This window comes from Chionomys nivalis, chromosome 19 (assembly GCF_950005125.1).
Source record: "Chionomys nivalis chromosome 19, mChiNiv1.1, whole genome shotgun sequence".
Classification (NCBI taxonomy): domain Eukaryota; kingdom Metazoa; phylum Chordata; class Mammalia; order Rodentia; family Cricetidae; genus Chionomys; species Chionomys nivalis.
The window spans coordinates 47,906,233-48,050,411 of record NC_080104.1 but is presented as its reverse complement, the minus strand read 5'-3'; the positions used below and the strand labels follow the sequence as shown (position 1 = coordinate 48,050,411).

General features: G+C 41.9%; 1 protein-coding gene across 3 annotated transcripts; it reads left to right on the top strand.

The window, feature by feature from the left end:
- The first annotated feature begins 35,411 nt into the window (after positions 1-35,411).
- On the top strand, positions 35,412-132,530 carry Cabcoco1 (ciliary associated calcium binding coiled-coil 1). Of its 3 annotated transcripts, XM_057751438.1 has the most exons (8): positions 35,449-35,548; positions 44,364-44,470; positions 51,788-51,957; positions 55,373-55,517; positions 60,335-60,407; positions 126,380-126,502; positions 126,902-127,042; positions 131,808-132,530. In XM_057751438.1, the coding sequence occupies exons 1-8, from the start codon at positions 35,507-35,509 to the stop codon at positions 131,880-131,882; spliced, it is 876 nt and encodes a 291-aa protein (XP_057607421.1). In that variant the 5' UTR covers positions 35,449-35,506; the 3' UTR covers positions 131,883-132,530. The 3 variants fall into 3 exon arrangements, with proteins under 3 accessions (XP_057607423.1, XP_057607421.1, XP_057607422.1); XM_057751440.1 differs by lacking the exon at positions 44,364-44,470 and having other exon boundaries at positions 35,412-35,548; XM_057751439.1 differs by lacking the exon at positions 126,902-127,042.
- Positions 132,531-144,179: the final 11,649 nt, after the last annotated feature.

Genomic DNA, 144,179 nt, shown 5'->3' with positions numbered 1-144,179 from the left:
TAGTATTACACTTAAAAAAATCACCATAAGCTTTACTGAACGTTCCTACCTGAAATCGTCTCTTTCAGACAGAGATGAGAACAAAGATGTGACTGAATGTGTTGTCTTGGGTCTTTTTGTCTCCCTGGCCTTACTAGAGAAGAGAAAGCAATGGCAGCTGTATCTATAAACAGAAAAGAGATTGCTCCCAGTACTGTGTGTCTGGCACGCACACCCCAGCTACCGCACTTTGCTTTGAGGGGCATTTTACTAACCAGTTTCAAAGCTGAGCAGTAAGAAATGACAACTGGAGGTTAAAGAAAATGAAAGAAAGGAAAGGAAAGGAAAGGAAAGGAAAGGAAAGGAAAGGAAAGGAAAGGAAAAGAAATAAGGTGTGCTCCGGTTCATCTACAGGCTTTTACTTGTGATCTGTGAATCAGGCTTTTTCTCCTCAGTCAAGGGAAGCATACCTGAGTCACAGGGAGCAAATTGTCTTCAGGCAAATGGGTTTTGGTTCCCAGTTCTAACAAATACAGTCTGCAAGTGCAAGTCATGACTTCCAGATTTTAAGAATGGAGCTGGTGTCCATTGATGGAGTTATGTAATGTAAACTGGCCAAACAGTTCCTGCTTCCAAAGTGGGGTAGCGATCCCAAGAAAACATCCTTTAAACAGATTTTCACATGTTGTTCTTTCACGAAGGCTATAAACACCACTGGCTTGAATTCAAGTCTCTTCTCTTTTCCTCTTCTCTCCTCTCCCCTCCCCCCTCCATCTATTCTCTTTACTCGACTCCCATTCCTCCCCTCCTTTTTCCTCCTGTCCCCTCCCCTTCTCTCCATATCTTCTCTCTGTGTCTTTCCCTCACCCTCTTTCCTTTTTTCTCCCTCTAATTATTTACCTTCCCAAATTCTTTTCAGAACTTAAACATGAGCTCAAAACTGAGCTTTTGTGTCTCTTTGTCATCAACACCTCCCTTTGAGCTTCCTAGCTGAGCATCCCATGTCCAAACTGCTCATGTAGGGAGTATTTACAATGGTCATTTTTAAGTAACATTTGGAGCATATAAAATTTTAAGGTTAGAGGTTGGAGAGCAGAGTCAGCAATTAAGAGGATTGTGAAGGACTCAGGTTCAGTTCTTAGTACCCACATAGTAGTTCACAACCATCTGGAACTACAGTTGGAGGTACTACGGCACTCTCTTGTGATCTCCTCAGGTACTGCAACAGTGTGCTCTATAATTTTTATACATGCAAGCAAAACATTCACACACATAAAATAATTCTTTAAAACAAACCTTTAAACAAAATGTTTTAATTGTGGTAGAATAGGACATCTGAGAAGGGATTGTAGACAGGGAATTCCTAGAAATAATGTCTCCTCTGGGAATGGCAAAAATTGATATCAATCTTTTGGATTATGTAGAAAATGTGACAAAGGTTGACATTGGACCAATGGATGCAGATCAACAAGAGACAAGGCAACCCAATACCAGTGGAAAATCCTTGAGGGGCCTCTCATAGGCCCCTAAGTCAAATGTGGTCCAGTCATTCCCAGTCACTGTAGAGGACATGTCTCACCAGAAAATTTTAAAAAATCTATTGCCTACTGTAAAGCATCATACTATTCTGGATGATAGAAAAAACATGGAGGATGAATCAAAATACCAATAGGAAATAGAAAGTGTATATTTTGGGAGACATCTGAAAATGATCAAAGACCAAAGCTAAGAATGTGTATAAATAACATTGTAATTGAGTAATTACTGAACATGGGTGTGGATGTGACTATAATTACTCCAGAATATTGGCATCTGAGTTGGCCTCTTCAAGAGACAGATGTTCAGTTCCTAGGAATTGGAACCCTATTTCAAGTGAAACAAAGCATGAGATGGGTTGAATGCATAGGGCTAGAAGGACAGAAAGGAAGGCTGAAGCCATATGTGGCCAGTATCACAGTGAATTTATCAGGTCATGACCTACTGCAGCAATGGAATACCCAGATTAACATTTCTGCAGTACCAGAAACTTGCAGTTTTGGGAAAAGGTACTCTACACAAAGGTCACCAGCCATTCAGGCTGTACAAGAACACAAAGCAACTAGCAAACCTTTAGAGATACCAACAGTCCTACCCTTCAAATTGTTAACTGAGAAACCAATATGGGTTAAACAATGGCCTTTAACAGAAGAGCAACTTCAGGCTTTAAAACAACTAGTAGAGGAACAGCTAAATGCTCATCATATTGAAGAATCAACCAGCCATTGGAATTCTCCTATATTTGTTGTTAAAAAGAAATCTGAAAAATGGAGAATAGTAATGTATCTAAGAGCTGTCAAGTTAATTCAACCTATGGACCCTCTACAATCTGGAATTCCTTTGCCTTCCCTATTGCCTAAAGGATAGCCTCTTATAGTTATTGATTTAAAAGGTTGTTTCTTCACTATACCTTTACAAAAAAAAAACAGAGAAAAATTTGCCTTCACAATGCCTACTTATAATAATTCTCAGCCTACTAGAAGATATCAATGGACTGCCCTCCCACAGACAGGGCTCAATAGCCCCACCCTGTGCCAATACTTTGTAAGTCAGCCATTGGAAGTAATAAACAATTTCTTAAATCTATAATTTACCATTACATGGATGACATTTTGCTATTTGATTCAAATGTAGATGCCTTAGAGGGAATGTTTGAAGAAGTAAAGAAGTTTTTGCCAAAATGGGGATTACAGATTGCTCCTGAAAAAATACAGAGTAGAGATTCTGTCAATTACCTAGGTTATAAAATGGGTTCACAGAAAATTAGAACACAAAAAAACACAAATTATGAGAGACTGATTGCAGACTCTTAATGACATTCAGAGATTGTTAGAAGACATTTTCAGTCTACAACCAGTTGTTGAGATAACACCTGATCTAATAACTCAGTTAAATAAAATCTTAGATGGTGCCAAAGACTTAAATGGTCCCAAAGAATCAACAGCTAAAGCTGAGAAAGAATTAACTGTCATTGAAGAGAAATTACAGGAGGCACATATGGATCAGGTGAATCAGAACCTTAATTGTGTTCTAGTCATATTGCCTTCCACAAGTTCCTCTACAGGAATTTTAATGCAAAGGGAAGATATTATCTTAGAATGGATCTTTTAAACCACATAAATGGAAAAGGTTTCTGAATTAATTATAAAAGGAAAATTGAGACTTCATTAACTAGCAGAAATAGGTCCATCAGAGATTGTAGTGATGAAATTAAAAAATTATGGGAAGATAATGAACCCTGGAAAATAGCTTGTGCTAATTTGTTTTAGGAGAGATTAGGTTAATTCTATCACTTTTTTCCAATTTTATTGAATATGACCCTATATCAGTTTAAAATATTTGTACACCTAAGCAAAGTTATTTTGTTATATTGTATGAATGCATGCTTCTACCTCTGCTTAAGACATTTTTGTATATTGATACAATTTTAGGATATATTTATCATATTTCACTATACATTTCTACCTCTGATCAAGATACTTATACATTGTTTACATTTTGAAATCATTGTCCTCATTTGCTGCACAGATGTTTAAAGATTATTTAATATTCTAATAAGAAATCTTAGTCTTTAAGCTATATAGGTATTAAGAATTATAGGTCAATAGTCATCCATGTTTATCATACTTATAGTTAGACTGACCAGGTTCTTTAGATATGTGAAGATTGTATTCCACATAGATAGGTAATCTTCAACCACTTCAAAGAACTATAGAATATGGCATTTAAATAAATTAGGGTTCTGTTGACATGAGACACAATTGGTCCTGGCAACACTGATGTATTCCTGAGAGAAGGTTGAGCACCAAAGACAGTCCACTTACAACTTGTTTTCTTCTTGACAAAACTGGCCTTTGGGCAAGGAATTGCCCACACCTCGATCACTGACAAGATGCATGGTGTCCATACAGGACAAGCAGAATATAAGAAAAAAAGACTGTCAAACCTTACCAAGACAGTATAAGACAATTTTGAAAAACTTCCTGACTCTGAAAATAATCTGTCAGTTATTCTAGGCCTTAGCCAAAGTTGGTTGCTTCAACGTTGCAAATGAGACTTTAGGTGGTTACCCACATAACCAGTTATCTCTGTCATTTATTGTACATTTTGGAAGTTGTTAGATTGTACTTCCTGCTTATATAAGTAGTATTATTTACTTTCTCAGGTCTTCAATGGGGTTGAAGACTAGATACTCATAGTTACTTTCCTCTTATGACTTGACCAATCTATTTCTAATACAAGACTTAGACTCCTTAGAATAGGATAATTATTGAAACATTTATCATATGTTTCTTACTTGATATTGTTTATGCTGGTTGTAATTTTTATACTTGATATTTGTTCTTATTGTATATAGTTTTGTATTAGGCTTAGAACTTTCTTATTTATACAAGGGGAGGGGCTCTGGGAACTCCTTCAGCCAATAGCCTATATGATACCAGCCTACTTGGGCATGGTCTCTTATACTATAAATTCAGCCATAAAGCTTGTGCTTGCTCTTTCTTTCTCCTGGCTGCTGGATTTAGTTCCTGTTCCCCATCATGCAGAGGACTGTGATCTGTGAGTCTATCCCTAAACAAATAATCCTTTATTATACTCAATTCTGAGTTAGTGTGGGATTACTATTTAGCTTCCATCTTTACACCTTGATTTTCTAATTTTGTTGAAACACGAGATTCATAAGTGGAGAACAAATTGCTATATATTTCAAAATATTCATTATAAAGGTCAGTTTGGAATATAAATGTACAAAACATCATTTAGTTAAAAAAATATCCAGCAATTAGACAAAATAGTTTCAAATTCTTGCTCTCTGCCTCAGTTTTGTGACCTTGGGCTAATTTTTCACATGTCAAGAGGCCAAAAGGAAGAGAAGTAACTATAAACGTTTGCAAGAGGGGATGAGCCTTTTCAAAAGTTAGATTTGCCTATGGGCACTCTGGTAAATCATGTTTCATATTGCACACGTGGAGAAAGCAAAACCCATAATCACCCAATCAACTTGGCACAGGATGCAAGATGAGCTGTTGGTAGAGAGAGAGTCAGAACCCAAGATTCAAAAAAAAAAAAAAAAGAACCTTGAAGTGGTTATTGTTTTTCATTGCCTCTGCCCAGCTGGTATCAATGGAAACAGTGGTAACTGTTTGGGAAGTGGGGGTGTCTGAGACATGGATGTTTTAAATGGTCTACCAGGATCAATAATGTTGAATAATCACAGGACTAATATGGTAGCTTCTAGTTTGATCAGTTTGTACCACAGTGTCTGCCCACCTCATAAGTTTCAAAACTGAAGCTTGCTAAACATGAACTGCCAAAGATGGGGAAGAGAAGAACAAGACAAGAACTGGAAAGAACTCTTCAGAGATCTGATGGGGCAAAGATCAACCCCAAAAGTGATGGAAGTTCCAAATCCTGCTCAAATGCTCTGCTGGAGTCAGAATTACCCAGGTAATAGCTAAGACTCTGCTGCTGAGAAGCAATACAACATTCCAGAGCATCCATGATGAATCAAGTAATCAAAGTGTTATCAAGAAACGTGTCTTGGGGATCATGTGACTGATGAGAGAGATTTATACCATCACTTGAAAACAAAACACTTGACAAAGTTTCACAAAAACTGAAGCTTTTCGTCCCTTTATAGGTGTTTAGTTTCCTCCTCTCCTCCTGCTCCTAGATGACACTCAGGACTTAGACTCATTGGCTCAGTGGGAAAACCATGTTACTTAAAATCTGTGTTTGGGACTTCAGCTAGGCTCAAGTTTGTGTTCTTCTTGGCTACTAGTTGGCCTTGTTACCTTTGGGGATGGTATCACTTAATCCAATAAGTCAATCAAGAACACATAATAGGGGCTGGAGAAATGCCTCAGCAGTTAACAGCACCTGCTGCTCTTTTGGAATTCAACCGAAGTTCAATTCACAGCACCTGCATGGTAGCTTACAACCATCTGTAACTCCAGTTCCAGGATACCTGACCCCCTATCCTGGCCTTTCCAAGCTCCAGGAGTGCACACATGATGTGCACAGACATATGTGCAGACAAACACACACAAACTAACATACTTCATTTAAAATGAATAAATAAATATGAAGGGCACAGAGCGAAGTGTCTCGTGGAGCAAGTCTGCACAGATGTCTGCAGGCCCACTTTCAATAAACTAACTGTAGAGGCAGCCCCGAGAAGTTTGGCAAGCAAGCTAATGTTTTAATTCTAGCAAACGTATGAATTCAGTATGCTGTCTGTTCTTTTTATTTTCAATATTATATGGGGGTGGTTCTTGTTTGAATGTGTTCATAAGTTTGAACAATTGGTCCCGAGCTGGGGGCACTGTTCTGGAAGGTTGGGAAATCTTTACGAGGTGGAGCCTCACTAGAGGAAGTGAGTAACTGGAGAAGATGTTGGCTGTTACAGCCAGGGGCCACTTCCTTTCTTCTCTTGGCTTCTTGACTGTGGGTGCAATGCCATCATTACCATGATAGGCAGTATCCCTTCAGTAGCATGTGACGAAGTAAACACTTCCTCCCTTGGGTTGCTTCTTGTCATGGGTGTGATCACACGGGCAAGAAAAACAACTAACTCAGAAGGTATCCCTTAACTACTTTGAGGGTGTTCTTAATTGTGTCCCGTGTGTATTATCTCTCCAATTCAGGACTTCTTGCTTAGGGAATGGTGCCTCCCACCATGGGCTGGGCCTTCTCACATCAATTAATTTAATTAAGACAATCCCCTCACGGATATTCTCTTCCCAGAAGACTGTAAAGTGCATCAAGTTGACAATGAAAACTATCCGTCACTGGGCATTACCCTACTTAACAGTAGTACAACCTGGCTTCTCCCTCTCCCATATTTCTCAAGAAAACCAAAACAAATTATTTATGTATTACTTAAAGTAATATGCAGCTTCAAACACTCCATCAGGTGGCTTTTAAACATCCAACTGTTCTGTATGAAATTAGGTAGATACGCAGAGATGAAAGAGATCTTAGGGGGAAAGTTCATTGATGCAATTTGTCTATTAAATAATAACAGAAGGGCTATCTCATCTTTTATCTGAAATTTGGCTGTCTTCATTTTCTCCACGACACAGGGCCCAAGACCCACATTATTGCATTATGTTTTTGCAAAGCTATCGAGGGGCCCTTGAGTGAGATTCATCATCTTGTCTTCAACTCTCTGCACACTCTACTCAAAGCCTAGTGGCAGGCAGAAAGGATTGTCAGAAAACGCAAAAGACAAAATAAAAATTGTATGCTCTTTCAGGCAAGTGAGGATTTGCCCTGTAGCATTTTCTGATATTAACTCATTAATCCTCATGAGCTATCCAAAGGAGAGATTTAGGGGAAGAGAGCCCTTAGCTTTATATTCACCGCCAAGACTGGCACCAGAACATGGCCCCACCCCAGGCATAGACAAGTTTAAGAGTATTCTCAGAGATCCGGATGGAGCAGGAGAGAGGAATGGATCACATTCGGAAATATCTCTATAATTCCCTCCTCCGCTTAACCGGACAGAAAAACCATAGGGCCCAGCCCTGAGTTTAAAAAGATGAGGCCACCGTTTTGAAGTTTCCAGGAGTGGATCAAGCAGTCCTGGATATTCAGTCGGTTTTCCAGTCCCGTCTGACATACACCTTAGCAGAACAGACAGCCAGACAGCGATGGTGTGGTGTTTGGGGCAAGACATGCCCTTTTAGTCATAAGCTTATGACAATCATACAGTCATGAAAGTCCACATTCTCTCTCTCTCTCTCTCTCTCTCTCTCTCTCTCTCTCTCTCTCTCTCTCTCTCTCTCTCTCTCTCTCTCTTTCTCACACACACACACACACACACACACACATCATTGTGCAAGATTTTCTGTGTATGTATGAAATAAACTGACCAGGTGCTTAGATTTGTGACTAAAGCACATACTATCTATTAGCTTCCCTTCTTTGATTTATTTTTTGCCACTCTTAGTTCATGTGTGCTTGGCTTTAGTCCCTGTTTAATTATTTTATATTTAATCATTGCCGTATAACCCCATACCTTCTCTAGAAGAGGCATCTCGGAAATGTACAATTTCTAATAGTCAGTACGAAATCATAACTTAGGAAAACATTGCTGAGCTAATTAAAAGGGACTATCAAAATAAATCCACATCTTTTCTGGGCCACAATCCATATCCGAATCATAATAACTGCGAAAATGTTTACAAATCCTTATAAATTTTCCACATAGCTTTTGCTGGGCGTCAGGACCAATGGCGTCTTCTTCATCATTGGAGCTGACAGACTGGATCATCTCCAGTGAGAGCTCGGGTTTCAGAAACACTCACTTTATTAGCAACTACGCAAGTCAAGAGACAGAACTAAAATAGGCTTTAAAATGTAGAATATAAGGAGCATGCTTCAGGAAACTATTTGGAGTCTTTCATAAACATAATATGTTATTTATTTTGAGGGAAACATTTCTTGACATTTGAAAGACAAGAAACTGAAGGATCTGCGCCAAGAATTTAAATTGTTCTGCATATTCTAATGGTTTACATATTAAGCAAACTAGGATGAAGCCTAAAAATTATAGCGAAGTAATTTGTTTATGACAAAATAAAGGGGGTGGGTTCTACACATTTGCCCATTCTGCTCTTCCGTTAGCATGATGCTGATCTCTCTGCATGCAAGGCCCTCTGTGCTGCTATCCACACAGTTTTGGAAGAGCTCATTAACTCTGCACATCTCACCCCTCCAGAAGTTCTGGCTCCTCATCTTTCTAGGAACATATTCTGGGAAACAATGGAGTCAGTTCCTTCAAAACCCTAAAACTATGCCCGTAGCTAGCCAAATACCCCATTTTAAAATTCAAGTAAGAGGAATTCAGATTCAAATTCCGACAAGAATGATACATACATACTATATGAATGCCTATGTAAGTAAGCTGTTGGGGTTCATGAACCCCAAATCTGATGAAGGGTCATTGTTCTGCTGTGTGATTTTCTGTCCTCTCACCCTCAAAGAATTAGACAGCTAAAGGAGTGGCCCAAGTGCTCCATTCTTCGGGGCTACAAGTCCACATCCGGGGGCTCAGAATCCAGAGTGTTCCAAACAAGCCAAATATCTGACTACAAAAGTTCCTTGACTCTGAAGACACTTGGGTTGTGTCTCCTGCACACACTTTGCCCAATCTGATGTTTGTCCTGTGGCCGAGGTGTGCATTTTCCATGGGGATGCCAACGGCTTTGAAACTGTGACTATTTCCAGCCTGCCACAACTTGGATGCCTTCTGTACCCTCAGACACCCATGGATGACTCACGCACAGGAAGACGGTGTCAAAACAGAGAACACAGCTTCCCTTGATGGCAAATGGAAGAATTTCCAACTGGGCTAATATTTTTCTTAAATATATGGGGGAATATGTTAAATAATTCTATGATTTGCTAAATATAGGAATGATAATTTTCATCAAAATGATTTCAGTGAATTGCAATCTCATTTCTGTCTTTCTTAATAAGACTTTTTTTTTTCCTAAAGAAAACCCAGTTACATGTTCATATAAAGTCCTGTCAAGAGTTTGTTGTCTTTGGATCTGAAGCTTCAAACACCTCCCTTCAGATTCAGAACCCCAAGGTGTTCCAAAGAGTGTTTAATGTAACTCATCTGGACTGCTTTTCCTAGCAGTACTAGGATCTTCCATGATTCACTTCTTTGGAAAGAAATTGAGAAAATATGAGCAAAATATAAGCAATTCCTTACATGCATCCCAGTGGGTTGGTTATGACCATAATGATGTTTTTTTTTTAAATATCTGGGCAAAAGCAGGATAAGTAATGTAATGTTCTATAAAATAATATAGGAGTTATAGTCACAACTTTACCTGATCTCAAGGCTTGGGCACTTTGGAGAGGTGAACGAGGCATTTTGTCCTTAGAGTGTGCCAGCCTTCTGGACATGAGCAGACAGAGTTCCTTCTCTTGATAACCCTTTACTTCCCAACCCAGTGCTGTTGGCTCAAGAGAAGCATGGTAACCCCATCCCAGCACAAAGATGATTCCTAATTGACACATCACCACCTTCTATGTCCCACCGAATGACCAGAGAGAGCCTGGTGAGAGACAAACACAGAAAGACCTCTGTAAGGAGTTGCCAAAGAAGTTAGTTTCCATCTTGCTCTCTGATGGCTACAAGGAGAGACTTTTCACTTTCATTGCTTGCTGAGAATTAGGAGCTACTGTCCGGTTTTCCCTCTCCAAGCCTTTATGGCGTGAAGCAAACACAGTAGATGGCAAACAAGACCGGTCAATAAAAACAAAAAAGAAAACCAAGACCTTGAGTAGCATGGTTTCTGGAGGGCCACTCAGTTAACTAATTTCTTTTGGTTTTCGGGCTTTCTGCGCTGTTCACATGTGCTGATCACAGAAAAGTCATGGTCTATAAACCTAGCAATGTTACCATTAGAAGGTAAGGGGCTGGGTTTATTAACAGGCTGCATCTCTGAATATTATAACTATCACTTTCTTAACAATGTGGAATGAGAAATACTTTTTAAAGTAGCATTTGGGTCCTGGAAGGTCTTCCCATATTCAACCGAACCAACAAAGGTTTATCGTACAATATTAATAATGGTATTGACTGACCCTTCACTTTGCTCATGGCAATGAGCAAGTGCTACTTTTCTCAATAGGAAACTGTGGCAAATCACTGGCTAAGAGTCACCGGACGTCTGGCAGAACCAGGAGGGCAATCCATGTCCGTTGTGTAGTAAACCTCACGCTCTGAGTTCAAATGGTACCCAAACTTCAGTAGATGGTGAATACCTGAACAATCTTGAAAATTTTGATCTGGTGGCTTGAAACGTGTGTAAGCCCACAGAGTGCCTAAGGCAAACCGGCAAACGTATTACTTGGCACAGTTATTGATTTGTGGCAAGAACATGAACAAGTAGAAATTGTTACATGTGATGGTCACTGTGTTTAAAAACAGCTCCTAAAGTCCTTCCTGACCGACAGAAATCATACATTCTTTGGCCACCACCCCGGATCCCATGCATCATTTTAGTCTCCACTAAAGTCAGGCTTTTCAACTCCACGTATGTGAGATCTGAGTTTATTTCTCTGCCTGCTTTATCTCATTTAACTGAATGCCCTCCTGGTTGATCTACATCGTTGCCGTGACACAGTTTCCTTTTATTAATACTAGATAATACTCTAGTTTGAACAGACGCAGCGTTTTTTATTTATTCGTTCTGATGGATACTTAAGTTAATTCTAGTGTTGGCTGCAGTAAGGAATGCTGAATTAAATATTAGCATATTAATTACTTTTTGCTGTTGCCGTGATAAAATACCCTTATAAAAAGCAAATCGGGGGGAACAAACAGTCTTGTGGCTGCAGAGAGCTAGAGTCCATAATGGACAAGATAGCGTGGCATGGAGGCAGGAGCAGGAAGATGCTCGATCACCTTTTGCCCACACACAGAAAGCAGAGAGAAGGACCTGGAAACTAGAGGGAGAAGCTACCCATGCTTAAAGCTCACCCCAGGTGATGTACTTCCTTCACAAAGGCCTGGGTTCCTAAAGCAAGTAGCATCACCAGCTGGGGGCCAGGTGTTCAAACACAAGAACCTATGGGGAGCTTTTCTCATCCGAATCTTTACAATGGGTAGACTATAGCTCTTCAACAAACTGCTTTGTTTCCTTTAGATACCCACTAGAGAGAAGAGAGCACTTGGTCATATGAGGTTCTACTTGTAAGTTTCTGAGAAACCTCCACATCATTTTTCATAATATCTGCTAATAACCTATATTTAGTAACAGTATGCAGAGATCCCTTGTCCGCCCATGACTTCACCAACATACTTCTTTATCTTTCATCTTTTCTATAACAACTATTCGAATCAGGAAGAAATAATATCTATTGTGATTTGATTGAATTCAAACTCTAATCATTAGCAACGGTGAGTATTCGGAACTAGCAATTTTTCATGCCCCTCCTATTTCTCAGAGTCTGGCAATGTTTATCTTTGGAAGTTACGTGTTTAGCCTCTAGCTGCGCAACTGCGGTCATCTACTTTGAAGGATAATTAACTAAATCTTTACTTTATACTTTCACTGTAGAAGATTCTGAACTGTAGTTAGGTCATTTCAATCCCCAGAGAAGTTAGCCTATGAAATAATACAACCAGGAAAAAAATAAAATAAACTTCTATTCAAATAAGTCTGGCAATTTGCCTCGTGTGTGTCCTATTGTTTGACTTAGTTCTGATATCCCGATCATTTGCCAGCTGACTTTGCTATATTGCATTATGGAAATCCTTAAAATCCGGGTGCTTCTAACCTGGGCGTTTCCCTGCCATTTCATGGCTTTTGAATTTCCAATAGGAAAATCGGGAAAAGGGTGATTAATCATCACCGAGCCTTGTTATTGTAGTTTTAATTCACTGTTATCAAATTGATTCAGCAGTTCCAGGTCAAATTCAGATGTTAAAGAGAAACTGCCCCCCTAACTGATTGCTTTCAAAGGATGAGACTTGAATACGCGCGTCACTGTGTTCCTCCGCAGCTGATTTTCAGTTGAAAAGCTAATTCAATCTCCCTGAATTAAGTCCCAGCTCAATGTTTGCCATCACAATAAGACTCCATCTTCTTCAGATGCTGAGTGAATGGGGTGAAAATGTAAAAATGCATTGTCTACACCCTCGGCTCCCTAGAATTCCAACCCCCCTCCACCTTCGTCACTCTCCTGAAAAATATTAATGGATGGCCATTCTACAAACACTCTAAAGGAGCATATATCTTTAGAAGGGAAAAGAAGTCAGAAATATTTTTGCAGCGTTACACTGAATGACACGATTTGACAAATTGACCATGGATATCAATAAAATGTTATCACGGGGCAGTAAATAAGCACATTAAGTCTGACTGACTGGAAGGCACATGAATAACTTCGGGTCTCCAGAGTCCTTTCTGGGGAGCAGAAAAAGTCCTTCATTAAGTGCAGCTCTGACCATATAGAGCTTGATATGTGGCTTTCAAGCAGTGAGCTACATACGGAGAAAGGTGAGCTAATTGAGCCTTATTCATATCAATTTAATGAATTTTGTGGAATTTGAAATGACCAGGGCATATGAGATCTCTAACTATTTAGGAGTATGATATAATTCCTCCCTAAGTTAGTTTTCCTCAAAAAAAAAGTGCCATGTAACACAGGGATTTGTTAAGATAATTAACAATAAAAAAAAAATTGTATCCACAAAAGCAGCATTCAAATAGGTACTGAAATAACATCCGGAATGGTGGCAACATCTTGCATTGCATACATGGTTATGTGTTCATTACCCGTGTTCGATGTCAGTTGCTAGATAATTACCTATGCAGAAGATGATTGCTCCCCTCAAGACCCAGGGAAGCATTCATGCAATTGTCTTATTTATACTAAGGTAAACTTGGCAACTATTAGAGCCTAGTTACTTGGCATCCATTCTGATGAGAGAGCTAGCTGCCATATATTTTGGGGGAAAAAAAGCTAAATACATGTGTCCTTTCTGGGAAAAACAATTACTGGATAAAGCACAAACCAGATGGTTTTTCTGTTTCCTTGTACAGCTAGCTCTCCCCGAAGAATAGTCTTTCTTGGTTCCATTGTTTCTGGCAACCAGATTTTACCTCTGCCCATTGTCGCCCACAACACCCTCATCTCTCACCTGCAGCTGTAGCTCAGCCACACCATGTTGTCTCTGGCCCTAAACACAGCTCCCAGCTTGCAAGCCAGCTCCTCTTCCAACCACAACGCCTGGCTCTCAGCCTAACAGTCATCATCTCTGCGGTCCCAGCCAGCCTGTGACTTCAGAAAGACCTCCACATGTACCATGGAGCTGGTTTTCTTTGCCTCCATAACCTGTGTAGCCTCAGCCCCTCACCAGACCTTCCATTTCCTTCCCAGTTCTCTCTAGACATAGAGTCTTCTCACCAAGCCATTCATACGTGACTTGGAGATCAAAACCGCTAAGTCTTAGTAACGCTTCACCATATGGAGGATAATTTCTTACAGCCTTGCATCATGATTTGGTACTGGAAGACATATATAAAGAAGCAGTGTCATCATTTCTTTTCTGATGGACTCTCAATTCATAAGTTGCCTTCCCAAGACCATATGTATCAAAATAATTGTGGATTGTTTTACCATAATATGGCCTTCAAATTACATAGGTGCAGCCAATTAGACGGCCCTTTAAAGACATTAGGTTATGAAAAGAAAACAAGCAGAATCACTTAATCAGTAAGCTAGATCAAAGAAAAGTTTTCTGTCTTATGGACAAGGTTTGAAGGAGGCACAAGAGAATTCGCAGAACACAGAAAAGTGGGTGGCAGAGCCGAGAGGGCACAGCATGAGGCAGGACTCCTTCCTGCTGGGTAGAATCTCGGGAATATCAAAACAGGCTGGGATCAGTTAGAGGAGTTTTGTTACCTTTACAAAAGTTCGCAGTTTGGGCTGGATCAAATGGGGATACAATTCACATGTTCAAGTAAAACAGTATTGAGTGTCCACTTGATGAGATACGATGTCTCATACAAAGAGGGTTGACCGCCAATGCACTGGTAGGTATTTAAGTATGTGTTGAGTGTCTCTCCACCTGACAGACACCACATCAAAGTATTTCTACATGCAGCGTTGGATTTGGTTGTCAGCCTAGCAAAATTTACTATGCATTTATAACCATGGATGTTATTAAACACAGCACAAGAGAGTCCCCCAAAACCAACGCTTACCAAAATGGATTGTTTGTGTTGCGGTATGTTTTAGCTTATTCTCAACAAGGCCCCCAGTGTCATTTAGAGCAATTGAAGAGATGTGCTTGCATGGTGGCTGCCTCCAGAATTGCTCTCTCCACGGAAGCTCCCATGAGGCATCTACAGTGCTGTTCTGCAGTTGTAATAAAGCAAATGATTCAGTAAGTTCAATCCTTCCATTGTGTGACTAACAAAGATGCAGAGAATTACACAGTGCATCCCACGGCGGCACGCCCAGAAACGGGCACCACAGTCTGCCCCTACCACAACAAACAGGGTTCTGAAGTATCCTGCTGTTCAGGGGAAGACCAGGCTAGGCAGGGGCAGGCGTGATGAACACAAGTTCATATTCTTGATGTGTAAAAAGCAAAGCAGGCCACAAATACTGGCACGGAATGAAGTGTCTGATGCTGCAAGTTAGAACATGGACAACGTTATTTCCAAGGTGCTACCTTCTTAAAGCATTGAGATTTTGTCTGGGATTAAACACGTTCACATTCAAAGGAGCATTTTAGAGATGGGTACATTTCTGAGCAGGTTCACTTAAAGGTCAGGGCTCACGCTTAGCCCAAGGTCACAGAGCACGTGTTCAAGAAGTTAAAATGGAGGATGGGAACAAGATGGCTGACAAGAAGACTTCTGGGCATGCTCAGCTTTCAATGTACATGTTAGCCAAAAAGGAAGAGCCACTTAGAAAATATGCTAACAGAGGTGTTTGCCTCTAAAACTGTCCACCCTGCTTAATAGCTACAGGGGTCATCAAGCTGTTCTTTTGCTTCTTCACTTAAAATCAAGTCTCATTTAAGTTATATCTTATGTGTTTGTTTCTTGGATAATCTTTCATGCTTTTTAAGAATATATTTGAAGGGCTGGAGAGGTGGCTCAGCTGTGAAGAGGTATTATTGCTGCTCTTATAGAGAACCTGAGTTCGATTCCCAGCGCCTAGATGAGGTGGCTCCCAACTGCCTGTAATTGCAGTCCCAAGGTCCTTATGTCCTCTTCTGGCCTCCATGTTTAACTGCATGTGTGTGTTACATGTACAGAAAGGCATATGTAAACATTTTCAAAATAATAATTTATGAAGAATACAGGCGAAAAATACTCTCCCACTCCATGAATGAAGACCTGCTCCGTGAATGGAAGTCATCCCTGACACTGCTCAGGTTGCCAAGAATCTGAGATTAGATAAGTCATAGACCAAGGAGAAAATGCTTTGTTTATGACTTTCTGCTAAAACTACAGATCAGAACCCATCATCAGAGAAGCTTCCTGCTGCAGGAGATGGACACAAATACAGAGACCTTCAGCTGGACGATGTGCAGAAAGTGAGAGAGCTTGGAAGACTCAGTCTTAGGATGCCCTCATAAGATCCAACCCCTCAGGGCTCAGTTTGGTGTGTGGAAGAGGGAACAGACTGTACAAGCCATAAAAGATGGATGATACAAGGAAACATGGTCTTCCAGATACAATAGGATTGATGCACATGTGAGCTCACAGAGAAGGTGGCAACATGCATAGCGCCTGAACCGGTCCCAACCAGACAGGCTCTCAGGGCTGAGATGGGAAAGTGAACACGTGCTCCCATCTGCAACCAAAAGGCTATCTCCAGTTGGTAACCACTCACAGAGGAAAAGTTAGCTTTCTCCAAGGGCATCTCGCTGGGTACACAACCCATGCATAAAGACTGGTCCCATGCTTTGCAGTACATCCCAATGCAAAACAAACTCAGTGGTATTTTGGGAGCCTTTTCTTGTCTCATATTGCTTTGTTTGGACATTTTTTTTAACCTTACTGGTTGTTTGCTTGTATATTATAATTTTCAACTTTGTTTTGGCTTTTTATGGTGGGTGTGTATATGTTTGTACACATTTCTTGAGCTCTTTGCTTCTTTTCCACCTTCTTTCATTGGTTTTGTTTCTCTTTATTTTAGTCTTATTTGTTTGTCTTTTTATCTGCCTGTTTGTTTTCTTGGGAGACAGAAAGAAGGTACAAGTCAGAAGCATGGAGAGGTCGGGGGGATTTGGGCAGGGATGGGGGAGTGGAAACCAATACCAGAATGTATCATATGAAAAATTCTTTATTTATAATAAAATACATAAAATAATTATTATGCTATACTTTTCATACAAAGTGCCACCAGTGTCTTTCTAGTTTGATAAGATTATGTATGTTTATGGACATATTGTAAATGTGGGTTTATATGTATCTATAAAAATATATATGCATATATAAATATATTTGCATACATGTATTTACACACAAATGATGATGTCCTAATGACATCCCATACAAACTTAGAAGTGCTAATAATCATTAAATTTTCAGGAATTTTTTGAGTCAATGGTTTAAAATTATGTAACGTTACAATTATATTATAATGAGAAGAAAGGAAACAAATGGCACTCATTACTCCTAATTTTAAAAAAAGTACTCTCCCCTACTATATAGGAATTAACTGTATATCTTATCAAGCAGTGATCACACATATTTTTATTATAAAACCATAACTCAAAAGTATTAGTTAATCATAAGCATGAGCTGACATCTGGAATTGTAACAAAACAAATGGGCAGGTCTCAGGAAGAAAATCTATGAAGTATTTCATATAGCACAGAGGGGAGCAGAAGTAAATTAGAACATAAAAGACAGTTTAAAGTCAAGGAACCATGCCTGAAGTGCAGACTATCTCATCAAAACAACTCTCCTCCTGGGCATCATTGTCCACAAAAAACACTCCACATTCTCCCTAAGTCATGACCAGCAAACCCCAAATTTAGAAGAGTGGTCTCACTTCAAGCCTCACACTCCATTATGGTACTCAGTCCATGGGCCGGACTCCTTGAGAGAGAAAGCATGGAGAAGACTGAACAAGGCAAAGGACAAAAATCTGCATGTGAACAATTGCTGGAAAGCATTTTAAAATCCGAAAGACATTTAAAAAAAAAAGAGAGAGAGAGAAAGAAAGGAAGAAAGGGGGGTGGAAGAGGAAGGAAGGAAAGAAAGAATGACAGATATAATGAAAATAATGTGTGTGCATGCATTTTGCTTTAACTTCTAGAGAAGAGATTAAATTACAGCCAGATTTTATTATTCTATTCTGCATATACAGATTATTAAGGTACTGAATCTACCTCATGCCCATAAATAACTGTAAATGAAGCAAGACAGATTCATAGCTGACATAAATTCTTTCTGTATTACTGCTCCTCTGGACATGGCGGCTTTACCTTTTGCTCTCTGAAACCAACACACACACACACACACACACACAGAGCAATCATAGCCATAAACTAAACGGCTACATACTTGCCGTAGATGGATGGTAATTGATAAAGACATCATGCAGCTATGAGCATTGCAATGTTAAGGAGGTTCCTGGCCTCATTTCTGGCTCTTTTATTCAAAGTTTAGTACTTACACTGGTTTTTTTTCTTTCTTTCTTTCATGCTCTGGAAGGTTCTTCTTAAGGCTGTTGGATTACTTTTTACTGCTGATTTTACCCCTTGGAATTAGACCAAGAGTACCAGTTTTTAACTGTATTTTTAAACACGTGCTCGGCAGCAATGAGGCAGAATGAAAGGGATAATGGGAACCACATTACCAAAAGAAAACAAGTAGAGAAAACTGATTAACGGATTTATGCAGGCAGCTATTCGGCCTCATTAAAAATTGAGTCATACTTTGCATTCAAATACAATAATCACCCTTCCCATGCTGGTGTCTGAGTACATGAAGGAAAAGTCTCCAGTGAACACCTTGGATTACTGATGGGTTTTTGAAAGGTAGGGAAACATCCATCCCGAAGACATCTGTAAGCTTAAGCAATTTTTCGGGTCATAGGAAAGACCTAAGAATCCAATGCAGAAACTCTGAACTTCCCCCTGCAATGTTTGGAAAATGCAGCCAGAGTTAGCAAAACCTGGAAAGAAAACAGGGCTTGATACTCTGCCCAGCTTTTCTTTGGCTCGCATTTATGATGATTCACAGCGAGACCACATGGTTTCCCTATGTCTCAGCTCCTTCCTTTTCTAAGAACTCATGTTTCTAGAAGCCTCCATCCCTCTCTTGGACACTGGGGAATGCAGAGAGAAAAAAAATAGAAAAATGCAGATTTGGGGTCTTGATGGAAGTGTGGGAAATGTTTCTTTTCATATTTCCTTTTAGAAGTAGAGTTAGAGAAAGCCAATCAATCATATAACAGAGTGGTGAATTCTTAAGTTCGAGAAGACATATTTTCCCGAGTTTAGCTCACTTGTAGACCATTTTATGCGCTGCAGAATTGTGCACGCCACACATAAACGCTAGCAATGTAACCAATTTGCTGCTCAGATGCTGGCCGCGGTGAAGGCGGAGGAGACAGCATTTGTTTGCACTTTCGGAGAGTTAAATGGCTTTTAAACCAACAACAGCGTCACCTCCGGCAAATAACCTCTAGTAAAGCGAAGGAGCCGATTTCCCAAAGACATGGTGACTGAAACTGTATTGCTCAGATGTTAAATTCAGATTACAAATGACGGCAGCCCTAGCAGAAGTCGGTTGTGATGACCTCACCGAGTGACATCACCGTAGCCATTTTTCAGTGCTGAGGTAATTTGGCAGGGGGTGGCCGGCTGATGGTCCCACGTGCTCCTTTCCTGTGAGCTTCCCTTGGAGTACGAGCCATCATAGAATGGGGAGTGCTCCGCTTGGTGTTGAAATCCAGGCAGTTCAGCCCAGGTGGGCTGCTCTTACACAAAGGGACATAGAACTGTTAGTATCATTGCCTCAACTGCCCTTCCTGCTTACAATTTACGGTACCATCTCCCCAAGCAATAGCTACTAAGGCCCCCAAAGTTGCCTCTTATTTACCATTTACTCCCTGGAAGCAGTCAAAAAGGCTAACATCATTTCGAGTGAGGTAACCCAGACCCAGAAAGACAATTATCACATGTTCTCACTTGTAAGTGATTTTTAAACATAAAACAAAGAAAACCAACTTACAAATCACAATCCCAGAGAACTTAGACAACAGTGAGGCCCTTAAGAGAGACATGTATAAATCTAATCTACAAGGGAAGTAGAAAAAGACAAGATCTCCTGAGTAAGTTGGGAGCATGGGGACCTTGGGAGAGGGTTGGGGGGGAGGCAGGGAGGAGAGCAGAAAAAAATGTAGAGCACAATAAAATTCAATAAAATAAATAAAATTAAAAAGCTAACAAACCACTCTCTAAGGGACTCTGAGGATGAGGTAGTAGAATGCCAGCATTGCACACAGAAAAAAAAAGAGAGAGAGAGAAAGAAGGAAGGAAGGAAGGAAGGAAGGAAGGAAGGAAGGAAGGAAGGAAGGAAGGAAGGGAAAATTTCCAGTACAGCTGCTAACAATACATGCACATCTAGATTGCTCAGCCTGTAATGTCTGTCTGCAAACCATCTCAGAAAGCTAAACAGAATTTCTGGCCTACCTTCCCATCATTGTCAAGATCCACCATCTATGCCAGCTTGTTCTTGGACTGCGTGTGTGTGTGTGTGTGTGTGTGTGTGTGTGTAGTAGAGGGGGCTGTCTACAGGTACCTAGGTTATTTCAAGCACATAGATTTTTGTCAGAGTTAAGGCTCATGAAAAGTAGTTGTCCCCCGCTAGAACTTTGCGATCCCGATGACATCATTTATTTCTTTGACTGACAGTGTTTGTCCTCAGCTGAGAGCTGTGGAGGGCATTGAAGGAGCTTTGCGTAGCCTGACAAAAGCTACATAGGGTGGGTTTGTTGGTTTGTCTCTCACAGCTTTGAAAGCACTTACTTTTTATAATATTGTAAGGCTTTCTGAAGGAAACAGTACGTTAGGAGAATTAGTGGGCTGAGAACAGAAAAGCTAACGCCAGACGGGAACCTGAACGCATTATATTCTGTACGTTTTACAAGTGAGACACAGACCACGGGATGAAGTCGTTACCTAATACATCCTCGTGTGTGTGCAGTGTGTGTGCGTGCGTGTGTGCCTGTGTGCGTGTGTGCATGTGTGTAGCAGATGTCTTCCTCTCTTGCTTGCTTCCTTAATTATCAGTCAGGGTCTCTAGCTGAACTGGAGCTCACTGATTAAGCCAAGACTAGTTCTCCAGAACCCCGGGGATCCTCCAGTTTGAGTGATAAATCGGGATGTGCCTTCATTTCCAACTTTTTGTGTGGGTGCCAGGATCTGAACCCAACTCCTGATGCTTGGGCAAGAAGCACTTCATCAACCAAGCCATCTCTCCACCAATGGCACTTAGTTGGATTTTTCACAGGGTAAACAGTTTCTGAATCAAATTTCTGCAATATTATGTTTAAAATGCCGTCACAAACAATTTGCCCCTTTTCTTGCCCCATAAGCACTTTCTATGATTGTTTGACCTGTCTGCATAGGCTCAACATGTATGCCCATGGTAATGACTGTTCCCTCTGATGTGGGAATGTCTACTGACTGAGAAACCTAAGAAGATTCTTGCACAGCTCATGGCTGTAACATCTATGAGCAATTTCTTAGTGTGTGTTATTAGAAAGTTTTCTTACCTTAATTCTATTGTTTTCTGCCCATCCACCACAACTTTTACTCATTAATTATGTTTGTTTTATATGAAATGTATTCAGTGGCCAAGCACTTTGGGGCTCTTCATAAAATTTAAATTAAAACCCAGCAGCTAAAATCCCTCTTAAACTATAATGGAATTACCAAGTTAATGGAGCGGTGTAATCAAGCCAGAAACAATAAATATAATGTGGCCTAAAATATGCCATGAGAAAAAAAATGTCAATCGATATTGACAATTCTCCACATGAAAGCATGGCATTCATTACATTTATGTTCATGTTGTCACGACTTTATTATTTTTACAGTCCAGTGACAGGGAACGTCTCAGAACCACAGTCTCCAGCCTAATAGAAATAAAAGGTCCAGACAGTGTTCCACCTTCCAAAAGCACGCTATCCCGGGTGTTTAAAAAAAATAGCACACATTAAAGTTCTCCAGAGGGGTTAGTCCATCAAAGTGCACAGACACCCACTTGCACACAGTGCAAAAAAAAATGGGTCTCTAAAGCCTGGTAGAAAACACAGGCGTGTGAAAGGAAGGCTTTAAGTTATAAATATACTACAGGATACATTCGGCATCTCTTCTAGTCTTCGGAGGGAAAATATTGAAACTCATGGAAGTCTGTGTTTTGGATTGGACAGAAGCATACAATTTTTCAGAGTGCATGTAGCTTTCAGCTTCTTCTGGAAGCTTCTTATAAAATCCACTTGCATAAATAGACTGTACGCCAAGTTCCAGATTTGAGAATGGAAGTACTCCTGGAGTGGATGGCAGGATGACCCTTTGCTGTCTTTGTGCCATGCTGGGATCTCCTCTGATCCCCAAACTAGATGAAGAGAGATAGTGGGGATCTGTACAAACTGGCCACATCATCTTGTAGAAGCTATCACCTATTGGCTTCTTGTTCATGGATTAAGAGACCTATGAGAAATTTCCAGAGAGCAAAGAGAGGAGTTTTGCTACCATGAAAATGTATAAGAAATCATATCATTTGATCTGTCTTCAGTAACAATACTGAAACAACTTTAGCTTTCCTCACCAATCTTCTGGTGATGAGGTCAAAACTTTAAAAGTAGTATTTGGGCTACCAAAAAAGTTGGGCTTTTTTCTCTTTAAGGGAAGATATAAATATATTATGATGAATCATAACTAAGGAATTGTTTCAGTAGATATGAACCCTATAGTTTCTAGCTAACTGAGCTCCTTTCAACATTTTCTCCTTAAAAGCTACAGGGGGAATTGTTGACATAGAATGACAGACACATAGGAGTTCATTGAACTCTTCTCTGTGCTTTTTGCAACTTTGAAATTCTCTACTACAAGTAAAAAATAACACTGCATATTAATCACAGAAAAATTTGTGAAGTACAAAGAGAAAAAAAGAAATGATCAAAAGGTAGTATTTTAGGCAGCATCCCTGTGGCTTTCAGGCTATAACGCACCCACTATCACTCCACAGATACAGAGACGTATATGCCCTATACCACACTGCTCTCTCTCAGTTTATGATAAATGATTTCTTGCATCTGTAAATGATTTATCCACTTATTATAAATGATTTCTCAGGCACCTTTCTTTCTCAGGCACCTTTCTTTGCAACCACCTAAAATCTCATTTTATGAATCCAGGTTGATTTTTCTACATCATGCCCTGATTACTGGACCTTAACTGTCCCTCCCACACACACACAATTATTAGGAATTTTACACTAAAATTTATAGGTGATATTTAAGATAATACAGCTAGGCCTTCAGGACACAGGGGAAGAAATATAATTCCCAGGTCAAAGTCTGGAAAGCTTAAAATTTTTCTGGGCAATTTCTCATAGGAATGCAGAAATGCTATCAATTCTTGTGTCAGCTAAAGACGGTCACTGGTGTCCATCAATGCCCCCACCACCACCATGTGACTGTCAATTTTGCAAGCAACAAATTATGAAAGACTTGAATTTCTTCAACAATTAGTAAGATTGTTAACCTTTTGCGATTTACTGCTAACCATCAACCTCATAGAATCTAGAACCTGGAATTGGCCTCTGGGCATGCTCATGGACTCACCTCGATTGTTTCCATTACAACAGGAAGGCCTGCCTACTTGGGGATAGAACCATTTCCTGGCTTGGGACCCGGAACTGCAGACATGGAGAAAGGGATCTGAGCCTCAAGCAGCACACATTCCTCTCTGCTTCAGAATTCTGGGTTCTAGAGGATCAGCTGCATCAAGCCCCTACCCGCTCAGATTTCCCCATCATGAAGGACTGTACCTTGAATTGTAAGGTAAAATAAACCCTTTTCCCTTAAGCTGCCAGAGTGTTTTATTAAAGAAACAAGAAAAAAAAGGATACCTTTCATGTTTCGTTTTTAAAACATTTCTTCTGAGATGTTCCCACTTTTTTTCTTTCTATGTGGGAAGGGAAATGTGTATATTTCTTATTACCATGTATTTATTTTCATAATTCTACTTATTCGGTGTTTTAATTTCCCCACATTGGGATATAATTTTAGTACAACCGTTCTCATTATACTAACCGACTTTCAAAGGTGGCTTAGTTATTGTTCTATTTCTGTAAGAGACACCATGACCTAGACAATTTATAAAGGGAAATAAATAACTGGGGGCTTGCTTACAGTTTTAGAAGGCTAGTCCATGACCATCATGGCAGGGAAGATGGCAGCAGGCAGACATGGTACTGGAGTAGTAGCTGAGAGCTCACATCTAATCCATGAGGTTGAGGCAGAAAGATAGAGAGAGGAAGAGAGAAAAAGAGAGAGAGAGACACTGACTGGTTCTGGCATTGACTTTTGAAACCTCCAAGCCTACCCCCCAGTGATACACAAAGCCACGACCCCTAATCATTCTTAAACAGTCAATCAACTGGGAGCCAAACATTCAAACATAGGAGCCTATGGAAGAACCACTCTCATTTAAACCACTACAAAAGGCAACATTGTGTGTGGATCTTTGTTTTTGTGCCAATGCCATGCTGGTTTTATTATTATAACTCTGTAGTATAATTTGAGGTTGGGGTAATGCCTCCAAGCAGTTCTTTGATTATTTGGAGTTGTTTTAGCTATCCTGGCTTTTTTGTGTGTTACTGTATGAAACTGAAAATTGTCCTTTCAAGATCTGTGAATAATTGTGTTGGAATTTTGGTTAGGATTGCATTGAACCTGTAGATTGCTGTTGGTAGGGATTGCATTGAATCTTCAGATTGCTGTTGGTAGGAACTGCATTGAATCTGTAGATTGCTGATAGTAGGGACTGCATTGAATCTGTATATTGTTGATGGTAGGGACTGCATTGGATTTGTAAATTGCTGTTGGTAGGATGGCAATCATTACTGTATTAAGCCTACCTGTCTGTAGACAAGGGAGAGCTTTCTATCTTCTGATATCTTCAGTTTCTTCGGTGTCTTAAGGTTTTGATCATACAAGTCTTTCACTTGCTTGGTTACCCTAGGACATTTTATACGATTTGAGGCTATTGTGACAGGTGTTTCCTGATGTTTTTCTGTCTGTTTATCATTTGTATATAGAAGGGTTACTGATTTTCTTTAGTAGAAGTTTCCCAGGAGAACTTTTACGACCACTTAAGTATATTACCATATCATCTGCAAATAAAAATACTTTGACTTCTTCCTTTCCAATTTCTATTCCCTTAATCTCCTTCAGTTGTCTTATTGCTCTAACTAAGACTTCAAGTACTATATTGAATAGACATGAAGAGAGTAGACAACCTTTTGTTTGCTATTTTAGTGGGATTGCTACATTACACACATGTGTAATAGAACACATGTTGCACACACACACACACACACACACACACAAATAAATCTGGTCTTAACACCAGGTTTGGATTTCTACTGCTATGAGGAGACACCATGGCCATAGCAACTCTTCTAAAGAAAGATGTTTAATTGGCGTGTGCTTACAGTTTCAGAGGTTTACCACATTATCACATGGCAGAACATGGCTGTGTGCAGGCAGACACGGCACTAAAGAAAGAGCTAAGAGTTCTACCTCTTGATCCACAGGCAATAGGTGTTGGGAGCTGCAAAGCCCTGGTTGGCCCCTGGCTTTCTCTGGTTGCAGCTGCTCTGAGACGGAGGCCTTTAAGGCAGGCTGATGAGACCTGCAGCTGGAAGATCCCAAGAGCTGGGCGTGGCTAAGGATCCCTATATGAGCTGCCCCTGAGCACAATAAAGTTTGGCGTTTGGCATCGGCATTCTTGTATCAAGGATGACCCATGTCCGTGTCTCTGTCACTCCCTGTGTGTCTCTGTGTTTGTCTGAGTGTTTTCAAGTCTCAGCTTAGTTCCCGGCTCACTTACAGGTCCTGTGGCGGCACGGGAGCTACAGGACCGTCTTCGTTCAGGTTTTTACAAACAGGAATTGAACTGTCACACTGAGCATGGTTTGGACATTTATGAGACCTCAAAGACTGCCCTCACAATGGCGCACTTCCTCCAACAAGGCCGTACCTATACCAACAAAGCCATACCTCCTAATGGGCCAACCCTTCAAATACGTGAGTTTACAGGGTCATACCTATTCAAACCACCACCACACACATCAATGCTCGTAAAACTGCCAAGAAGTTCAAATGTGCAGAGTGGAATTGTATTGGCTTCCCTGTAGCAAGTTCAAGTCACATGGAATGGATAATAACTCATTAACAAGGAAACCCATGACTCATGGGCATGGTGTCATGCTAAAGGTCACCCTAGCAATGACTGTGATGTGGCTGTAGACATTATTATCATGTGCATGTGTAGCTGGTGGTCAGAGGTTGGCCCCAAGGGCTTCCTCAGTTATTCTCCAGCTTAGTATTTTCAGACAGACTTTCTCACTAAACCTGGAGCTCATCAATTTGGCTTAATTTCCAGGGATCTGCCTGTCTCTGCCGACCCATCCCAGGAATCACAAACATTCACACGTCCCATGGCTTTATCCATGGTGCCAGGGATCTGGATTTTGTATTCTCACACTTGTCTGGGCATCCTTTATCCCCTGTGCCATCTCCTTAGTCGCCCTTTTTTTGTTTTGTTTTTTGTTTAATCCTGCAGAATTGAAACATTTACATGTTTTTCAAAGACGCAGAGATTGGATGAAAAAAAATTACACACAAACGAAACATCCCTAACACTCAATTTAACAGATGGAGGCCCTCCAGTATGTTCATGTGTGGATAATAGCATATTTCAGTACATGCTTTTAATTACAAATTGAAAACATGACTAACAATAGGTACTTTAGAAAGCGAATATCAAGTTAAATATTAGTAGAACATCTGAATACAGCTTGCAGACTATTGCTTTGAGACACAATGCAGTGTATTGTAACATGGGCTCTTAATTTGATAGTCTCGAGTTTAAATTCTATCACCTCCGCTAAATAGCTCTGCAACGCTGGGTAAATAATTAACTCCTTTAAGCCCGAGCGATCACATCTGTTGTGAGGTTTAAGGAAGATAGGGCACAAAAAAGCAGTTAGCCAGAATGCTGGTTTCGATAACAGAAATGATAAGGTTTATCTGACAGACATTCTTTTTTCTCTCAGGCTTTCCCTATCAGACGGAAAGCTAGAGCGTGCCTGAATGCCCCAGCCCTGCATTTCTGACGCCCTCGGTGTGTTCTTATTGCTTTCCCTGAAGCACTCCCCACTGTCTAAAGAAAACTGCATTAGTTATCAGTCAGGAGATACAGTTTCCAGTTTTTAAACACACGCATAAGATACTCACTCAGCTCTTTGTCCATCTCAACTTCCCATGGACAAGCAAAATAATAATTACACATTCGCTCCCATCTTGAAATGACATCTAGGCTTACAAACTCATGCGACAGGAATTTCCAGGAGAGAGTTTATTGTTGTTATTTTGTTGTTGCTGCTGCTTGCTGTCATTTTGGTTTAGTTTTCTGGTCAAGTATTTGTGACATTATCATGTAGCCACTAGTGCAGGAGATTTGCTGAAAATTCAAGAAGGGCTGTAACCCTCGCTACTGAGGAAGCTGGGGCAGGAAGACTGCGTGTTCAAAGTCTGTCTGGTCAGCAAAACAAGTTCACGGTCAAGGTTGGCCTGGGAAAATTAATGAAATGCCTTGCTACACATAGTCAGCCATTTTAGATTGTCTCAAATTGTGAGGGTTGTTTCTTTTACTGGTGTTTTGTTCCTGGAACTCAATGTAATAGTATTACTGAGCATTCGCCAGTGGGTATTGAGTTAAAATCAAGCCTTAGTACTGAGTTTGTCTCCCCATACATAGAAAAGGCTCAAAAGGCACTTGTCTTTGCGGCCCTCCTATATTGGACCCCGGAGGGCAGAAACAGGAAGCTCCCTAGGCATAGAGGGAAGGCACCGCTTGTCTCATCCATGCAGAGTCCAGCTGTCTTCTACGTGAAAATTAGAATTGTCCAACAATTGTGTGACCACAAGAAAAATGGACTTCGTTGACTACTTAAGGGAGGGACACCAGATCTACCATGGTTTCAGAGGAGACACGAGCAATAGGAAACTAGAGAGTACAATTTTTTATTTTAAGCTGTTCTTGACTTTCAGACAAAAGGCCATGACGTCCCAGAGTCGTGGTTCTCCTGAGACAGGTAAGAATGTTATCACATCCTGAGCTGTCACACTTCAGGACTGGGCTGGCCAGGCAAGGGGTACCCACCCATCCTTTAAAATCTCTCCACTCTAGCTGCCTTCTCCAGCTGCCGAAACACAACCAAGCTGCATCAGTCAGCTATGTAGCTGTGGCCCTGTCTCCGATTGTTATCAGAGGGTTTAGTGGCTGAATAATTTCCACTAGACCTACCCATAAATAAATTTTCCAATTTTGTCCCTCCCAAAAAAAGAGACAAAAGACAATGTCTTACTACAGTTCGGAAAAATGATGAAGATCACACACTGTCTAAGCAACCTTCCAACTGATCACTGGCGTGATTTCAGAACAAAATAGAACCTAGCAGAACACCCTAACTCCAAAGCATCAGACCATGGCAGAAGTGTTGCCAAATATCAGTACAGTCCTAGGCCAGCTTTGTACTGGTTTCTCAACATCATTCTCTTCTAACATCTATCTTTGTTTATTTTCCTCCCAATCTTCAACTTTTGTGGTTTGTTTTCTTCGCAAACAGTCTAAATTTATATGCTTAGTCTAGCACAATTATTTAAAGATTTTTCTAAGAATAACATCTATATTTCACAAAAATGAAGAACTTTATTCCCAAAGGTTACTTTACTGGTCAAAAACCTCACCTGATAGAGGTTGCTACTTTACATTGCATCCATGCCATTCCTGGATCCTGGTACCCACCGGGTAGCAGCATCCAAGGGCATGACGTGGTCTCTGTAAAATTTCAAGTTGGAAAAGAGCTGTCAAGTCATCCACTGGCTCTGATCTGGGGCTTGCAAAATATCAACCAAAGCCCTATCTTATCTTCTTTGTGGATCTGGCCTCTCAGCATAGAGAAACAATCAACTGCCACCTTAATGAGAGATTCCCATTGCTATAAGATAAAATGGGAAATGACCCTAGAAGCAGAATGAGGGCAGAAATCTTCAAATAAGAATCACATCTCTAAAGTCTGCAGCATGGAGGAGCGACCCATCTTGAAGACGTCTGAAAATGCATCCTATCTACAAAGGATTCGCAAGTGTTAAATAAGAATAACACACAGGGTTTGCGATTGTACTGAGCCATGGGGGTAAGGCTAACTGCAAGAGTATTTCCTATTGATTGACTAAATTCCTCATCTCTGCTCTTCAAATATTTATTGGGACATACCGCAGACAGTGAGAGCAATCACTCTTTCAGCCCCAGACTCGAGTACGTGGAAGGAAACATGAAGGCAAGGTCTAAAAAGGCAGCGGAAGGCGTTTCCTATTTCCATGATGTAAACCTCAACTTGGCAATTCTCCGCTAGAGCCGAACTCTTTTGAGCTACAACAGAATTTTCCTTCTTCAAAGGTCTCTTAGTAAAACACAAATACTCACTCCCGGTGTGTGCTGGGCTACACCATCTCATATTTTCATCGTTACTATATACTAGGATGGCTAGCCTACCTAAAGAAAGGTGCTAGATAAGTCAGAATCTATTGCAATAAGCACCAGGGATGGTGGGGAGAAGAGAGAGGTGTAGAAGGTGAAGTGGAAGGTTCCAGAAAAAAAAAAAGTTCATGCACCCATCTTGGCCCCGGGGTGTTCCACACCGCTGAGATGAGGTGAGGCACTCTGCCCACGGGAGCTCATTCGCAGTCCATCCGACTGTCCCGCTCACAGCCGTGGGACACAGGGTCCATTTGCCCAAGCTCTGGGGGGACGGCTCCTTCGTCTGCTCCAGCGATTCTGGTGAGCGGCGAGGCAGTGAGGTGACTTCACTTCCCCGGCTTCATAAGCACGTGTGCACACCAGAAATGTTTAATAACAGTCGCGTTGTACATGTGCTGCAGGGATCGGCTCAGGCAATGAACGCTTGAGGAAATTATATGGTAATAGAATTTTTGACAAGAGGCTTCCTTAGAGATTATCTGCTGGTTCTTGAAACTTTTAAAAGCACAGAATCCTTCCTCACAGAATTTGCATGAAAGCTATTATATAAAAACAGATAAAACAAGAACGCCTATTTATATAAAAAATGGGATGAGTTGAGAGGTGTCTTAGAGAAGGGGACAATTTTTGCTTAGTCAAGGCACTCACAGATTTCCAAAGGGGACAGATGAAGAGCAGGAGACTCTCCTGATATTAATTTCATGGCACAAAGTCCCTTTTAAGGAGTTTTGGAGGAGGGAAAGTAATGAAAATGTTTTGTTTTGAGCTATGTGTATACATACCTGCCTGTCTATGTAGGGCTAGATGCAAATGAGTGCAATGCCTTGAGAGGCCAGAAGAGGGCACCTGATGCCCTGGAACAGCAGTTAGAGGAGGTTCTGAGGTGCTGAATGTGAGTTCTGGTGACTGAAGTCAGGTCCTTTGTAAGAGCTCCTAATGGCCCTACCCTCTGAGCCGTCTCTCCAGGCCCTGAAACCATCTAGTCATACATAGCTCGCTAATTTAAAGAGAAGGGTGAAGCTAGAATTTTTAGGCTAACCCAAACCATGTCCTTTTAAAGCCTCAGCATCTGATTCAGCAGTTTGGGCCAGTCTGTTTGATGATCTCTAGAAAGAAAATATAGGATTTTTTCCCTCTGTTTAAGCATTTTCACATCATATACATGTAGCTTAGGTTTGTTAATTTGTTTTTGGACCAAGTTATCATTTCCCAAACACAAACAAGTGACTGCAAGACAGTCCCCAGCAGCATGAGAACAGGCGAAACTGAGGTCAATTATAATATACAGATGGGAACAATGGAGAGGACTCAGAATTGTGGATTTTAAGCCTAAGCAAACTGGGACCCATTAATCTGTAAACTACAAACATTCTCGCAATAGCCTCCCCTGCCAGGCGCAGCGCTTTCGGCTCCTGTGGAATTCTACATCTCAGAACGTGGATGTCAAAGCTTACTGAGGGGGTCAAAGCTTCGACCACCAGGACGAACAAGAGAAGACCGAGGCATGGAGCCTCCTCTGCCTTCCTATCACAGAGATGATTGTGAGGACCAGAGAGCTGCTCTTTTGTCTTCTCACGTGAAACGTTTAAAAGTGATCTTGTCAATAGGTGGGGGAATGGGGGGCACTGGGAGGGGGACTAGAAAGTCTCTTTAGTACTCTAAAGCTGAGCCACTTGTCCAGAACATGAATAGCCAAATCTCTTGGACCATCACACTCTTCATGTCTGCCATCAATCATGAGAGTAATTAATTGAGTTTGGGGACAGCTTCTCCAGCTGAAGAACGGGATGGGACAGGCAGAGCCCATAAATTTCCCGAAGCTCACAATGAGTTCCCAGGTCACTTAAAGTCAGTCCCATCAACCGCACAGTAGTCAATGGCCAGCGACAATGGAGGGGAACAAGGCAAACACAGTTGTATTGGTTACTTTACCTGTTGCTGAGACAAAATGACTGATGGAAGCAATTTAAGGAAGAAAAGTTTCTTTTGGCTTGAGGACAATCTGTCATGGCGAAGCCCTGGTGGCAGAAATGTAAAGGGGCTGGTCACATTGCAGCCACAGGAAGCAGATGTAAGTGAGGCTTAGCTATCCAACATCAAGGTCACCCCACAGTGGCTCCACCTACACTAGCAGAACTCTACGGCTTAAAGATACAACCACCTTCCAAAACAGCTACCATCAGCTAGGGACCACATACAGGACGCTATGTAGGGCATTTCCTGATTGGACCAAATTATCCATCTTCCTTGTTAAAATTTTAGGAGCAGTTCACACTAATCTGAGTTCACACTAATCCAAAAGAAACACAACACACAAATATGGTAACTGAAGCAAATACACTACAGAGCAATGTATGACGGTGTCGATATTTACGAAGGGTGTCAAGAAGGGTTAGGCTAGCTCTGCAGGAGGGAGCCACCATTCTTAAGTCTTAAACGGTAAAGGGGGAAAGGTTAGCTACCCTCTGAGAGAGCTATAACCATGCTTCAATATGTTTGGTATAAGGACCCAGCTCTCTGCTGTCTAGCAGAAAGGAACCTGGGAGAATGCTCTGACTTCATTTCTTACCCTCTAGTTCACATTGGCCAATCCCAACAATAAGGCAGAAGGCAAGAGGAAAAGTAGACACCGACTCCCCTCCTTGTGCCGGAGAAGTTACATCTCTAGTACACAAGGCCTAGTGGGAAAAGCCAGAATTGGTAATACAGGCAAGGGGGAAATGGCCACACACAGTGAATGGCAGGACCCAGTGGCAACCTTTTAGGGCACAGCTTCAGGAGAGCAAGGAAATTAAGGATTGCAGGACTTGGGGTGGCTAGGGATAGGTGATGAACAAGGAACAGCTTTCTCGATAGATGGAACAGAAAGAAATGGAACACCTTACAGAACTGTCTTTAAATATCCTGGGGTCAGGAAAAGATAATGATTCCTACTTTAGCGGAAAAGGCAGAATATTTATCTGAGGAACAGAAGAATTCAGCATAAAGAGAAAATGAAGATGAACAGATTGGGAACATAGAGCATTTTGAGGAGGAGCTGTATGTGGGACATCACTGCCCCAGCCACTCTCAATAATAAATTCTAAAGAATTTCTTGGGTATCAATTCTCAATTGAAAACTTTAGGAATGACAATGTTTGGATTCTTAAGATACTGTGAATCTCATTTGTGATATTTTTTTCATCCCTTGTTGAAGAACCTGACTGATATTTACCATGAACCAGGGAGAATAGAATCAATACAAGTGAAGCTGGAATGTTTAACTGTGATAAAAACCTGGAGATCTCAGGATCACTGGGATTGCTCACATACTGATGCGCCAAAATACCAACGTCCACCATCAAATTAGCCTCTTCCTCAACTCTCGTGTGCTTCTCTCATGTTCAAAGGCACACTCTTCCTTGAACATGCAATCCACACTTGAGTAGTAAACATTCTGGAAAATACCCACCGCCACAGGTGTGGAGACTGGAGCGATTTCATTACAAGGGTCTAGCTCAATGATCAAATAACATCGAATCATCCCACATTTGATAAATGTGCCAAAAGTCAGAGAATGTGAAAAATCACCATAAACCTTAATATAGGTGTTTTCCTTTTCCTTCCAATAATAAAGCAACAATGTAAAGCTAGGAAGTAGCAGTCTGCGGGCTTCACTTAGAAGCCTTTAAGTTCAAGATCGGCCTGAGCAGGAAGCCTTAGCTCAGCCTGTCCTGACGAGATGCCTTCCTCACTGGCATGTCTCTCCCAAAGAAGCGGGAGACTAATGTCAGCCAAAACCTCTGCAAAAAGAAGCCTTCAGACTAACAGGTTTTCACAACTATTCTATACCGAGGGAAAACATGCTGCCCCATAAAATTAAACGACTACCCCCAAACTCACTTCCCTATAAATTATAACATTAACTGTATTAAGGTAAAATTGGAATTTCATGTTTCCTGAGGTAGCCCTCTTGTTACTAACTCCCTCTTTACTGGAATAGTCCATCTGCTTCCAGAGTCCAGAACTGGAATAGTGATGAAATAAACTGTAAAATTGCCAAAGAAAAGGGCAGGACAACTAAGGGCAGCTAAATGCATCAGGAGGAAACCACAACTACTCTTAGGAGAAATAAATGTGTTTGCAGTTTAGCAAGCACTAAACTGCAGGAATGCGAGCCATTCTAACCTCACAGAAGGTGGCTAGCTGCATTCCATTTCTCTGGAGTAAAGATCAAAGGGGAAAAAAAGGGAAAAAATTAAACACTTTAATGAGTTTGGAAGTTAGTGGCTCATATTAAGTCTGGCAATAACTATGAATTGACTATAGTCTCACTAATTGAACGCATTCTAATACAGTCCTTTTAACATGGGGTTGTGAGTTAGAACCATGTTTCTGAGTTTAGACTTTGTAGTGAGAACTCAGCCAGCCCCTTGAAAAGGAAAAATCCCAAGAAAAAAGCAACATGACAACCAGCCTGGAGAGACAGACCATATGTGAACGAAAATAGGGAGGGCTTCTGAACACAGGTGGACTGTGGCAAGATTTGGGTTATTTAAACTGTGGGAACACTTGAAGGAGAGACACAGTTGTGAACCTACGTAAATCAACATCTTAAATTTGCCCGGAAAGGCAGGAGAAGAGATGCCTACCATGGTAAACTGGTTGCTTTGTACAGGGTGGATCCAGTCAGGGAAAAATGCCATCCAAACACTAACACCAAGAACACCAGGAGGTGCCAAGACTCCCTGAACTTTTCTCATTCAAGGATCTGTCTTTGTGAGGGTTTCTGTGCTGCCACAGACTCATGGCCAAAAAGCAAGTCAGGGAGGAAAGGATTCTCTTAAACTTCCACATTGCAGTTCATTTTGAGGGAAGTCGGGACAGGAACTCAAGCAGGACAGTGACCTGGAGGCAGGAGCTGATGCAGAGGCCATGGAGTACCCTTAATGGCTTGCCTCCACTGACTTGCTTAGCCTGCTTTCTTAGAGAACCCAGGACCACCCACCAGGAGCTGTTCCTTCTTCCATTGATCACTAATTGAGAAAATGTCTTACTGCTGGATCTCCTGGAGGCATTTCCTCAGCTGAGGCTCCTTCCTCTCTGGTGACTCTAGCTTGTGTCAAGTTGACCCCAAACCAGCCAGTCCATTGTGCAATCTCTTTGGAAAGCTTTGAGGCCAGTAGTGGTTTTAAGTATATTTTATGCCTGGAAGAACTGAGCCCGCAGTGTCTGGATTTGATACTAAGCATCTTGCATATCAACCTCCAAGCAGGTAAACGCATGGTGTAGTGCATTCCACCAGCAAAGGAAGTATAGAACAACCAAAGAATCAAAATATGCAGGGTTGGGCTTGTCGCTCTGTGGTTAGAGCGCTTGCTGAGCACTCGGGTGACCCTGGGGTCAATCTGTGCATTGCATGAAGTGAAGTGATGCCTGCCTGCCCTTGGCCTTGATTGTAAGTACTTGGAGGTGGAGGTAAGAGGACGAGGAATTCAAGGTCATCTTCAGCCTGGGTTTCTAAAGACCCTTTCAAAACAAACAAGGTGTGTTTTTGTGTGTGTGTGTATCCCTTGTTATTATATATATATGTATGTATATATACATATATATGTATGTATTAAGTTATATGTAATGTGTGTTGTTTCTGTGGTTTTTTTTTTTTTTTTTTTTTTTTTTTTGCTATGGAAATTTCAAACATGGGCAAGAGGAGACAGTGCTTTAACACCATCTCTACGGCAATCCCAATTCCATCCACCTCCCTCGATATTTTGGAGTAAGTTGCAGACTGCCATCTCCATCACTAGCTAAATATGCATCTCTAAAATTCAGGTCAGCTTTTCCTTCTAAAGACCACAATGCCATGGTAAGACTTTTAAAGGTTACAATTTTGTTTAAGACTATCAATAGCCAAAGTCCCAGTCTTTTATCATTTCCCAGATACAGTTAGCCTTCTGCATCAACACTCTGAATTGCTTCTTAGTAAATTTCTGTTTTCACTGTAATTCGAGCAGCAGGTGGCCTCATCCGGCCCCATGGGTGGGCGGGGCCTGGGCTCCGGTTCCGTCAGCGACACTGGGTCCCACCCCGGTTGCCTAGGCGACGAGGGCTGCTTTCTCTAGCGGTAACGTGGCTGGATCGTCGGGAGCGACCCCAGGGGCGATGACCCCAGTGACTCCAGCAGGCAGCACAGCTGACTCTGAGGTATGCAGCCCCTTCCTGTCCCGGACTGGGTCCTCGACTAATGCCAAGGTCACTCGTTGTCAACGCCACAGTCACCAGGAAGGCAGTCACCTGCTAGTTGCCTGTCGGTCAGGGGGCCCCCGCTCTGAAACACATTACACACCCTGGGGGCTTACACTGGAAAGTTCCATGCTCGCACAGCCTCACAACCATGCAAATAGTCAACTAAAACCAAAAGCAAAAAAAAAAAAAAAAAAAAAAAAAAAAAAAAAAACGTAATCTCTGATCTTAAAGGGGACCAGTCCCTTTCTGTAAGTGCCACTGATTTCGTGAAAGGTTGCTGTTGTGATCTGAGTGGCTCGGTTTTCTCTGTTGTCACCAGGCCTTTTTGCCAGGAGACAGGACCAAAAGACCCTGAACTGAGCATCTATTTCCGTTCCGGGCTCCCTGGTTCATCATGAACTTGTCCTTGGTGTGCCAGGGACCCCTTGTGTAAGGTCTGTCCCGTTAAAGCCCCCTCCTAGCACCAAGTCTCAATAGGGGTGGGGGAGGCATTAAGTCATTTTGCCCATAGGCTTAATGTCTTGAAGGTCTATTTTTATTGTATTTTCACTGACTTGTGAGTGGGTGACCGGTTGGGTGAGTAAAAGCCTGATTGCCTTTCGTTGTTCAGTGTGGAGGTCAGAGGACCATTCGGTGGTGTCCATGTGGGTCCCCGTGATGAAGCTCAGGTCTTCAGCCTTGGCAGCCAGTGCCACCGTGCTGTGCTGAGATTTTTAACCACAAGCGAATCAGCTAAGCCATGTGTGAATTTTTTTTAACGTTTAAATCTCCTCACTGAGTCTATCAAATACTGTTTCTAGGATGTTATTTTTCCTTCCTTTTTTAACAACTCCGAGGACTGAATAATGAAGTGTTAATTAACATGGCTTTGTTCAGCCTCCGTATTAGTCTAAACAACACCCTTTGTGCGGAAGATAAGTGCTCGGTGCAGTCTCCGCAGTCAGGAAGCGCAAAACCAGTAATTTCACGCCTTCCTCTCTGACAAGCAAGCCAGTCCCTCCTCCAGGTTCCCCAATGCTGTAGGCAGACCTCTAAGCCTCCAGGCTCTCCTATGAGCCTTTCTAAATAAAATTATTATACATTAAATGCACATTTTGACATGATAAACAGGGTTCTAAGCCCATCCCTCCCTTGTGATCGCCAATGTAAGTTAATTTTACAATTTTATAATTTTAAAACCAGCATAGGAAACTTTCCCATTAAATTCTGTGTCATTTGAACATACACAAGAACTTCGAAGACAGTATAGACTCCTTGTACACAGATTACATACCAGTGGGTATAACGTCCTCTCTCTAAAAAAAAATAGCTAGTAATTTCAGGTTTAATGAATTGGTATTTAAAAAATGTGTGTATGTGTGTACATATATATATATACATATATATATATATATTTCAATAGCTCAATCATTTTATTATTAACTGAAGATATCCAGTTGTAACATGGGTTCACTTAGCAGTACTCCTTGGCTAACAGTTAACATATGGAGTGGTGGACTCTCCATATTTCAACCCTATAAAACAGTTATAGGACCTGCCATCTGGGCTGTCTAGGGACTTTGAGGTTAGAAAGAAAACACAGCAAAAGACACCTTTGTACTCCATACCGAAGGCTGCTAAGGAAAAGACCCTTGGATCAGATTGCTTATAGAGCTGACCCCTCACGGTTATCCACGTTAGGCTTTCTTTCCTGGTAAATTCTGAATCTAAACTGAATCAGGCAGAAGACCATCTAGTCATCCGAGGCATGCAAGAATGAAATGTTTATTTTGGGGGGGACAAGTCAATCAGACATAAAACGTAAGCATTCAAACGCCCGTGGTTCCCCATGTGTTGGCGATGGACAGCATCTAGAATAAAAACAGGTGCCCTAGTCACACAGGAGGTGCTCAGGCAATGACAGCAGCACATTAACGCCACAGTAGCCTGCCATGCGCCAGATGAGGTGGTCTCCGAGACTCCAGTCTATGCTGAGCAGCGGGCATGGGGCACAGAACCAGGGAAGCAGACGTTGTGAGGCTTCCATGAGCTCTGCTTGCCAGCTTTCCAACTATGAAGTCCAGTTTCCCTCCATGATATGGTACAAATGACCTCCTTTTGAAATACAAGACTAGACTTTCAGCCTTTGCCTGTCTGGCTGTATAAGGACAAAAGGATACAAATAACAAAACTCAAAAGGAAAGGTTCTCTATGTCTAGACCTGTGTGGAAATAGTCTATAAATACATACCTGATTCAAATTCTACAGCCTCCTGGCCAGCTGGTTCATAAATTGACTTGCTTAGTCACTTCGAAAAGGTTAATTAATTAGTATTCTTCAAAGTAATGTGGTTTAGCTCACATCAGAGAGCTAAAGGGAATGAACATGCTTCTGTTCCAATCACCTTTGCTGAATGTGATTTTTTTATATATATTTATTTGTTTGTTTGTTTGACTTGTCAAGGCAGGGTATCTCTGTGTAGTAATCCTGGCTGTCCTGTAGCTGTCTTTGTAGACCAGGCTGGCCTCGAACTCACAGAGATCCATTACCTCCCGAGTGCTGGGATTAAAGGCGTACACCATCGAGCCTGGCTCTGAATATGATTCTTTTTTTTAACAATTATTTTTTAAATATTTATTTATTATGTATACAATGTCTGCAGGCCAGAAGAGGGCACCAGACGTCATTACAGATGGTTGTGAGCCACCATGTGGTTGCTAGGAATTGAACTCAGGACCTTTGGAAGAGCAGGCAATGCTCTTAACCACTGAGCCATCTCTCCAGCCCCCATGAATATGATTCTTAATGTGTCCTAAACGGGCTGTGAACCCGCTGCCTCTGGGAATCCACTAAGATGCCAACATTACCTTATAAGGGAAGACGCTGATGTTCATCGCAGAGACCATCAACATGTCCGTCTATGCTAGGTGGTCCTCTAAAGTGTTAGAAAATACACCCTGTTGGTAACGATAAAATTCGGGCTCAATTTTAAGAGCTAATCTCTAAATTTCTGCATTCTCAGTATCATCCAGAAGTTAATACATGAGACAGGGTGTCTTACTAGGAAGTGGCTCTCATCAGTTCCCCAAGACCAAACCTCCCTACTGTTGGGACCCTTTAATACAGTTCCTCATGTTGTGCTGACCCCCACAACCATGAAATTATTTTCGTTGCTACTTCATAACTGCAATTTTGCTACTGTTGTGAATCTTGATGTAAATACTTTTGGAGTTAGAAGTCTTTCAAGGGGGTCGAGACCCCCAGGCTGAGAATCGCTGTTCTAGGCTCTCTGGCTGTGGAGCTCCAGGGATCTGCCTATCTCAATCGCTGGGGTTGTTAAAGTATACCTCCTGGCTGGCTTTTCATGTGAGTTTTGGGGATCTAAACTCAGGGTGTGGTCACTGTGTGGCAGGTACTTTACCCATCTCCCCAGCCCTTAGGCTGCCCACAATGTTATATCTTTTTCATATTCTGCCTTTACATCTCTTTTGCAATGGTTTTTTTCACCGCCTTAACTTCTCCCAGCTGTCTGTATCCTCCCCTAAGAACGCAAAAGTTACCCTTGTAAAGTCTAGGGAAAACCCCACTGGGGTTCAGAATTGTCTTTGCATTACATTCATTGTGTGAGAGGAATTGCATTTCTTGAATTTAAAGGAGCTTCTAATAAATTTCTTTTATCGTTTGTCATCCTTCAAGTTCTGACAAAGTTTTAGGATTTGGTTATAATTCTTATGCCTTTATTACATTCAGAGCAAAGTATAATTTAATCAAGTTTTGGGGCATTTCCATTTCTAATTAGTTTCTCAAGAAGAGAAAAGAAACTGGCTTTGTGTATTTATGCTATGTATAGCCATTTTACCCAGTTTCTGAGCTGGATGTTAGTACAATGTCAGCCTTCTTAAGGACACTATGATGTAATCTTCCAATAAAGGCCTCTTTGTTCCTTTGTGTCTACTGCTTAAGCCGCCTATTTCGTTTCCTTATCTTCTAACCGTAGTAGAGGAGAAAGACTCCCATGTTGACTTGCAGTAAGGTTGCTAGTTGGGGCCCCATCTCCAGTTCTTGGTTCTGTAGCATTGAGTACTATCCCACCGTTTGGCATGATGGTGGCTGTTGGTTTTGGAGACAGTCTGTCTAGCTCAGGTTTTTTTTTTTTTTTTTTTTTTTCTGTTTATATTTCCATTTATATTGCTGCTGAGTTTAGGAAGGTACCTGCTGGGTCTTTACATAACAGGCACAGAATGTGTGTTGAATTCGACAAAAACTCATGGCCCCTCTTGTAGTGATGGTTCTGTCCGGGTGATGGGCCGTTATCCTTAAATCACAGTAGGACTCACGGTCGAGAGATCTATTTTGAACTCTGACCACAGCCCAAGTTCATTAGCGATTTGGGTTTCTATATTCTCTTATTCTCCTTGTGCTTCTTTGGGTTCTATGCACATTCTAGATGGGCAGCTTTTTACAAAACCGAACTCTGTCTTTTCCTTTCTTTTTTTTTTTTTTGTGGGGGGGGATGTTGATATTTCGAGACAAGGGTTTCTCTGTGTAACCCTGGCTGTCCTGGGACTCACTCTGTAGTCCAGTCCAGCTTTTAACTCACAGAGCTCCACCTGCCTCTGCCTCGAGAGTGCTGGGAAAAAGACATGTGCCACCAGTGTCCAAACCAAACCAAACCAAACCTGAATTCTTAATAGCCTAAAGTTATTAACCTAGATTTTGATTAAATTTAGAATTTCAAGGATAATACCACATGGGCAAATTGACTTTGCAAAAGGTAGAACCCAGTTTGGATCCTGTTTGGTCAAATCAATTTTCTCCCTTCTCCTGCTAAGTTTTAACAATTTATATTTCCTAGGAAAGCTTCCATTTCCTGGTATTTTCTGACTTTCCGCCCCTGCTGCGGCAGACTTTCGCTTCCTTTATCCTCTAATCGTACTTAACAGAGAGCTGCCTTTCTGGTCATATTTTTAAGTAGCTAACTATTTTACTTCTTTTTTTATTCCCTTAATTACATTTTTTTCTTTTAAAAATAATTGGTTTCTTGAAACCTGTAGAAAGATTACGATGAGGGAGGCAAGGCCCTGTCCAGCTTAGCATCTAAGATGTGCTAGTACCTTGTCGATCCAGACAGGTGATGGTTCAAAGGAATGCACTTGATAAAATCAAAGTGGGTGCAAGAAATAATGGAATGGATCAAATTTTAAAATAAAGACAGCATCAATATCCCTGATTTCTCTTTTGCCTCTGACTCCAATACAGTTCAGTACAGCACTATTCCTAAATTTATTTATTTTTAGGTTTGAGAAGGGAAAAACTCTTTCAAAACATGGCATTTGTGGACAAGCTCATGTTTCTTCTGACAGGGAAAACCCTCTTTCCTAATCAGGCAAATCTGTTGTATTTCCTTTAACGAAGCTTCTTAGAGGCTCTCCTACATGAAGCACTAACAGCCACGGGTCCAGACATGTTCCTAAAAGTCCCATATTCTAGGAAGAAAGCGTGTCTACAAGTGTGGAGTGTTCCGATGACATTAGAGGAAGAGAAATCAGACAAAAGGTTATCTGGTAAATAACAGGATGCTTAAAATGTTGTTTTGGAATAGATGCTAAAATCCAGCAGGAGGTAGGACACAGTGAGCTAACAGGGCAGCTGTGTAGCCACAGAGGTGCCATGCAGGAGACATGGTGGCACAAAAAGCCCCGAGACAGGTGGGCCGTTTTAGCCTGTTATGAATTGCCGTTATATCTGTACACCTTAGAGATCAGAATGTACGCACTGAAAGATCAAATGCTTTTAGTCACTTAATACACTTTCAAGTGCAAGGCAGCATAGAAATTAAAAAAGGAAGAAAGAAAGAAGGGGGAAGGAGGCTTCATTTAAGGTAGGTGCAGAAATATTCGTTTTTCAAAATGCTGCTATTCCTATCACTAATACCAATAAAAGAGGCAAGCTCTTTTATGCTGAAGAACGATTCTCTCAAATCCCCAAATATTACTGGAAACAGTGGGGCTGATGGCGAGCATCGCTGCTAGAACTCCGACTGTCAAAGTCCTGATGATATTAGATTCCCTTTCACAGAGTCCCGTGTCATCTGATTCTTCTCTGTTCAGAATTTTTCTTGTCAAGTAAATTGATCTGTATGTCAGTATGGGTCACGTTCCATGTACTTCTTTCTCACTCCGACTCATCGTGTGGTCCTGTGAGTACCCAAACACAGAAAGAAAAAATGATCTTTTAAAGTCTGAATCCAAACTTGAGATCAAACGAGTTTTCTTGAGTTGTAAAATTAATCAGCAGTCCAACCACGCCTTATGTGCGGCTCCTCTAAGCTCCCAGTTCTTCAACACACTCCGAGCAGCCCCGCCGTCATGGGATGAAGATGAAACTCAGCCATCCCTTAGCAACACATGTTGACTCAGCAGAGTTTGCAAAATTCCAAACAGAAAGGAAGACAGGCACGTGTCTGAGGCACTCAGAACCTAAAAGAATTGTCAATAGAGGAACAAGTGCTATTTAGTGCTAATAAAGGAGTGCGTAGCCAAAACACATTTAAGCAAACAGAACACCGTGTCTCTGACTAAAATGCTGTCTTCCACACAAACCCATCCATTTAATTGGGTTTAGAAGTATCTGAGAGGCCAGCATGTGCAAAGTATATATACTAGATGCTAAAAATGTCACATCTAATCAATCCTATGACCTAGTTGAGTTTGATTTACTCATCCTGTATTAGCCATGTAGCATCAGCCAGTCTAATATGAAGCTATAAACACTGAACCAACAGCGATTGTGTTAGCTTTGAATTTTTCCCTTAGGAAGCAATGGGACTAGTGTTGTAGATGAGTGAGCAAGGCGCTTGTGAAGCAGACAGAAATGCCTGGACTTGAGCTCCAGCAGCAACCAGCCATTGGTGGTGCACATTTGGAATCCCAGCATCAGGAAGTAGAGGCAAGAAGATCAGACATCCTCTGCTGTAGAGTGGGCTCCGGGCTGTCTTGAGAGAGGCAGGGAAAGGACATGAGAGGTAGCCAGGTTATTAGCTACAGTCCTTATCGGATCCTCTCATGGGAATAGGTCAATCCCTGGTTGGTGAATTGAAATGCCTTCACCTGTGCCTATCCCCACCAGCACCCCCATCCCCCCACCCAAGCTTGGTCCCTGTGCAGCTGGCTCTCATCTCCACTTCCGTCTTGATGCTCAACCCTTCCTACTGTAAACTGGGATAGTCTCGTCCATTAGCCCACATCTTTAAACGTGACCTCCCCGACTCTGACGTTTCTAACTAATGCGTAAATATTTGCACCCAGCTCTGCTACTGCGCTGCCAACTCTACCATTGAAAGAGGGCGTGTATCGCTGTGAAAGGAGCTGAGCCACCTGTTTCCGAGCTCCCAACCATCCATCAAAACTGTGTTCTAAGAATCTGTTTTCTTTAAACCCGTCCTCCGCATCCTTTCATTTCCCGTTTTCCTCCTCTGTCACAGGTTGTAACTGTATCCTGCCATTTAGCTGCTCAGAAATGTCACGCTACCCATCACCTGTACTGGTGACAGAAAACTCCCTAGCTCACCATTCCTCCACTGGCCAGGGTCTAATAGCGCTGATTCCACACACAGTTGTCCTACTTTGTCAGTCTTCAGCAGGTATTCGTCGACTTCTTAGACTGCGGACCTCACATAACACTCTGCAGTGCACACAGTCGACCAGACTCCATCTTATTCCTGGAGCCTGTCCTGGACACCGCTGGGAATTGCTCACTCGGGGCTCTGGCAATTCTGAAAGGCGCATTCCTTGTCAGGTCCATTCACATCCCTGTCCTTGTCTTTGCTCAGAGACTGAATGCCCCCACTTCTTACAGCTCATGTGGTATGTTTTTTCTCCTTTGAAATATTCCTTTCTGTTGTTTGAGAATTTCATAGTGTATACAGTGTGCTCCGTTCAACACCACCCCTACCTTTGTCCCCACCATGTCCGTCTCATGTTTTAGTCACCTTCACTACACAAGCACCTCATCTTGCTGCTTTCTAAAGGAAAATTCCAAAGCTAACACAATCACTGTTGGTTCAGTTTTTATAACTTAATATTAAATTCTTACACTGATGTTGTGCTATGTAGGCAGAAGTTTCTGTCCTGCCCAGTTCCTCCGCCATTCAGTCTCAAAGAAACACACAGAGGTTTATATTAATTATAAACTGTTTGGCCTTTTAGCTCAGGCTTATTATTAACTAGTTTTCACAACCCATAATTCTTGTCTCTGTTTAGCAACATATCTTGGTACCTTTTCCCAGTAAGGCATTCTCATCTTGCTTCCTCTGCATCTGGCTTGTGACTGACTCTCTGCCTTTCCTCTTCTCAGAATTCTCTTAGTCCGGTAGCCCCACCTATACTTCCTGCCTGGCTACTGGCCAATCAGTGTTTTATTAAACTAATACAAGTGACAAATCTTTACAGTGTATAAGAAGATCATTTCACAGCAGCACTATTGACATAGGATGAGTAAATTAAGGACTTGGTATTGAGCTCCTGGAGGTGACCAAATCTCTTCTTGCCTTTACCCTCTCTTGAGCCTGCAATTCAAAGGAATATTTGTAGATAATCAGTGTCTGCTGAATTGCAGAGCAGCTCTTGGTTCTGCACATGCCCCAGCATAGACTGCCTAACTGTGTGACTTCTCAGTGGAGAGCCACCATCACGTGACAACAGAAAAGTAAAACTGAGAATTTTATGTCATTGGGGGTTAGTATGCAAAATATACGAATCAGGTAACTTATTCTGTTCTGTTTTGCTTTTAATAGAAAAACACTGAATTCCAGGAGAATGAAAAGATTCTGTCTCAAGATTTTCTCTCAATTGACCAGATCACTGACCTGCTGAGAGAGGCAGACATAGATGGAATTCAAGAGTAAGGACTCCAGAATTTTAGTCATGTTTAATCAGTTCTAGGCCTTCATTGCATCTGTTAATGTTGACCAAGAGCCACCTGTGCCCTCTTCTGTGTTTCTTCTCTTCCATTCATGAAGCTGTCAAAATGTCCAATAATCCAAGAGACATGCTTTTGTAACATTAATTATGTTAATATAATATAGCAAATATGTTAATAGCATCAATAGTTAGTTAGGGTCTTCTCTTAGTTTGGGTTGTTATTGCTGTGTTTAAGCACCATGAAGAAGCAGTATGGTGGTAGCACACACCTTTAATTTCAGCACTCGGAGGCAGAGGCAGTTGTATCTCTGTGAGTTCGAGGCCAGCCTGGTTTATAGAGCAAGTTCCAGGACAGTCAGAGCTACACAGAGAAACCCTGTCTCAAATAAACAAACAAAACAAAACAAAACAAAAAAAGAAGAAGAAAAGAAGGAAAAGGGTACCATGACAACATGATGAAAACGTAAAACTTGGGAAGAAAGGGGTTTATTTGGTTTACACTTCTACATCACTGTTCATTAACGGAAGTTAGGACAGGAACTCACACAGAGCAGGAACCTACAGGCAGGAACTGATGCAGAGGCCATGGAGAAGTACTGTGTCCTGGCTTGCTCACCATGACTTGCTTAGCCTGCCTTCTTATAGAACCCAGAACCACCAACCCAGGGGTGGCTCCACACACCATGGGCTGGGCCCTCCCCCATCAATAATTTTAAGACTATTCCCTATAGACTTGCCTGCAGCCCAGTCTTATGGAAGCATTTTCTTAACTGAGGTTCCCTCCTCTCTGATGACTGTAGCTTGTGTCAAGTTGACATAAAACTATCCAGCAGTTATGATATTGTAAGTTCTGCATGCTAGTCATTTGCCAGTGATATTTATGGAAAAAATGATTCTAAGCTCTAGACTCTTATGGCATATGTTGTTTTAAATGTAGGTAGAAGTGAATTTGCCATAATAATTCTAACATCCTGCTATGAGGGTTAGTGTATTGCGAGGACCCATACCTTGAAATCTGGTCTTTGCAAACCAGTACTCAGGACACAGGCAAGGTGGCACAGGCCATAGTGAACATATAGACAGTGACTCCTTCAGTGGTGACAACAGACAGATCTTACAAATGCTATGGCACCGAAGTGGTTTGCTCCTAAGAAGGAGCTATGGCGGATGTCCTGGATAGGAGAGGAGTCCGAGAAGGCTCATCAGGAGCAGGCAGACAGCACGGACAGTTTTTTCCCAAGATGCACTTCACTTCCAGTACTTTCACAGGGAAGTGACAGCAGCAACTGGGCCTGTTTAGTGTCTGCGGTTCCCTGAGAGTCAGTCAGAGAATTAAAAATTCCCACTCATTTTAAATGATTTCTCACAACACTTTTTACCATTTCTACATAAATAAATAGTGGGAATTCCTATCCACAGCATAGGGATTGATGAAAAAAAAAAGAAAAAAGAAAAATAAAATAAAAAATCTGAATCACAGATGGATTGTGATGCCCGAATTTGAGGCCTGTCCTACATAGTTAAATGAACTCCAGAAAGTTCTCCAGTCTCGGTACTTGTGCTACAGTGTGCGGACACCTTCACACACAACCATGCACACACAGGGTAAGCAAACAAATCCAAACAATTTTAATAACTGATTTAAAATAATCGCCCATGGTATTAATAAGATTCATAGTGATTCTGTGTAAAAGGTTTTTCCCACTTGTGGGTCACTATATGAAAATGATCTTTGCCATGCATAGCAATGCTCAGTACTAAGTGAGAGCAATACAAAGCAACGGATAGGTATTTCATCCAGCTTCCAGTTTACTTGCAATAACTAGTAAGTAAAATGTCAACATTAAAAATACTAAACTATTAATTATTAATTAATTGTCATTAATTATTAATGGTAATTAATATTAAATAAAGTGTTAGTTTCTAGAATGGTGCATTTTTGCAGCCTAAGTTGTACTGTGGGTATGTGCCCTACCTTATCGATCACAATTTCTTTTCAATTATTGGCTGTCCTTCATTGTTAAATATCCAAATTCAGAAAAGACTTATAAGCTCCAGGAAGACGTCTGTGGAACAAAGCACGGGACACAGCCAGTGCCACAAGAGTCAGAGAAGGACTGGGAGAAGCAACATAGCCAGGGCCAAAAGCATAGGCTGGCTGCAAGTTCACAGCCAGCCTAGCTTTCAAAGTACATCTGGAACAACCAGGGTCACCTGGCTAGATACAAAGACACAAACAAAACCAAAGGAACACAGCACAAAACTTAGCAGCGTGGGTAATACGTGAAGCAGCTGTGGGTAATACGTGAAGCAGCTGTGTCTAAAACAGGTCTCCAGTGATGTGGATGATCACGTGAAGGGATCAGATGCTGAGTTTTAGTACAATGTTATCCTAGGAGCCGTTTTCTTGAAACTTTCCTGTGTTTTAAAATATAACTTCTCTAACAATAATCTACATATATTTGCAGTCATTTTCAATTTAAAACAGCATTATTGTAAGTGATGGTTATATATTTTTCAAAAAGACAGCAGTATAATTTAATTATCCTCTCCTGAGTGACCAAGATAGTCCCATATCATGCAGTTTGAAGAGCTATAAACCTACTTAAATAAATTACAACGGATTATCGTATTTCCCTACATTTCACAATTATGAACTTTTTCTCTGTATCAACGGGCAACCCAAGAAACACGAGGGATTATTTAAAATACATTTTGAAATAGACTTCACATGCCTGGTGTTCTTTTCATGACTTTCTAATGTATGCTATCGATAATAATTTATTTATATATGACTCGGCAGTACTTACAAATCTACTCCAAAGTTTCATTTCAAGAAGACAAGAGAGGTCTCACTAGAGCAGAAATGGCTCAGTGGTTAAGAGCAAAGGCTGCTTTTGCAGAGGACCTGGGTTTGATTCCCACCACCCCCATGGCAGATAACAACCATCCAGGGAATCAGATGCTGTCTTCCAGCCTCCTCAGGTACCAGGCACACAAATGGTACCCAGACATACATATGAGCAGAACACCCATACAAATAAAATAAAATTTTAAAAGAATGCAATCTTTAAAAGTGGTAGAGGCTAGTTAAAAATAACTTTATAAACACAGAAGTAGCACAGAGCCTTGGTTTTGCTGGATTGGATTTTTGGAAACCGAGTCTGACTCTTGTCACCCAGGCTGGCCTCAAATGAAGGGAATTCTCCTGCCTCAGCATCTCAAGTGCTACGAGTTGTGCACCACCACACCAGGTCTCTCAAGATACCTTCTAATAACCTTCTGTAGCCAGACCTCTCTGAGTGGCTCAGCTGGTCTGCAGAGTTAGTTTCTCCACGCCAATGCACTTCAGAAGGAGAATGCATTCCAAGTTCTAGAGCTTGAAGGAATTATGATATAGTTTTGCTGACACTGTTGATGAGGCAAAACCTCACCTCTGGCCGCGTCACAATGTCCTGAGATGCCCCTGAGTTGCTTTTCTTTGTGTGCATTAGCCCATTCTACAGTTGTAGTGCTCTCCTCTCTCTCTCTCTCTCTCTCTCTCTCTCTCTCTCTCTCTCTCTCTCTCTCCTCTCCTCTCCTCTCCTCTCCTCTCGTCTCCTCTCTCCTCTCTCTCCCCTCTCTCCCCTCTCTCCCCTCTCTCTCTCCTCTCTCTCTCTCTCTCTCCTCTCTGACCTCTCTGACCTCTCTGACCTCTCTGACCTCTCTCCTTTCTCTCCAAACTGGTCAGTAGAAGACTCAGACAATGTTACAGCTGGCAGTGTCTTACACTAAATAACTCCTTTGGAGTGGAATGATGGGGAAAGAATAGAAACCATGAAGTCAATACTCAGCCCCAAGGGTCAAGTCAAGGGAGGGAGTTCACCGACAGTAGGGAAAGGGAGAAAGAGGGAGGTGTCAGCCAAAGCTGAGGTGGGGGAATTCAGGGAGTGGTCACCAAAATGTGCTTGAAAAAGTTGTTGTGTTCATTCAAACAAAATAGTGAAAAAATAAAAATAAGAAACAAAGACCATGTACAGGTATTCAGGTCAAATATTTACCCAGAGTGTAGGCGGCAGATGAAGAGAAAGTTTAAAGAAAACTCAACAGAACTGAGAGAAATGTTAACCAAAAGCTCATGATTAAAGGCTGAATCAATTCCGCAAACCAGGAGATTAAAGAGCTGGTAAGATATGTACATAAAGAAACCCTTGGAGCTAAAAGAAGACGCTATGCATAAAGAACTAAGTTAATGTGAAATCTGCTTTGCCGAAAATGAAGTCAGTGACAACAGAAGATAAACGTAAGGAAACTCGGAGCGGAGTGTGTGTAATAACATGGTGGGTGGGAGGGGATCAGGCTACACACCTCACATCACCAACCAGAAGAGAATGAAACTTCATGGAACACAGGCTTGGCCTTTCCTGTTTCAGTGGAACGAAACTTCAAGCATTTCTTTATGTCTCTAGAGTAAGGTGACCCAGGGACAACGAGCAGCCAGGCCTCTCATAGTTCCCTGTCAGGAAAGGACAGCCACTCTCTGAGGACCAGGCAAGTCATCCCAACCTGGTTCGTAGAAAGAATGTGATTTCAGGATCACAATCTAACAGGAATTGTTTAGGACATTTTTAATACAAAGAACTCAAAAAACTCAGTGTCCTGTGGTTTATTTGAAAAATTGACCTATCACCTCAGGAAAGATTAATCAATTCATTGATGCATTTAACAGAACAATAAGAAGAAAACTGTCGAAGGGAATTGTGATCTAGAAAACAAAAATAATAAAATAAATTTAAAAATCCCTGGCAGTGAGAACAAGATTCATTTGAAATTAAAATAAAGGCAAACAGGATAATTATAAACTAGAACAACTATTCTAGAACATTCTGGTAAAAATAAGAATGTGTGTGAGGGGGGAATAACCCAATTTCTACCTTTCACAAAAATAAAACTGAATTTCAGAATGCTTTCTAAAACTGTACCCCAAATACAAAGGGTCAGTAGTTCTCGTGACACCAACTCTTAGAAAATCATTTGTAAAAACACATAATAGGGGTTGGGAGATAGTTCAGTGGGCGAAGTGCTTACTTACTGCGCAGGCGTGATGACTGGAATTCGGAGCCCCAGCAACCTTGTTAAAGATGGGTAGTCATGGCGGCTGCCTATAATCCCGACACTGGGAGGCAGACAGTGGATCCCAGGGCAAGCTGGCAAGTTGCCCTCTGGCCTCTACACACATGCACACAAACACATTAAAAAACTTTTAAGTGGAGGCAGATACATAAATACTCTATGTACACACACACATAGATACACATAATGTCACTATCAAACTCAATATTATGAAACCAACCTGCCCCTAAGTCTCCTGTTAAGTGATATTTTAGATAAAGATTACAAGATGGCTGCCAATAGCAATCATAGCTACTTATTTATGACTCTGTTTGATTTTTGCACAATGGAAGAAAAGCTAACTTGTCCTTGTGAGTTAACAAGGTAATACGACACCTACAGAAAAGCTCTTCCCTTAGGCCAGTTTTATAGGTTTAACAATATCCTGTGCCATGGTGGGAAGGGGAGAGGCGATGAAGGGGTTGCTTAAAAGCCATCAGACCTCACGTAGGGTTTGTGGTTTCTCCTGATAGCACTGCATTTCAGATGGGCATTGATTTGTTACACACATGTCAAAAGACATTTTAGCATCTAAACTTGTTTTAATTATCACTCGTTTGAATCCGGCGAAGGACAGGCTCTGCTTTTGAAGACGGTGAAGTGAATTTGCCACAATACCATCTGCCAAGTCATCCCGAGAAATCACATATTAGCAACAAGAAAAACCAATTAAGCCTTTGTCAAGAAAAGAGAATGCAGAAGACCCAAGCCACGAGCTTTGAAGGTGATCCCCACAACTGGATGTGCAGGAGCCAGTCTGAGGGAGATACACACAGTTGTGGGCTTTAGGATGAAGGAAAAATAGAGGACACCTCCTGGAGAAAACTCTAGATGCTACGAATCCCCATTTGAAGTGTAGGACCTTGGTGGGCAGGAATGGGGTACACATACCTGTATTACAGACCATTTATGTCACAGTAAAATGAGTCTATATCTTTTCTTATTTCACTAATACAAACAGACATAAATGTTAGAAGAATTGACAGAAAGTAACTACACACAGGAAATGCCTATGAGTTGGCTATCAGGACAGAGGAAGTACCAACGAGTTTGTATCATGGCACAGGAAGTGTCTACGAGTGTCGATATAATCACTCAGGGAGAGTCTACTAGTTTGTACATAGGCAGGTCTCACATCCAGCTCATTTCCTGCAAGCAGCTATCCCCTGTTCAAAGATAACACATGAGGACTATGCCTGCAGAGACAGTGACAGAGAGAAGACCAGGACAGGAGCAGGACAAAGACACTGTCAGAAAGATGCGAACAGAGAATACAAGCTAATGCTGTATTTTTTTTTCAAACTTATGGAGCAAAAGCAACAACCACACAGAACAGACTTACAGCAGCTGGGGGAAGAGATGACGGGCAAGCAAAGGCGAGAAACAGCCGAAGAAAAAATGTAGAGAAAGAAAGACTTTAAGAGGAGCTCAGGGAAGAAATAACTGTTTAACCCATCCTGAGAGAGAAGAAGGAAGAAGAAATAGACTTAGGGGAAAAAAGGATGTTTGAAAAAAAATTAAATGTACCTGACAGAAAGCCAATGAAACGAGCACAGGCTGTTTCCTTGCAGAGAGAGAAGGATATTTAACAACCTCTTTTGAGAAACAGATCAAACGTAATCAGTAGATTGTTTCGTAGAGAAATCCTGGCTGGAGGTGCGACTGAACTGGGAGGAAGAGCGCTCACTTTGAATGCCTGCCTCTAATCCCAGCCATAGCCACGGAGTTTGGGCATTGGGATCAGGAGTTCAAGGTGGTCATTGGCAGCATGGCAAGTTCCAGACTAGCCTGAGCTACCTGAGGGCCTACCACACACACACACACACACACAAAGAAGGGGGTGTTGAACTTTAAATTTTAGGAGGAAAAAATACCAGGTATTGAAAGTATAAGAAGTGGAGACAGAGAAAAAAAAAAAAAAAGAATTGAGGGGCAGGGGGAACATTTTCTCATTCATCCCCTGCCACCCTTTTTCTTCCTTCCCTCCTCCCCTTTTCCTGTCATCTGTGGGTCCTGATAGGACTGAACACTTTAAGGTGAGACGCATTCTAGAATTTTCATTGAACTTGTTGCTTTCAAGACTTCTCAGAACGGTTTTCGGTATTTAATCTCATTTAATGTCTGCCTTTTTTGGTTGTTGTTACAGGAAAATGAGAGTATTTCTGAATTTCAAAAATCTCCAGACTTGCTTAAGAGATGCCATTCTCTTGGACTACTATGTGTCCGGATTCTTTTGGGCCAAAGAGATGGACTTTTCCCTCGACCAATATTCAAAATTTATGACCCTGCTGGACATGTTACTGCATAATCTTCAAAGTAAGCCCAGTCCCCCTTTGTTGTTTTAAAGGGAAAAAAATGTAGTCTGTGTAAATTAATATTTCAAAGCCAAGATGCTTGCTTCATTGTGGTTCGTTTAATAAGAACTGCGGGTTTGTTTCCTGGATACAAAAGGGACAGCTCATTTCACCCTGAATGGTGAATCCTCAAAGAATTCCTAGTAAGACTAAGGCTCTCTTTGTTGATTCGCCAAAGTTATTCTAATTAGTATTCCCCGCACCCATCATACTCAAAATATCTTAGGATACTCTGATATTTTTGCGATTTTTCTGTATACGCGAAACTATGTTGAAATCCAAATATCGTTTAGTCTGTCTCAAAAGTAGATTACTCTGTATTCTACTTTTGTAAAGGGGAAAACGGGGAAGCCTTCTGTGTATCGTATGAAAAGACTCCATATCAGCAGAGTAAAAGAACATGAAGAGGTTTTTTTTATAAAAACTTTTGTTTATAAAAGATAAAAAAGAGTGTATATTTTTATTTATATGCATAGAGGAAAGCAAAAGAATACAGGAAAAAATATGAATTGTCTGTGAAGCCAGGCATGGAGGCACACGCTAGAACCCTAGTACTAGGGATCTGGGGAGGTTTGAGGGGGAGAGTCTAAAGATTAATCTAACACACAGCAAGAATGGGTCTTATTTCAAAAAAAAAAAGAAGAAGAAGGAGAAGAAGAAGGAGGAGGAGGAGGAAGAGGAGGAGGAAGAAGAAGAAGAAGGAGGAGGAGGAGGAGGAAGAGGAGGAGGAGGAAGAAGAAGAAGGAGAAGAAGAAGGAGGAGGAGGAGGAGGAGGAGGAGGAGGAAGAGGAGGAGGAGGAGGAGGAGGAAGAAGAAGAAGAAGAAGAAGAAGAAGAAGAAGAAGAAGAAGAAGAAGAAGAAGAAGAAGAAGAAGAAGAAGAAGAAGAAGAAGAAGAAGAAGAAGAAAAAAAACCTTCTGGTGAGGATGTGGAAACTGGGGTGTGAGCTATAGGGGCTGAGGAAGCCTTTTCAGGCTAGATCTGCATATAAAGCAAAACTTGAATGCATCGGTCACATGAAAATTAAAGTTCCAAAGAATGTTTGATGTAGCTGTCCAAAGCTTTCCAACTTCTGAGCAGAGCATTCACAGTCAAAAGAGCGCAGAAGGCCAGAAGGCGGACGCTTTCAAGAGCTTCCCAGTCCGAATTTGAGTGAATATTTCTGTTTTACACCTTTCTCACACCTCCCAGCTTCCCAGTGGCCTTCAGTTGAGCTCTGTGTGGTTGGTGTCAGTTCAAGCCTACACTTCTGACCCATGGAGCAGGCTTCATGCACCTAAATCAGGAGAAGTGGATGCGGGGAAGCAAACAAGTTCCTGTAGACATCTGGGAAGAAAACAAGCCTTTAATTCCAGCACTCGGGAGGCAGAGGCAGGCAGATCTCTGTGAGTTCGAGACCAGCCTGGTCTACAAAGGGAGTTCCAGGACAGGCTCCAAAGCTGCAGAGAAACCCTGTCTTGGAAAACAAATATAACAACAACAACAACAACAGAAAGAGAGAGAGAGAGAGAGAGAGAGAGAGAGAGAGAGACCCTCTCAAGCCATTCGATGGAATTAGAGTGTGAACAAAGAGACAGACTCAGCTGGTTTACACAGCAAGGAGGCAAAGTGTGTTCACAGCTAAACCAAGGCACCATGGGATCCGGAAGACAAAGTCAACAGCAGCACTCCACCATAGTTCCAGCCACAGAGCACAGCCCGGGTTTGTGGCTGTCAAGCCCAGCCCACTTTTGGACAGCTGGGCTTCTGACCAAGCTGTTCTGCAGAGAGCCCATCTCAGATCAAACAGGATCGTCTCAAAGATATGCACTTTGGAGACTTTTTCTTTAGAGCATGCTCTTGCTTTTATGGTTTGTACCCACTGAAGACAGAAAATATTTCTGAAAAAAAAAAAAACACTTCTATTCAACAGGTTCAGATTTTTCATTCTTGTCAGCATTTCCTGAACAATAGACCACAGCAAATAATTTCTGCAGTATTATTCAGAGAGAGAGAGAGAGAGAGTGAGAGAGAGAGGACTAAGATTCAGAGGGATTCAGTTAATTCCTTAAGGTGACATGAGGTCCCCTCAGCAAACAAGGGTCTATCCTTCTGATACCACATCCGACAAGGCTTGCATGGGGCAAAACCTAGAGCGAACAACGAAAATAATTCACTGGAAACCAGCACATAGTAAAACGCTAGAACCCAGTGCACATGTGATAGATGAGAAACAGCACAGCCTAAGAACAGCACATATGTAGTGCCGTTCATACACAGTAGACCAGAAATGGGCACATGAAAGGAAGGCATGTATGTAAAGGAACGTGGGTACGTGCTAGGAAGGCACATAGGTAAAGGGCTGGAAATGGGCACATGCTAGGAAGAACACATATGTAAAGGACCAGAAATGGGTAGATGACTGGAAGGGCACATGTGTAAAGGGACAGAAAGCACCACACAGTATGAGCAGCACGTACAGAACAGGCTTGAAGCTGGTTCTCGGTAGAAATAGTACACGTATAATTGATGAAAATGTGGTACGCCGCAGAAGCAGCACATTCATAGTAGAATACAAGATGGTACACACTAAAGCGGTGTAGGAATCATCAAGTAAAAAGAGCACACATGTAGACTAGCTGTCCCCAGGTTTCTGTGCATTTCCCATTTGCCTGCTGCAAGCGCACTGCCATCTTGGATGCAGGAGTTCTCGTTTGAAGACAAAATGGTGAGACCAGCGACCTAGTTGGCAAGTGCCTTTACCTGATTCCATCTGAAGTTTTCTAGCTAGTTACAAATCTAGTCTTTTCCCTACCTACTGACAAACCAAGAGAGACATAAAATAAATAAAATGTAAAATTAAATATGGAAAATTTGAAAATATCCATATAGTTGACTCCTATCAAAAATCTTCCAGCCAAGTTGTTCACATGGCAACAGCCATGTGTTGCCAAGAGACAGGGGACTCTACTCACTGGCCTTCCACAACCAAGTTCAGCGCTGATGTCCACGGTGACTGAACCTACGATCTGGGTCTCCTCACCACTTACGGTGGCCAGATTTTCTCTAATTTTATACACCCCTCTTTTTTCCCCCTTAAAATATGCTTTAAAAATTTCCTTTCCGTTTAAAATAGATATTGGTGGTTTTGCTTTTTTTCAACTGGAAACAAGCCGTCTGACCCACCACATATATATAAGGTGATAATGATCAGTAGACCAACCACTACTAATCATCCCAAAAGCAATTATTAATGTGTTGTAGAGACACAAAGAGCTTCGCCGTTTCTCCCCCCAGACACTGGGCAAGGGGAATCTGGGCACATTTAGGACCTCCTAGACTCTCGTACCCCACAGCAGCTATCGCAGTAATGGAAAGGCTTTCTGGCTCTGTTTTCAGCGCTCCATATGTCCTTAGAGGACAGCATCAAGTGGCTCGGGGAAGTGATGGCGGAAATTGGACCAAACCGTTCACTGAAGAACGAGGGGTTGCACGTCTTTGATGTCAAAGAAGCCAACGCCATCATCGATTACTTGAAAGTCAGGTAGGACTTGTATTCGTCCCGTTTGTCTTTTCCTTCGTGTCCTATAGGAAACACCTATGAAAGATAACCTAGGCTTTAGTCAGTTCAGATGGTGTAGAAACTGTGCAACATCTACTCAATCAGCAGATAGCAGCTGGGCTGCGGAGATGGTCTGAGAGAAAAGGTGCTTGCCACCAAGCTCTGAAGAGCCGCGTTCCATACCTGGGAACCACAGAGTAGAAGGAAAGAATCGACTAACTCCCCCAAGCGGCTGATGGTCACATGGCAGTGACACAGGTGCACCCCCACACCCACATGAACACAAAATGAATTTTCTTAAGGGAGAGAATTCTGCATTCGTAAAGAGAATTCCTGAGTGACACTCTGACTTCTCCTGGCCTGGGGACTTCCGAGTCTGGAACTAACAGCATTTTAGGAACAGAATTAAACCCAGGTATAATGGATTCAAGAAGCTACATTTACATTTTAAAGAGTACCATTCATTTCCACTTAAGAGTTGATTCTCCATGATTTGTGTTTGCACTGAAAGAGCTACAAGTCCTCACAGCAGAGGTCTTTAATCCTAGGGGCAGGGAAAGCTAAAGCACTAAGGCATGAGTTCAAAGTCATCCTAAGCAAATTACTGGGACCTTGCCTCAAGAGTATTTACAAAAAAGACTCAGAATGTAGCTCCTTGGTAAGGTGTTTGTCCCTATCAACCAGGAGGTTGTGTGCTCAATCCCTGGCACAGTCAAAAAAAGAAGAAGAAGAGAAGAGAATCACATACTTCATCAAATCTATTAAATACTCTAAGATATTTTGAACTAATACCCAGTTTAACTCTTTATTAAGTTTTACTTTCTACTTACAAAATGATTGTGGATGGAGTGGAAATATTTTTATACTGTGATTCTTCATCATTGTAGCAAGAAACCTGTCTCATTTTTTTGCCTATGTATATGTAGTGTGTATGTATGTTTGCTAATACAGGGACACACATGTGTATGAGGGTACACATGTGTGCAAATGTGTCTGGAGGCTCAAAGTTGACCTCAGGTGTCTTCCTCAATTGCTCCCCACTTCCTTTATTGAGACAGAATCTCTCACTTGGGCGCAGAGCCCCTCTGATTCAGTGGATTCAGCTAGCTAAATTGTCCCGAGGAAACTCTGTCTCCACCTTCTGAACAATGGGATCAGTGATGGTTTACCACACCCATGCGACATTTATATGGATGCTGGGGACCTGAACTTTGGTCCTCAGGTATGCACACCGAGTGCTGAGCCACCTCCCAGCCTAAAATCTGCCTTAGGGTGTCTCCCACAAAGTATGTGTGAGAGGCATGCCTCTCTCCAAAGAGACAGTTTTCAGACTCCACAAATCCCAGAACACCAGTGGGAGAAAGTCCACCTCTAACTAGGCCTTCCTGCACAGTCTCTTCGCTCTCCCTTTTCTGCTGTGTCTCCATGACTTCCCAGCATTATAAGTTAGCATCCTTCAAAACAGAGGGCCACCCAATGTCCTACATAGGTCAAGACCTACTTGGCAAAGGTCCTGGGGTTGTTGTCTGGGAACTTTATAAACATTAATGTGTTTAATATCATAAAGCTTATATACTGATTTCTGGTGTGGCTTAATAATGGCATGGGATACAGTACTTTTTATAAGGTAACATCTAATACAATGTGATTCTTTTAGTACAAACCATGCTTCCTAGTGTGTGAGTCTCACTGAAAGCCTGACAAGTTTCCATAGCTTTTAGAGCAAGACATGTTCCTCCGGGGGGGGGGGGTAGAGGAGGAAATGGACAGAAATCTAACCTCCATTCCCCCCATCTCTCCACCCCCACCCCCCACACTTACTGCCAAAGCCTGGGGACATGAGTTCAAATTCTTAGAACCCATGAAAAGCCAGGTGTGTCTGTAAGCCCAGGACTGACTCATAAGGAGTTAGGAGGTGCTGGGAGAAGCTCCTGGCCCAGGCAGCAGTGAACAGGAAAGACCACATTCCAGGACAAGATGAAAAAAGCAAAAGCAAAGATCAACATAGAGGTTGTCCAGCTACCTCTACCACCCACCACGCAATGCATACACCTGAACACACACACACACTCACACATGCACACACATGAACAAGCACATGAGAATCTGTGCCTTGAAGTCCTTCTGCACCTTTGGGCTTGAGATTCCCTGGACAGGGGAGGTCAACCATGCACGTTTGTTCTGACTTCCTTCTTCATCTACACACGTCCACTTGCTTGTCTGCTCGGGCAGGACACAGTTTTGCAACTGAGCCTTAAGCCCAGGTTTATAATGCAAATAGGGGTCCCATAGCTGACCAGAGCATCAAAGCTTCCACGCATGCCACGATGCCCCTTTCCTGACAGCGAGGGACAAGCTCCCTTCCCTGTCTCATCTCTCCAGGCCATGTTCATCAGTGTACATCTTAACAGCTCCACATGCCCGATCTTAGATCGCCTAATAAAAAGAATATTTAAAGAGATTAGTTAAATACAGAAAATCCAGATGTAATGCTGTTAACTCTCCACGTTGTGATTGTGGAGTAGCTACGCATTTAAACATAGGTATTAGACAAAGGACAAAGTCTCAGTGATTAGGATATCTGGAACTGATAATGAAGCTGTAGGAGCCTTTCCACCACTGTGTAGAATCCCGCGTGAGTTCACACATAGAAACTCAGAAGCAGTGAAATTACCCAACATATTCACTTCAACGATTATTAAGTTTTAGAAAGATGAAGACAACTAAACTATGTCTGCTTCAGTTTAGCCCGGATAGTCTGTTGATCCAACCACTGAAAACCACACTTAACTTAAGAGACCAAGTTTTCAACCATGGCCCATGGCATGTGCATTCCATGACTATTACTGGAGAGGCATGAACCAACGGCTGTTCACCCCCCAGAGAACAGACAATTATTTCTTTGGTCTGTCTGTCTGTTCTCTGGGGGGTGAACAGTCATTGGTTCACGCCTCCCCAGTAATAGTCATGAAATGCACATGCCATGGGCCATGGTTGAAAACTCAACGTGCGTAGGGGGCTAGCCCACTGTAAGAAAGTCAGCCATATCCCCACTTTGTGCCAAACAATGTGTGACAACAGGCCAGACAGCTTGGACTGTTTTTATTCCATCTTCAAGGTCTAACCTAAGAGGTGGATAACACCATCTAAAAGCTTGAGTCAGACAGAAGTCCAATGAAGGCTATAGCAACTGCATTCCCATGGTTGAACCGTCAGCTGATTCTCAGATGAGACACCTATTATCTCCCTGAAGAAGCTGGAGGGTGCAGAGAGACAGAGAAGGAACTTGGCCTGTCCCTCAGGAAGTGTCCCCCTTAGGCATCTTCCCCTGGGTACACATCCTGGTACTGGTTCCAGTCCTGCCTCACTACTGTATCTTTGACCATCCTATCCAAGTCAAGGATGCTGTTTGCATTGCAAAAGCTCCCTCTTGGCAGCAGAGGACAGCCCCATCACTCTACATAATGAGGGCACAGAGGCTGGAAGACGATGATGTTTCCGAGTGGAAACGTTTTACCCTGTAGTCTGTGTCTAGCACAAGATGGACAAAGTGGTGCTTTTTTCTAGTTCATTTACAGGTTAGCAAGCTGATTCCCAGGATAGCAGGCTGGTTCCCAAATATGGCCTTCCTTTGATTTGTATAACCCCAAATCAGTTATTGTCGGTGTGATAGTTTTGACCCCACAGTTTTCTCTAGGTCACCAATATAAAAGAGAGGAACGCTGAATTTATTTTTCTTCGGTTATTTATCAGACTTGGCTAATCTTCCTGTGTTTTTCTAGCCAGCAGATCAAAGCAATGTCAAAAGCTAAGTTAGCCTTGTGAATGTTGATGAGAAAATCAGGTATTCAGTGGCTGCAGAGAAGAAAGGAAACTTGACTGGGCCCACACAGCCACTACTCTTTAATGGATTGAGCTCCCAGGGAGGCCCCACTGCTAATGTAACTCAGAGGGGCCCAGCTGCCTGAGGATTTCTCCATTGATTTCAAATGAATTGAAACTTTGATCCATTACAGCATCCAAGAGAAGCCATTATTACAGATGCTCTGTAGCTACATTCTTGCAAATGTTAATTTCTCAGTTATATTAAAATCAATTTTCTTAAATAGCAGAAGGCACCAGAGTGAAAGAGAACCACTAAGACAATTTTTTTTTGTTCTTGGGCATTTTGCTGTATTATGAGTCTATTAATTTTCCCAACCAGCAGGATGAGAATTAGAAAAATTCAAATATTATCACAAACAAGATATTAGAAATCAGCCCTTCGGTAACATTTTTAACTCTCAATGATACATCGCCAAGGCTGTAAACTTATTAGAAATATTGCTTTGCAAGCACGTGACTTTGTGCTCTTGTAGCCCATGGTCCCTGACCACCTAGTTGTCAAATGAGAAGAGATGATCCCTTCAAACGTATGCCAGCCAGCCTTTGATGTGTGACGACCCAGCCTGCAGGGAAGTCAGATGTCTCCAAAACAAATCTTATACCTTACCACGTCATTTTTTCTGGTGTTCCTGGAGACTGATTTACTCTTGAAACAGCTGGGCAATGTGTGGCATAATGGGCATAGAAACCCAGCCCAGTTCATACCTGGACTGAGTCGGGTCTGGGGCAAAACACAGCTGATGCTGAGACTGGGTAGCTGCCTGAAGTGGAAGCTTGTTTTGGAATAAAAGAGATGAATCTCTGTCCCTCTGTTTACTGTCTCTGGCTTGGCCAGTTCCCCTTTCCCTTGAGGCTATTTTCTTCACATATTTTCTCTCCTCTCATGCTAGTTGCATGTCTGTTTTGTGTTTCAGCTTATTCCAGCACTACAGGCTCTATGAGTTTATGTTCTACTCGACCAGAGAAGAAATTGTCATAGGAACCGCGGTAAGTAACGTGGGGCAGAGTGGCCGAACGAACCACTTAGCCTCTCTGAATCCAGAATGGCTCAAAGCAACTTCCGGTCATGATTGCCGATTCGTTAATATAGCCTAGTAGCAATGAAAAAAGAATAATTATGCCAGGTGAGTTTCCGATTAAGAAAATAAGCTGTCTTTGGGTGGCGGGAGCGCCGTGAATTACATCAAACCTCACTTCTCCACCTAAGCAAGATCCCACTCACGGCATTGTGTCTCCAACAAAGGATTTGGGCTCATTCACTAAACACAGCCTCTCAGGGGTTACCTCCTTCATATCAACTGATCTCCTCTTGCTAAATTTTGGCTCCGGTTACACAAACATCCATCATCCTGTGGATTTCTCAGTGTTTCCTGTGGGATCGTATAGCGAGGCAATCCAACAGGGATGTTCCCCCAGGAGAGGGTCATCTGCCTCTCTTCTCTAACATTTGACAGCCTGGAGCATCATATAGGACACAGTCCTCCTGAAATCAATCCTAACCAGCCAATTAGGTGTCAGATGGAAGGTGGGAGGTTTTACAGTCCATGATCTACGGAGAGATGAGGGAACCTCAGACAAGTCACCTGGGTGCAATTGCTAGGAATGAACCCAGAGTGGGAAACCAGCTCAATGAGATGAAGATGTTAAGGAAGCTTCTCCCATCAGTTCTCTGTCTCCTTCAGCAGCTGCGCTGCCTCCTTCATAGAAGGACAAGGGACAGGCAGAGCCGTGGCCAGAAAAGTGGATAGGAGATCCACCGTCCACTCGCCTTTTCTCACCTTAGGCGCCTTGGGATGACTCTAACCCGATCTCATGCACTGAGGATAACTGGGGTGGTGACAATACCCCAACATTAGTAGAATCAGATGTTTAGATCCATGATGAGCGCACCTCGGAGTTTGTCCCCGCTCTGTTCCTCTGCAGTCCAAGGACAAGGTTAGACAACCTCCGTGAGCGTGGAAAAGTAGCGTGGGTGACACAGATAGAGGCTTGCTTCTTTGTTGGCTGGTGTGATTTTTCCATATGGTCAGAGTGGCGAGGTGTACTTCAGGGAAGGATGTGGGTCTTCCAGACACTCGTGGGCTTCTAAAGGACTAATAAAGCAGGTATTGTGTTATAGCATTTGGTGACATCTTGGAAGTCGCTCATGACTTTTGGTGCAATTACCTAGTTTTTAATTAACGGAGAAGGCAGGATTCTGGCCTACTACTGTTTGGCTGTTTGTGCTGGTCTCAAAGCTCTGGACGCAGACGAGATAGCCCCGACAATCACCAGCATGTTTCAGATGTACCAAGCTAGACCACACCGATAAACGTGAGTTTCTTTCTTAACAGTAGATAGAAGACCAGAGTGAAATGCATATGCTTCTATTCATAGACATAGCCAGATGATAAATGAAAAAGGGGGAAAAAAAAGGCATAGAATGCCCCAGTTTTCAGCCACTGATTAAGTAGCAGACCCAGGAGATGCTGGTCAGTGGCTGCCAAAAACAGAGAGAAGCCAAGTATTACTTGCTCCCTAATAGAATTGTCAGAGTCCATCTGAGTTGATCCTGCTGGATCTTTGAACTGCTCGGAATTCTGACTGTTCTCACACTAACTACTCATTTGCTGGCGATACGGAGGTTCATCTGAGTATTGGGGGTTTCGCGGGAATGCAGTGAGCTTACCTGGCTGTGTGAGATTCTGTCGGATAGAAGATGAAGAATCCGAAAACATGAAAATAAAAATGCGAAAAGGAGGAAGGGTAGATAAAAACGACTCAACCCCAAGTGCACTCTGGCCGCCTTGTTGGGAGCGCGTGGACTGGCGTGGGTGTGGTTTAAGTGTGTCCATCAAAGATTCATGTTGGCTGAAGCTGAGGGAATCTTACCGGGCAGTGCCTAAGGAGAGGATCTGTCTTTGGAGGGACACCCTCAGAAGGGGTTGCGGAACGTAATCCTTCACTGATATCTTATACCGCCCATGTGCCCACGCCATTGCATCACTGGCTACCATGCTCCCGTGAGGACTTCTCCATAACCTCACCAAACTGAGCAACTTGCAATTAAATTTATAGGAATATGAAATGAATTAACTCCTCTTCTCTGTAAAGTTAGCCTTGAGTAGTTCATTACGGTAATGAAAAAAAAAAAAAAAACCAGACTCATGTGCCCTAGTTCCAATAACCAGGGAAATAAACCAGTACGAATGGAGTTTAGTTGTGAGACCATCAGACATGTGAGCACAAGCTAGCTGTGCATTTGGTAATGACTCTATGCTAATTTGTATAACTCATAAAAATGTCATCACTGTTTTAAGGGTTGCAAATTCGGTTAAGTGGGGGAATTTGAGAGGGGGCAGAATTATTCTGCATTGCTCAAGTGGGCTCAAAAATGATCACTAATTACCTCAGAAGAGAACCAGGGAAAGGAGATGAGTGGGGAGACTTAGATCATGTACATGTGGTTTCCAAAGAAGAGGTTCGAGCTCAGTCAAACGCCCTGGCATCTCTCGGGAAGGCCCGTGACTGTGCTGATTTCTCAACATTAGATTGATTATTATTGCTCGTTATCCTTAAGAAATTTAGAGAGAAACTTAATGTATGTGTAGCTTTCTAGCACATGGCATACATGAGTTTTTAGGAAAACAGCATTTAATATCAACTGCAATAACTGTCTATAGGTTAGATTTCCACCTTATACAAAATTCTCCAGTGAGTTCTGCTCACTCAAGTTCCTTCCCCAGTGGCAGACACATGCACCAACAGCAGCCTAACCTTTCCCCTGAAAACAACTAGAAAAACAGGACAAGATACAATTTTAACTTAAGTATTTGAGATCTCCCCTACCATAGCTCAAAATCATTATGAATCATTATAGGGCTGGAGAGATGGCTCAGCAGTTGAGAATGTATTGCATCTGCAGAGGACCCCAGCACCCACATCCGGCTGTTCACAAGTCTCTGTAACTTCAGTTCTAGAGGATGTCTGGCACCCTCTGCTGGTCATCACAGGCACCTGGACTCACCTCACACGCACATACTCACACACATAATAAATGTATCTATGCCTCTCAGAGGTAAGTCTGGCATTTGGTGATGCTTTCTACCATAGCATCTGTCTATTTTTAAAGGATGCTAAAGAGACTTAGAAAATAAGAGAAGGGTCTTTGGTGGACACTTGGAACAGAAAAAAAAAGTGAGATAACCCCAAGAGCTGTGTGCCCATACCCCAAAGGATTGCCTTTGAGGAAATTAGTCCCTACGTGGACTGATTTCCACTTTAAAATTCTCTGGAGTATTGAAACCAATTTTGTACTACCCTCCAGAAGACAGCAACAATTTCCCATAACCAGTACCTACCACATATTGAGGTCACCAAGCACAGAAAATACAAATAGTCTGCAGGAGGTCTTTATGGATGAAGTAGTCAGATTTATATAATTATACTAAAGAAAAGTATGTTCTTCAAAAACTACAGGATATCGGATTTTGGCAGAGAACGTATCTTGGAGACAGGGTCACTTCTTGTCTTAGATCTCTTGGATGGTTAGACTGAGTGACCAGCAAGCCTCTGGGATCTGCACATCCATCTCAAGCACTGGAAGTGGGTGTCACCACGCCCAGTTTCTTATGTGCTTCCGAGGATCAAACTCAGGACCTCCATCTTGGGCAGCAAGCCATTATCCACTGACCTATCTATCTCCTTAGCCCCTAAAAGGTTCAGTCTTGAAGAAAATGTTTGTTCTCTGGTTCTCCATGTCATTCTATTGGCAGCTCTTTGCTTAGCACAGTGTAAAGTTACTTGATTGTTTGCTGGCTCTCATGGTTCCTGTTGGGAAGCCAAGTGTCCATCAGCTTCCTCTTGCATTTCTGAAAGGAAGGTGTTTTCCCCCATTATTGGTTATGCCACCCTCTCCATGCATAGGTATGGATTTATTTGGATTGGGGAATTTTCTTTTTGCTAGTTTTAAAATTATGTGTCCAAGGAATGCAGAGCTATGAACACAGAGCTAATGAAAGAAGGAACACTGAAAGCAACCCACAGTGCTCAGCTTAAACTACAGCTATTAAAATGGGAGATAGGTGGGAGGAAACATTTTGTCTTTAATTTTTGTCTTTCATGTGGAATGAAACACCTGAGTTTCTAAATTTTTTTTTGAGACAAGATGTCACTCTGTAGCCCAGACTAGCCTAGAACTTGAGATCCTCCTTCCTCAGACTTCAAACTCCTGTGGTTAGAGACTGGTGTTTAATTTTTTTAGAAGGTTTTATTTTTTTGGGGGGGGGTGGAAATTGGTTTGTTGAAATTGAATCTCTTTCACTTTGTAGTCCTGGCAGGTTTAAAATACATTCACGGTTTTTCTGCCTCTCCCTCCCAAATGTGATTAGACTTTGAGTCACCACGTTAGGCTTCCTGACTGTTTGATGAACTAAATCAAAATTTTTAAGTCACTTGGAGAAAAAGAAAACACTCGGAAATTACCAATGGTGATCAAAATACTTTACAAATAGTTCATATAATAAAATATGTAAAAGAAAGTCAGACAAGAGAAATGTGGGGGAAATGCAGAGTTTGTAGGAGCTAAATTTGGTCAAATTTGGGGCTGCAGGGATGGCTCAGTGGTTAAGAGTACATATTTGCCTCATAGGGTACCAAAGTTCGGGTTCCAGCACCCACTTCAGTGGCTCATAGCCATTTCTAACTCTGACTCAAATTTAGGATGCCCTATTCTGGACTCCTGGGGCACCATATCCATATGTACATACAGACACACATATAAAAATAATTTTTAAAATGCCACATAAGGGGCTGGAGAGATGGCTCCGATGTTCTAAAGGCTTACTGCTCTTGCAGAGTACCTGGGTTCGATCCCCAGTGCCCACATAGAGGTTTACAAACATTATTACAACTCCAGAGTCTCCAACAACCTTCCCTGGTCTCTGCCAGCACAGGTATGTACTTGGAGCACAGACACAGGCAGACCCAAAACATAAAATTAATATTTATTTTTTGCTGGGCGTTGGCAGTGCACATCTTTAATCCCATCACTAGGAAGGCAGAGGCAGGTGGATCTCTATGAGTTCAAGGCCAGCCTGGTTTATGAAGTGAGTTCCAGGACAGCTAGTGCTGTTACATAGAGAAACCCTATCTCAAATAGCTTCCTGAATCATGAGCTGTGTGTCACGTCTTAAAATATTAATGCAGTTCAAGTCCAGCCGAGTGATGACGTAGCAGATCTCGAACCACGGGCACTCTCAAAGGTCGTCATGCATGTGCGCATGCGCACACTGTGCTTAAACACACAATAAAACACACACAATAATACATGTACACATGCGCATTGGGGAGACAAGAAATTTCACAATACATATATATGGATATATATATATATCCAAATCAAAAGGGAAATGGTTAAATAAAAAAATAAAATGCCACAGAAAGCTACATCTTTAGAAGGAGTACCTTTAGCTAGGCACGGGATGTGATTGACCCTAGAATGAAAATGTGAATTTGGGAGTGAAGAGCAATATGGACAGTATCCCAGGACTTATTTTGAAGGCAGGCAGACGTGAAGATGTGCAGTCCTGTACGTGGCAGTAAAAGGACAGAAAGACCTCACGGTGCCGGGCGGTGGTGGCGCACGCCTTTAATCTCAGCACTCGGGAGGCAGAGGCAGGCGGATCTCTGGGAGTTCGAGGCCAGCCTGGTCTACAAGAGCTAGTTCCAGGACAGGCACCAAAAGCTACAGAGAAACCCTGTCTCAAAAAACCAAAAAAAAAAAAAAAAAGAAAGAAAGAAAGAAAGAAAGAAAGAAAGAAAGAAAGAAAGAAAGAAAGAAAGAAAGAAAGAAAGACCTCACGGTGAACGTTGCTATGGCCTGCCTCCAGGTAGTAGGGCATAAGCGGGAAGGAGAAAGGGGCATTTTGCCCTGTCTGTTCCAGATTGATGCTGGTACTTCACCATGTGACTGCCTTTGCGTACCACTTGTACTTGAAGAAAATAATTCCGAGCTGATTTCTGAGAAGGCACAGTTTGTAAATTAAGAGCAGGTGTACATCAATCGCCATCAGCATCTTGGCAGATAGACAGCCGGTCAGAGAGACGTTACCCGGAGTTTTACAAGAGAAAAGCTAAACGGAGAAATGATTGGTGCATTCTCAGCCCATAAATTTAAATGCTTTACAACCGTTCTGCCATATTTAACTTTCAACTACAAACCGGGTCTGTCTGAAGAGTCACTTACGGAGTGAAAAGCTGGCATTCTACTGTAACGTCCCAAATTTTTTCCCACAAAAATAAAATCGGCTTGCTGAATCATGAGCTGTGTGTCACGTCTTTAAAATATTGATGCAGTTCAAGTCCAGCCGAATGATGACGCAGCAAATCTCGAACCACGGGCACTCTCAAAGGTCATCATGCATGTGCGCATGCACACACGTGTGCTTAAACAAACACAATAATACATGTACACATGCGCATTGGGGAGACGAGAAATTTCACAAGATTTAGTACGTTTCAATAATTCCCTCAACTTCTGAACTGAGATGGCACGGATAGTTGGAGGGCTAACTCCAAGAACCAGCAGGCTCACTCCTCATCAGGGGATGCTCAGACGCTCGGATGCTTCCCCGGGCCCCTGGTGTAGCTCCATGGAAACTGTAGTACACGCCGTAGAATGTGTGGCTCCAGTGCAGGCAATAGCACATCCCATGGAGCCGCTGGCAGAAACCCTGCTTTTCCGCGCGGTGCGGTGCCCAGATATGACTATTATCCACGTGATAGATGTACAGAGATATTTAAAGAGAATCATAAATATACCTAAGTGTCTACCTTGCCTGGAGTTATACTTTGGCAGACTTTCAAATCCCAAAATAATACCACTTAAGGTCAGCAAATACAGGAATTCGGAGCTCTTCCAGCTCAGCGGATGTCAATGGGATATAATTTCATGTTCTGAACACATACTCTTCAGCACAAACAAAATCAAGGAAACATTTTTTCTCTCTTATTTCAAAAGTCACTCAGATTATAAGTGTTAATGATATTGTAATTTGAGGGGGGAAATAACAAGACAGAAACATAAATTTTCTTTTATTTCTGTAAAGTATAAAGTTCAATAAACAAAACGGGAAACTTATGTAACAACCATTGCATCCGCTGTCTTAAGGAAAAGAGAGCAGAATAAACAGCATTCTAGTCTGGACAGATTTGGGAAGGCAAGAGGCAATTGAAGGGTAGCTACAAATGTCTTCTTCTTCTTCTTCTTCTTCTTGAAATGAAATTCACCTATTAATAATTCACAATACCTTGTAAGTCCAGCTCCAGGGGATCCAACGCTCCCTTCTGGCCACTTCTGGCACCTACAATCACATACACAGACCCACACACAGACACATGAATATATACACAGCTAGAACTGAAGTAAATATTTTAAAATAATGATATTTTTAATCTTGGATGAGATTTCTGTCTTGAATTAGCCCATTAGCAAGCTGCCGGGAGAGAATATTGCACAGCGTGTAATTTGCCATTTGACCCAGCAAAATGGGGTGCACTGAGAAAAATCTATCAGAAATTGTTGTGTTGAAATAACTTTATCTGCTCTGCCTGGCGTGTGTGACAAAGTGACTGGCGAATCTATCACTTAAAGAAAGTGGTCGATGCTCCAGCCTACAATTCATCAAGCTTCAGTCTCGCCCTTTTCCCTCCAAGTTCTGAAAAGTAATCATCCTCCCTTAAATATCAATCTTTTCAGAGAAATTTGGGGGAATTTGTCTCTAGCCAAACAATTGATAAATGGCAGGTGCATAATTTTAAAGATGGTTTCCATAGCGGCTCACCTGGCACTTCAGCTCCTGAGCCTGTCACTCAAGAGTTTCTGCCCTCCTGGACCACTGTAGCATCCATCTCAGCCACTCTGTGACCTGGCCTTTGAATAAGGCTGGGCTTCTGGTAATTGCATTTTCCCGCTCTCCTTTGCCTGGATGTAGAAAGCCTCACTTACTGTCCAACATTTCTTTGCCAGTCCAAAGTGATTATTCCTGCACTGTGCAACTTGAGAGATGTTTTTATTGAAGAAAGGAGAGAGGGAGGGAGGGGAGGAGGGAGGGAGGAGGAAAGGGAGTGAGGGTAGACAGACAAGAAAGTTTTCCAATGCTATGTTTCTTTTTTAAGCATTCACTCCCTTGCTGGAGATCACCATCCCCGTGTTATGCCTTAGAAGCTGACTTAAATTTTAGCTCTCCACCACGGGGCTAATTATAGACCACTGAGCGGCCAGAGCATCAGGCATTATTACTTCTCTTGGTTTGCCCCATGCAGGCACTCTCTACATTCAATCTGTGCTCAAAATTGGACCAAATTAAATGATGGAAAATAATGGCAGCAGTCTTTCATTGCCTGATTGAAAAACACCACAGTTGCGAAATCCATTTTTGTGTATCCAGAGAAAAACCTAAGTCAGTCTTTAAATTATAAATGATCATGCACTAGGTCCTTTACCAAGAGCTTAGAAGCTGTTCTTAAAAGAAAGTGGTTCTAGTATTCATGTTTGATTATGAAAAAAAAAATTTATATGGAACACCTTGTGAAATGTTGAAATACAGCTCATTGTAAGTCAAGACACTCAGATCCCAAATGTCTTTGCCTATATCAGAATCTTATGTCTGGGAGTTGATGGAGGAGTTACTTTCATTTAATAAAGAAACTGCCTTGGCCCATTTATAGGCCAGCCCTTAGGTGGGTGGAGTAAACAGAACAGAATGCTGGGAGAAAGAAGCCCAGTCAGGAGTCGCCATGATTCTCCCACTCCAGACAGACGCAGGTTAAGATCTTTCCTGGTAAGCCAGCTCATGGTGCTACACAGAATATTAGAAATGGGTTAGATCAATATGTAAGAGCTAGCCAATAAGAGGCTGGAAATAATGGGCCAGGCAGTGATTAAAAGAATACAGTTTCCGTGCAATTATTTCGGGGCATAAGCTAGTCATGCGGGCGGCCGGGTGCCGGGGATGCAGCCCCGCCGCTCATATTACAACAGGGAGTAGGAGGTTACTCTAGACCAATTTGAAAATCAGACCTCTAAAACAAAATCTGTGATGTAAATACATGACAGAAAGGGAATAGCGCAGCCGGGCGGTGGTGGCGCACGCCTTTAATCCCAGCACTTGGGAGGCAGAGGCAGGCGGATCTCTGTGAGTTCGAGACCAGCCTGGTCTACAAGAGCTAGTTCCAGGACAGGCTCCAAAACCACAGAGAAACCCTGTCTCGAAAAACAAAAAACAAAAAACAAAAAAAAAAAAAAAAAAAGAAAGAAAGGGAATAGCGCTCTCAATAGTCTCCATAATTCCATTTTGAAAATTAATACAAAAGACTTGTACTGAAGGAACCATCAAAAGCATTTCTAAGGGGCTGTAGAGGTGACCCTGCAGTTAAGCACCTTTGCTGTTCTTGTAGAGGACCTGAGTTTGGCTCACAGCATCCATGTCAGGCAGCTCACCCACCTGCGATTCCAGATTCAGAGTATCTGATGGCCTCTGACCTCCACAGGCACCTGCATGCATGCACACAAACTCGAAAGCAGACATATGCACATACCCACAATTAAAAATATGATAATCTCTTAAAAAGCCATTTACATAAGAAGAGACATAAATGGCCAATAAACTCATGCAAAGATTTTTACCATTTTCATTTCTCAAGGAAAGGCAAATTAAAAGCCCTGTGTGGTGGCTATGGTGTTATGAGCATGTAGGATTGTCACAGTTTTGAAGCAGACCTGGTCAACATGGTGAGTTCTTGGTGAGCCAGGGCTATCTGAGACCCTATCTCAAATCTCCCATCCCAGAAAAAGAAAGAGAGGTTCCAATCATGGCACCCTGCCTTGGGAGAGCATGAGGGCAAGCTCGTCCCTTCTGGAGGGGCAGGAAGAGAAATGCTGCAGCGTTCCGGTGATAACTGGGTGACTTTGAAACACAGTCACTCTTCATGCATGTCTATACTTCCTCGAGTTTATCTCAAGTAGATAGTAAGACAAGGAGCAGAAATATGAGTGTGTGTAGTTACCTGCGACATGGAAAAAGGTGACATAAATTGTGACATACTTAAATACCTTTCATTAGAAAGGCAAAGCTCAAAGTATGTGTGTATCTGTGTCTTTGTGTGTGTGTGTGTGTGTGTGTTTATGTACATCCTTCCCTAAGGATGGGAAGGTCTGTGTGGGGACCCTGCTCATCAAGCAAGGATGCTACCTTATACCACATAGATGAAGACTGTCATCTTGGAATTGGTCTCACAGACACTCCTCAGCCTTAGTTGTAGGCCTCACTATCCATAGCAAGAACTGTGTGGCCACTGCCATAGCACAAAGGGACACTAACATTCACCACACAAGAAAGAACACCTCTCGGTATTTCCTCCACAGATGCTCACCCCTCAGGCTTCTTGGTTTTAGTTACATACTTTGCTGTCCACAGCCAGAACCATGTACTCACTTATCCCACGTAGCTATAGGCCAGCCAGCTTGTTTATTAAACCAATCACAATGACATGTATTCACACAGTAGAAAGGAATGTTCCACAACGAAGGGTGTACAGGGCAGTGACAATAAGATCTGGGAAACAAAACTCTAGCCACAGGGATTTGCTGTCTAAAATATTATCTAACCAATAGATGGCAGGCTGTAGAGGAATGGATGCAATTTGGAAAAAGCCGACATGTTTCTATTCTGTGATCGCATGCCCACAGAATCCATCAGTAATCCCAGATTAAGTTTCCAGGTAGAGCAGACTTTTCAGTGCTGCCTGAGGTGTCGAGACATGCCCAAGGTAGACTGCATGGCACTGAGCAGTCCAGGTGTTTAAAGGAGCCTTTCCAAATGCTAAAGGGAAGGCAACCTAGATTTGCTATGAGCCTCTGAGGCTCTCAGTCAATGTAGCAACTACCTTCAAATCTGAAGGACTGGTAACTTAAAAAAGGGACCAGTTTGGTCTGCAGAACTCCCAAGGACAGACCAAAACCAGTGGATCATCTAGGGGGACGATTTGGACTAAATAAATGCTATCTCTTTGTAAATAATAAAACTATACAAAACTGGAGGGGCAAGACAGGGACGACCTGGGTGCAGGCATCCCCCCTCTTAATAGTACTGCCTCTTGGCACAGGGCCTCACCCCTAGAAGGCTTGGTAAGGTGATAATCGATCACCTGTTGACAAGCTCTGAAGCTTCACAATGTTATTCTTGTTGTAATATTCTGTAAAAAGTCTTCAAGGACTTGGCTGGCAATTGAGTTAGTTGATTTATCTACAAGTATAGGATTATACATGTTGTAGGGTGGTCTTTCTGTATGCTGTGAATATATGCTCTCATTGGTTAGTAGATAAAGATGTTTTGGCCTATGGCAAGGCCAGATAGAGCCAGGCTGGAGATACAAGCAGGGATACAGGAGAAGGTCAGAGTCTGGGAGACACTAGCCAGCCAGTCACCCAAGAAGAAAGATACCAACAGACCAGTAACACCGTGGGCCACTTGGTAATGTATAGATTAATAGAAATAGGTCAATTTAAATGTAAGGGCTAGTAATAAGCTTGAGCCATCGGTCAAGCATTTATAAGTAATATTAATTTATAAGTAATATAATAATAAGTGATTATTCGGAAGCTAGAAGGCAGGAGAGAAACCTCCAATTACACATACAAAAATGGGGTTATCTACAAGTATGGGATTTTTCTAGACAGTTTAAACTATATGTATTTTTAGCATTATTTCTTTAAATGGACATTAAAAAATGTGTCTTCCACAAGGGTCCAGATGGCCTTGATCCAGCTGCATTCCTGCCCTCCTTGAATGTGTATGCCTGGCTTCTAGTGAGCACAGTGGGAGAAGGGATGCTGTCTTAGTTAAGTTTCTATTGCTATGAAAAGACACCATGACCACAGCAACTCTTATAAAGGAAACATCTCATTTGAGAGGACTCACTGACAGTTTCAGAGGTTTATGCCAGTATCAACACAGGCAGACATGGTGCTAGAGGAATGGCCGAGAGGCCTGCATCTTTCAGGCAACAGGAAGTCAACTGAGACACTGGGTGGTATACTGAGCCTAGGAAACCTCAAAGCCTGCTCCTGCTCCCACAGTGATGCACTTCTTCCAACAAGACCAAAGCCACACCTCCTAATAGTGCTCTCCCTGTGAGAGTACGGGGGCCAATCACCTTCAAACCACTACAGATGGGGAGCCTCTTCCAAAACTGTCTACAGAAAAACCACTACTTCCTGAGTGCTCTCCCTTTGCCCCCGCTCATTCATTCATGTATATTAATTGTGAAAGTTACAGGTTTTATCATGGCATCTTTATGCATAAAAATGTAATTTTATCATATTCACCCTCAGCCTTTCCTCAAATAGTGGCCTTATACTTTCACGTCTTCTTTTAGAATCTGAATTACACGTGTAAGTGAAAACATGCAACATATGGTTTCTCTGAGCCTGGCTTTTCCCTCTTAACATGATGGTCTCTGGATACAGGCTCTCTCTTAGAAAATGTAGGATTTCATTTTTTGCAATGGCTGAACAGGACTCTTGTTGTGTGACAAAACTTTTCCTGGGGACACAATGCCAAGCTCTGTTCACCACAGACAGGAAGCCCATGGGAGACCAAAGGGTAGATGCCACCAGAGTCCAGCTTGGGGAGCCAATGAGTTTTAATGGGGTTACTCACAGGAATATGGGTGAGGGGTTCCTTATAGACTAGAAACAACTCAAGGACAGCTGTATCCCCAAAACCTACTCCAGCAGGTGTGACAGCTCTCCAAAGCTGGGAGCCTGGAGCACACTGACAGCCTGAAGGTAGACCAGTAGGTTGGGGAGTGTTATTTCCAGGAGGCTCAGTTGATTTACACATTTTCCAGGCAAATGGGCCTGTTTCTGTGTCTTCCAAGCAGCTGATCTAGTCTCAGGGCTTCTTTGCAGCTTGGCTTGTCTGAAAGTGATCCTCAGATATCTTTATTGCTTACCCTGAGATGGAGAGGCCTAGTGAATCAGGTCAGTTTTAGGGACTTCCTGTAGCTGTTTTGAGTTGTTTGTTCTCTGTCTTAACGATCTTCCTTGGGGGATGAAATGTTTCCATCTTAGAGGAGGCCATTACACAACATGTGTGCACTGGTGCCTATCTTGTGACATGGGGACCCTTAGGAGCCTCTGCCAAGGTTCCATGTCACCCCACAGTGTCATGTGCGTGGGTTTGGAAGTGATCTCTCCTGGCTGAGGCTAGTGAGGGCTGTAGGTCTTGTGGATCACTTGATCACACCTTTTAAGAGACTTTGAGGCAATGCCACCAGGCAGGCCCATCCTGGGTGCCTGTGCCACAGGACTCCATGTCTCTAAATGTCCATTTAAACTGACAGATTTGGGGTCACTTGTTACAAAGCCCCAGATAACTTATGTCTGCTCTCTTCACGATGTGTGTAAAGTACCCACCCCCAAAGGCTCAGTCTCAAGTCTCTATCTCTACCTGTCTAGTCCTGTCCAGCCTGCCTTGGATGCTCTGCTGCCCTTCGCTCTTAAAACTGATGCTAGAATTCTAGCTCAGCTCCTCAGTACAACACCACTGCACATATCGGATGCTCAGGAAACATCTTTGCACAACTTGACCACCGTTTTCTTTTGCCTTGTGTGAAGAAACCTATCCCCTGAGAGATGTCTTAATGACTCACTCACACTAAAGTCCAAAGAGATGTACCAAAGTGTTCAGAGCTAACCTTCCTATAAACAAGGCTCTAACCTGACAGACAAAGCATCTGCCCCTCACATCTGAGCCTGTTAGATACCGACTTACTCAACACTTTTTTGCTTCTGCCATGGGAGCACGCGCACACTTTGGTTCCCACAGTGTCAGAGCTGTGGTGCACTGACAGTGAAGCAAAGACTTTGAGGCACCAAAAATTCTCAGGTTGACCTACACAAGCATTTCCAAGGCTGGGTGCTGTGCACATCATCTGCTATGTGGTGGTCACATTTGCTGAGCAGCTGTGTAGGCCTACCATCCTTCTAAGTGCCTTGGGGCTTAGAGTCTGTGGTGATCAGTTTCCTGTACAGACCACACTTCTCCTACAAGTCTCTGGTGTCGGCTCATACAACAGCCCTGGGGGCTCATCACGAGAACAGTGGCAGCAGAAGTGGCCAGCCGTAAGAACATAAACCCACGAGAACGTAATTCACAAACAAAGGAAAGATCCGGGCTAGTAGAACAAGCTGGAGCAGAAAGGTTTCTGGTCTAGGATCAGTGGCTGGAGGGATCTACTCTGAACGTTGTACTCCTGAGCAGAGATCACAAGATAAAGTACAAACACTGGGCAAAAATGCAAGGGAAGTCAAGTTAGCTAAGCATTTCTCCTGCGCCTGGTTCCACGCACCCTTCCCCACAGCCACAGGAGGCAGGTGCCACTTTCAAGATTACGGAACTCAGGGAGATGGCTGCATGCTGACCACTGTCCAAGAGGCCTCTGGAACAGTGATGACGTCATTCCGAAATGAAGGATCGTGGCACCCACTTGTAAGGTTGAGTCGTATATGACGTGTTGATAACCCTCAACGGTTTCAACAGTTAAAATACAAAATAGAACCTAGTTTAACTTTATTACCTTCCCAACATACACTCCTTAAAAATTAAGTATGGCATAAATAACATCGTAACAAAGTTATTTTAAATATTCATCATTTTTACAACCCTTTCAACTTCTTCATGCTTTCTAGCCAAGAGCCTTCTGATGGTCTCGTTCACACAGTAAATAATGCTAATCTATTACGTGTGCTCCCCTTAACACACAGTGTGCGAAAATGGACACAGCCAAAGCGGAGGAGAGAAAGGGGAACGTGGTTCATTAGTCCCTGCTAAATAATGAATATATTTGAAATAATATGATCATTAAGTGCAAATTAGCATAACTGCTAGAAATGCAAATTTTTTCAAAAGTTGAACATTTCCTCAGATAAACTCCTTGGCTAAAGTTCTGAATATTTAATTGTTCTGTTTTCACAAAACAAAGACAGACCAGCAATTCAACATCATGAGCTGTCTAGGTAAAAAAAAAATGTATAACACAACGTAGCTGGTATCTTCTGTTTATTCTTCTAGACTCATCCCCTCTCCTACCTTGCCATTCTCCCCAGTTCCACTCTACGGCAACCCTCATTAAATAGGCTCCCTCCTCCTTAGGTCTCTAGCTGGGTCACTGGGGACACGAACCAGAAAAGTGAGAGAAAAGTGGTTTTACTCCAGGCTGCCTGGCTGCTGGGTCATGCTGGCTTTGGAGAATCCTCCACAGATGACAGCAATCTCTACCCTGACCTCTTCTTGCTGGATGATGGAACCTGGTCCATCCCCGACTCTGTCGAGGCCAGGAATTAGCAGAGGTGCACCATAACATTGTTTTATCATGATTTTCCCCGCAAGCCACCCTTTTGCAAATGCTCCCTTTACTCAGTCTGCCTCAACAGTTTTTCACTGTGTTAGGATTCTTTTGTTTGTTTGTTGCTTTTTTTCTTTCTTAGAAATTTGACTGTGATAAATGATACCAAGAGAGTTGTTCAGAAATTGGCCCTCAAAACCTTCAAAGTAGAATCTTGAGCTGAGATATATATCTGGATGTGTGTGTGTGTGTGTGTGTCCCATATAACACCATCACTCGCCGCCATGGCATCTTTACCCTCGCAGGTCACCATGGTCCTGGCTGTGCACGATAAGCCAGCGCTTGAGCATGAGATGCTTGGAACCACAATCTGCAATGGAGACCATGCTGAGGGCAGCTGTCTCCACTCACCAGTCAGTTGACACAGTTGTATTCACCTAATCCTTAAATAAATGTTATACTCTTAAAGAGAAGGAGATATTGGGATGGAATACTTCTCTGTGTGTGTGTGTGGGGGGGGTGTTCATGTGCCAGTATATACACACACAAGAGGTCAGCAGCTAATGTCATTTCTCAGGTACTGTCCTCAGAGTCTCTACTGAGAGAGTGTTTCTCACTAGGTTGGAACTTGCTGATTAGGCTAGCCAGAGGTCCACCTGTCTCCACCTCGCCGTGCCACGATTTCAAATGCTTGCCCTATTGCTTAGCTTTTTCTGTGGATTTAAGGGACCAAACTCAGATCACCATGCACGCATGGCAAGCCCTTTATCAACTGATCTCTCTTACCAACTTACAATCAGATAGTTTTAAGGGAAGTTTCCAGTAAAACCAATACCAGTCCTAGGGAATTGTACCCGATAATGTGAACATCAAGGCAGGCATAGTCACTAAATCAGGCACAAGGCACACAGAGCTGGTAGGAAAGCTTGGGTCAAAGGTCAGCACTCCTCACACATCCTCAGGGGCAACGTTCTTAACCTCGGAAATTCCTCTCTGTCATCAACAAAGCAAGAGGAATACTTTCTGTCTCCCATGGGAAACAAGACGGGGCCTAGGAGGGAAGGATGGCTCAGTGAACCCAGCAAGTTAATCTTGCTCCCGCAGCACCTGGAACCCAGAACAGCAGACTATGTTACAGACCTGGGCGTGTGGAGAGTTAATCTCCACAACAGCATTAACCGTTCCCGACCCAGCCCAGCACCTTACTATGCGAGCTGAATGGATGGATGGCTGTGTTTGAGGAGGCCACGTGAGAATGGTCGCTTTGTCAGCTTCTCTTCATCCACCTGAACTTAATCACCTCCTCACGGGTCGTCTTTATAGTCAGGGAAACACTGATGAGCCCTCTTTGGGGTGAGCTCTACATCTTGGTGTGTTTGTGCTGCTGTGACAAAAATAACATCAGTTGGTGGCTCAGAAACAGCAGAGATATTTCCTACAGTCACGGAGGCGGGGAAGTCCAAGATCAAAGAAATAGCCAACGTGGTGTCTTGAGACACTCACTCTGTCCTTCATAGGTGGTACCTCCCTCCTGGATCTTCGCGGGGAAGAACAAAGCTTCCTTTAAGAAGGCACTAATCCATCTGGGGAAGGGTTCTGCCTTCAGGACCCATTCGCCTGGAAATGACCCATCCCAGTACTGCATACACATACTTCAATATATATGTTTTGGGGGAAGGACACATTGAGACCATAGCAAAGTCCTGTCCTGGAAGGAATGTTTCTAGAAATAAATTACATAGCAATTAAAATATGTAGAAATACAGAGCATGCCATAAATTTTGTTTCCCTTCCTCTTGTCCCTTTAGTATTTCAAATGCCGAATGCTTTGCAGGCTCCGAGATAAACATTTGTGATGTGCCGCTGGATGAAGCTCTCATTTTGAGAGCCCACACGCTAGTCATTCCTTTTATGAAACTCTTAAATATCAGATTACTGCCCGTGGGGTTGCAAAATATTTCTATGCCTTTTATGGTTAAAATGCTCCAAGAATTTGGACCCGATCCCACTTGTGAAAGTTACTGCAATAAATCCAAAATGAACAGACACGGAAAACAGCTCACATTCAGCAGTTAAAACTTTGAAGAGGCGAGATCCACAGTTAATTCCACCCCTTGTGTTTCTGCAAATCGTACGAGACAGTTTAAAGCATTTACCCCAAAGAGGCTCACCTAATCATCCCTAATGGGAGACATCAACTCATGTCACCCAAGGATTATTCTTAAAAATGCACATATTGTCTGACTTTACTTGGAATAAACAAAAAGCTTAAATTAGATTATTGCTTAGACATAGAGCCATTAAACTAATATGAGGCCAGACATTTGGAATTAAGTCCATTTAAGAGAGTCACCTTGCATTAAATCATGGCTACAATATTTGCATTGTGTTTAAGCTTTATGTCCAGGCCATAAAAACCCAGTTAAAAAAAAAAAAAAAAACACAGTAGGTACACACAGTAGGTATGCAGTGCTCTAGTACAAATTCCAAAAACCAGAGCCTTCAAAGAAATCTATTTTATATACAACCGTCAACATGAATACCATTAAAGACAAAACACCCGAAGGTTTGTTTCAGGGGTCAGTAAAAACTTAGTTTTTACTAGTGCCCTGCCTTTTCCCTTTCAAAGGGAAGCAAAATGTCCAGGAGTTCACATCTCAAGGGCAGGTCAGTGACACCCCTTCTTCACGGCTTTACCCTGGGACTCCAGGGCCTGGCGTGTAGCAATCTAAGCTGATGGGAGGGGCACTTTATTTACAGATTTCTGTGTGCTCAGCAGCTTTGCAAAAACCCGCAATTTTTCAGATTAAAGGAAATATTTGCACAACAACAACAAAAGCTCTCTCCTTATCATTCAAAAATGAGGCCATAAGTTCAGCAGGGGTGGGAGTGCATGAGTCACAGTCTGTGAGACTTGATGAGCACCCCATGGGTTAGAGTCAGGTTTCTGCACCCCAAACAGAGCCAGAGAGGTTTAAGGACATCATTTTCTTATTTGCCAAAAATGAGAAGAAATTTGCCCGGTGGCGGCTATTTTTCCACCGAGCTCCTTGTGGGTGGTTGTTGCAAACTTTGTTCAATGCTACAAACATCTAATTCTAATACAGTGTTATCACTGGAGAACTGAGATGCTGAGTCTATGTGTGTGTGCAAGTTCACATTCGTGTGCATGCATGTTTACATGCCTGTGTGTACATCTGTGTATGTGTATACAAGCCATCTGTGTATGCCTATGTGCATCCACGTTTGTTTGTGTTCGAGTATGTCTGTGTGTGTTTGTCTGCATGCCTGGCTGTCTGTGTGCGTGCATCTGTATGCTGTATGTGGGTGCATGATCATGTCTGTGTGTGTGTGTATCTGTGTGTCTGTCAGCTTATATCTACGCCTTTGTGTCTCTGTATATTATTGTGTGTGTGTAGACATTGACATTGAGACAGAGATGGCCACCTTGTGATGGTAGGCTCTTTAAGGTGCCCTCGGGATAGCTGGGGGCCTACCTATGTGTGTGTCTGTGTCTGTATGCTGTATGTCTAAAGTGTGTATGTGTGTCTATATTTGCATACTATCTGCCTACATGAATGTGTGTGTTCTTTGTCTGCCTATGTGTGTGTCTGTGTACTGTTTATGTCTATCTGTTGTCTGTGTGTATATGTGTGTGTGTGTGCTGTCTGTGTGCAGTGTATGTGTTTGTCTATGTCTGTATACTGTCTACCTCTGTGTGTGTCTGTATGCTGTCTGCCTATGTGTGTGTCTGTATGCTGTCTGCCTATGTGTGTGTCTGTATGTGTGTGTATGCTGTCTGCCTATTTGTGTGTCTGTATGTGTGTGTATGCTGTCTGCCTATGTGTGTGTATGTATGTGTGTGTATGCTGTCTGCCTATGTGTGTGTCTGACTGTGTGCACTGTCTGCCTATTTGTACATCTCTGTGTGTATGCTTTCTGACTGTGTGTGTGCGCATTCTTTCTGACTATGTGCATGTCTGTGCAGACACGGTAAGACAGCGATAGTAACCTTGTGATGGCTTCTTTAAGGAGCCCTCAGAGCTCACTGGAGGGACTATCCATGTCCATTGCACAGTCTGAGTCCCATGTGTTTGAGGCACTGTCTGTCCTCATTCAATGTGCAATCAATGCAAAAAAAGTGCTCACTCTCTAAATAGTAGGAATATGTTAACAATAAAGCTCCATATTTTTCAAGTGTAAAAAAATACTTCATTCAAAACTCAATCATTTTGGCTTGCGCGTCTCTCATTCCGGTGTTGTAACTAGCCCAGAACACACTCAATCAGTGAAAATAGAAAGGAATGATTCCCAAGGTCCATCTCAAGGCCTTGGATTTTTTCTGAACTGTCAGAACCTAAGATACTGTCTTAGTTTGAGTTTCTGTTGCTGTGATGAAAAATCATGACCAAAAAGCAACTTGGGGAGGAAAGGGCTTCTTCAGCTTACACTGCCAGATCACGGTTCATCATCGAAGGCAGTCAGAATGGGAACTCAAACAGGGCAGGAACCTGGAGGCAGGAGCTGATGCAGAGGCCATGGAAGGGTGCTGCTTACTTGCTTGCTCCACATGACTTGCTCAACCCAAGCCCACCAGTCCAGTGGTGGCACTGCCCACAGTGGGTTAGGCTCTCCCCCATCAATTGCTAATTAAGAAAATCCCTTATAGGTTGCAGACAACCCAATCTTATGGTAGTATTTTCTTAAGTGAGGCTGCCTCCACTTAGATGGCTCTAGCTTGTGTCAAGTTGACTGAAAAATAGCCAACACAGGGAGTGGAATGTGACAGGTTTGAATGTAATTGGTCCCATAATCTCACAGGGAGTCACACCAGTACGATGTGCGACTTTGTTGGAGCGGGTATGGCCTTGTTGGAGGAAGTTATGTCACTATGGGGGCGGGCTTTGAATTTCCTATGCTCAGAATACTCCCCAGTGTCTCATTCAACTTCCTGTTCCCTGCAAGATGTAGGAATCTCAGCTACTACTCCACATCTGTCTGCACGCCACCATGTTCCCCGTCATGACGATAATAGACTAAACCTCTGAAACTGTAAGCAAGCCACCCGAATTAAATGTTCTCTTTATAAGAGTTGCCAGGGTCATGGTGTCTTTTTGCAGCAAAAGAAACCACAACTAAGAGTTACCAAAACAGCCAGGATCAAAGTGATGAAGTGGCAGGAAAAAGTTGCATGTGCAGGAACAAGGCTAGCATGGCAGAAGTGATCTGCTCCAGGTACTGGCTGGCCTGGACTGTGACCAGCGGCTCACCCATCCTGGAAAGAATGTCTATACAGCAGAATGGAATCTTTGGCATGAGCCAGGCCACAAGGCAGCTAAAGTTCAGAAACCAGAGGAAAGCAGGCTAGTCAGCATGACCCTGGAACGCAGCTTTGAGAGTCAGGGGTCAGCAGTCAGCATCTCACCTCAGGAAGTCTGAAACACCCAACCCAAGTTGGCTCAGTCCATGACTGAACGGAAGCAATCTGCCCCAGTTCCCGCCTGTCTGAGGAAGATAACAAGTCACTGAGCCATAGACAGCATCAGCTGAAGAAACGTCTGTGTCTGGGATCAAGAAGAGAAAAAGAGGAGGAAAGACAAAAATTTTCTGAAGAGAAAGTGGCCAATTTGCATGCGAGTTTACAAGAACCATTAACTCACAAATCCAAGGAAGCCAACAAACTCCAAGCTCGAGACACTTAAAAGAAATCAAGCCACAAGACCTAATGCTAAACACTGCCAATAAAGAGAAACCTTAAAAGTCCAGAGAATCAGGTCATGCTGTACCCATATGGAGGATTGAAGATGGGAATGAGACCAGGGCTATTGCTGAAGACAGTGGACCACAGAAGGGAAATGAACTGTCAGTCCAGAACTGGGTGTTTGTGAAATGCAGGTAAAATACTTTACAGGTAGACCAAAGCTTAGAACTTCCCCATGGGCAGGCTCCCATTGCAGGAAATGTTCAGGGGTTTTCCCGAGACAGGGGACAGTGGAACATGATAGACGTCTACAGCTACGTGAAGACAGGGAAGCAATTTTTAACTAATAAGACAAGGCATTGCAGAAAGTAGAAATGAAAGCAGTGTGTTGTTGGATTTGAGTCATACAGAAACTGAAATGTAAGAGCATTAGTACATTCGCCAACAGGAAAGAGATAAGAAGAAAAGGCTGTTGCAAATGGCTTTGCACGAACGGGTAGGCTATCAATTTAAAGCAGACTGGATTAAGTTGAGGGTATACAGTGTCCTCACCTAAATAATTTACCCAAAACTTAGAGACAAGAAGCAAACAGAAAAGACGGTGAAGTGTAATTATTCTCAGTCCTAATGAAGGCAGAAAAAGAGACCAGGAGCAAATAGAAGCAATTGGTGACATCGTGCATTTAAGCCCAACTTTATTGTCACATTCGGTGTACCAAACCATATAACAGCATCAAGCAGGTGACCCAAGTACACCAAGCTTTCATGACAGGCTCCCCAAATACAAGGACACAGACACACCAAGTGTGAAACAGATGGGGAGGTGGATACAGAGTGCCTCGGGCTCTTCGACTGTTGTTGTGATAAACTGCTCTGAGAAAACCCACTTATTGAGGAAGGGAAGGTTTCTTCTGACTCAGAATTCAAGGGTATAGTCTACCGTGGTGGGGAAGTCAAGGCAACAGTCAGTCACATCCTATCCCAGGTAGGAAGAGGAGCACAAGAGGAAGCTGTCTACTATTCAACTCCTTCTCCTCATTTGCATAATTCAGGTCCCCAGCCAGGGAATGACTCCACCCACAGTGGGTGGGTCTTCTCACCTTAAATAACATAACCAAGATACTCTCTCACAGACATTCCCAGAGGCTAACTTTAATTTAAATCATTTTACATAGATTTGCCCAGAGGCCAAGCTCCAGGTGATTCTAGATTCTGTCAAGTTGACATTGAACACTGACTGTAACAGCCATTTAACAGTAATGAAAACAAAGTAGTAATGATTTTATAACCAGTTGATGTCAGGCCTAGGAAATTATCAGAGAGAAAGTTATTCCATAGTGACAAAGAGGCCAATTCCTCAAGATCACATAACAATCGTGTGCATTCATGTGCATAACAGACACTCAAAATACATAAAGTAAAGCTCAACAGAGCTGTCAGAAGTGGCTAAGTCCATCAGAATAGATTTCAGCGCCTCCTCTCAATAACTGATAAACTTCAGAAGAGAAATTCCAAATATGAAAATAATTTGACTGTCGCATCCACCTTGTCCAGCAAGGAAAACGCAACACCGGAGCTCTTCTTGCTAAGCAGTTTATTCAAGACTTTATTCACAGCAATCTTTCTCCTTCTCTCTCGCTCTCTCTCTCCGGGCAAACCTCTCCCAGCCCTTAACAAGGCACAGGCCGCCAACCCCGGATTGCCAGGTAGGCACTGCCCATAGGTCCACGCATACACAAGCAGCTGACAATCATTGCGTGATAATAGCATGAATCAGGCCTTAGCCATAAGAGTTGATTATCGCCATCAGGTGTGACTCTACGTGGCTCTCTATATTTGACTAATGCTAAGAAATGATTCGATATAATTGACGTTCATTAGACAACAACACAGAAAACACATTCAAGTACACAAGCAAAAGATAGTGAGAAAGGGGCCCACATCCTGGACACAGATCCTGAATTAATATCCAATAATTAACATAGACAAAGTGCATTTTTAATCCCAACTGCGTTGAGTTAAAAGTAAGAGTAGTCTCACATGTGTACAAACCACAGTTCCCAATAACATGTGAGTACAAGAAAAAAATAAAAGATGTGAAAACAGAAACCAAACTTGTGTGAGAACGCTGAATCAGGCCGTGGAGGTCAGTTTTGGGTATGGGTGGGGTGACCGGTAGGCTGACCATGCCCCAGTGGGTGGCCCCATGCCCGTGGCTTTTAGACTGCCCATTCCGTGGGTTATGGAAAGAAAGAGAAGAAGGGAGGAAAGGGCGGGGGGTGGGGAGGTTGCGGGGGGGGGGGGGGCGGGAGGTGGACACAGGAAGATGAGAGCTCAGCAAGAGAATCCAGGGGCCTGGGAGGAGTTGGAGATAATGAACACAGTCAAAATACGTTTTATACTTGTGTGAAATTCTTAAAGAGTAAATACAAGCACTATATTTTTAAGAATCCTAACTCTATGGCCTCAGCTTTCAAGTTGAAATTCTAGTAAACAAGAGAAGATTAAGTACAACCAAGCAAAGAAATAATGAAAAAAAGAAAGAGATCAATTTTCAAATAATAAGAGGCTTTCTAAAAACTCATTAAAATTGGTATCTCTACTATGGCTGAGCAGGAAACAGATGACAGAAGGAAAAGGCAAGGCCAATAACATCCAAAGTAAGAGGCTGGCAACAGCTGGACTTCTCCAGATGTGGCGAGTCTAATAACAGGGCCGGGAAGGAACATGGCCAGGTCTGAGATTTTAGCTCCTTTCTGACTTGGGGTGCCACTGACTCATAGAATCTGGCAAAAACAAACAAACAAAAAAACCCACCAAGATTCCTGACGTAACGCTGACATTTAAAACTGGAAAATGTCAGGAGCTGGAGCCGTGGCTTGGTGGTTAACAGCACTGGCTGCTCTTGCCGAGGACCCAGGTTCATCTCTCAGCACCCACATGGCTGCTTACAAGCGTCTGTAACTTCAGCTTCAGGAGACCCAGTGCCTTCCCTTTGCTTCCTCGGGCATCTGCATATATGTAGTACACACACATACATCCAGAGAGATACTAATTTACATAACATATACTCGTATACATCAGAATAAATAAATACAATTTTTAAAAGCTGAAATATAGCAGATTGAACTTGAAGAGGGGGATATGAATAAAAAAGAGCAGAAACTAATTAAATAAAATTATACAGTAATTATACAGTAGTAAGCTGTGAGATGGTTCTTCAGAAATACTAATAACACTGAAAAGCTCCTAGTAAGGTTTTTAAAGACTACAATGTTGGCAACAAATCCAGGAGTCTATGGATCAGTGAACACTCAAAGGTAAATATTACCACTGGTTTTCATAGTAGGTAAAAGTAATGAAAATTTTGAAAGTTTTAAAAGCTATATATTAAAGAAACCGAACTAAAAGTTTGCTTACAAAGAAACCTCTCAAGTCCATATTATAATATTAATAATTAGGAAAGAAATGAAATAAATTGTGGATTACCTTCAGGGTATGTAGAAAGAGATCACAATGACTACTGGCCAGGACAATGTAAGAAAGAAAAACTCTCTAAGCTCTCCTATGAACATGCATAAAAAAAATCAGAAACAGAATATTAACAGACCAAACCCCAGAGTGTAGAACGTGATGGTGCCTGTGCCCACAGTAAGCGTCTTTCTGGACTACAAAGGGGAACAGTCAAGGTAGCTGTACACACTAATAATAACGAGAGACTGTGTCATTTTTCTCAGGAGATGCAGAGCAGTTGTCCCATGAATCTCACACCCAGTTATTATAAAATCTCTTAGAGAACCAAGAATGGGGCGGGGTGTGGGTGAATGCCTTACTATATAGCTAAACTTTAAAGGTTGCTACAAACCCCACATCAAGCCTTATCACCAACGGTCCACTTCTGAAGCCTAGTCTCCTGAGAGCTGGAGAGATGCTGTCTTCTATACAGAAGCTGTTCTGTTTTCTATATGCAGGCAGCTCCATCCAGCTCTGAGGAACAGAAGGAGTGAGCCAGGGAGTAGAAAGCAGAAATGTGGGATCAGAAGGGCCTGTCATATGATATGTCACTGTATGTGTGGAATGGAAAGGAGTTTGCAGAGAAGTCATGAAACCTGTAAAATAATTTGTCAGATAATTCATCACATGGCAAAGATATGGAATAACCTTTTTATATGCCAGGCAGAAGCAACTAGAAAATAGAACAATAAAACAGCATTAGACTAGCATACAAAGCATAAAATGACGAACTGCAAGTATCTGAGTCATATATACACGGAGACTACAGAATATGGAGAGCAAAATCGAGTCTGCACTTGGAACTCGGATTTCTAAGCATGTGATGAAATGGAAGGAGGGCCTGGGAGGTGCATCTGTGCCTCAGAGTAAGTGTTACTCCTGCAGAGGACCTGCGCTCAGGTCCCAGCACCCACCTCTGTCCTGTACCTCAAGTTCCAGGGACTCAATGTCTTCTTCTGACTTCCATGGGCAGCTGTACTCACGTGACACAGTCTCTCACCCCCACATACACATCATTAAAATAGAAATAAATATTTACAGATAAGAAAATAAAATAATTTAAGAAAGGCAAAAAATGGATAAAGCAATGTTGAAGATTTAAACTAGAGGCTTTATATCACTATTCCAGGAGTGAGAAATTTATAGTGATTTCAGAACATTGATTAATTCATCCTGGCATAAATATAGGCATAGTGCTGGAAGGAAATAAAAGGGAAAAAACCCACACTTACATAGTCATTTACTATATGACATTATATTGTAGAGAGAAAGGAGTCATTATTCTCAATATTAGTTTCAATTATTTTAAATAAATGATTAAGAGTCTAGGGAATATTTCACAAGGAAAATAATGAATTTGGACCTTTAGCTCACAATATAAGGAAATATTCTTTCCATGTAAATTATACATTTCAACATTATGATAAAATACTTAGGCTTCTAGAAGATGGCACCGTAGCCTTCAGCAGGTAATACACACACACACACACACACACACACACACACACACACTGTCACCCAGGGGCCTTCAGTTTATCTCTATTTTGGAAGTGGAGGTGGGGCTTACGGCTTTCAATCATAAGTTATGTGTGTAAATCCCATCTCCTCTATTTTAAATAGCCTTAACTTCAAGTAAGCAACCTAAGAAGTTCCAGTTATAGACTCAGAGGAATTAATTTAGGACTGACAGATGACAGCCCTGCATAGAGGATGCTTACTAAAACCCAAACTTTCTGAAAGGTCAAAACACGGTTTCTCCCAAGGTTATTTTGCTCACCGGTATCTCTTTTATACTCAACCATATTTTTTAGCTACAGATACACAAAATAATCCTAAGTATTTGCCAGGCACACATTGGAGCTGAAAAAGACACACTTAATAAGGAAAATAGCACAATACAGCCACTTACTGCGCTCTTAACTATGGTCAGGCTCAGTTAGAGCATTTACCTGCCTGTGAGCTTTGGAAGGAAAAGAAAATAACCAAAAAATCAAAGCCAAAGACAACAAAAGAGCAAGAAAAAAATTGTCCCGTAGACTCTGAACAGCTCCAAGACAGGACATTTTGATGTGTGCCAGCTCTGTAGGGAGGAAACCCAGGCTCCAGGAACACACAGAGGTAGGACTTCAGAAGACAGGGGCGTCTTCTCTCTGAATTAGAACCTACCCTTTCCACATCACCCACGGAACCATCTAGATCATGGAGTCCATCTTTGAAAAACATCAATTTTATGCCTATTAGAAATTTGCAGGATTCAATTTACTTTCATTTTCATAATGTTAAAATCTTTAAACACCCATTCCAAATGGTAACTTGGGCTTAAAAATAAAATGCTTTATATAGAGGCAATTGTATAGTATTCTTAGAGAAAACGAATCAAATTTCTGACGCTTTCACGTAGCACAAAACCTGTGGCGTGTTCTCTGCTGTAACTGATGACTATGGAAACAGTCAAAAGGGGTGGGGGTGGGGACATTATGTGGATCTTGGCACGAGAGAACTCTGTAGACTTGTTTGGAAAGAAAAATAAAGTCAAATATTTAGGGGATTAACAGCCTAACTTAAGTCCGTGAAACAAAGCTAAAAGGTTAGGAAAGGGATAAATCCATGCGCATGCGCCACAGCACAGTACGATTTTGTTAGAGGAGTTGGGAGTGGACCTGGCCTTTCCAGGACAGCATTTAGACAGGTTACCCCAGAACTTTCCAGTTTAGCTTGGAGAAGGTGGAAATCGATGACTTCATAAAGCAAAGAGCTGGAGGCCAGAAGGAAGCACCGACCTTTCCACCCAGCTACAGGGGAGCAACTGAGCGTGCTCATCACATCTGTGATGGAGAAACTGGAAACTCCAGTCTGAGGACACGTCAGGCCGAGCTAGCTAGCCATCATCATCAGCTTGGTTCAGGCTGAGCACAATAAACAGCCCAAAGCCCTTTTCGTACTTGTCTGTGAGAACAGGATGATACTAAAGGAAACTAACTCTACTGAGATTTGTTTTCAATATTTTGTTTTGTTTTGGGTGTGGGGGCGGGGTTTGAGACAGGATCTCTCAGTGTAGCCCTGGCTGTCCTGGAACTCACTCTGTAGACCAGGCTGGCCTGGAACTCAGAGATCCGCCTGCCTGTGGCTCCCGAGTGCTGGGGTCAAAGGCGTGCGCCAATACCGCCCCGCTAATATTTTGAATAATCTCGTTTGTTGTCATTCATTTTTGAGGTTGCATTAATTACATTTCTCCCTTCCCTTTCCTCCCCGCAAGCCCTCCCACATACGCCACGCCACCCAGCTTCAAATTCATGGCCTCTTTTTCCTAAGATTTTAACGTCGGAAAGTTCTTCCCAAGCGTGGCTGGAATGAAAACTCCCCGCCTGTTTCCCATGGAATCAGCCTGAGTTTCCCTAAAGAGAGTATTGTTTTTGACATGAAGCAAAGGTTAGAATCTGGGTGTGCTTGCGTCCACAACATGATGATTTGTGTATGTGTTTTAATTTCCAAGGTCAGGGTCAGAAGGCAGGCTGTGGCAACACGCATTTACAGCAGCCAGTCAGGCTGCCCACTTCAGTACAAACATAAAAATGAGTAGTTCACTGGGAAAATGTTCGCGCAGCTGCATTTAAAGTAAGTTACAAATTATTTGTGAAAAGTAAGCAGTTTTCCATGAAGAAATTATTTTTTAAACAGAATTAGTGTTCAGGAGCAGGGGGAAAGATTCGGCAATTGAGAACCTTTACCGCTCCTGGAGACTGGAGTTCTATTCTCGGCACTCACAAACACCTCTAACTATACAGCTCCAGGGGATCCGATGCCCTCTTCTGGCCTCTGCAGGCAACTGCACTCAAGTGCAAATGGCCCCACTTAGACACACACCCGAATGCGTAATTAAACATAATTTTTTTTAAAAGAAAGAAACAGAGATCTGAGCGCGCACGTGTGTGTGTGGTGTGTGTGTGTGGTATGGTGTGTGTGTGTGTGTGTGTGTGTGTGTGTGTGTGTGTGTGATTTTCATAAATGGAGGTCAGGAGGCAGATGGTTACTGCAGGGTCAAGACAAGCCATCAGATATTTACTCCAGTCCTCAAAGGAGAAAAGTCACTAGAAAGAGTTCAAGCAACCAGATTTAAAATTAAGCATTTACCAATTAACTGTGCAAAGTATCAAAGTATCTTTCTCCACATCCAACAACTAGGAACTTTGTCACATACAACCAAGTTTGACTAAACTTCGGGGACGTGTTTGTCATGGACACGTATTCATTTCTGCCCACACCTCTTAGGTACTTAGAAATTGATTTCCAATTCATAATAGAAAGCTGAGCACAACAGGCAGACGAAAGGCTCGGGGATGAATTTTCATTTCATGAAAGTGTTTCAAAAACAGTTTTAGAAAAAGTCACTAGGTTAAAGAAACCCACCTTTGGAGCACTCACGAATGGAGGAGAATTGCTCCAGTACATAGTTTGAGGAAGCATTACCATGACTCTGATTTTCTGTATAATAAACCAAACACCAGATTCCATCACTGTTTTCCCGCATCTCAGAATGATGATGTAAGACAGCTATCATCTTCTTCTCGAGACAGTAATGATGGGAGGGTGTGTTTACAAAATGACTTTGTTTGATTCCCAACCTCAGCTGAGAAAGGTAAAGCCAATGATGTAATTCCAAAGAATTGGTATCAGACACCAAGCTGTTTAGACCATGTTTAGGGAGGGGGCTGAGAACCAGGCTTAAACTCTCTAGATGTGAATACAACATGGGGTCATGTAGGTAGAGGCTGTTTGTTCGTTTTCTGGCCATCCAGACCCAAAATAACCACACACAAACTGTATTAATTACAACACTGCTTTTGGCCAATAGCTTAAGCGTATTTCTAGCTAGCTCTTACATCTTACATTAACCCATTTCTATTATTCTGTGTGTTACTATGAGGCTTGTGGTTATTGGCAAGGTTCCAGGGCGTCTGTCTCCTTTGGCAGCTACAGGGCGTCTCTCTGACTCCGACTACTCTCTCTCTACATCTCTGTTCAGATTTTCCATCTGACATTACTCTGTTAAGCCATTGGCCGAAGCAACTTCTTTATTAACCAATGGCAATAAGACATATTCACAGCAAACAGAGGGGAACCCCACATCACCTCCCCTTTTCTGTCTAAATAAAAAGGAAGGTTTTAACTTTAACATAGTAAAATTTTATATAACAAAACAGTTATCAAGCAAGAATTATAGTTACAATATCTAGTCCTTTTTGAAGCAGGAAATTTGAAGATCTGTTCTCCCTTGTAATGTCAAAGCCCATTGGTTGCTTTCTTCTGTGTCCTGCAGAATGTCTGGCAGACTCTTCTGTGTAACAGGAGCCCTGAAGGATGGTCTCACCTTTAGGCAAGTTCAGTGGTCATTTTTCTGTGGGTCTTGCATATCCAGTTCATACAGCATACCATCAAGCAGTTCAGGAAGAACACTCTTTTACCCAAATGGCTAACAAATTCCGTAAGGAGCCTCTTAGGTGCTCATTTTCCTCTTGAAGTAGATTGGTACTGCTAGGAGCAGATGAGTCTCATTGTCATGAAAAGTCCTAAGTTCTTAATACATTTTAAATGCCATATTCTGTAGTCTTTGAAAGATTTGAAGGATAACTATCCATCTGAAATATATCTCTGTACATCTAGAAAACCCAACTAACATAACTACAAGCTTGGCTATTATAGATGACTATTTATTAACCTGTATTTCTTAATTATACATTACATTTTTAAATGAGCCCTTCAAAACCAATACCTTAATTAAGAGCAGAAACATGCATATAACAAAATGGACATTAAATTTGTATCAATAGACCAAGATCCATACCAATGCAAAGTGTTCATCTCTATAGCAGGGTCGCAAGGGATGCAACAGAAAATCCAAGCAGTGCCTTTCCTGGATGAACTGGGGAAAGTTCTTAGCTCTCCCACTCCTGATGACAAGACTGACAGGTAGTTGGGAGTGGCTTTTCTAAAGAGCGCTTGCTATTTCTGGCCTGGTCTTTCCATTGGAAACAGCCACACTTCAAGAACATAGTAACTTAGATAGGCAAGCCTTCTTTTTACCATTTTCTCAAAAACTTTCGAAACTCCAAAAGTTAGAGGTTAAAGAATTAGTTCTATTTCATGGCACGGCTCTGAGTTTCTTCATATAGAATTTAGGAGGTCACTTCATTAAAAATAAGTGGTGGTTTTTAAATTAGATGTGATAGCAGAACCAAAGGTGGGAAGAAGGAAATAAAATGAGGAAGGAAATAAAAGACAAAAGTAAGGTGGAGATAAGAAGAGAGAAAGTAATGAAGGAAGAGGAGGGAGAGGTGGAGAGAGGGGAGAGAAAGGGAAGGAGAAGGGAGGGGAAGAATGAGTAGACACAGTTGAGGTAGAAGAAGTAAAGGAAGAATTTTAACCTATATGTATTTTGAATACCCAAATAAATTAAGAGGAATATCTATGACATAGAAATAAAATGTAGTGGAAAGAGAAATGATGTAACAAAAACGGTTAGGCAGTGACATTAAAAGGTTTTAAAACATCTAAGATGATAAAGAGTTTAAAGCAGCAGTACGGGAAAACCAACCTGTGACGTGCAGAACAAGTTCCAGAAAAATACACAATAAATGAGAAGGAAAAGACAGACAAAGGTTCCAGGTTTTTGATGGAGATATAGCACTCAGAAGTCCCACTATCTCCAAATACTGGGAAGAAAGGATTGGCAACAAGCCATCCAAACATATTGAAATAATATTTCCAAAGTGCCTGAAGACAACCTTTATGGAACAAAGGGAACAATCATTCTGGAAAAGAGCAAAGAATGACGAACTGCAGGACATAGTCTAGCCTAGTAAAGGTACTGGGCTTCAGTGGCAAAGCACCCATCATAAAAGGATCCCCAAACGTTTGAATTCTCTGGGGCCACTCTGGTGCCAAAGAGTGCGTCTAAACCAACACTGCTAGAGAACAGCAATCTGTGCACAGAGAGTGGCACTTACATAAATAACAAAGCATGATCTTTGACTCATTGCCTTCAATTAGATGATAGGCTTCCTAAAGGTAGGGCTATTTATTATTTATTTGACACTTCTGCAGATCTAAACATAGGAAAATACTCATTAAACATTTATTGAGGCAAACCGATTGCATTCATGAAACCAATGGAAATATCATCATTTTAATATCTATGTGAATGCAACTGGAATTTATAAACACTTTAAATTTTCAAAGCTCTTTAGTTGCAATGAAGAAGACTCATAAATTTTCTGCTACATAAATCTCAAGAATAAATTTTACAATAGTGAGATTTTTAGTGATGCTCTCAGAATACTGGAGAAAGCTATTTAAATTGTTTCAGGTTAATAATCTCATACCTCAGAAAGTTCTAGAGCTCAAAGAATGTACAGCCCAAACCCTTGCACACAGCATCTCTCCAGTCAAAATAATGATAGCAATTAGATATGTGTGTTTCATCCATAACTCTCTTCAAATAGCAGTAGTTGTTTTTAAAATGCCTTTTGTTCCATGCAACTAAAATACAAGAAAAATTGGAATTTCTTTTTGCCCATTAACATTCTTTTTTTTTCCCATTAACATTCTATCCTTGTTGTCTGTCTTCTACAATGTTCCTCTTTGTTAAGCAAGAACATTTTCTGATTTCTTTTTCAGATGACCAGAATGGCTCAATTTAAAAAAAAAAATACTCTAAAATAATTTTGAGTGCCTACCCAGTGATATTTGAAAATATCCGCAGAGATGAAATAATTCACCATCTGAATTCTGAATGCTGATGCAGGAACACTTCTCCCTGCTTCGCATTCGTCTCTCCATACAAACTATTTAAGTCACAGTGTAATTATGGAACACATTAATAGCAGGCCAGCAGAGTGTTTTGTCGATGTCTGTATGCATCATTTACATTGGTATCTGTTACAGACTCACTTCTAAATTGTATTGCTAGAGCCTTAAAATCACCAGCATCAGTGTTTTTAGATTATATAGTTCAAGGACTAAATACAGTTGTGAAACTCCCTTGCTTTCAAGACCATTTTGGGTGTCTCTAAAAATCAGGGGGAAGTCCCTTTCTGATTCTTTGAAAGTCTTTCCTATGGCGAATTAAGAATTAAGTCTTTCCTTAATTCCTTTATACACTAGAAATCTTTTTGACTATTACTGTCTTTTCTATTTTTCTTGTTTGTTTTATACAATGCTAGTTCTTACCTGTGTTTATGTGCATGTCTTTAATACTTGGCATGTCAATTTTCAGATGTTTGGCAATAAAAACCTTTCTCCTGAGTATGAACATATGGACAGTACCACAGTTGTCCTGTCAGAGCTACAAAGCGATGTCATGTGTCACCAGGCAATGGCAGATCTCTGGGGAAATAGGAATCAGCATCTTAAGGAAGCCCATTTGCAATTCCCCTTGTCAACTCACAAAAGCAAATAATATCTCCATATTCATATCATAGTTTTAAAGAAAAAACAAGTGTTGAGCCCTAGAGATTACGTGGGGGAGGGATCAATGCTAGGTTCCTTTTTTGTTTTTACACAGTTAAACCAATGATGACACCAGTTTATAACAAAAGACCCAAAGAAATGTGCTTTAGAAAGTGGGTTTTCCCGAAGACTTGACCAGACTGTGCTTCATCTTCATAGCTGGCAGGAGCCTGGAGCAATGCTCCTTGCCCAGTCCTGTCCAGTTCTCAGCAGTCCAAACCAGCAGCAGACATCCTGAGATTCACAAGGCCAGAGTCTGGGCTTCTCAGTCATGTGTTCTTCCTCTTTTCTTCACTTTCTTCCTTTCTTTCTTTCCTTCCATCCTTTATCACAACAAGAAACTAAGACTTTACCACAGTAATATAAGAGCACCTAGCTCTTGACTTCTAAATGCCAGAAGCAAGCAGCCAACATCGCCTCTTTCCCAACTGATAAAAATGAATGATACGAAAAACCCTGCACTTTGAGACGTGAGCAGGAAGGTACACAGCAAGGAAGCTATACTAGCCTGCAGTTTGTCCTCAGTGGTTGTTCAGGAACACCATATATTATTTGGATTAAGTTAAAGCTACCCAGAAAGAAAAAAAAAGTAAAACAAATATAAAATGCTGACCCAATATGAGATTTTTTTAAACCCCAAGGTCAACATCATTGGGACATGGGGTAGTTCCCATCAGCCACTGAGGCAGGGGATGGTGGGGCCTGGCTACAAAGGCCTAATGATACCATTTCCTTCCCCTGAAGAGGGAGCCAAGGTACAAGCCAGGAATAGAAACTTCCTGACTTCTTCATCTTACCCTGCAGTGTCATGGAGATTCTTAAGACTTGCCTAATGCCTTATTTGATGTTCTGATTTTTCTTATCCTAAGAGAAAACCAATAATTGCCCCTCAAAAATACTGAATGTTTTAGGTAAGTCAAACTTAGAAATTAAATGTCTTTACACAGAAACATTCTAATTAGTGTTCAAGAATGGAACATTTGACTTCATTTTGACATTTTTTTTTCTGAAAAAATAATCTCCATTACTTTGGGGAAAAAAAGAAGGAAGGAAGACCAGAGGACTGTGTGACCTTATAACACAAATACCTGCACAGGGCTGTTCAATCAAGCAATGGTCACGGTCATTAAGGTAGGAACCAACCCAGGTGCTCAGTAGAGGAGACAAAGTGAATTGTGTATACACGATGGAATTTCATTCACCCATAAGGGAAAATGAAATTACAACTTTTGCAGAAAGGTAGACGGTGTTGAGATGAGCTTAGCATTCTCACATTGAGGGAGTTAAGCCAAACTCAGAAAGACAAATATCTCTTCTCTTATGGGTCCTAGATTTTACATTGATACATAAATCATATATGTACATATGATATAATAAGACATGTGAAACTGTCTAGGGCAACCTTCCTAATACTGTGACCCTTTTATACAGCTCCTCATACTGTGGTGACCCCAGCCATAAAATTATTTTTGTTCCTGTTTCAAAATGAATATTGCTACTGTTATGAATTATAAGGTGAATATCTGTGTTTTCTGATGGTCTTAGGCCACCCTTGTGAAAGGGTCATTTGACATCCCTAAAGGTGTCACAGTTGACAGGTTAAGGACCACTGGTCTGGGGGAATGAAGAAGGTGTATGGTCAAACTATATCATATACTTGTATGAAATGTACTTATGAAGGACATTACTATATATAATGAATATTTCCAAGTTAAAAAACAAGGAAAATACAGGAGAGAAAAGTTATTGATGGCATTGCTAGCAGTGAACCCTGGATGCTACAACACTGATCTACCAGGTGAGATGCGCCCACTTGTGCAATAGTGGCATGGAGGTTAGTGGGTCACCAACCACTTTGGGATTGGATTTGAGGCCTGCTTGACAGAAGGGAAGTCATACTTGGTCCTGTAAACATGAACTAAACTCAAGGTTTAGAAGGTCACAGGCTCAGGAAGGAGGGGATTGCTATTTCTGTCTCTTTATGTGGAATATTCCTTTATACTGTGTGAATATATGTCACTATGATTGGTTTAGTAAAAAAGCTAACTGGCCAATAACTGAACAGGATAAAGTTAGGCAGGAGAGCCAAACTGAGAATGATGGGAAGAAGAAGGGTGGAGTCAGAGAAGGTGCCAGCAGATGCAGGGAGAAACTAGATGGGCATACTGTACTGAGAAAAAGTACCAGTCATGTGGTAGAGCATAGATAAGAAATATGGATTAATTTAAATATGTGTTAGCTAGTAACAAGCCTGAGCTATTGGCTGAGCATTTGTAATTAATATTAAGTCTTTTTGTCGGTCATTTGGGAACTGGTGGGTGGGAAATAAACATCTGTCTGCATGTGTGTTAAATGGACATGTCTTCAAACTACCTTTTAGGTATTTATTCTTATATTCATAGAATAGTGTAGTTCTCAGGCTTAGTGCTACTCTCTACACACGCACACACACATGTACATGTACACACACACACAGACACACACCAATAATAACAATGATAAAATTTTAAAAGAAAAGAAGAAAGGATAAACAAGAGGAAAAAGGTAAGCCAAAATAAAATCTCATCAAGTAAACATTTTTGAGTGCAAACAATATTTTGATATCTCACAATGCAATAAACTCTAGTGGAAGCTGTCTTAGAAGTTGGGTTCATTTGACTCCCTGATATCAAAGCATTTGATAGTAATGAATATATTAAGATTTTGAGGCAATAAAATGTCTCATAGTATAAAGGCTCCAGTGAACTGGATTCTGGGTGGCAGGCCTGAGGACATGAGTGAGTGGTAGATCACTTGTCATTTGTTAGTAATTAAAATGGGCTTAATCCCCATCATTGCATAATAATAAAATATTATAAAATATAAAATAGAATAAGCCTCTAAAATAAACAAAGAAAACTGGTTAAGTGTGGCTGCATTGTCAAAGTATCTGACTGTATAACAGTTGCCAAATTTACATGACAAAATGTTTAAATGCTATCATGTGTAAGCACATATCCAAGTCTTTTTGTATTTTTAAATATACCCTCTGAATTATTTATTGACATACAGGTCTGCCAGTGGAAGCTAAAAGTAAAAGATATTTAAATTTAGACAGTGTGTCTAGATTCCCTGGGAAGGCAATGAACTAACATTTTAATTACTAACAAATTTAATTATTCAAACCAGGTGTGAACCATCACAAGTATACCTCTACTTAAGCAAGTGTTTTCATCTGTATGATATTTTAATTAAAAAATAGTTATTGTGTGTGTGTGTGTGTGTGTGTGTGTGTGTGCAGGGTCAGAGGAGAGTTTTTTGATCAGTTCTGTCTTCCCTGTATTTTGGGGTTGAACTCAGGCTGTGGATAGCAAGTGCTTTTACTCACAGAGACATTTCTCCAGTCTCATTTGTATGAAATCTTGATATCATCAGTTTCTAATTTGGAATGCAGGCTCAGAAAGCTGTCAGATTTATACTGCGCTTACATTATTTTGTTTCAACTACAAATTCCTAGACTATCAAAGCTACCAGCATGTTTCCCACTACAGAGGTTCTCAAAATACCCAAGCCCTCCCCCATTTCCCTTCTATTGTTAGGATTAGCCCACATGACATTTTTGAGCAAAAAAAAAAAACTATAATGAGATGAATAGCTTTCTTACTGGAAATATGTATGTTGTATAAACAGTTATTGGAACCATATAATCTATATCGATATCCACCAGGCCTGTTACTTTTCAAATTTAATGAAACTGTCCATTCAGTGCAGCTGGCTTGGTCTTACAAGGCTCTGTTAGTCTTCAGAATAATAAGGCCAGGCTCACAAAGATGCATGGCAATGGCCAAGATCATAATTACTTTTATATTGATTTAAATCTAGTAAAATATTAACATTTTTATCTCTTGGAGAATGGCTTGAAAATATACTACTGAGCTGTGAGTTGGGAAAAGGGACTTTTTTTTTTTTTAATTCTGCATTCGACCAAATATTCACCATAAACACTGCGGCAGACAATGTTTCCAGAAGCTTTATGACAATAGAAAGTGCCACTGTAGAATTTATGTTTCGATTCTGTTTCTACGTTTGCTAAGATTGATTCATCTATCCACTGTCTAGTTAGCTAAACATGTCATTATAAGTAACGTGGATATTTGAAAATAATGTGGTCTATGCAAACAACTTACAAACACATCCCAATTACAAGTAATAAGTGCACTTTAGGGCACTGTCTTCGGCTTTGATTGATTAGCTCGCCAGCTCTAAAATATCCCAGCCATTTTTAAAACATGCTGTAATTTTGACCTATTTAGCTTTTGCTTCTTTCAAAGCTTGCGTCTTACCCATTTTCCTGTGTTTGAAGATAAAATTTACCATGACTACATGCCTCCAAAGAAAGAATTAAATTACTTACATTCGTTTTTACCCGATAGAGGAAACACCAACTCCCATGAAACCTACCATCCTGAGTTTTGACTATATAGAATTTTCCAGCTCGGGAAATGCACACAGTCTCTTTGAGACTCCCCGGGGAAGGACAGAATGGGCCTCAGCTGCCGCAGCTTGAACCAATCACACTATAGTGCCCCCCTGTGGAGGTTTGCTACAAGCTTCCTTCGCCTGCCCTTAAGAAAGAGTTTTCCATAGGCAGTGGCAAAAAAATCAAGGCATTCCGAATTAGGGAACTTCTACCGAGTTGAGTCACTTCTTCAATTTGTAACTAGATCGAAAGCGACTTTCAAAACCGAAAAGCATTTACAGTTCATAGGATTTGCAGATCCACATCCGCGAAAGGGAGAGCAGCTTTTTTTATCTTTCTGTCTTAATTATTTCATTGAAGTAGCTCTCCCCTTGATTTTTAACTAAAATAATTAAGTATTAAAAGGGGAAACAGAAAACTCAGACCCTGAAGTAGGAAGATAAATTCTTCAGTGAAGACATTATTTTTTCAGATTTGCTCAGTGAAAAACCGTTTCATGTTAGAAGCATAAAGACTATAGATTTGTAATGACAACCCCCCCAAAAAAAATTAGCAGCGAAGTTTAATTTAATTAGACTGTGTACTCATCTATGTCCATTAAGTGTGTGCAAAAGGAGACTACCTTCAACCCTTTAGACTTTTAGCCTCACTCGAAGAGATAACTTTTTCACCCAGGAGAAATCAGTGACACTTATTAGATGTTTGTCGCAAAATAACTGGTTTATTTTTTCTTCTCCCAGCCCTGACCCTCCTGCTGTGCTCAGTTTTCTGGATATGGCAATGAGACAGATGCACACATGTGTAGACACACACTCGTGTACACCTTAGCATCTCTTCCTTCTTGACACAAATCTCTCAGTAGATTTCACATAGCCAAAGTCCTCCAACCGGTGGACTCAGATGCCCTAAATTTGGGATGTGTTTTCTCTTTTTCTGCCCCCGCATATGGCTTCCCTATGCAACCTTTTGAATTCATTAATGCTGAAGGCCCGTGCTAACTCCTCAGATCTCATAGCCCGCCCTTCTCCTCTACTGGCAATGTCCGGAGGTGCTAAGAACCGCCAGACCAGTGTTCTCAACCTTCTTAACGCTGAGACCTTTAATACAGTTCCTCATGTTGTACTGACCCCCTCACTCACCATAAATTATTTTCCTTGCTAGCTCATAACTGGAATTTTGCTACTGTTGTGAATTGTAATGTAAATATCTGTTTTCCAGTAGTCTTAGGTGACCCCTGAGAGAGGATTTTTCAACCCACAAAGGGGTCGTGATCAACAGATTGAGAGCTAGTGCGCTGGCCCCTAATGAAGACTCTCGGGAGGAAGAGAGGTTGACCAAAGAGAGCCTCCCCAAAACACAAGGATGCTATCTGCAGCATTTGAGTTAAAAATATAATGGATTTTTTGTCTCTTCATGTAAATCTCTTTAAGTCTGCCTCCTACAAATGGAAATGGGAAAACACTGAATTTTCAAAGTCTAAATGTCTGTAATTACAGACTATTGGGTAACTGCAGAGCTCAAAACTTGAGAAGAGAGCTCAGCTCTGTCTGAAGCCTTAGCCACGATCAAGAGATTATGAGTAAGCATTTCTACACAAGAAGTGTAGGGCAAAATCTTCCAAACAGAAATAGCATGAGAAAATGCAGTGGAGCCGGGGACGGTGTCCGCTTCCTTTAGTAAAAATGGCTTAATTAGTAAGACCAGATTCGATTAGAAGCATAATTGAGAAATCCAACCTGCCCATGGAGTCCCCTAAAAATCTCAGAAAAAGGAGGTTGGGGGCTATGGGAAAGGGGTGAATATGTTCAATGTATCATATAACCTTGTATGAAGGTGTTGTTGTGTAACCCAGCGTTGTATATATTGAATATATTTGATGAAGATTAAAATAAATGAATAGATATCAAAATTTAGTGAAGTAATTTTAGTGCTGGGTATCTTTTATCTTCTGGGTTTAAAAAAAAAAGAAAGAAATTCTGGGAAAAAATGATAGTTGCCAAGGCCAGGAATAGATGAGGTTCCATCAACAAACAAGGGGCTACCCAGGCACTTACCAGATCAGACTAAAGTAAGTAAGACAATATTGGCCCACAGCTAGATGATGTACCTCAAATGGATTCATGGTGAACCCCATGGCATCCCATACTTCAGGACAAACCCTCTCCAGAAAGCTAAGTAGCATCAGAGAGAAGTGACCTTCCTAGACCCCAAGATAATAAAAGCAATCATTTGTCAATTAGGTTGGACAATGTCACTGAAGTGAAAATTATCTAAGAGTGGGTAATTGCGATCCTTAAACACCGAGTCTGAATTTCCCACCAAGAGATCCTGGGCCAACTGGTCTCGAGTGGCAGTCTAACTGCAACAGCGTTTCCGCTCCACTCCCGCCATCCTGCGGATCCCACTGTCGCCGAGAAGACCACTGCACAAAATGAAGACCTTCTTTCCGAAGCACAGGACTCAGCTGGGAATGCTAATGTTGTTTATCCTTGAAGTCCCTTTGGGGTTAAGTTTGTTTATTCCTAAATTACTTTTCCTCTTGCCGCTTTTCCTGTCACGTGAGCCACAGCAAAACCCACTCTGGAGTGTGGACAAGCCGGCTGGGAAAGCTAGTGGGAGAAAGGAAGGTGTGGGGAGGCGGAACATGGCTGGACTCCCGAAGGGCTTTGCGGGATGGGGAGATTGTTCTGTCTGCAAAACTTCATCATCGGCATGAGTCATGGACAATGAAAATGAATCTTGATACACAATGCAGCAGTTCCAGCAGGCAAGAGCTAGTTTAGCATCTTTACATTCTGGCTTAAAAAACAACAGCCAATTAACCATATTTAAACTGTAACTTTCTGTAACTGGATACGATTGGCTAAAATAAGTCTTCCTACCTTCTCCTCCTCTGATGATACAGGAATACAGAAGCTATGGTCTACTAGTTCACAGTTGGAGACATAGAGGACACTATATCTGGTGTCTGAGTCTAGGCACTCCCAGCGTCCATTTCTTCCTTTCTTGGTCGTGAAAGACTGTTAAGCCAGTGGAGAATGAGCGAGATAGAGACCACGTGACCTAATAGTTCTGGCAGCAAAACTTTAGCGTGTCTTGTTATTGTTATTTGGGTGTGGGGGTGAGGGAATATTATTTGTATTTGCTCATTTTTATTTTTCTGGCAAGAATATGAAAGAGATGCCCTTGAGTAGAGCTGTCATTTGGGACCACCTGGTGATCTTTGGATATTGGGTAGAAGCCAGGAGCACCCCAAGAAGATCAGGTCCCCCAAAGCTGAAGCACACTGGTGGTTTTGAATGTTTTTCTCCAGCAGCTTTACGTGAAGACAGCATTAAAATGTCAGTTCCTTAAAGTCTACTGGATGTCAGGGTTTTCTGCCACTTTAGGAGCCAAATACTATCCAAATAGAGACTCAGACCCCCCACCCCACCATGTGTGGATGTGTGCATATGTGTACACAGATGATATCCTGTGTACTTATGGAGGTCAGAGGAGGACACCAACACCCCGTGTTCTGGTCTGTCACTCCCGGCCTTATACACTTGAGACAGGGTCTCTAATTTCCCTGTCTCAACACCCACACTGTTGTGGTTAGAGACGCATGAGGCCTTTCCTGTCTTTAGGCGAGTGCTGGGATCTGAACTCAGATCCTCATAAGGGCACAGTAAGTGTTCCTCCCTTCTGAGCCATTTCTCCTGTCTCCCTAGCTTTTGATATTTTAGTGTTTTAAATTTTTAATTAAAATGTCAGAATAAAATAATCGATTATAGCTTCTCCCTCAAAATATTTTTTTCCTGAGGTTTTGGTGCAGCTCAGTGTCAGAGAGCCTGCCTAACATTCATTAAGCCCTGACTCTCTTCTCCAGCAGCCTCCCGCCCCCATATACACCAAAAGAAGAAGCTTTTATATTACCCTATCAAAAAAATTATCCTAATAGATGCTATATTATATCTTAACAGCTATATAGGAAAATAAATTATGTAGTAGTTTAAACCTTCTTACAAATTACGTACACTAAAACTCTATTAATTTAAATCCAAATCATTTTCAATTTCAGGAAATCAGCCTGACTACAAAGATAATAAACTCTGTTCTACAAAACAATAAAGGCACAATTTAGATACTCTGACACAGAGGGAGTTTAGTTTCAGGGGTATGGAAATGCCAGCTATCATATGTAGTACACACACACACACACACACACACATATGCATACACACTCAAAGATGCCCCAAGACCTCTGTACCCTGCTCATGAATTTATAGTTGCTTTTACTCTCTTCATGAGATGGAATTTGAATTTGGCAACAGTTACTGCTTATATGCAAATGGCCATTGCTAATTATATATGGTGTTTGTTTCTGGTCTGTCTCATTTTGATTTTCTCAGTCATTAAGGTAGCCCCACAATCACTCCTTGTAACACTTCATCAGTAATTACAGTTACTCTAGCAATCTTTTTCATCAGCGGGTTCCGTGAGAAATGGAGTCCTCCAGGAAACAATGACAATTCTGAATTCTTTGAAGTATAGTATATATAAGTGACGGCAGATGGATGGGAGAGAAGTTAATTCATAACAAGCGCGGTACCTTTGGTTTTGCAAATCTTGCTTGAGGCTGAAAATCATCCTGCCTAAAAATGTACCTTATCTGTTTAGAAAATATCCTACAGTTCAGACTTGCCATCAAATTACAACAGGCTTTCTGGCCAATTCATCTAAATTAATCTCTTTGGTAAGTATGGAAGCAGCTTCCATTTTAAAACCCTGTCTATGGTAAGAGCACTGCTCTACATGTAACTGACAGCAATTTAGCTGGTAGGTTTTGAGCGTGAGACTGTTGGAATAAAAGCAAAAGCTTGAGGAAAGTAACTTGGCTCTGGCGCGCACACCATTCTGAAGAGAAAGAGATTACGAACAGAACAACTAATTAGGAAGATAAGAAAATTAGGCATTACCAAACATGGCTAGGGTATGGTGACAACATTGGGGAGGGAGGGACAACTATTATATTGGAAAGGAAATTTGATGCCAAAGTTAATGGCCACGTGTATAAGGAACACTAGGGCATTAGGATGAACCAAAATCGGCTCAGACATGAAAGAGTGATTATACCATCAGCAGAATTAGTAAAACTACATTTATTTTTGCCATACTGAGAAAAGTTGCAACTACAGGTTTAGTGTTAGCTACATTAAGATCAATATATGAAGACTGTATCACATAAACACAGTATCCTACAAACAATTAGAGGCATAGTAGAAGGGGTCACTTGGGAGGCAGAACGCTTGCACAATAGTTTGTGCAACCATCTTTGTGCAGGCCCCTCCCACCATCCACTGTGTACAAAGGTGCCAGGTCCAAGGTCATAGTGCAGTGTGAATGCATCCTTTGTGGTCAGGCTCTGGACATTCATGAACGGTGGAGGAGAAACCAGCTTCAAAATGCATGAAACCAGAAGCTATTCTGTGGAAAAATCCTCCTAAGCCTCAGCCGTGTGAAAAGCTAGTCAAGTCTTGCCGTGAGTTAAATGACATTTTAAGAACTCTAAAATATATTTCTGAAGACTTGGAATAAAAACCAAAGTGCAAATGAAATGCAAACATTTGATTCAATACATTTTGAATATACCATTTTAACTGTAATTTGGACAGACTTTTGGAATGTTTTAGTTCAACAAGTGAGAAACGATGTTTCGTGGAGGCTTGGATCTCTACGCAAGGCATCTTTTTGTCATGCGAAAATTGATTTGTTAAAAAAAAAAAACACTGAGAAGAAATCAATATATAATGAAGGATGAAGCAGGAGTCATCTAAATCATCCAAAGTTGTTCTGACAACAAAAATTAAAATGCAATTCCCCAAAATTCAAATCCTGGGCAAAGCAGACATGTGACAGCAGACACTGAGAAGAGCAGCAGTGGGCAGGGCAGCCTCCCCGACGGTTTAATGTTATTAAAGGAGAAGAGCAATGCACGTGGCCTCGCGAGAAGTCATTTCACATTTCTTACATCTTAGTAAAGATGATCCAACTATGGCTGAGATCACTTGACACGCATGATGTGCCTTTACCACAAGGGCATCGGGACAAAATTGGATAATGACCGTCATTCACTCAAGAAAAAGGAGCATCTTAAATTGTCCCTTACATAAAAGAAACTGATCAGAACTTTAAATCTGTGGCCCACATCTCAAGGAAACTTACCGCTCCCTGCTGATAATCGGCATCGATCCTAAAATTTACTGATAATTACCAGTGAGGGGTTCTGAGGGTGAAATTGTCTTAAACTGCCAGTGATTAGAAACATCTCGATTAACCAAGAAAAGACCAAAATTTCTTCTGTGGAAAATATTATAATATTGTTAAGTCTGACAAGCTGATCAGACTGAAGCTCAAAGCCTACAAAAATATAGTATTGAATGTGGATCAGGTCATTGACATGTCTGATTCATAGCTTTGTATTTTAAAATGTGTTAGCTTTGTAACAAATGTTATTTATTAATTCTTTGGTTCCTCTGTAAATTCTACATACTGCAGCTTTAATAAGGGTCCCCCAAGGGTCTAATTGCTAAAATATTGGCACCTAGAATGCTGTTACTGGGATTTGGTGAAGCCTTCGACGAGAGGAGTCTTTGGGAGAGTCTGAAGCAGGAAGGGGATCTTGTGGGAGAGCCTTCAGTCAGTGGCCACATGCCCTTGAAGGGGACTGGTTCCTTTATCTTTCTGTCTTTGCCTCCTGGCTAAGAAGTGAGCAAATCTCCTCCACCATGATGTGCCCCTTCACTTTCTGAGGCCTGAAGCAGTGGTATCACTGTTCCATCACAAACCACAACCTTCCCAACTGTGAGCTGAAATAAACCTTTTCCTCACTGGTGGCCTACCTCAAATACATCACCGGAGCAAGACACAGCTAGCACACATGCAAAGTCACACACACACACACACAGACACACCACTCACTTTTGTGTGTATTTTGATGGCAACCTTGTTGTGGGCTATGCACAGTGTGCGCCGGGTCTTCTTGCCCCTGATTGAATGAAGGAAGAGGAAGAGAGAGTGGAAGGCGACAGCTGTGACCTGGATGTCTTGGAATGGAGTGGAGGCACAAAAGGTGGGAAGAAATCACTGTAGATTTAGTTCAAAGAAGGCCTGGCAGGAGTTATTGATCAGCTGATGCAAAGATGAAGGAAAAGGAGGGAGAAAAGCTGCTTCTCAGGGTTCAGGAGGACAGCCGGATGGACATCGATGCTGTCACCTGCAACAATAAGAGGGACGTGGGGAAGAAAAGTGACTCCTCTTGTTTGGGGCTTCTCAGATGCATTGTGTTTGCCCTCTGCCTCGCCTTGCTTCTGGCAGAGCTTGTCTCCCAGACACTGGAGTCCTGCTGCATCCGGCTGTCAACACAATAAAGGCAAGAACCAACTGCTTCACCTTTCCTGGACGTCAGTTTGCTTTCCAGTTGAAATTTAACCCGTGTATTGTGCCAACTACCACATACAAGATGTTCTACCAAAACTAGATTCAAATCTCTTAAATAAAAAAAATTAAAATGGATAAGAGCCAAGGTTGAAGATAAAGACACCAGAATTAGCACTTCGGTTCTGTCCCTTGTCTGGGAGCCCTGGAAGAGCAGTTTAACTTCTCCAAACCTCTTATTCTTCATCCAAAGATGAGAATGAATATATGCCTAGGATTTTAATAAGGTAAAAAGAATAAAACAAAGCATGCAGAATTCTTATCATGGCATCCAGCATGCATCAACACTCGATAAACACTATGATGCCCTTGCATTTGGTTCTCTTTCTATACAGACCGTACCTTCAGCAGGGATACCACAAAATCAGTGTAGTGGAGACTATGAAATGAGAGAAGTCATATTTTGAGCATAAGAACTTATCTTAAATAATATAAAGACAAGATAATAGGTTTCTTCACTCTTGCAGTCCTAAGAGGGGCCAGGGAGGGGGGACTAAAAGGCACTGTGGGCAAAAATAGAATGAATTTACCCAATTCTTTACTGCACTATTTAACCTCTGCTTTCTTAATCATACGCACAGCAGGGGAAAGGATGTGCTAAAACAATTCATGTGTCATGAACAAAGCAGCCACGGATTTTAGCTCAAAAATCACGCTAGGAAAACCACCAGTTGGAAGTAAAGTAATAAGGCCAAATTTATTTTCTTAATTGAGTCTTGAGTTACAAGCAACCCTTTAATTACATTAATCAAGAGGCTTCCTCTTAGCAAATGATGAGGGAAATGTATTGTTCGAACTTTTGCTAAATTCGTTTCTAAAAATTGCTGGATATTATTCAAACATATGGAAAATAGGCCTCTTGATTTATTTTTCTTCTGGCTTTTTTTTTGCCTTTATCTTTTCATTGTAGTCATAACAAAAGACAAACACACACTAACTTCTAGACATGACTGTAAGTCACATTTGAAACATTTAAAACATTTACATTTTCATGTTTTTAAGTCTTAGCAGGCCTTGACTAGACTAAATTACTTTGTTGCTGTTAAACTTTAACACTGTTTTTTTTTTTCATTGTTCCGATTTTGGAATTTTTGATGTCTTTCCAAGAAAACTGGCTCTGTGAATTGCATGACTATCAACCAGAAGACAGCTTACCTAAGTAAGACATGAGAAACTTAAGGTTATTGGAAATTCGATGAGTTTGCCCAAAGGTCATGTGATGATTGAATGTCAAAAATGGAGCTGGACCCAGGCCTGCTGGCTTCTTGTCTTTGCAAACACCACGTAAATCTTTTGCTCTGGAGTGCCCTTCTTCCATTTCCATTCTTAAAATCTGTTGTTACTTCCCTTGTTGGTCTGTCTCCCGCTCCATCCAACCCTATCTGGACACTCTTTCTCACCTGACTCCACTTGGGCTCTGTGTGTTCACTAAGCATCCCTGATTCTTTGACTGTCCTCCCTCCCCTGCCAATGAGTAGGCAGCCTCTTAGCTGTGTTTCTAGGACACTCTACATACACTTTGAATGATTATTTCTCTGACCATCCTTACCCCACTGCATACCCACACACTGAACTGTGGCCTGTTTGAAAGCAAAGGCTGTATTTATTGGTCATTGCTGAGCCCTAGACTTATACTGCATGGCCAGAAAAGACACCAGGGAAGTGACAAAGAAAATGGAAACCTTTGCTGGTTTGAGAGAGGAGCTTGTTGTGTAGCCCAGGTTAACCTCAGACTTACAATCCTCCTGTCTCAGACTCCCCAGTGCTGGCATCAGGGTATCTGCTGACACATCTGGCCATAAATGATTTTAGAAATAAGGAGCCACTCTTTTCTGTAAAAAGAGAGTATATATAGGAAAGCCTCAAAGAAATGCTTGGACTTAAACCTCTGAAGACACACAGAACTTACAGAGGTGGGCAATGGAAATGTTAAAATATAAAGCCAGTTATTTGGAATAAGCCCTAAATTGAAAATCATTTACAGGAAAATTATTACAGGAAAGTTTTAAAATCTTATTTTATATTTCTGTTGTTGACAGTCACAGTTTGAGAATGCAATAAAAAATAATATTTTACAGTAAGTAGCATAAGTGTATATATTAAACGTTTTCTATTTTCCAACCTTTAAAAACCATCATGATATTATTTGCATAGTGTCTAGCCAAGCCTGAGAAATAGAGCATTGCCTTAGCAGTGCAGTCAAGCAACTCAGAAGCAATTTCATTGGTCAGATATTTTATAAACAAAACTGATCCGAGACAGGTGTTGTTTCTCAGATAACTTACGTCAAAATGAAGCCAGGAACAGTGGCACATACCTTTAAACCCAGCACTAGGGAGGCAGAGGCAGGAGGATCTCTGTGAGTTCACAGCCAGCCGGTCTACAGAGCAAGTTCCAGGACAGCTAAGGCTGTTACATTGAGAAACCCTGTCTCAAAACAAAACAAAACAAAAACAAAAACAAAACAAAGCAAAAACAAAATCCAAGATGAAATTGAATTAGATAGATAGATTTAGTCTTCTGTAGATGGTAGGCCTGTGCTATACCTGCAAATCAGTCTTTCTCACACTAAGGGGTGCTAAAGAACCAGAGTCTTCAAAAGGAGGTGTGATCACCTTGCTTTACCATACCTACACAGCAACCCTTGATCACCTTGGAGTTCATTTGGAAAAAGGAAAACTTATATACACAGCATAAGTCTCAGGAAGACAACAGTGGAGACAAATGATACCAATGTCTCGATAAAACATGGAAAGTACTTTGTGCAGGAGGCGAAGCAGTATTAGTTTCAACCTAATTGTCCACCTTCATTCTGTGGACTTATATTTTAAGTAGATTATCTATTTGGGTCTCTTTTCTTGGATTAATGCACAGTCCTTTGAAAGTGTAGCAACCTTTCCATGCTGTTCCTGTTTATATACAGTCAGTAATGTTGTCAAGAGTTGTTGGGGAAAGGACTCTCTAAATACATGCCAGGAGTTAGCAGTATTTGATTTTTTTTATATCAAACTATCAAATGTGTTTTCCATAATCCATCACTGGTCCTGCTAAGTGTAAACACTTTAAATAAAAATAACCATTGGCCAGTACAGTATTTCTCCTGTTCTCAATAATCAAAGAAATATGTATCAAAAATTAACTGTTATACACACATTCTCCAAGAGTCAAATCTATTTTGACATGTTTTTATTTTCTAAGAATGTTTATTGTCATCCATTTCTTTGGCATTGGGTCAGCTTGTGATAAAAAAGTTGACTGACAAAGGTGTCCCCCAGAGTCCACCATGCCCTTTTCTTTCTTGCTCCTCTCTGTGGCTGTCCCTGTCATGTTACTCTCTTGCCACCAATATTCACCCTCCAACTGTGGCCATTTCTGCACAGTATTACAGTTGATTACATACATATTTGCTCCTTCAGTTTTCTAGCATCTCTATATCTCTCCACTACATCCCCATTGAGGACAAAATCTTGCTCATATCATACCTAATACATGACAAATGACCAGATCAATTGAGTGTGTCTACATATTATACAAGAGACAAAACTGTGTATGGTACAGTGTAGAATTTGCTAGCAGAGTCACAAAGGATATAGCAATAGTTTTCATTTGACATGAACACATGTGTGTTGCACACACACACATACACAAACACACACACATACACACACCAAAAGAAAAATTAATGAAGCAAAAGTAGGGGATGGTTTGAAAGGATACAGCAGGGGCTGGAGAGATGGCTCAAAGGTTAAGAGTGCTTGCTATTCAATCATGAACACTGGAATTTGGATCTTAGAACCCACAGTACACAACTCATAAATTCCTGAAACTCCACCTGCAAGGGATCTGATGCCCTCTTCTGGCCTCTTTGGGCACTACACTCACATGTGCTCATACACACACAGAGATGCACACATATACGAACATAAATAAACTCAATCTTACAAATAAAAAGGAAAGCATTGTGGGCATTGTCCATTAATGAATGTCTTAAAGACCACTCAAGTCCCATATTGGACACTGTAAGAACAAAAACCATTCAAACCCGGCAAAGCTACAGGGAGAAGTCTACAGAATCCAGGCCTGTACTCCCCAGCTCAAGTCTGCAGATTTCACCCTTCAGTCTGTCAGCCCTACATCTCACTCTCCTTTAATAACCACAGCAGCAAATATAATAATAAAGCCTTGCCTATATAGGAAGTTTATCTTGTTAGTGCACTAAGGCCAGTGGAGCTCTATAGGGGCTTAATATGTACTCTCCTGGGTGATTTAAAGGTGATATCTTGGTGTGTGATTCATTGCCATCTAGTTCCAGATAGTAATAATATGACTCAGGAGTTTTTACATTTCTTAGAGAAGCAACTTGGCTAAATCCTTGCCACTATTTCTTACTGGGGTCATCTGGACTACAGTTCCCAGACTGTCTGTGGAAAGGATGTGCTTTCTGTATGGGGAACAATTGTAATCTATCATAGCTGGTACTGGGCCCATGGATTACGAGTGTAGAATGTCAGCCTGGTGAATTAAAGCTTTGTTGTAGACCAGCTTGCTACACAATTATTTCCCCATTCATGTCCTATAAATCAACCTTGGGCTCCGGCAACCAGAAACTTGCGCGATGCGTGCAAAGCACGTAGGTTTTGTATTGATTGGGCTGTGTGGTGCATCATCTAGAACCGTACGCCATTGCTGCTGCCCACTGCTTGAAAAATAACTTCCCTGTCACTCGAACCTATGTAGGAGATTGTTTGTGTTCTCAGTTTGTGTGTGTGTGTGTGTGTGTGTGTAGCTGTATGGTATTTATGTTGAAATAATAGGAAGTGAATTTAAAAAGAAACACTTCTCATGTCTTATCTCTCTACAAACAACACAGAAAAACATAATTTACAATAAATTATCACGGCATTTGTTGGTGCAGCCAGCTTTTGCTTTGTGAGCTCACACCTAAGCTCGCAAGATGGCACTTCAGAGTAGGTAAGCCGTATAAGGTACCTCTGGAGGTGATTAAATCTGACAGATGCTGGGGGAACGGTGAAGTGTAGAGGCACACCAGCAGACACCTTAGAAAATTCTTGTTAAAATAATAAAGCATCTTACGTAGCAATAGAAAAACGGCTCTGCTTAAAGAATGCATCAGTTAAAATGTTAGACTTTCGTGTCTGAGACCAAATGAAAATTATTCACCAATAAGCAACTAGATGAACCAATTACTGGAAAATAGACTGTAGAGAATGGTGGTGATTTAGGAATGTGGAATATTATCTTCCCAGATGTCCATATTTACACATCACCATCAAACCCAGTGAGAATAAAGACTTCTGCGGCACACAGAAGCTAAAGAAATGGAGTGTGTCTTTTCATAACATTTTGATAGTCTCTCTGCTCTCCAAAACATGCCTTAAACAACAGATTCATCAAAGGTAAAGTTGTCCTCGCCTCCCTGGGCAGTGATGGCGATCAGATGGTTAGTGTTTACAACAAGACTCCCAATCAGAGATACGGTACGGCTTAATTGCAGACTGTATAATTAGATTAACCCAATTAATGAGATAGCTCAGTTTCACAATGCACCTTTATTATTTGAATGGTCTTTAGTCCCGGTTTCTTATTTCTAGCAGGGGAATCTTGAAACAGTCGCTTTGTCTTTGCTTGGTTTTGATTACCGCAGCAACGTTAGCTTTTCCAGATTGATAGGGCAATGCATGGAAGCAGCATATTACAAGATACGCCGTTTTCTGGTGGTCTTGCATAAATATAAGCACCTAACACACAGAGTTCCTTTGTCAATGTCAGCAAGTTTTTTGACTGAAGTAAATGAACGTGTACCAGATTCCACTGTCGTGACAGCAACCCTTCTTCTTACCTCCACCATGTTCACATTAGAGTGAAAACTAGAAAGTCCCTTCAGGTGTCTCCAGACCTGTATGTCCCTCACTGGGGAGCAGACTCCATCATTCTGAAGTCTCAGGCTCCTGCCAATGCATCCCATAGAGCATAGACATCCTTCAGAGGCATCTAAACGTGAGAGGAAGGATTTTTAAGAATGAGTGACCACACACCACTGGATATTCCAATGAGAAGAAGCCTGAGTTCAGGGTGTGACTACCGTCCAAGAGGATAATCCTAAAACTCTGTGTCTATCAGGGAAGTCATGCAATGAAGACATATTGGCCATCTGAGCTCACACGATGTGGTCTTACATTTAATTAATGTATAAATACCATTACTGCCCCACAAATCAGCCACCCACACATACATGTGCACACACAAACACATGTATACTTTAAATTTTTTCTCTGTGCCATACATAGTGCAGGTACTTTCCACACACCGACCTGAACCTACGGGCTGGAGTCATTGCGCCTCCATCTTACAGACTGTGCTGACCCTGGGACCAGGGATGAGCAGGCGCTCCAGCTGCTGTGTTCACACAGCAGATGGCGCAGTCTATAGTGCTGGGTTGTTAAATACAGTCCGTGAAGTATTAGTAACCACTCTCCTCCATTTCCCACCCAAAGAAAGGAATGATTTGAAAAGTAAAAATGAGAGTCTAAAACCCACAGAGCAGAATCAGAGCCACAGTCTCCAACGGAAAGCCAAGACACCCCCGGAGGTCTCAGGAGAAAAGGTTGAGACCACCCATAAGAGTCATGGATCAGATCTGGAATTAGGGACCAGGGGGACAAGGATGCTTAACCCACAACAGCACTCATTGACCCAGCTTTGACTTGAAAATTGTTTCAGCCATGAAAAATTACTTCCCCCACTGTCTTCCATCCTGAGTCATCGGGCCATATTTAATTTTAATCATTAAAATGTAAAAATAATAAAAGTCACCAAAACAGTCCATAGTCAATTTTCTGATAAAGTAAATTTGCTCTCCACCACCACCGTTTGTGATTTAAATGGCCTCCAGAAAGTGTTTTTTGAAACTAAGTGTTAATTAAAAATATGGAAATGGATTTCAAGCATATTACAGTGCAGGATGTGAGAGGTCAGCTCACACAACCATACCCAGTCCTTAAAAAAAAAAAATGTTTTTTAACTGTCTAGGTTACTGATTTTTCACATCCCACTTCCTAGAGAAATCTGCGATCCTGGTGAAAACAGTAATTACAATGACAACAAAGAGGACAAATAGCTCACTGAGCAGAGCCAGCCGCTCTGTCACCACTGCCGCCACTCTTCCGTTAGTCATGTTCTCACACTGCGCTGTGACCCCAACCGATGCTTTCCACACAGTGCTATAGTCAAGAGAAAATGCCATCTCCCACGCCATAGGTACAGGCCTTAATTTTGGGACAAGTTGTCTTACTGAATTTAATCGAGAACTTTCCTCTTCAGATCCCCAGTGTGTGTCATTCCCCCCACCATTTTTATTCTTTTGTGCTTCCATTTCCTCACCCATAAACTATAGATAAATATTTTAGGCAATCAAGAACTGATGTAGTATTGGAATTACCCCCCCCCCCAAGGGTCAGACAATACTGGTTTCCTGTCAACCACAGGTGGATTCAAGTTCTGACTGGATTTCACCATTTCATGTAACCATGGCTCAGTCATTTAACATCTCTGGTTTTAGATGTCGTGATGTCACTGAAACCTCCTCACAATGAAGCATGATTCCAGAGCGAGCTGGTAATGTGCTTTGTTAACCAGCCCCAGCACATTTCTCCTAAACAAGTGTTTTACACACTCAGCACTCTTTGTCTGAGTGGGGGCTGGCTTACCCACTGCACAGCACCACCACCTACCTTTACCAGGGTACTCAGAGTGGGGTGGGGGTGGGAGGTAGTGTGAAAGGGAAAAGCAACGCAAAATCTGTGAGTCTTGGCCCTGGAGAGTGTCATCTCCACTGCCCTGAGGAAGGTTCCTGATGTGAGGATCTGAATGAAGGAGTGAGGACTCTTCAGAATGTGAAACTACCCTGTGTTTAGATAAACCAACACTGGGGCCTGGGATGTAGTAAAAGGCTGCTAGTTCATTTCCTGGCCAAAATGAATTACATAAAAACTTATATTATTTGCAGTACTGTTTGACCAATAGCTTAAGCGTATTGCTAGCTAGCTCTTACATCTAGGGTTAATCCATTCCTATTATTTTATATTTTACTACAAGGTTCATGGTCTACCAGCAAGATTCCATCTGGCAGCTTTCCCCTCTGGTGACTCCATGGTGTCTCATTGACTCTGCCTTCTTTCTCCCAGCATTCAATTTAGTTTTCCTCACCTAAGTCTATTATGTCCTGCGCAGACCATAGACAATTTCTTTATTAACCATTGGTATTCACAGCATACAGAGGGGAATCCCATATTACCCCCCTTTTCTATCTAAATAAAAAGGAAGGTTTTAACACTGATATAGCAAGATTACATACAACAAAACAGGTATCAAACAAGAATCACAGTTACAACATTTATATCTACTTTATCTTTTATCATAACTAAGGAAAACTATAATTATAACTATCTATTCTTCAACTCCATCAAAGACCCCAAAAGGATATAATATTTCCTAAGTAAACAGGAAGTACATTGTAAGCTACTTCCAAAATTCTAGGATTGACAGAAACATCTTGCTGCCTGGACAGTTACCCTGTGTACCATTGGGGCATCCATTTTCAGCCTACAGGCCCATAGTATCCAATAATCTTTATCATGAAGCAGGAAATTTTAAGATCTGTTCTGCCTTGTAATGGCAAAGTCCATCAGTTGCTTTCTTCTATGTCCTGCAGAATGTCTGGCAGACTCTTTCATATAGCTGGAACACCAAAGGACCACCTCACCTTTTGGCAAGTTCATCAGTCATTTCTCTGTGGGTCCTGCATGTCCAGTTCTGGTGCGGGATAATTCTGTATTCTGTCAGTTATATTTTAAATAAATGCTGATTGGCCAGTAGCCAGGCAAGAAGAATAGGCGGGACAACCAGACAGAAAGTAGAGGTGGGGCAAGGAAAACAGGAGAATTCTGGGAAGAAGGAAGCTCTCTCTCCAGTCCTGTCCAGACACCAAAGAAACAGGATGTGACCTGCCCCACTGAAAAAGTTACCCAAGTGGCTAATCAACACCATAACAAGCCTCTTTGGTGCCCATCATCCTCTTGAAGTAGTTTGGTGCTGTCAGGAGCAGATGTTTTTCACTGTCATGAAAAGTCCTAAGTTCTTAAACATTTTAAATGCCATAGTCTGTAGTCTTTGAAAGGTTTGAAGAATGTCTATCCATCTTAAATACATCTCTATACCCTAGAAAATCTAACTAACATGACTACAAACTTGACTATTATAGATGACTATTAATCTATATTTCTTAATTATACATTACATTTTTAAATGAACTACACAAGCACAATACCTTAATCAAGATCAGAAATACATATACACAGTATAACAAAATTGACCTTAAATTTGTATCAATAAACCAAGATTCATACCCATGCAAATCTCTATAGCATATCCCCCCTTTAAATGTAAACAAACATTTATAGATAATATTTGGGAATTTGGGCATAGTTCTTTCCAAACTTCTTACTGCTTTTTGTTGGGCAAAGTGATTTTTAGGGGTGTTTACAGTGACCTTTTGGGGGTCTTGGTCAATAAAACCTCATTAGTCTGGAATTAATCCACAGGTTCTCATCTTCTGTGGAATAAAAAAGCAAAACCTCTTTTCCAAAGCAACATATCCTTAGACTCAAATTTTGGAATCAAGATACCTTTAAAATATATAGGTTTGTTTAGCTTAGCAGCTGATACAATAAAATGTTTCTTCGTACTTAGATCCTTCACAGTCAAAAAAATTTAAAGAAAACACAATAATATATAATCCAGACTCTCTGTATATATTCCATATTTACATGGCTTACTTTTCTTAATCTATTACCTTTTCTATCTGTTTAATATTTATTTTATTATCTTTACTCTTTTAACCTATGACTGTCTGTACTCTTTCATATTATATTTACTGTTTGTTTACTCTTTTTCTTCTCTCTTCCAAGCCTATGTACTTTTTAAAACACACTATCTCATCTAGAGGTCTTTTATGTCTGAATCTGTCCTATTGTGTATCTTTTCTGTCCAGGAGTGCTTCTTAAAATGCAAGACAGCTTGGCTAGGACTAAGGCTACTTTACCTTTTGGCTTGACCAAGTCCAACATGGTGGAGGTCTGTTCACTGCCTCTGAGAGCCATTCTCTCCACCTCAGATCCAGGGTTGGGTAGCAGCAGGTCTGGGTCTCCATTAAACAAATTGTAGCACTCTGTTCACAAACCCCATTTAAATGTTCCATAGCCGGACCTTCCCCCAAAAAGAGTCAGAGTTTGTGCTAGCAGAATGACCCAGGAAGCCATGGTTTTAAAACCATAAGGTTTTGTTTTTGTTTTTTGTTGTTGTTGTTTGGTTGTTTTTACTACCCCTGAATCAAGAAGACCTCTCTTAAAGGAACTGTGGCATGCCACCAGAAAACAGAGCAAGAAGCTGTGTTAAACTCTGGGTTTTGTGTGTGTGTTTCTAGAATTCCTCTTTAAGCTTTCTCAGGTTTTATGTGGATATAGTAGACCATGTTGGAGTACCAGTTCTGTAGTAAGAGGTCACTAGTTCATTTTCTGGCTGCCCTGACCTGAAATAATCACACAAAAACTACATTATTTACAATACTGTTTGGCCAGTAGCTTAAGTGTATTGCTAGCTAGCTCTTACATCTAGAATTAACCCATTTCTATTACCTTCCTTATATTTTACCACGAGGCTCGTGGCCTACCAGCAAGGTTTCAGCTGGCAGTTCACGTCTTTCCCTTCTGGTGCCTCCATGGCATCTCCTTGACTCCGCCTTCTTTCTCCCAGCTTTCAGTTTAGTTTTCCCCACCTAACTCTATTCTGCTCTGTGCAGGCCATAGACAGTTTCTTTACTAACCAATGGTATTCGCAGCATACAGAGGGGAATCCCACATCACTGGGGAGATGGATATAAGTGTGAGGACCAGCCTTTGATGGTCAGCAGCCTGGTGGATATGGCAGCCCACATCTATTGTCAGTGCATAGAGAATGGAGACAAGGGAATCCCTGAAACAGACTGGTTATCTAGATTAGTAGAATCTGTGAGTTCTGGGTTCCATTGAGAGAGCCTGTGTCAGGTAGGGAATGATCAAAGAAGATACCCAATGGCAACCTCAGGCTTCTACAGCCATGTTCAGAAATATATACACACATGAGTATTCACATACACACATCTGTGTGTCCACTCACATGCAAACACATATGCATACATACTATACACATACACAGGCAACAGGCAAAACACCATCATCCATCAATTCATACAAAATCTTATCTGTCAAAGACAGCTATCAAGGATAGACAAATCAGTGCGAATGAGATTATCTGCACTGTGTCACTCAGATGAGCACACACATACACAGGCAACAGGCAAAAACACCATCATCCTTAGACACAAGGCAGAGAGAGCAACCATTTTGCTGTGAGTCCAATAGCTGTACAGCTCCTGACATCACTAAGATAGAGAGGATGGGAGGAGGAGGAGGCCTGCGAAGGCAACAAAACAGAGTGTGGAGCAAGCCCGGGCCTGCGTAAAAATCCAGTAAGCAGCGACCAAAGAGCCGAGCTAGTCTATATTACTACAGAAAAGCACTGGATCCGCGCAACCTCCGTCTTGTGTAAACCGAGCAAAGGCCACTTAAAGTCAGTAACGTGGAACGTAACTTCTGTGACTGGAACAGAGACAGCCTAACGCCACTCCGAAGGACTTTATGGAAAACCAGCTGAGACACAATGGAAGCAGGAGGAGCCAGTCTAGGACTCCAGTAGCCACTGGGGGCGGAGCCCAGATTTCTAGAACATTCCAGCCTTGAATCAGGATATCATCTAATTATTCCAGAGATGCATTGAATACTAAATTGGCATAATTGCTAAATATAGGCAAAAGGGTTTTTTTTTAAATGAAAACTCCACGTGTAAGAACAACACTGTCCACAAAGCCCGACTTAGTCTTAATTACTAAGATTTCTTATCTGACGATAGAAAACTCCAGAGCCTTAGAGCTCCTTCAAGCCTGTTCTTTGCAGTTCATGACTGCCCCAGAGGCTTGCCATTCAAACACACCCGCTAGACAGAGTAAAGAGCTGAGCATGGAAAAGGAAGGGCCCGGGACTCCTGCTAAGCGAGTCTGCTTTTACAGTTACAGGCTCCAAAAAAGTGACCCAGGCAGTGACGTCTCCAACACAGGAACCTTTTCCTGCCAGCCTGGAGACAGCACCCCATACAATTAAGGAACCAGCTAGCCAGAGATTAAAAGGGCGAGTCAGGGAACCAGGGAGAGCTAAGCAGAAAGGCAGGGAGATATTTATAACTATGACAGCAAGTTTCCTAGTAAGAATTTATGAGCCTATCGGAGAAGAGGGAAGCACTCAGTCTATGAATTTTTTTTTTAAATCCAAAATGTAAACATCATGCCCTTGGCAAACTCTCTTTAGCTCAAAACGAAGGCTGAGGTTGACTAAAGCAAAAGGCTACATTTTCGTGGTCTCTTATTTCCTTGATGCGAAGGGTTACCGGCTGATTTACAACTTCCCGTGTTGTTTTTCAAATCTATATTTGTCAGCACATTTTTTAATGTCAGATTACTTAAAATAGACACGCCGGGTCTTCGCCGTCAGGAACAATAACATCCATTGACTTCTCTAACGCTACAAGTTTGAGAGAGCTTCACAAACATCCTAAATGTTTAGCCTCCCAAACGCCGTATTTCTAAATGGAATTCATTTCGCTGTGGTTTTAAGAAGTTGTTTTTGGGTTTTTTGGATCCCCCGCCCCCACAACCTTTCTGATGACTCTAGGCCTGGAGTTCCATGAGAACACTTTGAAGTTAAGTGAATTATGGCCGCTTCATCCTAATAGACTCGGTCTCCTCTTGCTCAAGGATTTTAAACAAAGTAACAGAAAGCACCCCCAGCCCCGCCCAAAAGACTAGAACCAAAGAGATTTAGTATTTTCCCATTGTAATTTCTCTTCTAACCACTATAATTTATTGTCTGCAATAATTTCTGCAAATTACAGGTAGTTAGCTGCTCAAGAAAAGAGAGAATATTCTAAAATTTGAAAACCATGAAATGGCTTTATCTGGCTATAAGCCCTCAGCAGGGCCAATGAAAATGGAGAAGATAAAAAAGTATAAAACCCAGACTTTAAGTTCACAACTGACAATTCAAAGCAGGCTTTCTCCTAAGATGATCGCTTAACTCATCTTTCTGACTCGGCAACCGAGAGTGCGGCTTAATCTCAAATCCTTAAAAAGATTACCTGATGTACTTTTTAAAATACTAAAACACTCAGAGATCATGCAGTGTACTCAAACAAAAATGCATGCATGACTTCAGTATTTCTGAAATATTTCCCAGTGTCCACGGGTCCCTATTGCGGACTGTAACACGGTCTGGTAAACAAGCATACTGCAGGTGGTCCAAAAACAATATTCTGAAAAATCACTCGGTGTTTCCCAGCTATTTATAACCGTGTTTTTGACTCTCCCCCTGAGGAAGTTGCCGGATAGTCAGTCTAAGAATCAAAAGTACAAAGCCAAATTTAGTACTTTCAAGATCACTGCTGCTTCGTCTTCACAAGAAAGCGCTCGCAAGGCCGCCTCGCACGGCCCGGATTCTTTACTTTTGATAAAAACGTGTGAAAGGGAACAAGTGAGATCTAGGCCACCACAGGCCACATTTGACACAGAAAAACAAAAGATAGACTGATAAATGAGGCAAGGGAGAGAATAAAATCCCCTTTATCTACTAAGCGAATGATTTGCTTCAGTTCTGATAATGTGAGACAGTTGTGAAATGCCTAATACTATCAAAGAGAGCGTTCCTGGGTCCAGGGAACTCACCCGATGAGGTGGCATCGGTTGTGTTTGCCAGACTGTCACTGATGGGAAGCACTGTGGAGAGCACATCCTACTGAGCTCACCAAGTGACCTGCGCAACGTTAACAAATACAGATAGCATGGACCCATGTCATCAAATATGGCTGCTGTAGTCTTGTCTCCCAGTGACCCCGTCGGCGAGATGATCTTTTGAATAATAACAGTAATTATAAATAATAATAAGGTTTAATAATACCTCCCCCTTTGAAGAACGCCCAGCATTTTTATCTGCATTATCTAATTTGTGCTTGAAACAATTCAATGTAGTAGCCAGGTAGCAATTATCATTACCCTCATTTTATAGATAAATAAACCGAGGCCCAGGGATTTTCTTCGCATCACACAATTAGGAACAGAGCCAAGCCCGGAGTCTATAATTCAGCTCTCTCCATCTTCCAGATTACTGTGTCCTCAGAAAATATCTGGGCATCCGAAGAACAGTTCTGCCCCTTAGGAAATGTTTGTGCTGGAGTCAGACCAAAACATCTTTTGCTTCTAAACTGCATTTATACTAGAGAAGGTAGGCCTTTTCTGATTCATTAGCAAGGGGCTGGCTGGCTGTGGTCATGATGAGAGGCACACCGGGGTTCTATCAAATGGTATCACTGGCCCCAGACAGAAGAATACTTGAAAACCCCAAAGCTCTCTAAAAGACTCTAGAATCGATTTAATTAATTAATATATATAAATTAATATATAATTTATAAATGTACATATATGTGTATATAATACACACACACACACACACATATATATATATATATATTTCAAACCTGAGTTAAACATGATCAAGTCAAGATACATTCATAAAAATGGGCCCAAGGTGTTAACTGGTGTACCCTAGCCAGATTGCAAATTGGCTTTCTGGGGCTTGCCAATTTAAATTCTTCCCTGCAGCTTCAGCTGGAGTGGGGCGTCTTCATTTCCTGCCCCGACTTGTTGTGCGGTGCTACCGGTCCCAGTTTAGGGTGATGAGCGTGCATGTGGATCTGCCGGTCCCGAAGCTCTGTTAAGTTATAAATGTTCAAACTACCAGTGTGCTGTGGGTAAAAATAGCACTCGCTATTAGATGTCAATTCATAGCCTGCGGGAGCCTGGCAACGTTTTGAACCTTTTCAAAATGTAAATACTGCATATTAAGCATAGGAGAGAAAAATTAATGGGCTGCTTCTGCAAAATCATTCCCAAATCAAAAACCACAAAAGAAGAGGAGCAGGAGGAGGAGGAAGAGGAGAAGGGGAAGAGGAGGAAGAAGAGGAGGAGGAGAAAGGCACTTCTAACAGAACTGCCATCTGCAGCAATGGGTAGAGTAAGAAGTTTGTGATGGCCAGAACACGAGAAGAAAACAAGTCTAGGAGTGGACTGAGGAACCTCTCTGATCATCTCAGCTTTTGATTTTCCCCTTTAATTTTCAGTTTATGGCTTCCTTGTGCCCTTGCAGGTGCTATTTGTATGCTACTATCTTGCACGTAGTATATCGTGGGCAACAGGACACCATTTTTTGTTGTTGTTATTGTTGTTGATTTTTTTTTCCAGAAGCACACAAGCACTTCTTCACTGGACTTGCAAATGAGTCATGCCTCTCCTGGGGGCGGGGGGGGGCAGTAGAAACTTTACAAGAATTGTTTTGTGCCTTTTCCCCTCAGCTCATGGTGGGGAAAGTTGGCAATCAAGTTCGCTTTTTGAAACTTTGACATATTTTAGTAAGTTCTGATTTACATATGAAGTCATCCTCCAACAATTCCAAACAAATGTCTTTTCAAAGCGAGTCTACTTCTTGCCTTTGGCTCACAGCAGAACTGAGTAGATTGTTCTTGCTTTTCAGCCACTCAAAATGGTGGAAAGTTGTAGGCTCAGCAGATCCTTTAACGTCACGGATCATCCAACGACAGATTTTAATAACTGCCAGTTCACCACCTTGAGGACTCTTGAATGGTACAAGCATAACCCACAAACCATTTGTGGTTTACCCATTCTCCAAAGATTCATTGCTAAACAGAAGCGGTGGGTGGGGGTCAGTACCTTTGGAAATGTTAGCTCAGAAAGTCTAGAATAGTGAAGAGGTGCCACAGCATGTACCACGTGACACCGTCACATGACTTCTCAGACACACGAAGATCTGGAGACGGAGTCTGATTTCCTATAAGCATATTTTCAGAGCCAAACTGACCCTCCAGAAGAGGTCAAAATTCCTAGCGTTTATTCCCATGGTAGACATCCAATTCGTATTGGAAACACACATTTCAAAAGATTTCTAGTGATTTCATTTGGCTCGCAAGTAAAGGGCTTACATTAGAACACACACAAAAAAAAGAAACAATTTTTGATGGTGGAGTTTTGTACTGATGAGTATTAAATTATGCCCAAAAGCCTGTGGTTTGCTATTCCTTAAATACCGTAGCACAAGTCAAGGAAAGCATGGATTACAAACCACCTTCAATAACACAAGTGCACACAAAGAACAATACACCCAGCTTCAGGTAATTTCCATGTAACAGATAACATCTGGGGGAAATGCAGAAAGTAAGTTATGCAAAACTAATTTGCAAGTGACCACATCTGTGGACGTTATTTATTGCATGTTCACTTAACAGTCCATTATTCTGTTTAGAACTCGCTTCTCTTCTTTATTAGAGCTTTTAACGTACTCACCTTGGTTCCAACGGCCTGCTCATAATCAGGGGGAAAAAAAGTCTAAGTGGCATTCACGTGGAGCAACGTGGCTGTTTTTATTATATCCGTTTGTGTGCAAGCATTCAGAAATGGCAAGAGAAACATTGATTGCTTTGCATCCAAAGTAATACTTAGGGGTGTTTGAATGTCAAGCAAAACCAGTCATTTGGCCAAATGGATGTGTGTATATATCAGAAAGTCCTACCTTTTTAGCTGAGCGTCAGGCCTGAGGCAAGTCTCTCTAAGCACTTCCCTTTGGTTCTCGGTCTGAATGGCATGGGTGCTAGTCTCTTGTGGAAAGGGGGTGCGGGTGAGAAGTGGCTAAATCCACACCAAACATGCTGTTTGTTGGTTTTGTTGCTGCTGTTTTATTTTTTACATATGCTTACTTTATCATTTTTCTGTTTCTATTTTCCCAGTTTTAAAAGGTAACACATTAAACTTCTGAGGGGGGAAATATGAGACAATTGCCATCCTACAGGAATGTATAAAAATAGTTATAAAACTGCCTTTATTTAATTTGCTTCAACTATTCGTAGACTTGAGGAAATTATAATGTTCTCTCAGAAAATCTAACTCAATAAAGCTGACCATGTCTCTCTGTTTTAAATAGATTTTATTGCAGAGCCAGTGATGTTGTAAAACATGAGGTTTTGTTAAAAAAAAAATACAAAGGCCTAATTGTATTTTTTAAAGAAAGTAGTACTGCATCAGACGGTTTTATTCAAGCATGTTTGCTGGCTCCGCGTGCTCACCAAAATTATTGATTCTAATTTCCCTTGGACTTGTTTTTTAAGGAAAGCGATCACTTTCCATAGAGAAAAATTCACTGTGATGATACTTGGGATCCTTTTGTTTATTTCAAACTCTGTATTTAAAACTGCACCTTCGTCTACTGCCTAGCACAGCTAAATTTAATTCTTCGTGAAAGAGAGAAACAGCTGTGGTTCGGTTCATTAACAGTATGCAGAACATGCAAAGAAAAGAAATTCTCACCCCCACTCCTGTGCATGAATTGAATCAATTTAATAGTTACATGAACTACACACATTAAAAAAATCAAGAGAAAGAAAACCTCAACTGTCAGCCGTAATTTCAGTTTCTGGGTATAAATGCAAGCTTCAGTCTATCAAAGAAAGGAATCATGGAACCAGAGATCCAAGTCTTCACGTGGGTGTTAGGGCACATGTGTGCATGCACGTGCACACAGATGCCTTAACACATTCATTCACACACACACACACACACATACACATACAAAATTACACACAAAATACATTCACATACATTGACTCATACACATATACATTCATACACATGCGCACATTGTATACACATACACACATGCATGCATATGTCCATCTAGACATAATCATATACATACACTCATATGCACATATATACATAGACACACACAGTTACACATTTACACAGACACATCACAAATACATACATATACACACTCTCACATACATACATACACACATACAAAGAGAGAGAGAGAGAGAACAAAGACAAAAAAAGAAATAAAGAAGAAAAGAGGGAGGAAGGGAAGAAGGAACAGAAGGAAGGAGGGAAGGAGGGATGGGCCTAAGCTGTTAAGGTTCTGGAGGACCTGAGTTCAATTCCAAGCAACCATATTAGGAGCCTCAAAACTCCCTGTAACCACAGCTCTATGGGGATATGATGAATTCTTCTGGCATCCAAGACACCCAAATACATACATACATACATACATACATACATACATACATACATACCCTTTAAAAGGAAATCTATCAATCAATCCAGACCACAGGGTTGTGGGAGAGAAAATGTAGGACTTGAACACAAACATCTGTTCGCATTTAAGTGTAGAATCTGCGGAGAACTGGGGCACCGGAGGGCAGATCGTGGGCTCTGCTTCACCAAATGGAGACCCTCTCTGGAAAGAATGTCAGTAGATGAGGGTGAACAGGCAGAAAGCCCCAGCCTGTGTGCCCACAGCACAGGAGCCATGTGGGTAACAGTGAAGGAGACAACCTTCTACCTCAATGAAAAGAAAACCATCCCCGCCCCACTCCCGCCCATCAGCACATGCTCAGAGCTTGCAGCCAGTCCCATCAGCTCCGATTCTTCTTTCCAGTGTCTCACTGGTCACCGGCACCCTGAAACACACCCTACCTTACATACACTCTCTTTCTCACCATGTATTAAAGTCCATGAATCCAAGCTAACACCCCCTTTTCTTCCATCATCGGATTCTCACGGGAGCTTCTTCATTTCTCCTGCAAGATTTCCGAGGCCACTGAAGTGTGATTCACCTCCATCTTGCCTGGGAAAGCAAAGAGCAATAGATTTGGGAGTTTGCAAACCAAGCCCGGGGTGGGGGCGGCAAATAACGGTGAGAAGATGGGGTTCCTTCGCCCCTCACTCGGCCAAAAGCAACAGCTTGTTCATGTTAAGAGAAGAAAGCCCCACTGCCCTGATGGCCCCTCAACATTCTGATGAATGGGGAGTTTACTCAAGATAAACAGCGGGACTGATGTCATCTAACAGAATAAAAATTAAATGCTTAGCAATAGCAATAATTTCCCAGGATGGCTACTTGATGACGTATTGCAGCTTACTGAAAACAGCAAAAGCGAAGAAGTCACTGCCCCAGGTTTTAACGCCACAGCTGTCACTAAGCAATTATCTGATCTTAGACCAGTCCCTTCAGCTCTTTATTGTGAATATCCTTGCTAACGTATATCTACAATTGAAGAACAATTTCTCATATGCTTGCAAAATAAATAAATAAATAACAATATAAATTCAGTCCAAATGCACCCACACGGGCAAAGCCAGGGAACAAATCTACCTCTAGCATGCTTCAAAGCCTCTAAAGGACAAACATGAATATTTAAATGATGGCACATAACACAGAGAACTTAAGAACGAATGTACAATTCTTTCATGGTTTTCCCCCCACCAGCATCCTTAGATGGTAATTAGGGGTGGGGTACGCTTTCCCAAAACTCTATCTTCAAATTTGTATGCTCAGGTCCAACTCTTGTGAGCACACCGGCGAGTGACCTAATCTCGGGGCTCCACTAACAGGCCCGTGAGAGTCTGCTATGTAAACTGGAACAAGTTACTGATTTATAGGGAGGTATGCGAAAGACATAAAAACCAGAACACTCAAGTAGGCTTGTCTTTGCAGATCAACTGAGATGGGAAATTAAATTATGGTCAAAAACATTGCTTGTTAGACATGGAATCAGGACAAGAGGAACTAATTAAATGACTCAGAGGTTTTAATGCTGTCAGTGCTCTCATCTCCTCTCTCACTCTACCTGGTGGTGGCTGGGTGGACCTTGCCAACACTGGCATCCATGGCTCTCCTTGCCCTTCATTGCCTTTGTTGACGGTCTTCCTCCAGTGCATTTACATCCCCTTGGTAAAGCTGTGGCAGCGGCTCACTGTGAAGTCTTGCTCTGCTATGAGTTCTCAGTGAGCCCCTCTGATGATTCACAGTGCTCAGGTTTTATAAGCACATTCTACTTCGAAGATTCTATTGTGTTCACTGCTCTGTTTCTCTCTCTCTCTCTCTCTCTCTCTCTCTCTCTCTCTCTCTCTCTCTCTGTGTGTGTGTGTGTTTGTGTGTTTTGTGTGTGGTGTGCATACACACACATGTAGCCACCTGCAAGTGGAAACCACAGGTCAAGTTTGCATGCTGCATTGCCCATCTCTCTTTCTTTTTTTGCGACAATGGAGCTTCCGATAATCCTCGGGACCCTCCTTTCTCTGCTTTCCCAGCACTGGGATAACAAGCACATACCGCCATGCTTGGCTTTTTTGTTTTGTTTTGTGTTTGTTTTTGTTTTAATATGGGTCCCAGGGATCCAACTCAGATCCTTGGTAAGGCCAACCCCATTACTGGGTTGCTGATAGCCACTTTGCTCATACCACAAGAGCATCGAGATCCTGCACCAGGCTGTTACTGGGTTTAGAAAACATGGAATCATCTGCCAGAAATGAAGAAGACAGATGCACTAGGGGTCTGAATCTTGGCTCTCTCCCTACAGAGAGTTATAAACAGGGGTGAGAGGCAGGGGCAGGACGCAGAGTATGGTGCAGATGAAGGAACCCTCAACCGCAGATGACACAAACGGTAAGGTGCCGCCAACGGTGAGCGAGAGACGGTGCTTGGAAAGCAGCGGGCAACGAAGAGGGCAATGATATCGGAGAGTTGAAGCAGATGGTACTTAAGTAAGATACCAGGTTTGGAAATACGCCAGTCCTGTGAAAGAAAGAGCTGGCTGCGGTGGTGCCCCTCAACCCAAGCTCTTCTTTTCCAGCAAACCATCGAAGTTGTCAAGCCTGCAGACCACCCTTTTCCAGCCCCACTGGAGGAAGGGATCTCCTTGGACATATTTTCAGCCTTCATAGAGCCATCGCCAACACCAGAGACTGAACGGAAGGTAGGCTTGATGTTGCCTTTCCTCGCCCTGCTAAGTAAGCATTATACGGGCACAAGGAGCAAAGAACCTCATGTTCTCCCATTGTCTTCACCTCTGACTTTTTCCTGGCCAACAGAAATATTCTCTTCAGAGTTAAATCACACACTGGCCTGATGATGGTGGTCAGGATTTTTGGCCTCCCCCCCCCAACCCAGGCTCCACCTTCCCAGGCCACAAAGTCTCTTGTAATCTCGCGATATGTGGTAACATACAATCAAAGTCTCCTTCCAGTTCACCATTGCTCCTGATAGGGTGGTAGAGGGTAGAAGTGAGGTTGCCTATTAGGCCCTGAGCACTCAAGTGCTCGCTGGAATGTGATTTACGTTCAATATCCGCCTGTGTTTATTTCCAATGTCTTAGGCGCTGGATCAAGAGGAAAGCCCGCTGGAGGCCCAGGCAGAGAGTGAGGCGGCAGAGGTGGATCCTTTAGTCGGTTTCACCATTGACGATGTAAAATCAGCCCTGGCTCGAGTGACAGATGAGGTTTTGTTGAACATTCAGGTACTGAGAATGGGCAGTGAACTCGGCACTCCGCCTGGTGAATCAGCCAGCGCCGTCTGCCCATCACTGTCTGCCCTGGCCAGGCAGTAGCAAGGTTTACGGCTTGCATTCTTTATCTTACAAGTCTACATAATCCTCAGATGAGTCTTCTGAAGTCAGTGAGATCACAAAAACAGATTTGCCGGCAGCACCTCGTGTACTGTGTGTTATCGGCTTGCAAAAATCTGTCGACACTGAAACCCCAGAAAAACAGCACGGTGAAGACTTTGAGCCCCATTACACTGTAAACAGGCCTTACGCAATAGTAGGTGACGCAGGCTTCCGAAGAGCGAGCACTGCCGATCAAACCATTGTATTTAGCTAAGTTACCTCGCTTGGTTTCAGGCTTGAAATTCATCCCGAACACTTCCCATTTTCACACATCACTAATTGTTAAGCCGTTGGCTAAGGTACCCTAAGAATGGGTAGTCGGTCCCATTTTGGGGCAGCTGCCCATCATCTCCCAAAGGATAACTTTGTGTTTAATAGTTCCCTATTCTGTCCAAGAAACAAATGGCTACTGTTACCTCCACGTAAAGACTTACAGGAATCCACGTGATTTTCTAAGCCAAATGCTTAAATAAAGCAAATTGCATGTTTTGAGAATTGACCACAAATCACCGCAACACTTAGGCATGTGAGGGGAAGATTTATCTGTTATCTGAACTTGGGACCATATATAAAAAGCACACTGTATTAATAACTAATTTGGGAAGCATAAAAGCTTAGGTTGTCCTAAGCATACCTTGTGGCTCGTTTAATCATCAAATGTTATTGCGAAATTTACACGAACATTTAATGATCTGGTGCCAACAGAATCGGCCAAAGTCCCAGGCTTAATAAGGGGTGTTTAGTGTTTACCAGAAATAGTGGAAGAACACGTTTTACACAAAGGACTATTGTTAAGAGCCCCGCGAATGTAATAGCTGGTTACTGTGTAGAAGGGCAGAGTGCAGCTGAATTAAGCTGAGTTCAGAACATACCTCCTTTTTAGATTTGATAACATTCCCTCTAAATATAGTTTATGTATAATCATGGCCCAGGGCTCCTTTGCAATCCCACAGCTCTGAAATTATTGCCGAGGAACTACTAGACAAGCAAGAGAATTGTTTGCGGGACCCACAATTGAAAACATCTTTCCCAAGCCCACGTTCCATGAAGGGAGCTGCACGATTTTAGCTGTCGACTGATGATTTTCTTGTCGAGTGCTAGAGTCTGCAACACCGGTAGCTCTCTTCAGACAGAAAGAATAGGATTGGTATTCAGGCTTGCTATCGTCCCATTAGCAAGAAGCCATCTGGAAGTTCAATAGTTTGTACACCTAAGTGCAATTAGGAACGGAGAGAACATGGACCAGAGGGGAGACACCCAGACCCTGTAGGTACTGTGAATGTCTCTGGACTGAGTGCCTCTAATCAGCTAAGGCCAAATTATTGCTGATTTCTTTTTCCAACAAAATGGCAAGATGCTGTAACTTTCTCCAGCGTCTCAAGATAGAAAACCACACTCTGTATTTTCTCTCTGTAATCCTGCTGACCTCCATCCAAGTGAAGAGGGAGCTGCTAGTGACCAAAGGGACCCAGACAGGTTGCCATTTGACTATGGTTGCCAGACTCAGCAGGCTCAGTAGGTGCTAGGAGCCTGGTCCCCCTTGCAGCTCCAGTGCCACCCAAGGAAGTCACCCATCTAACACCAGGCCCAGGCGACTTCCACTGTTAATACACCTGTGGCTCTGTGCTTTCCCAGTGTCAACCTTCCTCTTGGACAAATTCCAGGTTGGGTCCTTGCCCTGAGCCTCGCTTCAGTTTTTCCCTCGGTGTCAGACAGGCTAAGTTTCTTTCCACTTCGAAATGACCCTAGTTCTAAAAACTGCCACACCCCTTTCCAAAACCATGTGCCAATGGAGACTGGGCCCGTGCACCTGCCATGCGCACTTCATGCATCTTGTGCTCAGTGTTGGTGATTACTCTGTGATATTTTCTCCTCTTTATTTAAAGTCACACTGTCACTGCAGTTTCTGCAGAAAAGGTCAACAGAGAGTTCATATTCCGCTCCATTGTCTAGAAGCTACTTCTCTATTGTAACTCCAAACCGATATCAACTTCTCTAATACAGAACCTTCTGAAATGGAATATAAACCCTTAATTTTTTTATGTTCATCTACTTATTTTTCCATGATTCACCTCACAATTCTAGAGATTTATTGAGAATGAAGTTACCTTGGCTCTCGGATGTCAATTCAAATTACAGGAAATAGACCAAACATTTTAAGCCAATATAGTTTCGGTACTTTCATTTTAAAGATACATTCAAAATGAAATTAGTTCTGCCCTGAGTTGCATAATAAAAACAGCACCCAATGGAACAAACTTTAATATACTGAAAGAATAATATTCTAGAGAAGCAGAAATGTTAACCCTGGACTCTTGCATTAAATGTTGGTCGTTGGCCCTGATACAGCCAAGGAATAAACTAATGTTAGAGAAGGTGAGAATTTGCCATCCTGTCATTCATGATGTCTTAGGTCAGCTTTAAATTGTCCGGGTTAGAAAAGTTATCTGAGGTAGCGGTCCGTGAAAGGTACTGAACACGGGGCAGGGCTTCAGAATAGCTCCTAAAGGAGATAGAATCAGACCCAGCCCCGGTTGAAGGTAATGCATCTATTCAGCAGCATTGTGGGATTTTACAAGGATGACAGCAGCCACCGGGTCCAGGGAGGAGACACAGATTCCTTTCCTTCAGGCTCCTCTGGTTGTACCTAAACTAAAGCACCAACCATCAAGGTCTGATGCTCGGGATGCTTCCCTTCCTGCCAGTACTGTAGGCAGCTAGGCACACGCTGCCTTCCTTGATCTTCTCTTCAGAGCCCACATGGATGGTAATAAACACAAGGAGAGCTCCCAGATCCTTGTGAAGACGCTAGTGAGGATCCAGAGAGGACATGGCAGGTGACACCCTGCTATTGTCTCCTGGGAAACGTGAGGTGTTGGGTGGACATAAGTGAAAGACAAGCCTGCCGTCTGGCTAGAGCAACTCCTCCCCATCCGTTAGACCTGTGTCAAAATGATTTCTTCAGACGATTTCAACACCTCGATGGTGCAATATTTCATAAATGCATGTTCATTCGTAAGGTGAAATAATTTTTAATATTTCTCGATAATATATTAGTGAAGTGTATTGTGAAACCAGGAGCTGGGATTATGAATGCAAAACTAAAGTGCAATGTTAACTAACCCCTACTCACCACCTCATCTTCCAGTTAAAGACTAGGCAAAGTGGGCAAGTGACTTGTCCAAAGTGGCCCCGCCTAACCAGACCGTAGATGAGTTGATAGTACATAACCACATTCCTTTTAATTCTGCTAAAGTACCACACGGGAGTATCAGTGAAGAGGGTAACTGGAGGACCATTTCATCTCTTCCCTTGCCTCATCCACTCACCAATAACGAAGAAGAAAAAATGAAGACACCATAAGTCAAAAGATTATCAGGGGAAAAAAAAAAAAACTTTCAAAGCCCTGCCCTGTTCTGTACTCACAAAGCTCGTGAGTCTAGAATTGTTGACACCAACGTGACCTGCCAGAAATATCAACTCTTTCTGTGATGATAAAAACAAAATCTCATTAAAATGGTAATCAGGGGAAAAGGGAAAGCATTTCAAAATCACCCCTAACATTTACTTTCTTAAAAATTACATAAATACATAAAAATATTTTTAATCCTATCTGTCATAAAAACAGATAAAATAGTAGTGGTTTTTAATTTTCTCTATTTAAATTAAATAACAAAAGTTTCGCAGAAATACAGTTAATATGAAGATTTTAAATTGTGTCATATACTAAAATATTCTAGACTTTGACTCATGAGCACAAAGTACTCTCCAAACACATGTAGATGTCCCCGAGTCACACAAACAGTAACAACAAGCCTCCCAACTACCATCGTCCCTGCATGCAGCTGTATTATTCATCTGGATGGAAGGAAGGGTTTCCTGAGCTCCCAGCGTTGAGATACGCCAATACAATGAGGTGTATTTCTGGAATTGCGCAGGTAGCGATGTTAGTGTGCAGAATTATCACCACCAGAGGCTCAATGCCATCACAGCTGCCATGATTGCTAGAACCTGTCACCAATTGTTTATGAGTTTCTTTCTTTTTTTTTTTTTTTTGCTTTTGTACCAAAAAAATATTACAAAGTGGCATGCATGCAGGAATTGTAATGTATGATGAATACTCTTAATTATGAGAGCTGTCCTAATTATGAGATTATTTGTGTTATTATTTCACACACTGAAGCTTCCAGGAATGCCACTTAGAATGCATTAGAGGGAAGGCCAACACGAAGGGTGGAGGGGCCCACAGCGCTGCATCAGCTGAGCCCAGAGCAGTTACTCAGATTCGGCCCTTATTGGCAAATGTGTCTGGAAATGCAGGTCAGTCATCCTATCTTCCAACATGAGGCTGTGTGCAAAGATGGCTGTCCGAACACCACTTCCTGTCCATGGGAGACATGCTATACATTAGAAATGTGCAGAGAAATACGATCAAGCGTTATCGTATCCCCACAGGCTGGAGCACAGCTCTGTCTGCAAAACAGGAAGGTGTGTGAGGGATAATGTCTGTCTTTAGGCACTATAGTATGTCAAAACCACAAAGACAATGTGCAGCCAAAGATAGCTCCGTCATAACCACTTTTTTTTTTTTTTTTTTTTTTGATTGCCTCCACAGAACGAGATAAAGGAAAAACTGCAAGTCCAGGAAGAGGCCTTTAACGCACGAATAGAGAAACTGAAAAAGGCCTGAGGACTCGGAACAAGCAAAGTGATGCCGAACTTCAGAGAAACAGACAAAACTGGCCAGAATAATCGATTCTCTGGAGTGCTGTGTTGCATCCACGCAGCCGTGAAAGGAAAGCCCACTTTTCCTCATGCAGGCTGATTAGCAACGCGCTCTCCTGCCCCTCCTGTCCCACATCCACCTTTGAGTTTGCAGTGCCAAACACAGCTACACTGCTCGGTGTGGAAGAGTCTGGAGCGTCACATAGGAAAATATAATTCCTGTTAGGACAACCCTATGTTGTTTTGAGTAATAAACATTATTCCTCTTCTACGGGAATGAAACCAGTCTTTTGAAATAACCCCCCAAAAATGTAGAAAAATTAAGTTTTTACCATTTTGGGCTAGATGGCCTGTCACATTGGGGTAGCACTGTGAGGAGGGGCCACACCTTACTGTGATGGGCAGGCTTGCTAACAAGAGTCATCTGGTCATCCTGATCCTGGCGCGTACTGCAGGGCTGCTTTTGTTTTGTTGGTTGTTGGGTTTTTTTTTTTTTCTTATTTAACTCATTTGAGGTTCTTATTTAAACGTTTCAGTGTGAAACCAATTTTCTGAAATTATATAATGCAGTTCGAAGCATTTTAATTTATTCTGCACTGTTTTTGCTGTTTCTAATCTTGTTACCCTCCCAGGAGAACACATGACCTATATAAAAAGAAGCAATGTATAAATGATTATTAAAGGCCAATCTATATATAGATTGTAAAAATCTTAAATACAAATCAAACTCAGAGTTCCTAAAATTAACCATTGTAGTACAGTGGGATGATGGGTGCATGGGGGGGGCTTAGGAAAAAAACCCTCAAGCCTTTAAATACCCTTATGAAAGCACAATATCAAGATGAAAATAGCTGCGCGCCAGTGGCTTGTCCCTAGTTGGAAAGATTAATTAACCGCTACCTAGACCCTTTCCTATGTTCCTAGACTTAGGAATATTCTAGAATGAGGACACAACATTGCTGAAGGGAGAGAAATCCCTCAAGAATTTTTGAGGTGTGTGATTCTGAGTGACACTTAGTTGGATATGGGCAATGACCTTACTCTCTAAGTCAGAATCCAAGGGACCTCCCAGGACACGTTCTTCTGGGACAAAGGTAAAGCCCACAGCATTGCTACATCCTCCAGCTCCAGAAGAATTCTTAAGATAAAGGCTTGCCTGCTTCTCATGCAAGAGGCCAGGGACTGTATCCCCCACCCTCAGGCTCCTCTTCCTGCAGGAAACATGGAAGGCTGTAGGAGACCACCAGGAGGGTCCCTGGTCTGCATTCCCTTAGCTGTCTTTTCTCAAGAGACAGCAGTGGCTCTGAAGAAACCAAGGACAGGTAATAAAGAAGCTTCTAGAAAAGACCAAAGTGAGCGATCAATGCTTGGTCCAAGGGAGCAATCAATGATATGTAGTGGACCTAAAAGAATGTGTCCCTGAGCAAGGATGTCAAGATAGTTAGATACATACATAGATACATGGATGGATAGATAGATAGTAGATTATAGATAATATAGACAATATATAGATTGGATAGATAGATAGATAGATAGATAGATGATAGATAGAAATAGATAGATGATAGACACATGTAATCACTTTGTAACCAAGATTAGGTATTATGAGCCTTATTTTGTAGTGCTAGGTAGATCCTAAATCATGGACATAATTTAAATCAAGTTACACAATTAGTAATTAGTGGATCAGGGGCTGGAGAGTTGGCTCAGAAGTTAAAAGAACTTTCTGTTCCTGTAGGAGAACCAGATTTGGTTCTCAGCATCCACGTGGTGGCTTATAACTTCCCATAATTACATTTCCAGGGGCTCCAGAACCCTCTTCTGGCCTCTGCAGGCACTGATCACACGGGCAGTCCATATACATGGAGTCAGGCAAAATACTCACATACAAAAATAAAAATAAAATAAATATGTAAAAGAAAATTAGTAGATCACAGCTTTAAATCCAGTTGCATAGGCAGAGACTGCTCTTTCATTTCTAGTCTGCCCAGACCCGAATAATAACACAGAAACTATATTAATTACAACACTGTTTGGCAAATTGCTTAAGCATATTTCTAGATAACTCTTACATCTTAAATTAACTCATGTCTATTATTCTGTGTATTGCCACGAGGCTGCGGCCTACTGGTAAGGTACTGGCTGCCAGCTGGCATCTTTCTCCTTCAACAGCTGTATGGCATCTCCTCGACTCAGCCTACTTTCTCTCTAATCTCTGGATTTCCCATCTGCCTTTACTCTACTAAGCCACTGGTCGAAACAGCTTCTTTAATAACCAACGGTAATAAAACGTATTTATAGCATACAGAGAGGAATCCCACATCATCTCCCCTTTTCTTTCTAAATAAAAAAGTTTTTAATTTTAACATAGTAAAATTACATATACAAAACAGATATCAAGCAAGAATTACAGCTATATTATTCATATCTACTTTATCTTTTATCATAACTAAGGAAAACTATAATTATATCTATTCTTCAACTCCATCAAAGACCACAGAAGGATATAATACTACCTAAGTAAACAGGAAGTGCATTGTAAGCAACTTCCGAAGTTTTAGAATTGACAGAGACATCTCGCTGTGATCAGCAGTCCTCTTCATGAGCAGAGCACGGGAATCGAATCCAGCAGCCAAGGGCCCTGTGCATGCTCTTACATCTGCATATACAGTACATGCGACCATGCCCAAACTGAACCAGTGTCCTAAAGGCTCTTGGCTGAAGGAGTTCCCACAGCACAGTTGTGCATAATCTACAGAGGATAAAGGCAGAACGTAGAGAAACTTTACAGTAATTTTCCCATTATTGCAAATCTGGTCATTGGTAAATTCAGGTTTTGAATCTGGAGTCATGTAATCAAAGTTGATAGACTCAACCTTTCCATCTGTCTCATAGTGAAGATGAAGTATTTTTTGTCTATGTATGATACTGGGACACTTACTTACAGAAGCAGCACATTCAGCACTTAAGAGGATCACAGGACCAGACGATTAATCTACCCAGCTCCATCTACCCAGTCCTCGGTGGAATATTCAACTGAGTGTGGCTCATGCGGCTGGACATTAGCTGGTCATCAGGAGATAAAATTTGTCTCTGTCCTGACTACATGTCACAGTGAACACCATGGCAATAAAAAAAACAAAACATTGCAGGGAGTTAGGGGCACACTGAGCGAAGCATCCTGCCCTAGCCTGAGAGGTCAAGGAGGAGTTATCCAAGCAAGCTCTTACAGAGGGGCTGGCACCTAAGAGACCCAGAGGTTATTCAATGGAAGGTGCAGGAAGATGCACTCTAGGCAGAGAGACGAGTGCAAGGTCTCTACAACAGAAATGAAGCCTAAGTATTTGGCCAGAACCAGAGCTCTCATAAGGTCACTGGACACATTTTTTAACCTAAAATAAAGCAAGAAAAAATTGCTAGCAAGTTTTACATAGAAACATTAGATTGATGTTTCTACAAAGATTAGCTCTCTGGTACCAAGACTGCCATCCATGGATCCATGAAACGAAAATACTCTTATGAAAAGACACCTAATGTTATGTGGTAATATAGTACCACTTAGCAATTCTAGAGAGGTGAGGTGATTTTTTTAAAATGACTTTAAGTTGCATGGTCTCTTGACTCTAAGTACAGAAGGTGGTCCCCTGAAGAGACAATTAGAAGTAATATCTATTTACGCCTGGGACAAGGCTCAGGCTTACTCTCACTGTCCACACATAGGAATCATCCATCATGGATTTTCTCCCTAGCTTCAGAGAGCAATCGTATTCGCTGTATCATGAGCAAACCCCAGTTGCCACTCCTTCAGGTATTTGCAGGTGTGGTCACCCCTGACAATCACTGTGTCGTCATTTCTCCAAATCTCCAATGGAGAAGTCCTATCATCAACCACCTGATTGGCACCTCTCAGCCATAGTGAAAGTCACCGAGTTTACTCCTTCTCGGATGGCATTCCGAGATGCTTCTGTTTCCCTGGAGAACAAACACAATTCTTCTGAATCTTCCAGGGTCTCCGGAGGATAACCTCCACTTGACATAAAAGTCAATGTTTTTTTCTTAATTAATTTAAATAACTCAGTGATACCTCCTTGATGGCAGCCATAAGACTTATGGATTTCCATTCCCTAAGCAAAATCAATCTAGCTTCGAAGAATCTTATCTTGTTAGGATTTACAACTAACCAAACAAGGATAACATGCTAAAAGTTCAATTTGCTTCCAGCACCTCTTGCCTTTCCGTGGAAGCACAGCCATTGGTAAGGCTGGTTCACCATACCCAGTCAGAGCTGTGAAAGAGCTTCTGCATTTATATTAATTGTAGCTTCAGAGCCTACTCCATGATTTGTCCTCAGTGATCAGTCTAATGCCTGTATCTTTTTTTAAAAATCTAATCTAATTTATTTGGGGTAGTTTCTCAGAATTATGATGAAGAAAACTAATAAAGTCCTTGAGTGCATGCAGCTAAGAATGGTTATCACCCAATGGCAGATGATGAACAAGTGAAGGAAAGGGTGATTCATTCAATAAGCAACAACATACGTGAAGGACAGAAAATACAGGGCAGACAGGGTGAAGAAGCGTGAGTCTGATCAGCCTAGGATGCTCTGAGGATGGCTGGGAAGAGGTGATCTTAAGAGTCAATAGAAGAGGAAGAGGAGGAAGAGAAGGAGAAGAAGGAAAAGGAGGATGAAGGAAAGGAGAAGGAGAAACCATCAAACAAAGTCCATGCTTAGGAACATTTGCTCCGGGCTTCAAGGATGCCAGTGAAGGAACCTTGCTGTTGCACTGCCGAGGAGAACCTCTGGTTACTCCACGCAGCTCTAAGGGAAAGGGGTATGTGCAGGGTTGTGTCCCTGAGAAAATGATCATGTTGGTTTTTAATCTCAAACCCTGGCACTCAGCGCTCTTTCTAGTGCATCTGGTCGGTGTGGTTATCTGACCCTACTCTTAAAAAAAAAAAAAAAAGATGCAGATGTGTGGCCACAAAATATATAACCCATGAAGTGGAATCAGCTCCTCTGCTTACAACATCATTGAAGAAACTTCCCATGTAGAAGAATTACACATAAATTATGTAGGTCTGTTACTCTAAAGATGGTGCCATATTTGTCCCACCTGTGTGAGGAAGGACGGAGTGACTTGCTTCCGAAGACTAAGAGGTGGAAAAGGAAGTGGCAGGAATCAGACCTTCACAGAGGACATCTCTGATTAACCCTATCTCTGGTGGGTAGTCCAGTCCATCAGTGTTATCACAAGTCATGAAAATAGTTTCCCACCTCTATCATCTCCCTCCTCAAGTAAGGGGAAATTGCACAAGAAAATACCAAGAAAACCCTGGTGGGGAGAATTACTGAGTCGATGATGCTGCCCAATGCTCTCAAAGGTCATCAGAAATGAGGGGTGGGTGAATTTGAGAAGACATGATGGCCTAGCGGACTTTGGTAACTAGATAGTTTTATGGAACACAAAAGAAACACACAAGCTATGAATAAATAATGAATTTGCACAAAAATCCTTCAATACCAGTTAATTAATTTAACCAAGTGCATCATACAAAGGTTTGCAACAATGCAAATAATTAGTAGTAATTGGGAGGGAGGAATGGGGGAGACCATGTGTGTCTGTGACACCTGCCTGATTTGTCTACAAATCTAAAATGGCTCTAAAAAATTAAGATCTATTAATTAAAAAGGGGAATATTGAACAGAATAAAACAAAGTAATTAAGAAGAAAAATGATCCTGGCCACACTGTATCATTAATGAAATGACCCTGCCTCTAAATGACACAAGGAAGAAATCCAATATACTCATCTTGCAAACTCAAGAGTAAATGCTCATGGAGAAGAAAGAAATGAGGGAGCCTACCTTTGTGGGGTGGGTAGAAATCTCACATTCCTGGATCTCCCCACACCTTGCTCAATCCTGTGGAGGAGCTCAAATCCTTCTGGAAATATACTCACTTTATAAACAGAGTCTATTGAGTTATTTCTGAACTGAAATTTTAAGGCTGGGGAAAGGATGCAGTGGTTAAGAGCATTTAATGCTCCTGCAGAGGACCCCAGCTTGGTTTCCAGGCAGCTCATAACCCACCTGTAATAAAACTTCCAGTATATCTGATGCCCTCTTGTGGCCTCTGCAGGCTCCTGCACACACTTGGTGCGCATAAACACATACAAACACACACAAATACACATAAACAAAAATAACAAGTACTAAAACAAACTGAAATTTCTATAGATAGCATCATAATACAGATAACTAGTTGATCTTGAAAGACCCCGCTTCCAGCAAGTGGTTCAAGTCTCCCAGCTGCCCCTGGTGACAGCAATGATTTCCTTTCCTTGTCTTTTTTGGGGTTATAATTTGTGCTGTTATTTTTCATTAACTCTTTCAATCCCCTTTGTGGCTGTCATTAGACCTTAGGGTTAAGATCAAGTAAACAGGTCCCAGTGCATTTATAGTAGTGAAGATACGAAGAGGAAGAGGCCCCACTGTTCTTTGTCAGCCTCCGAGCTCCTCCTCTCTGCTCAGGAAAAAGAATTGGCTGTAATGAAGCCCCGGATGTGGCCCACAGGGTTGAGTTTCAAGACGGAGCCTGAGTTCACAGGGAGGAAAGTCCTTGTGGAGGCTGATCTGACAATACACTTGGCAGGATCTGGGATTCACTCAGACATACTTCTAGGCAGATCTAGGAAGATGTTTCCAGGGAGCCTTGCCTGAGAGGAAAGGCCCTGCCCACAGACCTTCAACAGACAACTCAGATAAAAAGAGGTCCAAGGAAAAATGGTGCGTTCATTGCCTATTAGCCTTTGTCCTTGATGTTGAGTATGTCCCTCCCTCCTGCTGTTGCAGAAGAAGAAGAAGAAGAAGAAGAAGAAGAAGAAGAAGAAGAAGAAGAAGAAGAAGAAGAAGAAGAAGAAGAAGAAGAAGAAGAAGAAGAAGAAGAAGAAGAAGAACTCTGTCAGTGACATCAGTATCCAGCCTCTTGACCTTTCAATGTAATAGGAACTGAAGAACTTAGACTCTCCAGGAATCTTCCAGGCATTGAACACCAGGTTGGCACTGTTAAGGCATCCATCTTTGTCCCCGGAGTAGCTGGATGAGGTTCTCAGCTCTTCATCTCACAGATCATTGGACAACTAGGCCCTCTCAACTGTAAATCATTCAACGGAATCCCTACACACACACACACACACACACACACACACACACACACTTTCAATTTTGTCTTTCTAGAGAAGCCTGCCCAAAATAGTTCCAAATGCCATCTTGTCGTGATGAAGAAACCAAGGTCCAGAAAAGCAAAAGTGCTATGCACACCATCCAGGGAAGAAGGGTCTTTCCTACAGATACCAGTCTATGGGTTATTTCTGCCCCTGTCCAACCTGCCTGAACTGGCTCAATGTCCCCTTCTCTGTGTGTACTGTCACAGTGTGTCTCCTACTGATCTCTGTCACTGAGCTGTGACAGCTGACCAGTTCATTAACTAGGAGCGTGTGTGTCCTAGTATTGTGTGATGTAACAGCCTCTTCACTCACAGAAGCCTGAGCTTCTCTGCCAAGGCGGCAGTCAATGATAATCAACCATCTCACAAGTATGACCGATGGCTTCAACATCAACCAATGTGTGTCACATTACATAACCAGAAGTAAGCAACTCAAACACAGGGAGCTTCGGGGCATCCTCGGGAACCCTGGTTGCCTCTGCTGTGGCACACACAGTTCAGCATCCTGGTATTTATCCTCAGGGCTGTTCCCTTGCAATCCAAAGAAGGCAATAACATCCTCATATACTTAAATAAAAGATTTCTCTTCTTTGGCCTCTCTCTTTAACATAACTTTTTTGAAATAATTACAATCATATGTAATTATAAAAAATACAAGAATTGCCTAATTACATCTTATGAGACAATAGTACCAAGTTAAAACCATAATATTAACATAGAATGCATTTTATACGTGTAAGAAAATGCCAAAGAGAAAATTTATTAATAACAAAGATGGAAATGAAAAAAATACCCTCACTGTGTCTCTTTCTTTTTCTAACTCTTATTGTGTGTCTGTGTGTGTGTGCATGTGTGTGTGTATTCACAGTGTGTCTCTGAGGGTTAGGGTGCTGAGGAACTGGAAGAGGACACTGGATACCCCTGGGACTGGAGTTACAGGTGGTTGTGAACCTGACCTGGGCACTGGGAACCAAACTTGAGTCCTCTGGAAGATCAGTACATACTCTGAGGAGCTGAGACATCTCTCCAGACCTTTGGGTGTCTTTTTAAGAATGAAAATAAAGTTTCCCAGAGCCTGCTCTATGCCTTTAGCCAGAACCATATCACATGAGCATCATTGAGGAGCACTTTATTAGAGAATAGCTCAAAACGGCTCAAAATTTGAGCAGAGGATGTATTCCAGTAGAGACTGAGATAAAGGCCGGGGTATGAGTTAACTGTGTGATCATGTTTGGTGCTTGCTTCTAGTACAGTTTAGCATCCAGCTCAGTGGTTCTCAGCCTTCCTAAGGCTGTGACCCTTTAATACAGGTCCTCAAGCTACTTCATTACTGTAACTTTGTTACTGTTATGGATTCATATGCAAGTATCTGAGACGCAGGACACCTGTGATACCTGCGCAAGGTTCGTTCAACTGCCCCGCTCCCGCCGCAGGGGTCTCGACCTACAGGTTGAGAACCACCGCTCTAGATGATTGGGGGCTGCTCCCGTCCTGCTTGATGCCCTATCTCCAGGGCGAGCACAGTGCCTGGCTCGGAGCGAGTACTTCATGAATATTTTGTAGAAGGAGCGGCAGATGGTAGACAGACTCGCTGGCTGGTTGTCTATACCCGGCACCACTATTTTGCTTTTCTTACGACTGCAATAAGACAACATGTAGAGATCAGAGCTGTAATTAACCCACAGCTGAAATCATTATTATGTGTAAATAATAAGATTGCTTAACTGAAAACCCGGGAGGGAAAACGACTCCAGGAACATCATAAGATGTAGGATGATGCCATCAATATTTTAAATTTTTATATAAGTTAATAGTGGTTAGGAGCATAGTGGGGTAGGAAATCTCTCACAACCAGATATCCTGATATGGCATCAAGAAAAATAACCTGTCTGGAGGAAACTATAACACTCTCCGAAGGATGCTGGGCAAGGCACAATGTTTAAATATAGTAGAGAGACCAAGTTATCCATGCAATTGCACGGAAAAATCTCAGGCAGCGTTTTTGTCCCTGCTGATGCTGGTCTGAGGTTGGCATGAACAATGAGGCGGGGGGGTGGGGGGGAAGGGAGGAGAAGACGTGAGAAAGCTCACCAGCAACAAGAGGCAATGCTTTTTTTCAGAGCTGAGAACATTATAAAATTCAGATTCTTAGAAGCATATCATACAGAAATGGAAACCAAGTTATCAAATCACAGTGGAGGGCTTCGAAACTGCCGAGGATTAAGGATTTATTTTACGACAGAGTTTATTTGGGAAGAAAAGTCTATAATTTTGGAGCCATTCCATGAAGAGATTTGACCCAGCATCTCAGGCAATTAGCGAACATGCAACTTAATCCATCTAATGACAGTTAACAACGAATAGATGGGAACGTATCCCATAGGGAATGATATCAGAATGCTTTATTATCTGGGGGAAATGTTTACATTTGTGTTTTGTGAGGTGAAATTTTACAGAATATATAAAACTACAAAATTACCATAAGAAAATCCCTCTCAAGAGAATGAACTGCAATAAAACTAATACAGTAATATCACAAAGGGCAAGAAAAAAGATAATGTGTGTGTGTCTGTGTCTGTGTCTATGTCTCTGTGGGTGTGTACACATGTGTGGGTACCCAAGAAGGCCAGAGGAGGGTGTCAGATGCCCTGGTGAACTGAAGTTACAGGTGATTATAAACTCCATGAAATGGGTACTAGGAACTATCAATCTCAGTCCTCTATGCTCTTAACTGCTGAGCATGCTGGGAACTGAACCCAGAACCTCTGCAAGAGCATGAAGTTCTTGTAACTCCCAAACCATCTCTCCAGTCTCTAAGTGCACAGAGGCTCGAATTTGATGGCCCCTAGCAGTCCCCTCAGGCAGCTCACAATCGCCCGTAATTGTAGCTCCAGGGGATCTGATACCCTCCTCTGGCCTCCATGAACTTCTCCATGTGTGTGACACACATAAATCCACTGAGCCGGAAGCACACACTCAAAAACAAAAATAAATAAATACACCGTTAACTTCTGAGGTCTCTCTCCAGCCACTGAGAAAGAATTTCAATGTTTGTATAGAAGACTTTTAAACCTTTCCAGAGGAAAGGATGAAAATTTGCCACAAACATAAGAGAAGAAAACTGAAGAAGATACTTCCAGCGTTAAAAATCAACGATTTTAGGTCTCTTGCTGCAGCAAGCAGAGTGGGAGGACCTGGAGTGCCAGTTCAGCATGAGACCCCACAGATTGTAAGAAAATGGCAGATAAGCCGACCTCGGGGAAATCACTAGCTGAGATAAGGCCAAGTTGAAAAAAATCAAATACAGGAGAACACCCTTCCAACCAGAGACCAATGGACAGGAAGAGAGGAGTGAAATTCCCTAAAATGCTAGATTGGAGAGTTCCCCCCCACACACACACCCCACCCCACGGTGTTATCTCTGAGATCCCCTCATGGTGTGGAGAAAGAGCCACCTGCAAGATGGACTCCAGCTACAAGCCCCACCGTGAACCTGAGCCCTCCGCACGTATGCCACTGGCCCGAGGGTCTCTAAAGAGGGACACCCCCCAACACTAATTGGACTGCCAAATCTCACCAGTTTGCCTTGGAATATTATAGAAAATTATTTGTATGACTGATGAAAATAAAACACACCTTACCTTATGGGCAAAAAAATAATGATTGTAATATAGAAACAACTCCATGAAAACAAGGCAAAAGATGTCAATAACTCACCAGAAAATTGCTAAGGATGAGAATAAATAACTCAAAAATTAAGAAGTCCAAATTATCAACAACAGCATGGTATTTAATTCCAACAACTTTTGAATCTAAAATGCACTACAATTTAAATCACTTAAATGCAAAGAAATCAAAGAGAAATGCAGGAATAAAAAATACATGTCCACTGCCCTACAGGAACTAAGACGACCTCAGACATGGGAGAACCACGCCTTTCCCATTTAACCCCTCTGTGTTAAAGAGTGTTTTAAATTTCAGGCAAGATGTCAGGTCTCCTTTTTGGTAAATTGCAATATGCCACTCATTCTTTCTGCCAGCCCCCATTATTCTTTTCCAACATGGCATGTGTGACTTTCACACCACTGATAATTTCCATGTCATAAATATCCATCCGGATGAACATAAATGAAGTGGATGATGGGACAATTGCTGAGCAAAAATATGCAAAGGTCTAGATCTGAGTCCCAACCATGCATTCTCTACATACATAACAACCATGTGGCGGTTGTTTCTGGGAAAGCCTGTGAAGAGCTCACCCCACCCTTTTGAAAGCACAAAGTAGGGACAATTAAACTGGCATTTATGTGTGTGTGCGCGCGCATGCGTGCTTGTGCATGCGTGATCCTTCTTGTGTGTGGGCAAGAATGCACCCGTGTGCATAGTCATATAGAGGCCACTGTTGTTCCTCAGACACCATTTACCTGTTCTGTTGTGGGGATCGTCTCTCACTGGCCTGGAAATTACCAAGTAGGCAAAGCTGGGTGAGTTCCAGGCACCTGCCTCCCACTGTGGGGGCTGTAAGTGTACCCACCACGAGTGACTTTTCATAACGTGAGTTCTAGGAATCACACTCAGGGCTTGTGCTGGCAAGAGAAGCATTTTACCGACAGCTCTCTCTCTCTCTCCCCCCAGTACCCTAAGTTGGCATTTTAAGTAAGAACCCCAATTAATTCTTAGGTGGTTTAGTGTTGAAAACCAGTGTCACGACAGACCACTAAATCTGTCTATAAAAATCAAGAACTTCAGAGGTAAAAAATTTAAAAAAAAAAAATGTACGCAGAATAGCAGCTCCACTGTGCATGCGAGTGACCATCCACCTCCACCCCCAGAGCTCTGTTCTCGGAACCTTGTTACATCTGAGGCGATGTCTCCTTAGGTTGCTCCCCCACTCTCCTGAATCAAATTCTAGTCATCAAAGCTTCCAGTCTTCAAAAGTTGCTTTCAGAAAGCACATAAATTCCGTCCCTCGTCTGATGATTCAGGCCCTTAATCACACCATAAAGTTAATGGGATCCAATTTGAATGCAGACACCT

Excerpts from the sequence above, each read along its gene's own strand:
- Cabcoco1 (XM_057751438.1), top strand. The coding sequence starts at position 35,507 with ATGACCCCAGTGACTCCAGCAGGCAGCACAGCTGACTCTGAG. Across the intron at positions 44,471-51,787 it reads GACATAGATGGAATTCAAGA|GAAAATGAGAGTATTTCTGA; the intron begins GTAAGGACTCCA and ends TTGTTGTTACAG. Across the intron at positions 55,518-60,334 it reads ATCGATTACTTGAAAGTCAG|CTTATTCCAGCACTACAGGC; the intron begins GTAGGACTTGTA and ends TTTGTGTTTCAG.